The 122239-nt window shown below is 37.9% G+C and overlaps 1 protein-coding gene across 6 annotated transcripts; it reads left to right on the top strand.

Annotated features, from left to right (window-relative positions):
• The first annotated feature begins 670 nt into the window (after nt 1-670).
• Nucleotides 671-72727, top strand: TTLL7 (tubulin tyrosine ligase like 7). Of its 6 annotated transcripts, none has more exons than XR_001411649.1 (23): nt 671-815; nt 20227-20402; nt 20553-20684; nt 21566-21687; nt 22381-22448; nt 26678-26836; nt 28435-28651; nt 31167-31331; nt 32125-32283; nt 42415-42509; nt 43140-43287; nt 43369-43442; nt 45308-45443; nt 46252-46338; nt 50754-50949; nt 52041-52321; nt 53543-53599; nt 55140-55274; nt 57057-57137; nt 62244-62404; nt 66764-66937; nt 67280-67398; nt 70404-72727. XR_001411649.1 is itself a non-coding variant. In XM_014939330.1 (23 exons), exons 3-23 carry the CDS (start codon nt 20378-20380, stop codon nt 70522-70524), a joined length of 2793 nt encoding a protein of 930 aa, XP_014794816.1. In that variant the 5' UTR covers nt 674-815; nt 16074-16179; nt 20227-20377; the 3' UTR covers nt 70525-72727. The 6 variants fall into 6 exon arrangements, 4 of the variants coding, with proteins under 4 accessions (XP_014794815.1, XP_014794816.1, XP_014794818.1 ...); XR_001411650.1 differs by lacking the exon at nt 70404-72727 and adding an exon at nt 68235-70394; XM_014939330.1 differs by lacking the exon at nt 67280-67398 and adding an exon at nt 16074-16179 and having other exon boundaries at nt 674-815.
• Nucleotides 72728-122239: the final 49512 nt, after the last annotated feature.

The following is a 122239-nucleotide window of genomic DNA, read 5'->3' as shown; positions in this document are numbered from 1 at the left end:
GGGGGGGGGGGAATAATAATGGTGTGAAAAGGGGTATAAATGAGCACAGACCCGCGTCTTGCAGCAGGTGACGACAGGAGCCGCGGTCTCTCCCCAAACAGCCGCTGGCGGCTCCTGGGGCCGCAGGCCCTTCCACCGGCCCCGGCGCATCCCGCCGCCGCCACAGAGTCCTGCGGGCGCCGGGACAGGCTTCCCGCGCCTCACGGCGACGCTCGCTCGGTGCTCCCAGGCCGGGGAGGAGCGCCCTCCCGGCCCGCGGCGCTCCTCCGTCAGGCGGAGCCCAGCCCGGGCGCCCCCACGGCTCCGAGGGGCCGAAGGGAAGCGGCCGCTCCCGGCCCTGAGGGGAGCGCGCCCCGCGGTGCCGTTGGCGGTTGCTAGGGCCTCGGCTCGCGTCCCCGGGCGGGCAGGCAGCGCGGGCCGCTCCCACCCCCAGCGGAAAGGGGAGGGGGGACACCGGCGGCCCGGAGGGGGCTGCCCCCCGCCGCCGGCACCGCCTGCCCCGCTCCGCGCTCACCGCCCGCCTTCCCCCAGGCGCTCTCCTCGCACGTACCTGTGTGGGAGGGCCCGTCCTCCCCGCCCCGCCTGCCCGGCCGCCGGCGGTGCCCCCTCGCGGGGAATGGTTTCTTCCCGGCTCCCCGCCGTAACCTCCCGCTCCTCCTCCCGCTAGTCCCCGGCTCGGCAGGCGCCGGTTCGGATGCTGCCGACCGGGAGAGCCCCGCTGCGCCGCCCGTGAGGCGCCGCCCGGCCCAGCCTGCCCCCGCCCTTCCCGGGAGGACCGGAGCGCCCGGGGGCCTCTCGCTCCCCCGCCCTGTCAGGTAACGGAGAGAGAGCAGCTCGCCCTCTCCGGCGACGCTTCTCCTCACCCGCTGCCCCGCGGGGAACAGGCTGCCGGCCGCGGGGAGAGGCGGCGGAGCGGCTACCCGTGGTGATTCAGCATCGCCGCCCGGGAAGGAGGGGCGGCGGGGAAGGGCAGCCCGGCCTGGGGGCTGCGGGGAGCGGGTAGGGCCGCTGGGTCACCCGCGGGGTGCGGGTCTCGCCTGGGGACCTCGGGGTCTGTCGCCGGTACGGGGCGATGCTCCGGGGCGATGCTCCGGGGCGGGGGAAGGGCTGGGAGCCCCCACTGCTTTTCTCGGGTGCCGGGCCCGAGGGCGTGCGGGCTGCGGAGAAGCGCTATGTGCGGTGACAGCCCCCGGTCCCGCGGCCTGCAGCTGGGGCGGCGGCGGGGCCCGGGGCTGCGGTGCGGGACCCGGCGGGCAGCGGCCCCGCGGGAAGTGTCCCGGAGGCGGCGGGCAGCCCCCGTGCTGCCAGGGGAGGGGAGCGGCGTGCGGGTGGCAGGGCGAGGGACGGCGAGCGAGCGAGGGGGCGTTTCAGCATTAAAGGTATTAATCTTTTCCCCCTTCTCCCCTCCCAAATTTCGGATGCGGAGTCCGTCGTCTGTGCAGGTCGTGTCGCACGCACGGCCGGGTCTCTTCGGAGCCGGTTAAGGTTAAAATGGGCTCGTCTGTTGGCGGTGGTACCCCGTCTAAGCTAAAATGTAGAACGAGTTAAATCTCTGGAGATGCAAGTCAAATATCTTTCTGTACTTGCTGCGCTTAGTTGAAAGCCCTCAGGGATCTTTTTTGCATGGGGTTTTTTTTGTTTGTTTGGTTGGGTTTTTTTTTGCTGTTGAAACCACACATAATCGTAAGCAAAAGGGGAAAGCAATTGATGTTGGAATTTGAACATACTGCCGAGCTCTGTGAAACTGACTTAAGGTTTCAATATTGATCGCTTTTGTGCCTTTCTTAGGTATTTGTGGTTTAAGTACCAAAATTAGATACTATGCCTTCTCAAAAAAAAACCAACCCAAACAGCAAATCCCCCCTGGTTCAGCATACTTTTCTGCCTAAATCCTTCATTAATTTTATGTATGGGTGTGCTGGTACCTATCTAAAGAATACTCAGAGAAGTCCTGCTGGTTGTTTTCACAGTTGAAAGGCTAGAAGCACTTTTCTGTGTGGGAATCGGTTATCCCCCAAATTCTACAGAGTATCTCAAGATATACAGTGACTTGGTATCAGTAGAAAATTTTGCCCGTTTTAAGTACTAGAATGTAGTTTTTAATAGAAATAGGATATATGTTAATGCTACTTGGAACAAAAAATGACAGAAGCAGTTATCATGCCAGGGGTTTTCTTACATGGTGAGTAAGTATCATGTCTACACTGACATATGGAAGTATTACTTTTGAAGCCAGATTCTCTGAAGATGAATGTTACAAAGTTTCAGGAAATTACATGAGCTATTTTATACCAAGTATGTAATTTCTTTCATAAGGAAAGAATGTGTTTTTACCGGTAGGTATTGGCAGTATTATGCAAGAACATCTAGAACAATGGTTATTAATTTTTTTTTTTTTTTTTTACTTATAAAACTACCCCCATTCCAGATTTCTGATGGTTTGGATACATTCCATGTATTTCTGAAGGGATTTGTTTGTGAGTGTTAGCAGAGGCCAGGAGATCAAGCCTGTCAGCAGTTATTAGGTAATTATTCCAGTAATCTAGCAATCATTTTAGTAATCTGAGGCTCAGGTTTGCAAATAAATAGATAAGGGTTTGTTTCCATGCTCTTCCAAAGCTGACACTGTTAAATAGGTGGTGTAGATTAAGTTGTGGACAAGTCTGAAGAACTAGGAGATGAATTGGTCAACAAGCAGTTAGACACTAAACCATCTTACAATCTTTTGTATAGTTATATTTTTTTCTGAGGTCTTTATAATATGGTATGTTGTTAATGTAAGCCATAATATATATATATTTGAAGGTGAAATGTGGCAGACTAATGCTGACTGTCGAATGTGCTTGCTCTGAGTCGTCAGCCTCAAGAAAGACTGAAATATAATTTCTTGATTTGAGTCTCCATCTGTGGATATTTATTATAAGTTTTAAAAATCTCTGTAGGATACATATGGCAAATGAGTCATTTCTTGAACTTCCACATTTTCTAATGTTCTGGGTTGTTTTTTTTTTCTCCCTATGTGTTCATGTTGTATTAAGGAGCATTTTTGCATTTAAAAGATACTTGCAGATGTCTCATACGAATTGAGAACACGTTATTAATTTAAGGATGGAAATCCTTAGAAAACCAAGAAAATTGAGATGAAATCTTAACATCTGAAATGGAGAAATTGTTAACATTTCCCAAGCCACCTTGCATTTGCTTTTATAAAGCTTCTGTCTTGTCTTAAAAAATAAACATACCAAGATGTTGCAAGATAATTTTTTGATATGCCAGTAGTGTTTCTTGATTTTGCGCTATAATTTTACCAGTGTAAAGACAGCTTATTGAAATCAACAGTGCTTATTTCTCGTATTTGCAGGTTTCTGCAAACCTTCATGAAATTTTGAGTGTTATTACTGCCTTGAAGTGTTGTGACTTTTGGGCCAATCCTAAATCATTAAGACCCTTAATTGTATTGCTAGGCTTTATATCAGTCTTCTACCTTTTTGATGAGATATTTCCATCATCTAGAGTTGACACAATGACTATAATGATTTGAGGGGGGAGAGCATACTCATGGTTTCCTAAAAGAAGGCTAGAGTCTGTATGAAGATAGTGGGAGTTCATTTTATTTGGAAAGATGCCTTCAACTGTTAAGGAAATTCACTGCAAGTACCATAGCATATGTATTGGGAGATATTAGCTGGATTTTGGTTTTCCCTTGTGAACTTTAGAATATTTGCTTCAGATTCACTTTTATTTTCTGCACACCTAGGAAGTTAATTGGGGCCATTTGACTTCTGGCAGCAGGATTCAAATGGCCCTTATTAAGCATGAGGAAGCTCTTTAGAGCTCCATTAACGCTTACCTAAACCCTTGCCAGAATGGTACTTTGCAACTACTCCTTTTGCAGACATTAGGAGCTTCCTTTAAAGATTACTGGAACCAATGAGACCTTTTAAAATACATTAGTATTTTAAATATTAATGTGAAATTTAGAATGGAATTCGTTGATGTCTACTACGCTGATGGGTAAAAGAATCATCTGTAATTGAGAATGGATACGGGAGAAAAAACATTGTGATGTACTGTAGTCAACCTTTAAATCTGTTGGGTATTAGAGCAAATCTTCCTGTTCCACAGTAGCACCTCTCTTGGAGCCAGAAGTCTCGTTTTTGAGGTGAGGAAGTTCCACAGTGCCTTGGTCTACTGGATTCTATTCTCCGCTGTGGTGGATAAAGGAATGTGCAGGTTCTGTAGGAGTTAGTTCCAGCTTTTTGCTTGTTCCCGGTATTCTTCCTTGCCTTCTCTCCTAATGTTCGTACAGCTGTACAAAACAGTTTTAGAATACTACCACATTAATTTATATTCATTTATCGACATTTTTGCTCTTGCCTTGAATTCCATACACCAGGAAACAAGCCGTAACATAACAGAATAAATTTTTGGTTTTGTGTTTTTAAAGGACTAAAGAAAGCAAGCACAATTGTTCTTACCTTCAGTATCAGTTTTAATCTGAATATAGGATCTCCAAAATAAAGTCCAATGTATATAGTTGTAATATTTCTTTTCCCAGTGTAAAAATATAAGCGCAAATAGTTCAGAATATTAAAACTGTAGGTGTTCATTTAAAAAATACCTTTGCTTCAAAGGCAATATTTAATAATATAATCACATTTTCTGGATAAGCATTCATCTCTGGGCTCACAGAGATAGTGCTGCTTTATGGAGAGCGCAAATTAATAATAATAATAATAATGAAAAAAATACAGAAGAAAACAACATTCTGATTTAGGACTCACGTTTCACGTTCCTTTCTGTGGAGTAAATGGCATGCCAGGTCCCACTTCAGCTTGTACTTGGTTTTGGAAGGATTCCAGATTGAAGTCTAATAGGTACCACTGCTCAAATGCACCTTAGATGGCCACATTACTGTTAATTGATAGATAAACTGACTGCCTAAGAATATGGAAGTGCTGCAGTTCAGAGGCCCCCTCTGGCCAGCAGTAGGAACAGAGCACTAACAGTCACTCTTAAGAAAGGAAGACTGGATCCACTTTTCATATATAACAAATGCTACAGAAAGAATTGAGTGGGGCGTGGGCTTCACAGTTAGACACAGTGACGTGTTGACAAGTTTATTTTCATCCTTGCTTAGTAGCATAATGCTAAATATATTCTTCTTTGGTTACATTAAAGTATGTTTCCTTCCAACTTTGTCCTTGGGTTGACATGTGTTTGTTTTATTTTTAGCGCTTGAAAAGCAGCACAGTAATATCCCTATAGGGTGCAGTGGAAGCATTGGAGTATAGCATGAGAAAATGAAGTCAGATGCTTAATGCTGAATTCATGCAGGTGAAGAGGCAAAGATCTAGATACTGTTTATGAACACAAAAAGAGTGGACTGACAGGGCAGAAGATTGTGAAATTTTACGGGGAAATTGCTCTTATTTGCTTGCTCATGAATGGACTTTTGAAAAACACAGAATAGAGCTATGTGATAGAAGTCTGCATTTTCTTTGGTTGTTTTGGGTGGTTGTCATGTGTTTAATGTTCACTGAACATGAAATGTCTGTGATAAGGGTTTGTTTGGGTTTGTTACATTGTTTTATTCTTCCAATCTTATCTTGGGGGGGGTGGTGGAAGAAATGTGCTGAAAAACTTTATATGAATTATTGATGGAGGAGATCTGAAAGATGTGCGATTTATTCACTGAGGAAAAAACCACCTCATTTTATTTCATGTGGCTTTTTAGAGGGATATAATATTATCCTAACTCTTTATCTTTATGTCAACCTGAAGTCTTTGAAAGACTATAAATTACTAGTGAGCATTAACAATTAGGCATTAATTTGAATAAAAGATTTTTTTTGCTTAGAAATGAACAAGAGTGATGTGAGAACATGTCTTTGGTACATTTTGTACCATTTTAAAAATGGAAGCATTTTCTGAAAAGAATGTTTCTGAGGATGGAGAGGGTATACTCAGTAAGTAAAATAAAGTGTTACTGCATGACAAGACAGGAATCAGTGTTGGTTTGGACTGTTACAAGGTCTTTAGTAAAATTGAGATTCTTGTAGGATATTGTCCTATAGCAGCATCTACAAGTGAAGAAATAGAAGAAAAGTAAGGGAATGATACAGAGTTAGATTTGAAATTTTGGACACTAGTTGAGAAATGATACAGTTAACGACCCCAAGTGGTTGCTTAAAAAAGCCTATATATTGCTTTCCTCTGTTACCTCTAGGTATGAGGAAAAAATGAAAGGGCATTGTGGCCTTTCTGCCTAAAGCAATACTAACACATATAGGAAGCAAGTCTTTGATATTTTCTGAGAAAATGAAATAAAATTTATGAGAAATTAAAATATATTTTTAAAAAAGGATATATTCTTGTGGGTAGATGTTTGGGAATGTCTGATGCAGATAGTCAGCACGCTGTTTAGTTTCACTGTTAGGGAAGAAATACCTCTCAGTCAGTCATGGGACATGCATGCATAATGCAGTTCCAGCTGCTTCAGGATAATAGATTAATGGTCTAGTTAAGGATGGCTCTCTGCAACAGCTGGTTGTAAGAAAATTGGAACCAAGAGAGGATGAGGAGCCATGGAGAAATGTTACCTGTGGGAAGAGACTTCAGGAAAGATGTCCAGATTTCGCTACCAATTCTGTGCTTCCACAGGAAGTTGTGGCTCAGTTGGTTGCACTGAGTTTCTTCTCATCATTTCCCACTGTTTCAAAGTCCTTGAATTAATCTCTTCTTCAATTTTGGAAGATGTACTTGTCCAATCATGGCCAAGGTAGAGGCCTTAATCCTTGATGGGTTGGATTTTTTTTGTTGTTGTTTCTTTGGTTGTTTTTTGTTTATTTTAAGTAGAGTGAAATTTTGATGCTGAGCAACTTGGATAGGAATGATCTCCCCAGTGTTTATACATCTACAGTCCAGATACCTGCAGCTGCCTACGCTGACTATACATAGGCTGTGAAGGCAGCCCAGAGAAACTAGCTTAAAACCTACATTGTAGGGGTCTACATTTATACAGATGAATCCACTACTGTGTCTTTTCTATTTGAGGAATAAATGTGATTGCAATGTCATCTGTGGGATTTCTTACAGTGTTTTTCCATGCTGATTTGTGTGAAAGGGAGAACCATACTTATAAGCTGGGGAAAATGGCAACAAACTGTGGTAGAGCTATTGAATTTTCAGAGCCTTATCAAAGAAATAAGGCCCTGAAAATTCAATAGCTGTCAATTGCATTTACAGTGCAAATACATTTGTTTGATTTCCAATTTCACTCGAATGGGCAAGCAAGAAAGACATTCTCTGGGGTTCAAAGAGAAGATCTACTCTTGCAATTTGTAAACGAAGCAGGGAGGAAGTAAGAGGAAATGTCTTCTATATATATTGTAGCCTTTGCATGTTTTCTTCCCAGCTTCATTCTACCTGTATACGATTCCTGAAGGATGGCAGTACAACTAGTATGACTACAGCCTCTTTATGTGAATAAATCCTTCTCCATCTCACTAGAATCTGTCTCTCCACAGTACTTTGTCTTTGTAGTACAGGTGTTGCAGTAGTGGTGCAGTTGGGCCTGACTGCTGTAAAACTGACTCAAGAGAATGGAGTGCAGTTGATTTTTCCAGAGGTTTCTCCAGATTGTTCTTTTTCTTGTAAGGAGAAATAACCCATTTGAACAAAAGAATTTTCCTAAACTTTTTATTGTCAGATGGCCTTCGTGGTCCACAGCCCACCCTTATTAAAATGTACTCTGCTGTCAGATCAGACCAATCTTTTCTTAATGAAAAAGAAAAATAATATGACAAAGAAAAGTCATCTTGTGAAACTATGTCAGAAAACAATTTCTCCCTGATATAAATTGACATTGTAAAAGAAAACACCCAGATTTAAGGCATGTGAATTGTTTCAGAATACTACAGAAAGAATTATCCCAGGAAAAGAATTAGTGTTTCTCTTTCCATCACTTCACTTAAGATTTCATTTGGTTTAAAAATTGCTCTATTCACTCGCCTCAGTGAAACCAAATAGGATTGATTTCAAAACCCAAATCTTATCGGTCCAAGGCTGCAAGAGAATCATAACCACTTTTTTTAACGGAAATTTATGAAATATGAATCTTCTTTAGCTTACTTCTCTGCTACTAGTTTATGCTATTGTGATCCTGACCTCTTAATTCTACATTTGGAGGAGTCATTGTTCTGGTTACAGTACCTCCTGTCTCTGGTATAACTCCTTCCCAGTCACTGGGAAAACCATTTTCTGGTTTTAGATTTTACTTCTCTTTAGCTTATTGTTATGACTAAATCCTACTGACTTTCTTCCCACGGCTCTTGTCATGCTCTAAGTGAAGTGGGAAATAATGCATTCCTTTCTTATAACATGTATCATGCCTTTCTCTTCGTGCCCAAAATAGAGGGAGAAAATACCTAGAAAGGGTTAAGAAAATCTAAAAAGTGCTAGGGATAGGCTAAAGGGGAAGGAGCTAGTGCTGCACCATGTCTTTCCCTGGTGTACCAGCACTGCCTGAAGTGGTATCAGCTGTCAATTATTGATAGAAAAATCTGTTTCCAGAGGGATGACTCTTCAGATAGTTTCAGCAATGCAACATTAACGGTAAGTGAGTTCATTTTGCTACTTCTACTGCAGAATTATTTTAAATGTTTCCATATCTGTGGGAGGTATAACTGTTTATTCTGCAGTATGTAATCTTGTCAGTTAAATCCTTGATAAATAAACATTTTGCACTCTTATTAGTAATTTGTATGCAGAAGAATTTGGTGTATCATCCTGCTAGATGCTGCTGCTAAGTTTTTGTGGTTTTTTTCACTATTGCTCTCAATTGTAGACTATGATAATTGAAATGCATTACCTTTAGTTTGAATGCTTATGCGTTCTACCCACCACATGTATTTTGGAATGAGTTCTTTTTCCAGGATCCTTGCTCCTTTTCTCCATTTTTATGCTCTTTCTCATCCATCCTTGAGCTTGCAGTTTATCTTTCCTTATAATAGAGAACTGGATTCAGGAGCATCTTCTAAATACAGTAAAACTGGATTCAGGAGCATCTTCTAAATACAGTAAAACTTGATCCATTAGCTAAAACTTGATCCATTAGCTAGACAAAATATACTTCTGGAGAACAGCATGAACCTTTTTCTGTGGTGATATATCTAAATATTGCCTGCACAGTAATTCCTGGGTTTTGCCCTGTCATGAGCTATGAAATTGGAAGCATTGCCTCTATACAGCCAAGCAGTTCTGAAAGTGATACCTGAATCTTATAATCTTTGTCAAGAAAGAGAGAAATTTAGAGACAGCACAATTATTTTGAGGTGATCTCTACTGTGGTGAAGACTTGATTTAAATGGACTGTAGTTTTGACATGGATGAGACATGGGTTCATCTTGTTACCAAATTAGTCTGTGTCTTAATTATATTCCTGAATTGTGCCACCACTGGGGCTGTTCTGGAACTGAAATGCTATGATATAAAGTCCACAAAAGTCAATAGAAAGGTCTATGTTTACTTCATTGGGCTTTGGAAAAGATCCTGTAACATATAGCTTGATCTCAATATTATAGACTTGAGACAAATTTTGTACTTTGTGTACATTTCTTCCAAATGATGGAACTGGTAAATTTAATACTCCCTGGCTACAAAACATTCTTCTGTAATGTGAATGGTGTGATATGTCTGAGACACTCAGAAGTACAAAACAATAAACATTGTCATTTTCAGCCTAAGGTAATATGATGATTAAAAAAACCTGTGTGGATCTGTTCTCAATCATGTTTTATTTTGGGTGGTGGTGGTGTGTATTGCTATAAGACATTAATGTATTTGTTTCTTTTCAATATTTGAAAACCAGTTAACTTTGCAGCCAGAAAGTATTTTACTGGGTAAGTTCATGCCTTTCTGCTGCATTAAGAATGCACCTTTAAAAAAAGTAAGATTAAAGCAATGAAAAATCAAATTGAGTGCTGCTAAATGAACTGAATATCCCACTGCTCTAGACTTTGCCTGAGGACTTTTATTTCAGTACACTTTTCAAGCATAGCTCTCAACCAAGACACAATTACTTTTTTTAAAAAAAGCAAACAAACAACCAAAACCCAACGAACAACAGCCCCAAACACACACTCCAGAGCCAATTGCTTTTAAGTGTTAATTTCTGGGAGCTGACCAAGATGGATGAGCACAGGGCTAAATGTGATATTGTTCCAAACTTGGAACTGTGTTGCTACTGTGATTAAACTCATGAAGGCAAACAGGCATGCTTAGGGCAGTTATCTCCTCAGATTTTGGAGTTATTTTAAACTGCATTAAAAGCTATGATGCCATTGTCAGTATGGTCTCTGTATCTCAGAGGCGATGTCTGATTAGTCAGTAAATAAACTTCAGTATTGAAGGGTTGCATCAGTAATGCTGTACTTAGCATTCAGAAGGTACATTATTTGGATCCTATGAGTTCGACCATATCCTAGAAAATTACTTTCTGGTAGGCTATTCTCATGCTTTGTTTTTTTAGGCAAAAATTAAAGATAGTGTGTATAAAAACTGATGCCCTTAATTTTTCTTTCTTGTTTTGCATATTCAAAGTATTCAATTTAGGGTCAATATTTATGGCATGTTATTTTTCCAGACTTTCTGACTACATGCTGTATTTCTCTACAGGTGAGCAGTATATATACAAAATAATCCGATAGTAGGATACTGGAGTCTCATCTCATTGCTGATGAGGGTAGAGTGACTCTATTTAGATCCCCTAAAATGGATAAAAATAGCGTGACACAGAGCGTTTGGAACCAATCCAGCCTTTCAAAGGAATTTTTCTAAATTGGGTCAGTTTCAGTTAGAGAAGATTCTGAGGGCTCGCATCCTTTTGAAACTGCTGATTTTTTCCTGTTTTCATTTGCAAAACTATTTTCAAATCAGTGGTACCCCATTGAGCCCCAAATACGAAGCTGTGGGCAGGAAAGCATGTTTTTGCTGAAATAGTTTGTAGCTGCTGGAGTTTCTGGATGGTTTTATCAGCTGTTTATAAAATATTACTAGCACAGAGTGTTGGTCGCAGTAGTCCTAGTGATACTGTAGGCTAACTGTGAGTATTTCTCACTCATTTATTCTATACGGAATAGAAGTGTACGGCACAGTCATTAAAATATTAAAGGTCTGCCAACTCTCACATAAGTATACAGGTATTCCCAGTGGAGCTGAGCAAATTGGCTGGAAGTGTCAGTATAATGTGACTAGCAATTTGGTGATCGTATATGAGCATCTTTCTTATACTTTTGTGGTCAAGAAGACTTTGAATAGATGTTTCCTGTGAGTGCACTTGCTAGCTTGATTTTTGTTTAATGTTTTCACATCAGGTGCTGAAACGTCAGGCTAAAGTCTGCCAATTTATAGTTCAGGCTGCTGTGGGAGCATCATCCTTGTTGCTAAACTAGAAAACACTGTTACGTGGCAGCATGTGAATTAAGATGATGTAATCCTCAATCAGAGTCATCGTGGGCCATGTGTGATGACTGCAGTCCATGTGTAGAGATGCTGAAATAGATCCATGAAGTAAAATAGGAGATGTAATGGGGCAGACTTCACGTGGGGCTGAGGTGTGGTTCTTGCAACACACAGAGGCTGTAGAAATGGTTGTAACCATATTTGTGTTCCTGTATCCCTGAACTTGAGGCTGTTTTCACACAAAACCATTGCCACCAACTTGAAGCAAGGGAGAGAGAATCTGTTGTGTGAGGGGAAACCTTCTAAATATATCCTTTTTTATTTTTTTATTTCCTTCCCAAGATCCTTAGTAAATCTCCCTCCAGGGGCTTTTTATAATAAAATTGCTATTAGCTTTGTTAAAAGATTAGTGCTCTTTCTGTTACACTAAGGCATCTATGCTGATATATGTAAAATATTAAATTGTCCCATCTTGTAGATCCCTAAGATCTCTAGCTCTTGCTATAGAAATCTTTTGAGAAGTGAATGATAGAAAAAGAAAGGAATAGTTTAATTCCAGCAGTGATTAGTGTGTGGTGTACACAATTTAAAACCCCCTGTGATACATGTTGGTGTATGTTGACATGCTGTAATGAAGAGTGTGGATGGCGCACCACAAAGTCAAAAGCAGAGCAGAGATGTTCCTACACCTGCCACAATTCAGTTCCTTTCCTAGCTCTCTCCAATTTGCACTTTCCCCTACCAAAACCACACTGTTAACGTCAGACTTCACTATTGCTATTACACATAATCATTATTGCCATTATCATCTCTGTTTCTTTCATTAGTGGCCATCACTATTAGTGGCCACTCTCGTTAGTTGTCTCACCGCAAAGAACGTTTGCCCTTTGCGTATGGCAGTCTGCCAGTCAGCAGGGCTTTCTGCACTTGTGGTCACCAAGACAAAGCAAACAAGGGTCCTTCAGCTGTTTCTTTTAAAGGGATTGCTTCATTTTGGGTGAGGGGGGTCCAGCCCTCCTGTGAGTGGTAGGTATCATGCCACTCCGCTGTCACAGCCAGAGGAGATGTGGCCTATGCACTCCAGTGTGTGTTTCAAGGCTGGAAATGCCTAGATCACTCCAATGCTATTTAAAATGAAGGTGGAATGATTGCTGGTGTTTCCGAGGTAGATAGTTACACTAAATAAGGTGGTGAACAGTGGTGAACAGGATTATGAGACCGATATATTGTCTGTGCTTTTTGCTGACAGAGCAGAACATTAAAGCTGATGTTTTTTTAGCAGCGAGTGATGCAGGTATGAGTCTTCTGAAATTAAGATTTTACTGTGTAAAAGCATGGTTGTCCTTTGGTTTGTTTGGGCTATTTTGCCAATATTTTTCCTTGCCATTATGAATGCTAAACCATATTAAAGTTCCCTGCGTTTTATTTATGTTACTGTTTTGTAAGTCATACAAGTTCTTTTCACTTGCTTTTGTCAATTAATATATTTGCTTTGTTTCACTGAACAAGAAAAAGGTACAGACATTGTCCTTTTTATTGTAGTCTTCTAATTCTGTCTTGCTTTCTTTGATGTTCTACTTTTTCAATATTAAGAACATAACTGTGAAACTATACTACTCATTTTGCTAACAGTCTGAAATATGTTATCACATTAAAAAGGGCTTTTGAAGGGTGAGAATGAGCCAACAGATATTCACATTGTGTGCTCTGCTATGAAAGACACTTTGGAGGTCATTTTTTAAAGAGAAAATCAATCTTCAGCTTTGAAAGCTTTGAAATTGATCTATATTTGGCCAAGGATGCCGAAGTTCCTTTTGGAAAATGAATGAACGAGAGGGCAAAAAGAAGCAATATTGCTTCAAGATTATACTGAAAAAAAACCAACCAACCCTGCCAATTCTGTGTGTAATTCTGATCTCTAAATTGTGAATATGAAGTGATTAATTCCTGTGAAATACTTATATTGTGACACTTCCACCATTTTAACAGGTTTTAATAAATTTCCCATTTTCCGAGTCAGGGATACATACTTAATATTTCATTGACCTTTTGTGGTAATAAACAATGAAAAAAACCAACCCAAAACTCTGAAGTGCAATGTCGGGAAAAAAACAGGAAGAAATCTCTCATGAATTGAGACTGCAAAGTTCCCGAGGCTCTGTGCCTGAGCCCTGGAGCTGGCATTGAAGGGTTGTCTTCTGATCAGACTCCAGCCATTTAAGATAACACACTGTTTATGTTCTCCAGCAAAAGATACAGGTTCACGACTGTGACGCAGATTCTTCTTGTGCATTGTGTTTTGAAGGCAGACATGAAAGGGTCAGGATAGTTTATGCTTTCAATATTACTGAATAGGCATTGCAAAATTCTGTTTATTATATAAATTCTGTGTTGCAGAATGCTAAGAATTATTCTGGATGATTATTATTATTAAGGATCAGGATCTCTAGTGGGAAGTGGTAGGTATAAGGTTAAACTCACACTAGAGTCGCTGTAACTTGTGGATTCAGAGGTAGGGTGCTGTTACCATAGCTTGGTTTGCTTGTTTTGCTAGTTTGGTAGTTCAGAGACATTTTGGAAGTTTTAGAAACAATGGACATTTGGATAAACTACTTCAGAGAATTGTTTTACAGAACAGCATGATTCAAAAAAGTTTTAAGTTGTATAAATCATGCTGTTTGTATTCTTGTGTAGCTTGTAGCTGTCCATTTAGCAAATTAAACACCTGAGAACTCTGTACGTTCCCTTTATCTGAAAGAGCTGCTGAATAAACATCTCATTTGACTTCTGAATGTTTTGAACTAAGCCCTAATGTGTATGCATTTTTAAGCCAGCACAGATAGCCTTTTAAAAACAAGCATATTACTTTGACACCTTGAGCCTCGAAACGAGGATTGCTTTTTGCATCTAGAAGTTTTCTGTAGGAGTGAGAACTTGCCACCAAATTGTGTTTTTTCAGCATGTTACAATAAAACTGCTTGGTTGTAGCAGGAACACTTCCACGTAGGTTTTGTCAAGACACATATTAAAAAAAAATTGTCAAAGGGTATGATGCTTTTAATTCTGCAGTTTTATTACTGCAAATTGTTATTAACTTGCTATTTCAGCATGGTAGTGAAGAAGGTATTTTCATTTTTTATCATTTCTGTTAATGTCTAAATCTCATTTTGAACATGCGTTTTATAGTTTAATTCCATATCAACAACAGATTATAGTTTTGTATAACTGTAATAAAGAGCACACTCCTCACTATAGTGTTTCCAGACTTTTGCCCTCTAAGATTTAAGGGAGCAAAACACTTAATTATTTAGGTCAGACTGAAAAATACCAGAACTCAGATGTTTGCTAGGTCAATGCTCTGGAGACTATTTTGACTTCTTTCTTTTTCACATTTCTGTGAAATTTTTGTTATTTTAGTTTTCCAGCTAACTGGGGAGTGGGGATTGCAGTGCTGTGATGTTGTTCTTCCATCCCTATGGTCATCTGCCAAGTTCTGTAACTAGATCTTCAGCGTGTCTCCATTTCAGAGTGAAAGCTCCTTATGTCAGGAGCTTTGTGGATTTTTTCCCAGCTACTGTGCCTTTCCAGACACTTTTGACAGCACTGAGTAAATTGCATTAATGGGCTCAGAGGAAAGCAGTCTGCTAGTTTTAAAATCTATTCTAAAATATTCCACTGTTGGTGAGTGATTACTTGTCTGCTCACAAAGAATGCAGGAAATAAAAATAAAACTGACAATCTAGTTTTTGTTGCGTTTCACCTAGGTAAACACTTAAGAAATGTTAGTTGTCTTTCAGAGGTCTTGTTGTATGTGCCGTGTTTTAAGGACTGAAATAACATTTTCAGTTCATATATGAACTGAATATATCAACATGTAAAGTAAAGCACATGCAGAGCCCATGGAGCTTTTCAAACTGGTTGGCCAGTAGTGTCACAGTGGCTAGAAGGAAGGAAGAGTTTCACATTAAAAACAGTACATAGAGTCTATGCACCACTTTAAGTTTGATTTGACTCCCCCTTCTCTATTTTGATCTGATTAATTCAACCTTTTTCTGGGATGCTTACTCTTTGGGGGGGATGGCACACAATTCCTGTTTAGAGATTAAAAATAACCTTTTCAGCTCCAGGCTGCATCAGTATGTAAAGTAAAGGATCATGAAAGACAGAGGTCACTTGTGAGCAGTGTGGAACAAGTAACTCAGGAAATAATAGAGGGATTTGTTTAAAAATACTTCTATATAATCTGGAAGAATACATTTAGTTTACTAACTTCTTATGAGATACTTAATTTGTGTAGCAGCGAAAAATACTCTTGATTTTTTTTCTTTTCTACAATGTATTACAACTGGTAATGAAGGATCATTCCATTAACTATGAAACCACTTTTCTCGCTGTCCCCCACTCTTCACCCAGGCACCCTTATACCCTGCTCAGACTGTTCCTTTAGATAGACTCAAGCATCTGCTTTGGTCCTTGTATGTGTGCAACACTTCCCTCTCCAGCTGTCCCCCACCTCTGCTGTCCCTGGAGCAAAAAAAAGCTCCTTGTTGTTTGTTTTTTTTGTTGTTTTCATGGGTTTGGTATTTTTTTTCCCCTCTGTCTGTTTCTAGGACAGGATTGTGTGCAGTGAATCTCTCTTGCTGGCTCTCTCACACCTTTGCCAGGCAACAGTAAAGATAACATCTTCTCCACTCCCCGGAACACTTTGAATAAAAGGTGCTTTTTTATATAAGAACGTGCTAACCTGATGAAGTTGCATTAATTTCTACTTCACAAGTCTTTCTCCATTTATAGGTTAACCATTTCTGCTCAGCCATCCTTGAATCAGTATGGGTGAGCAGCAAACCTTCAAACCTTCACCAATTTGCATGTATCATGACTTCAGGAGGGAAATGGTATATACAGCAGGAACTGCAATCCTTTTCTGTCTGACACTGAATTCAGAGATTCCCAATAGGTGACTTATCAAGGTTAACAAGCTCTGTCAGTCCCAGTTTGGAAAGAAAATATTTTCTTCCCTGTTATTAAAAGCAATCTCTTAGAAACAGGCCTTTCAGGTAGGTTACTAGAGAGATATGCCTCTACATCGTTGTAGCTGAATGCAGGTTATAGGTTATGCTTATTTTGTAAGTAAAAACTTGTCATGGGTGTCAGAACTGACTCGAATTTGATGTGTTCATAACCTGACTGCTGCTGGGTGACCCACCCCATGGGCCCTGCAATAAGCTTTGCCCCGTACCTGGCCATTCCCTCGGGGTGGCAGAGGCTGCCGCAGGGTGGTCTGCGCTGCAGGCCTTGGCCCTTCAGCAGGCCTGAGACAGCCCTGCTCTCATGGGAGTAGGGCTGGGCAATAATAATAAATCAAGAGATGTGAGCTAGAAAAAGGTGCCTGGGGAGGGGCTGGGTCAGAGAAGTGTGATTTCTGCCATATAGAAGTCAAAAAGAGGAACGACGTGGGAGCTTATGGCTGCCAGGGCCTGTGGCATTGCAGTGTTGCTTCTTGGTGCGCTCAGTGAGTGCCCCTTGCCTTCCAGCTCCCTCCCCACAGCAGTTCCCTTCATTTTTTGCTCTTAGAGGCGTATTCCTGTCTCTCCCAAGTGACCTATTCCCCCAGTGAGAGAGCTTCCTCAGTAGCCGGGTTTTCTTGTTGCAGAATTGGAACTTCTCGTGGTGCTGCACTGGAAACATACAAAGCATGGAGGTCTAAGCAGGAGAAAGACTACTGCTACCATGGCTTAGCCAACAACTCACAGCTAGTGCTCTGGGTAATGTTTTCCTCTAGATGAGATGCTGTACCTCTCATCTGTCACTAGACATGGTGGGAAGAACAGCTGAGACTGTCCAATTGCATTGAACCTGTACTTGTCCTTGGAAAGGAGATGGTTCTAGTAGGAGCAAAGGAAAAGACTGCATCTTTGTAAAATACTTTGGAAAACTACTTCTAATTTTGAACTGCTGGTCTTTTGGGATTCAGTGAAATGGTTGTTTGGAGATGGGTGACTTAAGAGAAGTGAAGAAATTGTAAAACAGTTTTGAATTATTAGATGCAAACTTAAGGTAGAATACAGCTTAACATCATTGGCATAGGACACTGCTTGTGAAAAGTCAAAATCCTAGAGTAAGTGTGAATACAGAATACACTAATGATCCCTTTTGTCTTTGAAGAATTCAGTTTAAATCAGGATTTAACAAATAGATTGCATGTGTCTTAGTAAAAAGATTTGATGTCCTTAGAGGAATACATGCTTCAGCTGTGATTACAAAAATTATGTCATGCATAATCTTAAAGAAAAGTTACTTCAATGATCACTTAGCAGAGATTTTTGTGGGAGTTTGTCATTCTAATTACTTTTTTTTCTGTATGGCCAAACTACTAACTGTCCATAGAATACTCTAAAGGTGACCATAAATCTTTGCCATCAACTCATGTATGCGTGCTAAGAAGTTGACTGCTTGAAAGTCGTGGACCTTGAGTGTTGGTGCTTTCTGTTTGAACTCGATAAGAGTATTCCTCTCAAAAGAATAGAATAGTTTCTATAACAAGACAAACAGTAATTCAACAGTGCAGTGCAGCTTGGAGCTTTGTTGTCCACCGTCAGAATAAAATGTATTATAGTAACTTTGGGCAGATATTTTTCTGTGATTATAAGCTGAATGAAAGCTCTTGGTTTTTATTACTATATCATAGATTGTAAATCATGCTGTATTATTAAGGACTGGTATTTCTCACAGGGAAATATTAGTTGTCTTGACATTCTTCCAAATTTGTTAAAAGTTTTTAGCCAGTACGGTGGAGGAACGACTGCTAGGCATTTGTGCGTGTGCATAGAAGTCCTTAATTGGCTAACGGATGTACTTCAGTATTATTCCCAGGAACTAAGCATGTCTTGTACTCCGGTAGTATTCTTAGCTTGAGAAACAGACAACATGCAATATTCAGTGAGTCATTGTGCCCAGTACTGCTTTTCCTTCACAGTGGATTTAAGGAGGGTGAATGTTTTGCTTTCCCATCTCTGTGTCTACTTCCAGTAGGCCAGCGGGCAAGAGGCCTTTCAGGCCACTTTCTCAGATGATCTGATCCAAAAAGTTAAATCTGCAAAATGACCTGCCAGTTTTAGTTCAATGTGGGGAGATTTTTTTAGTGAGTTCTAGTTCAGCAAAGTATGTTGCAAGTACGTATGGCTCTGTGTTACTACTGTGCTGTCAAACATTGTGTATAAAACATTTCCTGCTTTCTGGATAAACGCCCAGCGTTGTGTTTTAGTGTCAATTTGTGGCAGTCCAGTAAATGGACATGAGGGAGATTTGGTTGTTTTATTACAAAGCAGATTTTAGCCCTTAGTACATTGGTGGCAGTCATAAAAGAACAGTAATCTGTTCTTTTTAGCCTTTTGTGTTAATGGACTGTTAAGGATAGATTTCTGTCTTGAAAGGAAATAAGATCTTGCAGCTCAAGGTATCTGCTTTTACATTTTCTCACCAAGAGGGTGACTTGTCCAAAATATAGTGTATCTCTTTCTTTTTCTCTCTGATGCGTGCACACACAGACACACACACACAAATAAAAAATGAGGATTTATAAGTAAAGTTTTGGTGATTTTGCTAATGCATATCTTGTCCAATCTTATTGCCAAATATATTTCACATTATAAGTCATGGCTGAATTTGACTTTATGGTTATTTTCTGCTACTTATAGCAGAAGAAATTTCTCATGCTCTATATAAAGCTATTTAAATTAAGTTTTGCAATTGCCAGAAGTGGTAATATAAACTAAGCTAAAGCTAGTGTAAGGAACTTTTGCCATACATATAATTGAAGAAAAGAAATGAAAGCATGAAAAAATCAGTGACTTAGATTGTATACATTTAGAAAACTCATAGATTTGTTTGAGGCAGCCTGCCAAAGACAGCATTAGTTTTCTTGCAGACTTTGTTGTAACAGTGCTGCATGCCTGAAGTAATTTAGCAGTGTCTTTAGAAGTATTTTATTCCTGAGATTTTTTCCTAATATTTTAACCCATTGTTCTTATGTGCTTAAGCTGCACTTAAAAAACTTTTTAATATGTGGGATTCTCACATGTGGTCGTGCATTCATGGAGGAAAAAAACCTGAAATTTTGGATCAGTGTAGACATGAAAAATAATTACTAATTTTAGAAGCTGACAATTTAGATACGTGCCAATCTGAAGTATCTTTAAAGTTATGTCTGCTGTGTCATGAAGTGATCATGAAACAGCAGCCATGTGTTACAAAGTGATTATTGGACAATTTCTTTTAAAAATTTCTTTTAAAAATTTAAAAATAGGAGAAGATTATTAAGGTGATTTCAGTTATTTCCTATTTGGTACCTGAAAACGCATAATACAGTGTGTCTGATTTTAAATTTTTAATTAAACTATGGTGTAAAATTGCTATAAAATCAGAGAGCTTTGTGGAGATAAAGGTTTGCAGTGTTGATTGAGTTCAGTGTTAGCTATTTGCATGTGCAAAATCTCCCATCCGCAAATGAAAATAAGAAAATGAGGTAATAGAATCTCATTTTGAAAATTAATACTGCAAAATTATTTTTCCCAGAAGCAAAACAATTGAATTGTAATGAACAAAGTTTTGTATCTACAATGGCTTGATCAATCTTTTAAAATAAGCATTACTTTTGACTTGTTATTAAAAACATTTCCATATTTAGTTTTCTGCTGTTTATATTTTTTCAGGATTTCTCTATAACGAAGTCTCTCATCTTGTTTTTTTTTTTTTTTCACACAGATATCTATCAGTTCCAGAACTAATATTTGCTACAGCCAGAGACTGAAATGGTATGACTGGAGCTTTAAATAATTTGGCTTTGACAGCTCCATCGTTTTCTGAGAACTTGGAACTGAATTTGGGCTCTGCTTCTGCACTATCCTAGGTTATAATGCCATCCTTGCCTAATGAGGGAGGTATGCTAGTCTTAGATTTTAATATAGCCTATTAATTAATCAGTATGCTTGTACCTCTAAGCAAAAAAGGAAATTTTTGTGGTTTTAGTTTATTTGTGTATGTTATTTGAGAGATAAAGATGTTGATAGTTACAATATTATTTTTCAAAGATAACCATGGAACTACTCCTCTGACCTTGAGTTCGGAACTACCCTATCAAAGCACAATTAAAAGGAAAGTCAGAAAGAAGAAGAAGAACGGAGTGATCACTGCAAATGTTGCTGGCACAAAATATGAAATTGGTAGGAAGCTACATATCTTGTTTCCATCCTAATAGCTATTGACGTGAGTGAATTAATGGACTTTGCATCAAGCTGACAGTGAGATATTTCCAAAGGATTTTCCTTTGTAAGAAACCGTTGTTCTTTTTTTGAAATATTGAGTTGATGGCTTTGGGCACTGTGCATCTAATACTCCCCATTTGTTACTCAAGGAAGGGCCTTGAAATACAAAAAATTAAGTAATCAGAAAGGCTGTGGAAAACACCTCTAATTATAAATTATTCGTGTGTTTGGAAGCTTATTTAAAGCCTTGAAAGATGAACAGTGTAAATTTAATATTAAAAACTCTAATTATTTTACAGAGGTTTCTCAATAAAATCTACTGATGTTTTGTATTTTGATGATTGGGACTACTTCAGAAAAATCTTTTCTCCTAGAATGTGGGTTATGCCTGGCATATAATCTTGCTTCTTTTTTTATATTAAAATAATGTATGCATTTTCTTTTGTAACTACTATGCCTTGACTAAAGAAGTGTTCTTGGCCATTGTCGGCAGTGACACTTACAGTCATCACTGTTTTAAAATGAATATATGTGTAGCCAAGATTAAGCCTAAAAGCCATGCAAATGGACTTTTACTAGATGATTGTGGAATGTCCTGAAACCCTTTACAGTTCCCATCAGTGGTTGTGCTCTGATTCAAGCTTAAGTACAAGGTGCTGTAATGTTGTACTGACAGGTTAGCAATAAACTGACGGAAATATTGCAAGATAAATAATAGCTTGCATGCTAACGTTGTTCTTGGACAAAGGATTGAATATTGGAAGTGTTTAAAATCTTAATTGATTTTTTTTTAATTTTGAAAATGAATCTATTTCCCTAAGTATGTGATTTCTCCATAGTACGTGTAGTAATACGAGAAATGGGATTTGTGAAAACACGCGATGAAGATGAAACAGCTAATCTTATATGGAGTGACTCTGCTGTGCAACAAGAAAAGATTGCTGAACTTCAGAACTATCAGGTAGGGTGGCAGTTAGGATTTCTGACAGGTTTCAGTAAGCTGCTTCACTCTGAAATATTCAGTAGTGTGTTGCTTTTGGTCAGTTACATTGGTATGGAGAGAAAAAAACCCCACAAAACACCACCAAGCAGACTGTGATAAAGCTATACCACCACGTATTTTAGAATCCTATTTTTTCCAGAGCTTTTTGTTCATACCTCTTGGAATGTAGTGTTTAAATATTTGGGGCTGCTCTTTCATGCTTCTCTCTGCCAGTTGGGTGCTGTGAATGATCAGAGTTTGAAAGAAGATGCAAAACATCATTTATCAGCTGCTCATAAGCTCTCAAGCACTAAGTTAACAAGCAGAGCCTCTCCACAGTTTCTGTGAATAAATAATTCCTTTCTTTACCATTACTTTGTGATAGCATTCTTTGTTCCTAGATAGCTTTGTGAGTAAGAGTATGATAGTTGCCTTTCATGTCTGAAATGAAATCAGTGGGCATACTCATGTTGGTGGAGGAGAATGCAACTTAGAGCATCTTTAGTATTGCTAAGAATACATAGTATAATGTAAGATATTGTCTTAAATAATGTATATGTTACACTAATTATGTTTGCCTGTTTATGCAGTTGAATGTATTAAATGATTGTATTAGATATGCCAGTAAAACTAAAAAGTACCAATTATCTTTCTTTTTTTCTCCTTCCTCAGAGAATCAACCATTTTCCAGGAATGGGAGAGATCTGCAGAAAGGATTTTCTGGCAAGAAACATGACCAAGTAATCTTTCTTTTAATATTAAGAAGTTTTTCAGCCATAGTATTTAATGCAGTACAATGCTGAATTATTGCTTGTAATGTTTATTTATTTTTACTAAGAGGCTATGAGAGGACCAAGAATAGTTTCCAAAGTTCCTTAATAACTTTGACTTCGGTGCTGGATCTGTAGCATTGGAGTGGGCTACTTTATCTGTCCAGTTGACTCCAGTGGAAAAAAATGTGACTTCAGATCTCTGTCTATGCATTGTAGAATATAAGAGTGTCTTAAATTATTGTATTACCCAGGCAAATATCCTGTGGTGGTAGAACAGGAAAAATAACTAGCACATGGATGAATATTATTTGTTTTAAATAATTAATGACTATATTTTTCTGTGTATCAGACTTAAAAAATGGGAGCATCTTACTGTTTATATAAGAAATGTCAGAGAGGCTAATTTGTGTAGTTATAAATTCTCATCACTCCAGTGGAATAACTGGGTTCTGAGGAATTATCCTAGCTGAGAATCTGTGAGTAAGACCTGTAAGAAAGCAATGCTAAATAATGATTCAACACCTGGTAATAAGGAGAAATTTAGGGATAAATGTGTGTGAGTATTTTGATTCTTCTAATCTAAATTAGTTTAAAGAGCAGTTCTTAATAGAGTTAATCTTTTGGCCCCCAACAGTACCTACACTGCATTTCCTGTTACCAGAACAGAAGTTGTTTCATATATTAATGTAATTAATGTGACCTCTCCTTTCTTTTTCTCCATTTCCTTTTCTGTTTTGTAACTACAACACATAGGATGTAGAATGTATGGAACTATTATGATGCAAATATTACACGCATTGCTATGGTGTCTATATGTCCTACACGTGGGCCAGAACTTCCTTGTGTCAGTACATGTTACACAAGCACTTTTCACTGCCCCTTCCAGATCTAAACTCTAAGTAAAAGCACAGAGATAGCACATGGAGGCAACCAGCTGTTTGGAGAGGTCCTGGAAACAGTAAACAACATTGGTCAGCTTGGTAGGCAGTGCATTGCAGCAGTTCTGCAGTTTATTTTTTTTAAATAAATATGCAAAATGGACTAAAAGTACACATTGTTTTCAAATACAGTCTGATTATACCTCTTTCAACCTACTGAATTCTGAGTTTGAAACACAGTTAAAAGTACTCAATGCAGAGATTGCACATATTATAGATAAGGTGGGAATAATTTCTCTGATAACTCTGGGTCAGACATATCTATGTTGTGACTTCACTTAATGTCATTAGATGTAGCAGGCTTTTAATCAGTCTGTTTTTGACAGTACTAGCCTCACAATTCAATACTTAGTGGTCATAATTTATAAAAAGCAAATTATATGCCTTGAGATTGTTTGTGAAACAGACGTGTATGTAAAATGACAAGTCAGTTGGGATACATGGTTGTGCAGACTCTTGTCTGTGGAGTGGAGGATTTTGTTCCATACAGCTGCTGTTCTGTCTTAAAATTTGCTTGAGCAGGATGGTGTAGACACACTAATTCTGTTCGCCTGCTTTTCTGCTGCATGCAGGCTATTCTATTCCTGATACTGACTTGTACAGAATAGCTGTGGGTTTTATACCAGTTCATGAAACAACTGCTGAGAACTGGTAGAAAGGAGGCTTCTTTTAATTTTATTTCTGCCTTGGTTGTTACACTGATCTCACCCTTCCATTTTATGCAAGCTGTTGAGGATGAAGCGTAAGAAAAAATCTTTGGCCTTTAAGAGGCAAATGCACTTCAGGAGGAATTGCACTTCAGGAATTCCTCTTACAGCTGATATCCAGGCACTCTGGATCACAGGACAATGTGGTTTTCACATGCAGAAGGGTGGAAGGGAGTGGTGTAATATGTAGTGTGTGTGATATGAAAGAAGACAACCCAGCACAGAAAGTGTAGGGACACAGAGTAAATGAACAGATAGAAACAGGAATGTAATTGAGAACAAAAGGAGACATGAGCATCATTTTCAAGGGCATCAATCAGAACACAGAAAAGAGAGAGGTGGGGAGTAGGGGGGAAGAGGTGCTATTGTAGGGCCAACTAGATCTTAATTTCTGTAAATGATCTCTTAACTTGAAGGTTAAGTGTGGTTATATATTGAATACAGTAAATGGGGGAGAAGGTGTACAGAATGAATGGGAAGGGGAACACACCCATGTATGAGAGAGTCTTTTTTTGCAGCACCTTTGTTATTTACATTAAAAGGTTTGTGAATTGATCGTAGACCAAGAATCGTTTTCATCTATACCTTCCTCCTATCCTCCTTTCATAGTTGAAAAGTCAGAGGATCTTGAAACCTTGACAGTGGAACCTGCATTGTTAGACTGACAATTCATGTCTTTAGTAACCTACGTTTTGTTCAACACCTTTGATTCTGTAGCACAGAAAGCACTCTGAGAAACAAGAGCACAGTCTGACCACATCTATTAGCTAAAATAGCACTCAGAAGAGCATTAATTTGCTGTTTAATTCTCAGACTTCCTGGTAAGGACGGCAAAGGCTACAGGATAGAGCAGCACAGTGAAAAAGTGGTTACCCACAGTAGTGGATAGCAGATGTGCTGGAAAATAGGGCTATTGTAGTGGAATAGATCATGATTCTGCAAGCTACTTGATGATGATCCTAAGCCATTTCTGAATAGGACCAAGTGGGAGAAGAACAGAGCTGAATTCTTTTGTTGAAAGTTTTAGTGGGCATCAGAATTTGTAAACAATGGTTAAGGATTCTTCTTCATGTTATTAAGTGTTTGTAGTCTACGCAGTTATGCATAAGATAGAAAAAGGCATATAGAACTGATGTGCTTGCAGTCACAAAGTAATATTAATATATCTAGAATACCATTCATTGACTAGGGAGTATGTGTATTGAAACCTGTGAGTAATTTAAATGGCAAGTCTCTGTCATGTAGCACTTCAAGATGCATGTGGTAAATAATTTGGAGAGGGATGGAAACTAACGCAGAAATTGCTTTTTTCCTAAAAATTGTGTAATTTCTGCCTAGATAAGCTATTCAGTTAGCAAGGTAATAACATTTGTAAATACGTAGCAGATGGAGCATAGTTTAAAAATATGCATGAATCTTTAATGATAATATCTATTTGGTTTTAAAGAATTTTTCTGAATATTTGGTGGCTTTCATCAAACCAGATTTGTGAAAATAATAGTTACAATGAAGCTGCAGAAGCACTGAAGCTCATGCAGGACTTCAAGACTACTATAGCTATTGTGGCTTCTGCAGAGTGTTTGTTGGGTCCTTGGCTAAACAATTTGGTGACAGTGCATCTATTATACCAGTAGGGATTGGCTACAGTCCTAGCCTTACAGATGTGGTTGGCAGCTCTGGTTTTTTCCATTAGTATTTGAGCTACTTAAAGAAAAAGTGTCTTGTGCTGCATCAGGAATATTACATGGGCTCATAGTAGAAATGAAAAATGGGAATGATATTGTAAGTCTCTTTTATGTTTAAGTTATCCTGATGCTATTAGATTTCATTGCAAAAGGATATGTATACCTAAATCAGTAATTAAAAAAAAGAATTAGAATTCATCATAATGTAATTTTTTAAAAAATCAAAGTTGGGGAACTTCCTGTGTCAGTTAATTTCTTTTAAACAACCAGTCACTTTCTATGGATATTTGTATTTTAGATGTGTCCACACTATGTTACGGAGTAGTTTTGAGTTACCTGAACTAATTTCATTGAGGTTATGTGTGGCGTTTCAGGTATTGTGGTACCTGAAGCAAGCTAGCTGCACCAGTATCAAACTTGGCAAAGACTAAATTTATTCTGCTGGGAACTATGGTATGTCAGTCTGCATAGTATCACCAAGTCCACATTGCTCTATAACTTGGCTGTTAACCAGTATTAAAGCTACTTTGTTTAAAGCTACCCCAGATATATATCTAGCCCATACTGCCAGTCTGGGGTGAGTATATGCTTCCTATCTGCCGGACACAGTGTGGCAGTGTCTGCGACACACGGCTTTGGGTGATGGAAACTTTTACTAACTGAATTTTCTACCGTTTTTCCTCCTCTATTTGTCTTTTCTGCAGAAATAACAGAGCTATAAAATGAAATATGTTCACGACCTCAGCTGTCCCAGCTATTAAAGAAGGGAGATCAAGATTTTAATGCATCCTTTAACCAGATTCAGTTTCAGAGATTGTTCACTACAATGTTTTAACCTTATTTTTGGTTTTGCTCTTCTATCGCAGAATGATCAAGAGTCAACCTCAAGAGTATAGTTTTATTCCTCGAACATGGATCTTCCCTGCAGAATACACACAGTTTCAGAACTATGTAAAAGAACTGAAGAAGAAACGTAGACAGAAAACTTTCATAGTAAAACCAGCTAATGGTGCAATGGGACATGGGTAAGTTGTGTCTTAACTTCAGTCTTCTTACCCATTAGAGGTGAAATCCAATGCTATTGGCAAAATTAATAGAAGCTGTGTATTAGTAAGAAGATTGTATTTCAAGTTGTATGAAGGTTCATCTATTGGATGAAGACTTAAAAAGCAGGAGCAGCTAAAATATAAAGCTGAATTGAAGTGGTATTTTAATGTTGTTCTTAATGTGGCGTAATTAGAGAATGTATTTTCTGATGAAGCTTACATAATTTTTAAGATTAGGATTATTTTTATTGTGAATTTATCTAAAAAATGTAGTTATTACTCTGTTGTGCTTAGACTTACAGGGTGAGATTGTATTGGGCATAAGTGGCAGGGTTTCACTGGCTGTGTGTGGGAGAAGGTTAGGATCTGCCACAGCTCTGAGACCAGCCCAGCCACCCCATTGTGTGCCAAAACTGCAGCCAGTCACAGAAGCACAAATATATTTAAGAGTGGCAGCTACAAGAGTTAGAAGAAACAGAGGAAATGCTGTTGGGGTTGTGGCTGGAGGTGTGCTCTTGGAAGGAAGTGACACCTATGCTGGAGGTGGGACACCCCTGAAGAGACTGTGACCTGCAGTTGAGTTGAAAGAGATTTGTCTGTGACGGGGCTGCACAATAAAAAACAATAAGTTAAATATTGCAATTTCATTCTTAACTCTGTTCTTATTTTTTAGATATTTCAATTGTAGCTTTTATTGCTTTTAATATCAATTCGGATTATGTGCTGTAGTAAAGCTCTTAGTTATTAAAAATATATCAGAATTACTGGAAAAGTAAAGCCCCCAAACTTTTCTGTTTCCTTATTTTTCATCATCTTGATAAGGCCAAAGGTAAGCTGAAGGGAGAGAAATGTCTGGAAAGTACTTCCGTATGTTAGGAGTATTCAACACCAGAACACTGAAATGTATAATAAACAGTAAAGAGTAAGATTAAGGCAAGAAAGCTATGGGAATTCAGGGTTAATAATTATAAATTGAAAAATATTAGCTATTACAGTTATTTAAAAGTCTGTGTGGTTAGGGACTGTGAGTTTATAGTTTGTATATAAACCATTTTTCATTCGGATGTGGGGAAACTGGAATAAAGAAATACCGAGGTTAATCTATGCCATCCTTAGTGGCACCGATCAGTGTCCTGCTTTGCAAACACCATCACTGAGTCAGGTTAGCACTGAAAGTTCTTTACAACCTGTACCTCAGGCAAAAGTTGTGACAAAGAATAGAAGCCTATTTTTAGAGCTGCATGGGGAATAATGACAGAAGCTGGAGACTGGTCGTTCTGCCAAGCAATTTCTAAGTGTAGAGGGAACCCATTATTACAAATTGTTGAATCAAAGGAAGCAGAAAGTTATTTTGAAATGGCTCATTGCCTTTTTTCATCCAGTGAAGCACCGTGAAGTCCAGGAAACCAAAAGCCATGTAAGCGAATGGAACTTTTTCTCTACCCTACAAATCAGATACACAAGTCTTTTCTCCAGGTAGATGTTAGCCTGTGCACCTGGCTGGGTGACCATGAAAATCTATTTTGAAGAGTAATGTGAAAGTTTCATGCTTTTAAATGAACTTTTGTTTTTACCAGGATCTCTTTAATAAGAAATGGAGAAAAGTTACAAGCTCAGGATCACTTGATTGTTCAGGAATATCTTGACAAACCATTTCTTATGGAAGGCTACAAGTTTGATTTACGTGTGTATATTCTTGTAACCTCTTGTGATCCATTAAAAGTATTTTTATATCATGATGGACTGGTGAGAATGGGCACAGAAAAGTATCATCCCCCCAGTGATTCAAATTTGGTAAGTTGGAGCTCATTCCAATTTATTGCCTATGTGTGTAGACTTTTACCTGTGCAGTGTTTGGAGGAGGTAATATAAAATAAGTTGTGACATGAAATTTAATTTGGTATTCATCTGGCTGAAATTTTGCATTGTCACTGAATAGAAAAAATGAAAATGAAAGATATTTAACTCATACTTTTCTATCAAAATCACAAGTGTAGCCTTATTATTGCTTATGTATAAATATTTTATATGACTTTGCATGTATGTATACTAAGTAATTTAAATATTTCCTAAAAGAAAGCACAAGATGTCAATTATTGACATTCAACCCAGAAAAAAACGAAGTAAAAAAAAATCAAGAACAGTTATATTGCTTTTAGGTTTATCTGAGACTGAATTTGGGTTAGGGGGAAGAGGCAAAGTTTATCTGCTGCTAGATCCTTGTTTAACATCCCTGAAGTTTAGAGCTTCTGCTAAGGATCCTGCAATGTTTCAGCTGTTGCGTTGGGAACCTGTGCAAAAACCAGAGAAGTAGCAATACAAAGAGTGGTGCGTGAGACGTGAGGGAATCTGCTGGTGGTACTGTTTGCCAGCGACTGCTTCAGCAGGGAAAGGAGTGTGTACTTGACAGCTTTAGGGTGATGCTGCAGGGCTGCCTAGAAACTTGCAGAGAACCAAGAAATGGTAAGGGACATGACACTGGAATCCTCCTGTGCACTGTATGGCATCTTCCCCTGTTGACAGGTGTAAGCACGCTCTTCTGGCACCGATCAAAATGCAGATAATCTGTTAAGAAAGAACTAGGTTTGAAGTATTGGAAGGCATCAGTAGATTTTTAGTTCCTTATATGTCACTCTTTACTCCCTTGCTACTGTATCTTGAATTTTCCATATCACATACTTCTAGAGCTACTTCAGTGTAATTATGCAACAGACAGAACATAGAGAGCCTTTTTCCCTACTTGTCACTTAAAATTGTAACTATCTCTTATTACTCCTTTGAAGAATGCAGGTACAATTTGGAGCCCAGTTCAAATGGTATAACTGGAAGAGTTCCAATATTATATTTGGAATAGTTTGCTTTTAATATTTTTCTATTCTTACTAATCTCAGCATTAGCAGCACTGAGCGGATAAACAGAACAGGCAGTTGTTTCTCTTTTCACACAACTGTTCGTGTTGCAGTTTGTCTATTGTATGAAATAACCTGGCTTATCACTAATGACGTTGTTCTTTGGATGACATCGTTCCACAGTGACATTGTTCCAGATAACTTCAGACTAAAGATGAGTTCAGATGTTTAACAAATGTTCTAAAAACACTTCCATTTTTTTTGAAGTCTGAAAAATAATTGCTTTTGTCTGAAATAATTTTAATTTCATGGAAAGATGACATTTATAACGACTCAACAGCAATATGTTTCAGAATGATTCTCGAAGTAGTAGCTGGAAGCCATAGGAGAAATTAATTTCTTGTAGTGCTAATACAATATATTGCTAACTATCCTGCAATTAAGTTGATTGTTTTTGTTAATTTAATTGGGTTTGTTTTTTTTTTAAACATAAGTAAGTACAGTGAGATAAATGACAGCATAAGGCTTGTGTTATCTATTGGCTGTCTTATCAAAAAGGAATTGGAACAGAAGGCTTACGGTCAGCTTAGGATATCAACTACACTCAAGTAAGGAATCAAACGTGACAGAGAACTGTCACTGTGATGGCAGTCATCACGGTAGTGTAGATGAACAGCTCAATTAATACCTGTACTGGGAGATAATATAAACATATAAATAATGATTTATAAATTAGCCTTGCAAAGGTAATTTTTTTTTTTTTTTTAATGCAACTGATAACATGAATCTGTTGCTGGTGACATATTGCTCTATAAAGGAACGATAACACACACTCGTTTATACAATGTATATCTTTAAATTTACCTCCCTCTGAGGTATGGCTACCAGCCAGTCAAAAATGAGCAATTTTGGCAGATATCAACATGGCAGATGAATTTATATGTAAAAGATACTTTAAACTATCACTATCATGAGAACATTCCTCATAAATAAACTACAGTGAAAACTGAAATGTGGGATTGTCTATGAAACAGATGCCAGAGTGTTTTTTAGCACTTTTAAAGTAGCACTTCAAAATACCATCTTTATTGTTTGCTTCTTGTGGAATGTAATCATTCTGTAAGTCATAATTGCTCTTCACTTTTTCAGGTAGTTGTTTACATACAGACCTGTAAAAATGGGAGATATATTGCCTAAGCAGATGTTGAGTGGTAATTGATTGACTGCAACTGGCTTAAATAGGAGCACAGGTTTTGTTATAAGAAGGCTAGAACATTCAGTAGATGAAATTGCCAAGAATCAGAAATGCTAAATCTACACATACTGTTATTTGCAGATGTGAACTGTTTGGCTATGTCATTATTAATCTAACATGTTTTTATTTTCTTTTAATTATTTTGAGTTGACCTCTCTACAGTTGTATTTAATGAGTTTTTAATGTCTTTTCTCCCTTTTTTTAGAGTCAATTGTATATGCATCTGACTAACTACTCTGTCAATAAACATAATGAACACTTTGAACGGGATGAAACAGAAGACAAAGGCAGCAAACGCTCCATAAAATGGTTTACTGAGTTTCTAGAAACAAACAATCTTGATGTCTCGAAATTCTGGAGTGATATTTCAGTAAGATAAAACTAATATGCTTTTCTTCATTTTATGTATGTATATTCTTAGAAAATCAATTGCTATTGCCATCCACTTTACTGGAATCCAGAGTGATTTTTTAAAAACTTTATTTATTCAAATTCTCAGTGATGCATGCTATAAAGGACATACTGTAAATGATGATTATGGTTTTTGAAAGGCTAAATTCACGGTTTGATTATAAATTTAATGTCAAACTTTTTCTGAGGGAGAAAAGCCCTTTCAAACTGCAATTCATGTAACTATTATGATAGAAAGGAACCATTCCATTTAAATTGTTGGAGACTTTTCTAGAGTATAAAGTTAATTTTATGTGTGAATATTTACAACACTAGAACCTGTGCCATTGAAGTCAGTGATTATGTTATGGGTGTCTTTAGGTGAGGAATAGGCCTAGGATTGTTAGATCTTAGCCATCGACTTTAAATATGATTCTGAGAATATTTATTGAAAATTATATTTCAAAATAAAATGGATGAAGATATACTATACTATTCTTTTTCCCAATATACGTTTAGCATTTAAGGTATTACATATCTAAAAGTATGTATGTACTATGGGAAGTATAACAATATTCTGGAGAGCTATGTAAAAAATATATCTGACACTTCATATGAATAGTGTATTTATTATAGACCATTTATTTGGTGTTTTAAATCTCTTTTAGTAGATACTTTAACGAAATGTAAAAGATTAAACTATGAAACACACTAGTTCAATATATACTGGTGTCTTCTCTCCTGATGAATTTTTCTGAAAAAAATCCCTACAGGAGTTAGTAGTGAAGACTCTCATAGTTGCAGAGCCACATGTTCTTCATGCTTATCGCATGTGCAGGCCAGGGCAAGCACCTGGAAGTGACAGTGTCTGCTTTGAAGTCCTGGGATTTGATATTCTGCTGGACAGAAAACTAAAACCATGGCTCCTAGAGGTAAACCTCTTTAAACAAATATAAAATAAATTTTTAAGAGTAAAGTTGACTAAGCCCCCAGCTGAATCCATATCTCTGTAAGAAAACTTCCAAAGAAAATCTGTGCATTGCAGGAGGTACTGTTGTTGAGTACAGAGATGGTGCTTTTTTCTGCAACGTCCATATGGAAACACTGCCTTGCAGTGATTTTTGGAGACTCTGGTAAAGGTAATCGTCTTCCTGGAGGAGTGTTGCATTTCAGATGTTTTCAAAAGTTTTAATGAGAAATGTGATGTTAATCCAGTTGTTATTGTAGCTGAACGACCTTGTTTATAGCAATTGGGTGCTACAGACATTTCCTTCATGAGTATGGCTCCGGCAACTTTTGTGAATGTATGGTCTCAATTTTCTTTTTTTTGGGATATGTGTTCTTTTCCTCCTATGGCGTTTAAAAGCACATATACAGAGGAAAGTAATTTAGTATACATGAAATGCTGTCAAACAATTGGCGTGAATGGACTGGAAGAAATGTTTTTCCTCTGACATGTTACTGGTACAGTTAAGCTTAAGTGGTGCTTGAACACATTTTCAACCAGGATTGTTTGAGGTTTGTCTATTGTGTCTCTTCAATTACACTATTAATAACATATACGTGGGCTTCACTTGTCTTTTTTTCAGATTGTTTTATATCATTCTGCTAACTGGGAGGATGTACAGCTGGAGGAATAAAAGAAAAATGTATTAAAAATCTCTGAGCAAAATGTACACAATTAATTTACTGAAGTATAATCTTGTTCTCAGGCCATTAATACTGTCAACAGTTGTTTTGTTTTGCTTATTTGTCTCAGGGGCTCAGTATAATTTTAATTAGAAAAATATAAATTCCTTCACTGTTCCCATGCAGACATAGGCGTATTTGCTGGCTTTGATGTGGTAGCCAAAAGCAGCACATGACATGAACTTAGTCTGTACTGCATTGACATGTTCTCTTTATTGATCAAAGCCTATTATCCCTTTGATTTAGCTCTACACTTCCAGATTATCTTCTGTAGGTTGCCCTGTACATAAGTGTATGTAGTTGTTTAAGTACAGACTGAAGTTGGTCTGTGTATGCATTTCATCCAGCCTTGTAGCAAATGGTGACAGACCTCTTTTACGAGAGATGGTGAATCAACCTGTGTAGTGAATCTGTTCTGAAGGACATGCCTCTGTCTCCATGGATTTTTAGTTGCAGTATGGAGAATTTAGGGGGTTTGATTCACCATTTAAAGTGATGGGTCTCAGAGAGGAGAATCATACTATCCCAGACCCCTTGTTTGTGATGGAGGGATCTCATAAAGCAGTAAATGCTGCTCTGGTATTTTGTGTTGCTGAAGAATACTTCAGAACTTGGAGTTGTATACCTGGTTATGATTTCTTTACATACAGAAGTCTAATTATTTCCTCTTCTGCTTTTGGTGATACAGGTATCATTCAGCTTATTTTGCCAGACGTTAGAACTAAAAAAAAAACTAAAAAAGAACTAAAAAAGCTAAAAGAAATGTCAAACTTTGCAACTTAGTAATTCAGTTTCTATATTTTTACTGTGCTTGTTCATGTTTTTTGCAGTGCTCTCAAAACAAACACACAGTATGTATATGTATGCACACTGTATGTATACTATATGTAGTGTAGTAAAGATAAAATATGCACTTTACATAATATATATACAGTGTGTATATATGTATATCTATATATACTTTTTTTTTCCTTAAACCAGTTCTGGCTTCTTCCCCAATTTTCCACTCTTATCTTTTTCCACCATTTACCTCTTGCCAAACCCCCCTTAGGGGAGTGAATCATTCTTTCTAACAGCAGTAACAAGTACTAATCACAAGGCTCCGAATGTTCCCAATGTTATGGGAAAATTGCCAAAATAGGATTAAGATGGTAAATCTAGTTTCATGTTTCCATAGCTCATGTAGCTTTTCTGTTATAAAGATAGCTTAATAAACTATTATAAGAAATAAATTGTGCAACATTATAATGACTCTGCTTTCCTGAGATGACTTTTGTTTGTATTGCCCTGATGCAATGTAGCTCTCCTGCTCCTTGATGCTACTGAACTTCCGGAACCTTCTATCGAAGTGAGGGCTGTGGGAAATGCGTGATTGCCATCTTGTGGCACCAAATGTTTCTGGCAAGAATCTGTGCAGTCCCAGCAGCCTCCATCCTTTCTGAGTAGCAACAATTACCTAGATCTCCCTTCTGTTCCCAGAAAATCCAGTTTTACTCTTTTTGACCAAGTTATTGTAGGCATAAAGGAAAATCATACACTTGAAGTTCTTGGATAGATTCCAACCTTGTACAACCTCGTTATACCCAGTTGGGTGGGATCACAAAGTTGTGATCCTTGGAGGAAAAGGTCACGTTATAATAACTGCGTTAACAGTTAACACAACCTAGTCGTGTGTGTGTCCTGTTCTCACGTCATTAAACTCTAAATAATCATCTCTCAGCAGGCAGATACATCTACAATGCTTTGGTAACCAGTTATTATGAATACCTATTGTGACCATAGCACTGGTATGTTATCAAGATTACTTTACAACACTGCTGTGTTACAGACAGTCAGCAATCATTTATCTGGAAATGAGGAATAACCACATGAAAAATAAGGGACAGTGCTTTCTTTTAAGGGAAAAACATTTTTCTTAAGGTAGTGGTTTAGTCCAAGGCTTCTTGAGATTTCTCACCCGTGATCACATTTGACTACGCAAGACACTTTGTTCTATAGAGCAAGTGTTTAGCCTCTTACATGAGTAAAATTATATGCAGATATCAGACAGCTGAATATATATAGTAATGATATTTGCATTACCTCATGAGGTAATAAATTTCAAATGTATCTCATTGCATTTCATTGGCATTTGAATTGTTCCTGTGATAGTATTTTTCAGAAAGTTGCTGCATAAATGTCATCTTTTTTATTTGAGATCAAGTTCTGCATCTCAATCGGCAGCATGGCTTGTGGAAAATGACTGACCTTCAGCAAAACGGAACAGGTTCAGTCCCACCTCATCTATCTCAAAGCGTTGAGCATGAGTCAACAATGTGTACTTACAGTGATGTTGGCTAACTGGCCCTACAGGTTGATGGCCTGTGATGCCACATCTGGAATATTCTGTCCAGTTCTATCCCCCAGAGTAAGGGAGAAACATTGACAAACCCGAGTGAGCTCAGCAGAAAGGTACTAAGGTGCTTAGAGGCCTGGAGCACATGCTGTGCTGTATGAGGAGGAGCTGGGTGAACTGGGTTTGCTTCACCTGGAAAAGAGAGGGCTTTGTGGGATTGAACTGCAGACCTGAAGTGGGCTTTGAGAGACATCAGAGTCAGGCTCTCCTCAGAGATGCACAGTGAAATGGCTGGAAAAATTCAGGAATCATGCGTAGGGGCATGATGTGGAGAGGTTGCTTGAATGCAGAAAGAGAATAAGAGAAACAAACACCTAGAAAAACTTTGTGTGATCTTTTGGGGTTTCCTTTATTGTTTTGAAATAGGGAAATACATCCCTTGTTGATGCTCTGATAAATGGACATAGATAACTATGTAAAGCAAATGTCCTGCAAATCACTTAAGGGGAAAAAAGCTTAAACTTCATACAGAGAACTTAAGGTGAGATTCTCATCGGAAAAGTAACTGAACCGGCATTTTGAGTACCAGAATTTATTATGCCCCTATAATTTCCACACAGATATAAGCTCATTTGGGTCTTACTGTGAGGCTCGCCATCATTACCTTGTAATTTAGAACTGTTAAAAAAAAATAAATTCTGCCAGCTGCATATTGTGTCAGCTTTCCAGAAAGCACATAAATTATATTCAAATTGTGGATGGAGAACATTTTGAATAATTTTGTCAGGTACAGACAATCCTCTGCAATATTCAGGTTGCTCTTAGCAGTCACAAAAGTTAAGAGGATTTAAAAGTATTCTGTTTGAAGGAAATGTTCACCCCTTTACACGATGAGGCACAGCTCTTGGACTGCCATTTCGAGAGTATTTGTATTATACGAATATCAACTTGGAGACCATGATATTTTCTTTGCTCCAAGCAGAACAGAAACGCAAAGCATTCCATTTTCTGGCACTTTTCAAAAAATATAAAAATGTTGTAAATCAAATTTCAGCTTATTTAAAATACACAGAGAACCTGAGAGTTCAGGTTGTTTGTTACTGAGGCACAGTCCAGCAATCTCTGATGTCAGGGTGAGCAGCCTGCACTGTTGCTCTGTTTAGAAGAGCTCATTTCTCACTTCAGTGTCTCACTTAAGTTATATGAAGTCCAAATAAGAATACTATGGAAAGTAATAGTACAATAGTTACATTATTGTGTAAAGTAGAATTGTTAACTTTCACAGAGGAATTCTGAACTTTGTAAATATAAACTTTAAGCATGGGAAATTCCCATTCTTCTGCTCCCAATCATCTGTGAAAACATAATAAAAACTGAAAATACATCTCTATAAAAGCATTGGATTTTTCAAATATTCATTGATTTAACTAGCATTTTTCTTAAAACCTCTGTTGCAGCTTATTGTAAGTTTGAAAAGGACCACTTTCTTTGTAGATTTGCAACAGACAGCACCTGCTTTACTCATATTCTTCAGTAAATACTGTATGTGTTTGACAAAGCACTTTTGTACCAGTCAATGAGGCAGCGTTAACAAAGGAGTGGTGCACAGGCATTAATGATCAGTTAGGTGAGCACAGAATGCCATTAACACTGCCCTCCCATGGTCCTCAGCAAGGTCAGCATTTTAATTATGTGTTGTATATATATATATGAGTATATTATGTGAGTGTATATATACATATATATAAAAGAAAAGCTGTAAAAGCTCACTTGTCCCTTGACCCAAGAGTTTAGCAATATTTAGGACCTTTCCAGGTCCTTTAGCAATAGATAGGACCTGCCATTAGGAAGATCAACTAATGAGAATACTGATCTATCTCTTTTGTTCAGTTCTTTCCTTCTTTTTAATTTTATTTACGTAGAACAAAGAAGACTCCTTTTCAGTGATTTTTGTCCTCAGGCAGCCTCTCCCTCTGTTGCCTTGGAGAACCATTTTTAGGACTCTTTCTCCTGCTGTCTGCTGGCTTTTTCCTCTCTCTCTCTTAATGCTTGTACATGGGTTCTCTTTGCTCTCAAACAGTGAATCCACTAAGCACCCATGGCTTTAATGTTTGTCTTCAGTAGGAGCTTCTACTCTTCCCACTTTTCCAGTGAATAAGGAGTGAAAAATGCAGCAGTTCGATTTAACATATAATATGGTGTTACTGTGGGCAGTTGCCCAAAGACCTGGTGTAGCAACTTGCTTCTATCCAGTGATCGTGTCTATTGAATGAGATGTTTCTGTTTGCTGTTTGGGTGAAGTCTCATTTACCATTCAAAATAAACCGTAACTTTACAGTAAATCAGGCTGCAGAGCTTCCTCACACAGGGACTTCACAGCGCTTGGTCTGGTGTGGAGAAGAGGGAAGTGACATGAAGGCAGGGTTAAGGGGCAGCACCAGTTCTTTCTGGCAGCCTGCAGTCACACTCGACCAGGTTAAATGTGATGCTGCAGCTTTATGAGGTGATTCTGTGGTGCTTAAACTGACCAATGCGAGATCTCTGCCCTCCTCCTGGCATTTGTTGAAGGCATGCTCCCTGACCCCTTCCCTGCGATGGCACTGGTGCTTGTAGGATTCCTTCCTGAGATAATCAAGGACCAATGAGAAATAACTTTTGGTGAGATTAATCTTTGTGTGGATCATTGGGCTCAGCTCCCTCACTCTCTGTGAGCCCCAATGGCGAGACAATGAGGTAGGCAGAGTATGACAGCCTGCATTTGTATTAATTTAAACTGCCATGGAAAAACAGCCTTTGCTTAAGCTAAGGGAAAGGCTGTGAGCACTCTCACAATTTGTGAGTTTTAGAAATGAGTGATTGGAATGAACTTCATGATTGTCTCTAATCAAAGATCTGCTCAATGGTAGCCACTAACAGCAATCCATCTAATAGGATTTTTATGGCTTATAAATTTCTTTGGCTTTTTCAATTCTATTGTTAGCAATCTCAACCACTTTAATAAAAGAATGAGATCCTTTCCAAAACATTAATGCTGTCCTACAGATTGAACAGAGATTAAATCCCTGTTATAGAAAGGATGTAATATTTTATTCAATTGATTCTAGGTTTATAAAGTCATTCATGTAATCTCACTTTATATTTGAACAGTCTTTTCAATAGGTGTGTGTGACAGATAGCAGGAAATTTCTTTTCCTACTCTATACTAATAGGTTGCAGCAGTGGGAGGTGAGAATATTTTGGTAAAGACTGTTTTGGTAAAGAGGTGACTTTCCAGGCTGAAATTTATCCCTTGTCTTAGTGAAAAAGAAAATGGTGTACCTATCCTACACATTTACACAATTTAATTTTTGTAAAATCAGAATGCTTTGCAAATATAACTGTGGATGTGAGCCTTCACAGGAGGTACTTCAACATAGGCTTCTTAATTTTAGCATTCCAGATATGAGGTCCTCTACTGACCATTATGTAATTATGAAATACACTGAGCTACACATCTGATGTGCTTACAAGCAGTTTGATTAATTGTATGGGCTATATTCAGTGAAATTTTAATTATGAAACCAAGGTTGAATATTTCAGTTGGAGGAATTAAAAGCTTATGATGCAGTTCAATTCTATAGCTATTGAAAAGTCGTAGAACCTAAAGAAGCTGAAGTGTCATCGTCAGTAAAGCAGGTATTTGGGAGATAAAACTGTCATGTGAGAAACATTATGTCCAAGAGTCTGTATTGTATTTGTTTGTTAAGCAGTATTTCTTTTCTGTGCATTGTTGTATACAACAGATTAGAAAATATGAACTTTTGAAGATAGTTTATCTAAAGAAACCTAATGCATGACATTGCCATAACTTCAGAATTAGTGCTATAAAATCTGTCATCAATAGATTCAACCAGCTGGCTGCTAGTTTAGGAGTAGTATGGAAGGTATTCAGATAGATCAAGCATATAGTTATTTTATTCTTTTGAGTGAGTCCACAGGTAGTCTATAATATGAAGATGCTGTTAAGGAAAAAGGGATTAGTTACCTCTGAGCATAACTGAGTGGAACCTTGACAAGGTATTGTGTGGTGAGGCTGCAAAGTGTTGTGGTAGCCAGTTTAGTTACTTATGCTTTTTTTAGGGAGTATATTATCTGTATGCCCTGGAGATTAGGTTATCTGCTGCATGGGTTTTTTTCTGGCATTGAAGAAGGTTTTTCTGTTCTAAAAATGTTATTTGTGGATTAAACCCTTTGGTTTGTGACTTAATTATCATTTCTTGCAAATTTACCTCAAGAGTATGGATGGTTTTGCGCCTCAGAGGCTTATGCAGGGGGTTCAGGTTATGAAATTTTGGGTAGCAGTGCTGGATGCAGATATTACCCATTTTTATACCTCCTGTAACTCCATCTACACTTAGTGATAAGTGAACTTTTTAGCTGACATTTAAGGTCAACTGTCAAGACTGCCTCTTGCAGTTTCCATTGTGAGAAGGGAAACGCATGGAACAGATGAAGAGGGTTGAAGAGAAAAGTTTGTTAGTAAAGCACACTTGCACATAGTCATATTAAATCAAGATGCAGTTCAAGTATACACATAGATAGTTAGTATGGAATAGCTAATGAACTTTAAATTGACACCTGCTTTCTATGTATTAACTTTCTGATGTACCTGGTTGCTCGGATTTTATTTGTACTGCACCTGCATTTACTGCTGCCTGGAACATATTGCACTAAGGCAAGTTTGCAATAGCTGTCCAGAGCTTGATCGCTGGTTTTGCTGTCCCTCTGGTGACTCTTCAGGACTGAGACCACAGCAGGATTCAGGTCTCAAACATTAGTCATGAATGGTATGTCAAAAAAATGGAGGATGCAGGAGATACGGTAGTGCTCCAGTTTTAACTACGAGTGCTGTAGCTTTTAAATGACTGCATTAAAGTGACAGAAACCTGTGTGTGGAGTGATTGTGTAATGTCTCATAATAGCATTTTGCTTCATAATAGCATTTCAAATGCTTACATCTTTCCTAACCCCACTTTAATTTTCTGCTTAATAAACACAGTCAGTATGGTTTTGTTTGTTCAGAAGTGCCAGATGTAGATTTTTGGCAAAATTCACCCTGTAGGAGAGAAACTGTTATTTAAATTATTTTGCGCTTTACATAGTGTTAATTCTCACTTGTGCTCATATAAATAACACATATTTATAGCATTTTTATGCAGAATTTATTCCCAATATTATACTTCAAATTGTTGTAAATCTAGGAAGGGCCTAAACCAAATACAAATACAACAGTGTGCACTTCTGTACACTCTCAAGTTGGATGCTTCAATGTTGTATAAGCCTATGTTTGTGCATCCCTAGGAATTCAGTATTGGACCAACATAACATTTTATGTGTTCCAAATAAGTCCTCATATCTAACTGTAGTCTCACAGAATTCAGTGTACATAAAAAAATTAGAAATTAATTTGTTGGAATAATAATTTTAATAAATATATTTCTATCTGTTCACATTTTTTTTAATGCATGCAAAACCATTATTTCAAAGTAGAATATTGTTAGTTTCTACGTGTTCATATGGAGTAGAAAGATGCAATTCATGGTACAGAATATAATTTTGTTCAATACCTAATGTTTCTCCTGAATAAATAGTTGTGGCTTGATTTAATGTCTCTGTTTTCAGTCCAGTGAGCTCTTTGTGTATTGAAGTATTTGCTGGGCTGGAGCGTAGTGCTCCATATTGGATCTTCATGCATATGCTTTTAAACATACATAAATCCTTCCTGGATTATACAATATGATATCTCAAAATCAGAATATTTCCAATTTACTTCAGTTATCAGCTGTATTTAATCAATGCAGCTCTAGTTAAAGTTTAAAATTCATGTTGAAAATGAGACATGATGTGTCTGTGGTCTTGTCAACTGCCAGGATTCCTTAATGGAATTGGTGGCTTATCAGCCAGAATAATTCTGTCCCATAACTGTAGAGATTCTAAGATGCTCTAATGTATCTAAAGTGTTAAAACACAATTTTAATGAACTGCTTTTGCCCTCTATTTTGAACATACTAACTGTATTCCTCTTCTTATTTGCATGGGGCACAAGGTATTAGTTTTTGCTTCTGAAGCTGTTTAGTATCTGTCCCTTCTGTAACCAGAGCTGCTCATTCACTGTCAAGGTGAGCTTCCTGCCTCTCGTTAGAACCCACTACTCATGTATAAATTTTTATACCAGCCTGGAAGGTGTTCCTAGAAGCGTTGATGCGGCTGCTTCATGATTGCTCCTCAAAGCTTTCCAAAAGCTGAAGTTCTTCTGCAGGGGATCCAAACCTTGGCAGTAACCACTGGTTGGTTGATTGGGACTCCTGGCTGTTAAATGTGTTAATTTAGTTTCAGTGATTCCTAGTTGCATTTCCCTTCTTCCTCTATATTTATGGTGACATTTTTAATTTCTGATCTTGTACTTAGCTTATAAGCTTTTTGTTACTGAGACTGTTAATTATTTTTTGTTTTCACACACTGTGCTGATTTAATAACTTAGATCTGTAGGTGTTGCTGTAAAGTGTATCTGAATAGTTATTTAAATATACTCGAGAAGACCTTGAATTAGAGCCTCTTTCTGTCCTTATATAGTTGTTACTTTTTAGAGAAATATTCAAAGTTGCTTTCAGACTGGGAACTATAAAAGAGTTTAACTCTTCCTGTGCTGGCCTACTATAGCATGGCACATAGTCTGTTATAATGTGTTTAACAGCACTTCGCATGGTAAATTTTTTGGTTGCAGCAACCAAGAATAGATCAGACTGGATTCACAGTGTCAGTACTTGAATGGTGTTCATTTTAAGTGTCTGGATAACTTGGTGGCTGAAAGATACATCTGGCTCCCTGTATCTGTAATACTCTGTGTTTTATTAAAAAAAATATGAACAGAATTTAGCTTCTCAACATGTGTTCTCTTAATCTCGGCTATATTTGAAAGAATGGTTTCTCCAAAGCCTGTTACAATAGATGTTCAATGAAGCTGAACGTTCCTGACTGCTGTATTTTTTTTTTTTTTCAGATTAATCGTGCCCCAAGCTTTGGAACTGATCAAAAAATAGACTATGATGTTAAAAAAGGTGTTCTGCTAAATGCATTAAAGCTTCTCAACATACGGTAAACTTGTCCTCTTTTCTTCAGTCTGCCTCTCTTTCTGTTGCTTTGATTATTTTTTTAATTTTTAATTTTTTATTTTTTAAATTTCAACTGGACTAGGAGAAAATGAAGACCTTTTTTTCCACCTACATATTTTCAAAATGTAGGTGGTAGTTTTGCTACTGAAATTAACCCAAATGTAATATTTCTTCTTGTTCATGTGGTTGTGAAAAATGAGTGGTAACAATAATTTTCATACTTTTTTTTAAAACATACTTTTTCAAACAGGTCTCAAAGTGGTGATCTGAGTGCAGTCATAGGCATGTGGCCACACAGGAAATTTGCTTTGGTGATAGTTCCATATCCAGTCAAAAGCCATGCCCCTTTACAGGAAAGCTTCATAGTTGGGATAGGTTGGAAAAAATCCACACTTCAGGAAAATAGATACAACCATATTTGTACATTAAATTCACACCTTAAAGTGTGAAAATATAGTAGCCGTACAAGTTAATATAAAAAAAAATTCTTAATGAATGTTTCAACTCTAATTTTATATCATAAACCACCCATGACCGATTAGAAAATACAGATAATATACTTGCACTGTCGGCTGCATTGGACTGACATATCTGAATATCATCTGTGTTTCAGGACAAGTGATAAAAGGAGAAATTTAGCTCAACAGAAGGCTGAAGCTCAAAAAAGACTCTATGGTCAAGGTTCAATGAAAAAACTGTTGCCAGGTTCTTCAGAGTGGGAGAAGCAGCGCCACACACTGGAAAGGAGAAAAGAAGAACTGGTAGGAAGGAAAAAATGTGCTGTTTCTTGCCCATGGTTTATGCTCTCTTTGTTTTAATTGTCTTATTTTCTTGATTTGTAGAAGGAAAGACTTGCACAAGTACGTAAACAGATTTCCAAAGAGGAGCATGAAAACAGACACATGGGTAACTACAGGTAACTATTTTTGACTGTATTAATAGGAAATATTCAATGCATTCTGTAGGAATAATGGAACAAGTATTTGTGTACAGGATCATTTTCTGCCAAAAATGTGTAGTCATTTATAGAAAATATATACATGTACACAAGGTAGTTTTTTTTTTTTTCAGAAAGTTCTTTTTTTGATTCTGAATGTTTGCATGCACTTATGAATTTATATCCCATCAGTTATTCCTAGTGTTTGTGTAAGACATTTGCTTGAAAGGCACGATCGTTCACATTTAGTGTACCAAGAACCATAACTGTCACTATGGACCTGCTCTATAATCACATATGATGATTCTTATCTCTAGCGGGGGAAAATATAGGAGTGTGAGTATTTCCCTATAAAAAAAAAATCAAATCTGAGTATTCCACTCTAAAAAAATCAAATCTCAATGTTATCTATGAGGCTTACCGAAAGTTCAGAAACATTATTCCATCATTTTTGATTGAATGGCATTTGAAATACTGTAGTAATATTTCTGCTCTTTGATTTTGGATCTTAGTAGGCTTAAATGTAAGTATCTTCAGATTCTTTGGTTAAATGTGTTCAACAAGCTTTAACTTGTTAGTTGTAATAGGTATTGACCAGAAAACAGTAATTTTTTTATTATTATTATGTCTTGATATTTGTTTAATGAGATGTGAAAGCAAGACCTATGAATATTTGGTGAAAGGGAGTGGAGTATGGTTAGAAATTTTATCTGAGCATTATGCATTGTTCTATGGCACTTCTTCAGCAGTGGAATCAACACCATTAAAAAGCGTTGACTGCAACTAGATTAGAGCTCCTACAGGTGTTTTATGCAAACTGGTACCATCTTCAGTTTGCTGAAAACTGCCCTGAGTTCAATGGGATGATAACCATCCTTTTTTCATTGCAACAAAATCATCATGAAAATAACTTATCAAGGAGAAGACGACTGAAATGGAAGGAGAAAGGACCTTGTAAAAAAGTTCACAAAAGATCCATAAAAACAGAAAAGTCACAGAATGCCAGTAAATATACAAATGGTGCCTATGCTTTGCACAGTGCAGGCAGAATTAATTTATGGATTACTTCTTACAATACATTAAAAATTAGTCTTCCACCTTCTTAATTTCTGGCTGTGTTTCAGGCTTTCATGACAAATGGATTGGAGTGGTTTTCATTAAAGCCCGTTGTTGTTTGATGAGCGTGAATAAATCAGCAAGTCCTGCTTCTTATATTGTCATAACCTCCTTACCTGTGGTTTTAGGGAATAATGGCATAGCTGGTCTGGTCTAAGGGAAAATCAGTCACCCTGTACATGCGTGTACCAGAATTTTTTTTTCTTATAGTATCTATTTCTTCCTGTTCATTATTTTGGAGAATTTAGTATTCAAGTGCAGTCCATATTCAATCTTTAATTTACATCATGCCCATTAATTCAAAGCAATTGTTTGGATTTTCACTGTTTTGTGTCCCTTTATTGCTAATACAAATTACTTTGTGGCTCTAAATTTTACATGCAATATTTTGTTAATATTTCATGAATCATTCACACCCACATGTATCATTCACACCCACTGATATTTCAGACTACTGCAAAACTGACTTTTGGTATATCTCTGAAATGACCTTCGTGGTATTTCTTTTGATTGGCTAATTGCTGGTTTAAACATGAATGTGTTCACTGAGTTAAAATTAGATTTAGAGAGCCATGTTCAGAGTATATGTTTTATGGTATGATATTACAGAATTACTATAGATGAGATGCAATATAAGAAGAGACTGAACTTTGCTGCCTTTTTTTTGTTCTTAGTGTGTAAGTAGTTTAGCTTCTGTCTTAAGCTCAATTTTTTTCCCCCTGTTTTAGGCGAATATACCCTCCTGATGATAAGACATTACTTGAAAAGTACGAGAGTTTGTTAGCCACTGCTTTTCAGACGTTTCTTGCTGGGAGAGCAGCTTCACTTCAGCGGGAAATGAATAACCCTTTAAAAAGAATGAAGGTACTTAAGCACAAAAAGCATTGGCTTTGCAAGTTATTTATCTTGGAATTCATGACCTTGTGGATTGGTTTCACAATAATCATGTGTGATCGCTAATAAATAGCATTTGATAATGTTTCCATCATTTCATTATTATTATTCTTTGTGCAGCTTTTGGGCCAGATCCTTGAATCTGGATGAACTGGAGTGGACCCAGGGTGGAGACAGGCTAGATGGCTTTAAGCTACTTTACCATTTCCCTGATCCTCAGCCTTACCCCTGGCCAAACCAGAGGTTGGCAGAAACTGCTTTTGAGCTGGTAATTGCCTCCTTCTTCCTCCAGTAATGTCCCTAGCTTATTCATCCACTTGTATGGTCTGGAACAAGAGATACCATAAAACCAGCTCCACTAGTTTAAGGCATCCAAGAACTCTGCCTGATTGCCTACTTATGTAGTCAAAAACAGTAGGAAAATGGCTATATTTAAAATAACAGACGAACATGATTTAATTTGAAATCTGATAAATTATTTCCCATCTTTGTAGTTGACATCATCCAGCAGTTTTACAGGAGTCTTTGTTCAACCCTTTCTTCAGACTTTAATAAATGTTAAGACTTGATTTTTAGCTTTCAATTTCATGCTGATTGCAAGCAGAGATGCATGCATCAGAAGAAATACTTCTATATTCTCCTGTGGAGGGATACATAGTCTTATTTCAGGAATTAGTAATCAAAGTAATTTCAAATTCCTACTACTTGGTGCTTGAATTTTGGAAGGATAGGATATGTGCTGCTTTTGAATTAATTGTAGTGAAATTCCCATTTCTAGGAGGAGGACATTTTGGATCTTCTGGAGCAGTGTGAAATAGATGATGAAAAACTAATGGGGAAGTGCACCAGGCAGCGAGGACCTAAGGTATTTGACTTCTCGATATCAATTTTTTATTTCACTCTGTAGAGAGGTAGTCTGAGAATTTTAAGTGGGAAATTTAGTTAGCTGACTCTGGTGGAAGTTTTCTTCCTCAGACTGCCTTTTTTTTTTTTTTTTAAGTATGAAGAGAAGCATAACTACTTTTTTCCAACTAAATCCCATTAAAATTTTAACTGGATATAAGATCCTTCTTTTCCTTTCTAAGCTATTTAGAGGAACTGTTGTGCATAGGAACAACTGTTGCATAAGAGATTGCTTGATTTCAGTGTGTAAAATGATTTTTATATCCATAACCTATCTCAAAAGAATGCTTTAATCTTTAATTGATTAGTGCCACTAAGGAATTTTGAGATCATGGGATAAAAGGCACTATGGAAACTCAAAGGATTAATTATGATTATGATGTATCTGTAGCTTGCCTTCTGGCTAAAAGGATTGTACAGTATATCTTGGAGCCTGTTTCATATCCAAAATTTGCTTTTAAAGTGAATGTATATTATTTTTAGCTTAATGCTTTCTGGTTGTGTGCATAGTTCATGTAAGTTTTTGCCTTAAATAAACTGCATATCTCTGTAAGCCAGTAAAGATAAATAGTTTGGGCTTGGATAAAATAGATTTGTTTCTTATATCCTGCAAACATTTTAAGTCTAGTTTGCTTATAAGGACCTACATTTATGTTCCTGAGCTCTGATGGATTTGTTTATGAATGCATGTAAATTTTTTTACAGCATTTTATGTTTCTGATAATATGGTGTACAAATCTAGGAGTTTCTGTACAAAATGAATGCTGACAATTTTCCTGAGCTTGCAGGAGTACTTCATGTATGTGCAAGAATCCAGAGAGCTACATCTTAATGCAGGCGTGTGTACTGGAAAGAGGATCTGCGTATCCAATCTGGTATTAAGACAGATTTGCAGGAACCTCATTACAAATATGGGGATTTTGTGAGCTAGTGTTTTAACAGTGGTGGATTCATTTAAAGAAGAGGAAAAAATAATCCAGTCTGCCCTGGCAACACACTCAACTCGCATTCTTCAGGGATTCTTTTCCCTAAGGTTTTGTTTTCAGTTCTTTAACATAGGGTCACTTAATTCAAGTTCAACATCTCAGTCACATTTTTCCTTTTTCTGGAAGCCTGTCTTCTCCCAGCAGCCCTCAGAGAGCATCTATCTTTTGACTGTATGCACACAGACTTGATCTATACTATTCCTACACTGGCTGCACACAAGCCATTTCCAAGCTGGAGGGCATAAACATTTAATAGGATACTGAGCCCAAACTGAGAAGTCTCTCTTAGTTAAAGAAGAAGTTTGATCAATTTATGAGTGAGACTCTATGACATGGTCTTCTTTTATAGCAGGCATATGGATTCCATACCTTACAAGCTGCCCTACCAATATTATTTGCACTTACAGGATAAGGAAAAAAATTGCAGATGACCAAAATTCCCACCTTTTTTTTTTTTTTTTTTCATAAAACTGATGGAATCAAAAGGGAAGGCAATGAAACTAGCATATCCAAAGAGATTGTTTCTTTTCCTTGCAGTGTGCACACTTCATGCTGTACAGGATCTCTATTCCTGCATCTTTTTTAGGGTCATGATAGACTTCTCAATCATTTAAACCAGGCCTACAGTGAAGCCATGTGACTGGAGACTTCCCTGGTTGCATAATATGCTATGCACTCCCTTTGAAATACAGATGCCTATTGTGGATGGTCCTTGTATCTTGTACCGAAAGCGCATCACCTCTTTCCTGTAAGGGGTAAGGTGCATATGGCTAATAATATGCATTTGATTGGCCACCTCTTTGTAAAGGGTCTGCTGTGAGATATGTAGTATCTAAATATATATCTGTACTGGAATCTGGTGAGTGAGGTAGGCAGTAGAATTTGCTATTGCCTGCCAATCTGTCAGGTAAGAGAATAATCCAGCTGCAAAACTCATCTTGTAATCATAAAATCCTACAAATAAAGATCCATTAGTGTATAAAAAAAGTAACATATACAAGATCTGATAGACCAAACAAACCTGACGGAACAGTACTTTTCATGTCATGTTATCCAACATGAACTGTTCTTTCAGAGGGTTGTAAAGTCCTGTCCTCCCTAAAAGTCAGCGGCTGGCCTGCTGACAAAAGCTACTGTTAGGAAATTAGATGCTCTTCCTTCGGTGCACTCTCTGCCTTGGAAAAATGAACAGTCAGGACTCAGAAAACTCTACACAGAACAGCTGGAATATTTAGAGAGAGAGGTGTCTTCCTCCTCATCCTCCTCCATACATAGAAATGTATATATATATATATACACACACACACACATATATACATACATATATGTATCCAAGAGGTAGAGGGATGTGTGTGTATAAATAAGCTTTGCATGTAACAACTATTCCATATTTGCTAGGATTTTCAGTCTTATTTTTATTTGAACATGATTAGGAGCTCAGAGTAGAAAAGAAGTCAAGAATTTCCCAGAATGAAGACATTTTTGTCTTCAATTTAAATATTACTGAATTCTACTTAGACCAAGAAATACATTCTGGAAATGTTCTCTTTATTTGTAGCCTCTAGAGGGCACCGTATCCTCACACATTGTATGGTTAACTCTTGTTTATTACATTGCACCTGTTTGTGCAGGAAAAAGAACTAAGGAAATAAAATATATTTTAGAGGAAATGAGCAATTACTTTTATTTTTATTCTTCTGGTATAAAATCAGATGAGTTTAATCAAAGAAAAATCGGGTTAGCATAAGGGGAAAATCAAGGTGATTAGAATTGCTAAGCAACCAAATATCTCTTACTTTAAGAGGTCAGTTTAAACCCAGATCTAGCTATTATTTGTCATTATTGCTTTTTGTAATTTCTTTGACCTTTCTTTTTATTCTTCTTTTTTAACTGATGTGAAGCTTGGTCATGATGTTCTTATTGCTTAGTGTAGAATGTGTGAGGAACATGAATCTTGTAAGTGGGAATGAGATCTACCTTAAAGCCCCTGTGAAAATTTTGATTTAAAATGTTTACTATACCTTTTATAACTCACCAGGAATGTCTGATTAATATATCTTCATGATACACAACCTTTCATGATTAGGACAGCTATTTTTGTGAAAGCAATAAATGTAGAGGCACTTTAATTTGTCCGTTTGGCAGGTAGATAGACATCAAAATATTCTTTGTGTAATCTGAACAATTGCCAGGGCTCTCCTCAATGAAATATACTTATTCAACTTTTACTTGTCTGGTCTAACAGCTTGGCTTGCATAAACATACTGTTGCTTTTAAGTTAATGGCAGAAATCTCTTTTCTTCCTTGGCTGGATTAGAAATTTAGGTAGAATATGTTTACTTACACTACAAGTGTACCTTGGGGCTTCATTGTATTGCCCTTCCAATAAATTCTGGTGCATTACATTATACTGAGATAATAGGGCAATTTAAGTTAGTCCTGAGAGTTCTTCTGTTTCACTCTGACCCAAAATATGTTCAGAAATTGTGATATTAGTTTTTTAAAATCTGAGTTTTGATTACAGTGCATTAGGTGACTGGGAAGATCAGGCTATCACCACAGCTTCTTGTAGCTGAGAGTTACTGGAAAGAAAATGCGTAGGTAAAAAAAGTGACCATATGAGCATTCTTAGCATAACAGGTATAATGGAGGATTTAGCATTTTTCTTTTTTGCCTGTTGGTAGACAGAAGAAGAAAAATTTTCATTTGTAGTTTCTGTTCTTGCATCAGTTTGTCCCTCACTTTTTGCTGTTTGTCTCACGGTATCTTTGGTAATAGCACAAGATTAATTACCTAATGACGCTGAATCCCATGTCCATATAGGACACCAAATGCACCTAGCATAGCTTGCTATATTCTTCCAGTTTCTGCTTTCTGCAAGATGTTGATTAATCGCTTTCTCGTCCAGAAGTATACCAGACAAAGTTCCCCGATGTATTTCTTTACTTTACATTGATCATTGTTAAACTAGAGCTTCAGTTATTGCAAATATCAGTGAGGAATTGAAACTGCAAATGGCATTCTTTATCACTTGATTTATGATTTCAAACTGTAATTTAGTTATCGCCAGTAGTGTAAATCCTACTTGAAATAAAATTATTTTTTCTCCCCCTTACTTTATTATGCTGCTCTTCATGTGAGAAAGATTAGCAGTACTGTGTAGTGAAGTTAATGAAATATTTAAGCATGTATTTTAAAATTAAGGACAAACTTCCAGTCTAATTTGGGAGGGTTTAAACATGTACACATGAACCTGCTTGATTCAGGAATGTAGTGTGATAGCAAAGTGTTCTTTCGGGATTATGAAGGAGTTTACTTTTTTGGGCTTTTTTTGTTGTTGTGTGGTTTATTTTTTTTTTGTTTTGTTTTTTTGGTTTTGTTTTTGCATTAGCCCTTATGTTCGATGCCAGAAATTGCACAGCCCTCAAGAAAATTTAAGAACTACAGTAGTGATAGTAGCTGCGAGAGCGATAGCAGTGTGTCAGAATCAGGCGAAGAAACTGAAAAGGAAGATCACAATGGAAAAAAAGAGAAAAAAGTTTCATATGATCTTGAAGAAAATAAATGCAAATCTTTGGAACGATCAGGTAAGTTAAATTACCGATTTTCCAAGTAAGTCTGGCATTCACAGTGATTTATATAAAATGCTTCAGTATTTAAAATGCATCAACATTTTTAACTCAGGATTAAACACTGTTTTGCTTGTTTTGTTTTCTTTAAAATCTTCTCTAAATTAATACAAATAAATTTTAAAAACAGAGAAAAAAGGATATTCTTTTGCCAAGAATGCTAAAGAGCAAAGTACGCCTGGGCTACACTTGGAAATGGTGTGAATGTTCCTCTTTGCTCATAGGTTTGGGGTTTTTTTTTGAGAAGGTTGCCATTTTATTTCCCTGTAAAAAGTAGTTATATTAACCTTGAATTTGGTGGAATATAGAAAAAATAAAGAAATGTATAAATGATAAAGAAATGTATCTGGAGAGAGATAGAATGTAATGTATTCCAGATGAGATCTGTGCACAAGTTTTTTTGTGCAATTGTTTCATTATGATTGTCTTCTTTCTTTTTGTGATTGTTTCTCTGGCTGCAGAACATTAGTGTGAGCATGTTCTATCGAATATGGTAGATATAGCATGTTATTTCTTGTTTTAGTAGTGTATTGTCTCAAAGAATTTCTTCATGTAATTGCATAAATATAACACTGCTTCTAAAATTGTATTTTTCATAGAAGCCTCCTTTGCTTAGCAGAAGACTGAATTTGAAACCTGTATAGCTGTGCAGGAGCAGATGAGAGAGATTGGATCTGCAAATAGGGGATCCATCAACCAAATTTTTGCTCCTGCTTCCATATTCTACAGTCAAGAAGCCACACATAGTAGCCACATACTTTTTGACCTACAGGGCATATGCACTCTGTCATAAATCTGATGCATGTTATGGAGGACTGGAGTCTACCTGATTAAAGCTGGTTATGAGGAAGAAATAAATTTTCTTATGGAGTATGTACAGTTTGTATTATTAGGGGATCTGACATGGCTGCTACATATAAGTTGTCAGTCAACATACATTATAGTACAACGTGTGCACACATGTTGGTCATATATGTTGTTAGTTTCAAAGACTGAAAAATGGGTGTTAAAAGAATAAGTAATTGCATCATTATTTAATTTGTCTGCAGGTAGAATGAACTGGAAATCTTCGATTAAAAATATAAAATCTCCATCATATTCACCCCCCGCATCATCCACAGGTCCAATAAGGCGTTCTGTAAGCTGCCCTCGTTCAATATCAGTATTGACTATGCAGTCACAGGCAGCTGAGCAGCGTCCCTTTTCAGCCAAAGCATCTCTGCAACTTCAGCGTGCATCCTCAGTGAACAGGTCTCATTCTTTAAATCGCAGCCCATCTTCAGCTCGAGTCTCTCAGACACCCAGCTCGGGAGCTATGAACTCTTCGGGGGTGAGTTAACACAGCAGTTGCATTCAAAATGTGTTCCATTTCTCTAAAACTCAATAAATACATTATTAATTTTTACAGTGTCAGAAAACCTGAGGTACTATAGTCAATGCTATTTTGACAGAAACTCATGAATTTAAGATCTCTAGACCTACACATGACTTGCAGAGAATGTTAGCTGTGATGTTTCAGTGTCTCAGGTGCAGCAATACAGATGTCACATTTTTTGAGAATGGAAATCTTAGAGGTTTTGTGACTGGGAAACCTGCTCTCCTAAATAGTTTTTAAAGACAGAAAGAGCTTTTACTTCTCTTAAAAAGTTTCTCTGGTTTCTTTGGGGACTGCTGGTTCTGAAATAAAGGAAGCACCTACCTTCAAAATCTTTACAGTAACAAAAATACATCAATATTTCAAAACCAGTGTATACCCCACGCTGTATCAGAAAAAAATGTTAGTAAGACTTTGTACGGCTGTCCATTGTAGAAGAAGGTGTAATTAATTTTCAACCATTTTCAATGCCTACAGTACACCACTACAGTAGAGTTCTACTCCCAAGCCATCTTTTTTTTTTTAAAGTGAAGATAAAACTTCTATCGTTTTGAAACCTGTACCTGAGACAGACAAGCATTTAAACTTAGGTGGTCTAACTAAATAATTAGTATAATAAACAGATCAGATTAAACACTTTTAGCTGTTTAGAATTTGTGTGGTTAGTGGTAATTTCACAATGTACTTCTGAGCTGTACATTTTTTCCTTTTGTGACTAGCCTGTCATCTTCTTTGGTATCTCCTTCACAACCTAGGCATTGCTTTTGTGTTTGCATGATGGACCCCATATCTACTTATCCCTGGGCAGTGTTTGCTGGGATCAGTCCCCAATATCATTCAGTATTGTATTGAGTGCTGGTGCCAGTGTGCTTCCATTCATGGTTTGGTGCCTGTCCTGTGTGTTTCATCACCCAAAAAATTCATCTGGAGATGGGGCAAAAACATATTTACAGCCTTTCTCTATTGTGGTGAGCTTTGATTGTGAGAAATCCTTTTGTAATGCTAATGAACTTGCTTCATAGTATTTACTATCTCTAATCATCATTTTTATCCAGTAGAATTCTCATTGTCTGTTTTGCCTGTGAGGCTTTGTCTAAATGATGAAAAAGGATCCTTTTAAAATTGTGTGCTGACATCTTGTGAAATACTCCTTAACATGGTTTTCCATCTTTAAAGTCAGCAAATAGAATTGGAAAGACATTAAGATTGTGTCTTCACCACAACGTGTTAAAGGTATTTTTTATCACATTAGCTATCTCAAGTTTAAAAAGTACCCTTTTATCATCAAGATGTACTCTGAGAGTTTAATGAGACAGGGCTAATATAGATTTTTCTATTCACATTAACTCTATATCAAATACAAATTACTGAAAGATTAAAAACAGTCTCTTACCATCTGACATTAAAAATGGGCTACTCACTTAAATTAACATTAGTCAGAAACCATACTCTGTTTTTCATTGAGAAAGCTCCAGCAGAGAAATGATCTTGATATTCAGAACAATTATGTTGGGTGATAGAGCTTAGGTCATGCTTCTTAAAATAATGTGAATAAAATTACTTACAGAATGGATAAGAACTACTCATAATTTAGCACTATATTGTGAATGGAACTCTGTTCATAATTATTTTTGCAACTAAGAATAATATACTATATATTACTGCTAGAATATAATTTAAATTAATAAACTGTAACTTACTAAAGAGAAATCATTTGTGCGTGATAACGTATTAGTTTATCCTTTGGGAAAGAAAGGAGCAGCACATTGCCATTTTTTGAGGCTGCTGAGATCCAAATGTACTAAAGATATGGAAACTAAGTTTAGGATAAGTCAGTTACCATTGGGAATTATAGATGCGTTATTATAGCACTTATAAACAAAAGTGGTTTTGGAAATATTTGCTATCTTTTTATTTCAGACACGTTACTGTATATCGTGTAGCAAAATATTTTGCTGTGATTGAAAATATTATTTACTTAAGGAAAAATATCCTTAAGTAAGTATTGTAGTTCTTACAAAATACTAAAGATTTAGAAATGCCTAAAAGTTTTAAATTTCAGTCTTGAAAAAAAGTAAAATTAAGCCCGCCTAATGTTCCAAATGCAAAAATATGCAAAAGTAAAGAAAGAGGATCAGAAATAATTCTAACTATTGTCTAAGATCTAAAGAAAACCCCCAAGCCGCCCAGAGATGGTCCTCTGCACACACTGTAGGGGTTCAAGTTGATGTTGGTGTAAAAAGCACTGATATTTTAAAAAAAATCCTGGGCAATCAAAGACACGGTCCGAACCCCCACTGACCAGAGTAGGAGCAAAGTGTCCTTACTTTTTAATGCTTCCTGAAATCTTGGCACAATGACATATAATTGTCAACAGTTTCTGTTAAATTGTTGCAGTGAAGAACTGAAAGGAAGTTTTTTATGACTAATAATTTCTTTTCATTATGTTAAATTAAAATTCAAAGTCCATTATCTAAATTTCAAATTTAGATTTTAAATGGTGGGCATCATAAATATTGAATATATATTTGTTGATTTTATTTCCAAGAAACTTAGATTTGAACTGTTTTTCTTTAATTTCTTGACAAGTAATGGTAATGCATTAGTGTAGATGAGGCATATGCGCATATTAGCGATGTATTAGATATTATGTCTATAAAATTTAATAATGTATTTTATGCCACCCTATTTAGAATTTTGTCAAGGAAATATCTTTGTAATGTGATCTAATGGCAAGCCTGAAATTTTACCTCTGCTTCACATTGGTTTTTAGAGTGAGTCTTTGCTGCAACAGAAAACAAAAGAGCAAGAAGTCGCTTTGACGAAAGAGACTCTTCTCATCATCAATGACATGAGAATGAAGTTCCCAGGAAAAACAGATGAAGAATCAGAATTAATTATAGAAGATGTAAGTATCGATAAATAAGAAAGAAGAATTACAGGGTAGACACTTACTGCTTTGGCCACTAAAATGAAGGAAAGTAGAAAGCTCAATTTATGATTCATGAGCTCCTGTGGCCTTAAAACTTCCATAACTGAGGATAATTCAAAAGATTTCACAAGCTTGGAGCTTTGCATGTTTTCTGACCTTAAAAGAGTAGCACTGAAAACATTCCTATGTCTTTTTAAAATATATGAGAAACAATCAGGAAGGTTAGAAAAATTCAGTTTTTCATTGTAGAGAAAGTTCAAACTTTTAAGTAATCTAAGAAGAATGTTACAATTCATTAACAGTTTATATTTCATCTGATATTGTTAGTACAGATCCTGACATGTTTAACTTGCTCTCGAATAGGCATACTGGAGAACTGAGAATGGTATGCTGCAAGACAAACTGGAAATTTGCTGGTCATAAAGAACACCAGTCAGGCTCTTTTTGGCTTTTCTAGTCTGTCAGTTTACACTTTCTTACATCTCACATTGTTCTGAGCCTCATCCTGTTGGATCAAAGACGTATGAAACAATGCCCAATCTACAGGACAATTAAAAAGGAACACCTAATGTTCAGATGTATAATCAGAAAATGCATGGTATCTAAAGCCCTTTTAAATATCTACTGCAAAGAAATTAACATCAGCTTGGAAAAGAAAAAAAAATGAAGATAGAAGTTCTTTTTTCAATTACTAGAGATATGTAGGGATCTTGTAATTTAAATTAACACCTGAATTCTGATGTAGTAAGCACAGTCCGCAGTGTGTTAAAATTAATCTAATTCACTATCCATTTGGAAATGTCCTTTCCTTTGTGAGCTTTCAAAATGTTGATTATGTCTTTAGTGATCTGTGCGACTACATCAGAGTGGAAAGGAATTCTCCTGTAATTGTGGTTTATTTATTGTGGGTGATTCTGGAAGATAGTGTTCATAACTAGCATATTTAGTTTCTCTTCTTAGAATCAGAAATAAAAAGCTTCATTATTTTTTTTCATTCAGACATGTTGAGAGTGTGTGTGCATTTATGTACGTGTGGCAGCGTGCAGGTGTATGCACTCCACCTAGTGGTTCTTTCTCATACAACGCTGGCATGCTTATAAATGCATTTTCTTACTGCAGAATTCTTTTATAGATTTGTTTGACCTTAAGTAGTTTCTGATATAATATTTCATCACGGAAGGAAAGAAGTAGTGGTATATTAGTTGTCAGTGAGGCAGAACTTGTCATAGGTCTGCAATAGAATAGAAAGATAAAATAACAAAATTAAAATAAAAATGTATCTTCACAGCTCTAGCTATTTTGGTAGCAATTAAACATCATAAAAGGAGAGTATTGCAGTTCATATATGATCATTTATAGAAAGGATGTTTTGCACGTATATCTAATGTCCTTGATGCAGAAAAAACCTCACTGTTTAAATACAGTAGCAGTTCTGTATTATTGAATTTATTGCTGTGTTCAAGGAATCCTAGCTGAGTCAGTCAAGACAAGTTTCTACCTGCTTTGTAGTGTGTGACTTTGTAGTGTATGAATCAGGTGGAACAGAGGGTAGGATTAAACTGAGAGATTGCACGTCTTTGCAAACATTCCCTCATAAATTTGCAAATATTTTTCTATTTCTTTTAGAGAAAAATTCTTTTCACAGAGGTATTTTAGATGCTCACACTTTGTAGCATTAGGAATGTCCATGAATGAAATGCTAGATTTCAGTTGGGTTTATGTGTATTTCTTTTATCTTGTGTTTTGCAATGTCTCCAGATTATGGATAATTGGAAGTATCATAAGACAAAAGTGGCATCCTATTGGTTGGTAAAACTGGATTCTGTAAAGCAACGAAAAGTAAGTGACATATATTTTAGTTTCTGAAGATCATCTGACGTAGACACGTAGCAGTGTTTCTGCTAGTATTTAGCAGTAGCTGGGAGTGACCCGAGATGCTAGAATACTGGCTATTCATGCTAAAATATGTATTGATTCCACTGCAGGAAATGATGTTGCTCCATATTTAGATAAGCATCATTATCCTGGAATATAATTTCAAAACCAATTTCTTAAAAAATTAGTCTGCTGAAAAAAAAGCAAACAAATAAACCATTAGTGCTTCCATACCTAAATTTTAGCAAATATTCTTAGAATTGTATTGATTCAGCAGATTTGATTGATAAGGGATAAACCAGTCAGCAGTTTCTGACCAGGCATGTTAAAACTCCATTAGAGGCAGTGATATTGCTTTTGGTTATTTGAGTCTTTGACCCACAGTATTGCAACAGATCATGTTGAATAAAAAATAGACCGGCCAAGCAAAGATTATTGACATTGTTAAAGTGTTCAACTAACTGGTTTAGTCTTGCAAAAGACTAATGATGCTTGTTTATCATTCTGTCTTCACTCATCAATAGTAGGAGCTACTATTGTGCATAAGATCTAAAGAATTTTCAATCTGTTTAAAAACTGACATACTGTAGTATGTCAGTCATAGCTGTATGTCACATGTCAGTCAAAATCATCTTTCCAGTGTAATAGTTATTTTTCTTAATGTAGCAGAAATTATGTCTATTATTAATACTTTGGTGCCCCTAAAGCAGTATTTTACGTCTTTCTCTGCCTCAGTCATTGACACATTATGTGGATTAGCATTATCAGTTCCAGGCATTTAAGCTCTGTGTGTCTCAGTTTCACAATTTATTTTTATAGAGCATAAAAGAAAGTAACTTAAAATGCTGCATACAGGATAAATATTATAATTGGAAAAGGTTGGTAGATTGTTATAGAAGAATGGAAGAACGAGTTCAGATCCTGATCTCAGATTAGTTTTTATAAAATCAGCAGTATGATCCTCAGTCTTTCACACTGTATTTTATGGAATATTGCATTAAATGCTTGTATTTTCATACTGGACAGAGAAAACATGTCCATTTAATGTGAGGTCATATGATAGAGATATATTTGACTGTTCATGTTAAGTTCAGATATTAAATGTAATATGTATCCACACAGCTTTCTAAAACAAAATCAGACAACACAAACTGAAGAAGCTGGAAATGTAGGAGTCTATACTTTAACAAAATTATTTTTCAGCTATGTCAAATAGCTGCACAGATTTATTTAGCACAGTTATTTCTTGTGCCATTGACAGGAATCAGTAGAGCAACCAACTTCATTGGCTGAAAGTGTGTCATTTTTTATATCTGCAGCTGTTCTGCTGAATAGTCCTTTGCTTAAAATGATTTCTTATTTCTTTTTAATTATGGGAAACAGTGCTACAATCCCAATATACGTGCACATAGATTTTTTCTATTGTGTCCATATAGCAGTTGTAGCCTTTTGCCCAAAACCAGAGAGAGACTTAGTTGGGGCTTATAGAAATTGGTGATATGGAGGAAGAGCTCCTAGGAGGGAGGGAGAGAGATACAGATAGATGCATATATACATAGATAACAGGGCCCAAAATTCACACTGCTGCTGCGATGGAGATCTCATTTTCTCAGCAGGAATCTTTCGGACAGTTGAAACTGGTGGGGGACGTGTTGCTAGAATTGTTTTGTTTAATCTATGATGCCACAAGTGTGGAAAGAAGTCACCAGATTGGGCCCATCGTTGCAACTGAGATACAGGGTTTTCACACAAGACCGGTTAAGGTGTCTCTTTCAGCCTTTCCCCATACATCATTCCCCAAAACTATGGGAAGGAATTGCCACAGGGAGAGTGATAAATCTGCTCTTTGAGAGACTGAAGCTGTTTACTATACATTCCTCAACTGCTCTTCATAAGCTCCGTTTGGACATCTGCCTTAATATACCTGTGTCTGTCTAGGTTTTGTTTTTGTTTTTTTTTGTTATTTTCTTTGCAATGTAGTCAGAATTTTCTCCTGTAAGCATTATTTCAGAAAGCCTACAATTTATAAGAATGTTTCTGTCTTTTGACTGACAGCCATGTAAAACCAAGGGCATGTGTACTGAGTCAGGATGATACAGTTTGATATGCCTGGTCCTTACTAGCAAAAACTGCACAAACAGAAATGTGGCTTTCTTTGTTCTTCTTGTGAGGATTTCTTTTACAACTTAGGAGACTTCTAATTCCTGAAGCACTAGTGGGGCCCTTCATCTTTGCTTACACTGGAAATGATTTGCCTTTTTTTTTTTTTTTTTTTTGAACTGCTTTTAACCCCAATCCCTTCAAGCAATCAGATAGTTATTCTTAGAAGGGTAGTTTATAAAAACGGATTACCTTTGACAATGACATTGCAGCTGAGGACTGGCAAATGTGTAAGCGTTTGTTGATTTGAAAGAAGTATGTTTTATATTCCAATGGGGTGGGTAAAGGAGAAGCGAGCTCAAGGTGGAGAATATTTATGCAAGTAAGAAATCTGTCTGAAAGGTACCTCCTGCAACTTTGTGAAATACAAACCAGAAACTCAGTCCCCTTCACTATACTTACAGGGAAGTTCTAAAACATAAGAAAATACCTGGGCAATGTACTAGATTTCACAATGTTCACTCTGACAGGTATATTTTCTTAAGAATTATCCAATATGATGTAGAAAATTAAACTCCTGCTTATATTCTTAGTGTCTAATATTCTGGCATTACAGCAGAGGCACAGGAGTCATTTAGAAGCAAGTTGAGAGTAAACTGATGAAATCGATACATGCTACAATAAAATCTAGTCTCCCAAGACTTTTAGGAAAAAGAGACTTTTCTATGGGAGGAGTTGTGACTGCTTTGTGTTACATCACTTTACATAATTTCTTTAAAAGTGTTTTGATGGTTACCAGAGGGTCTGTACATCTTGTTTTGAATACTTTCTTTCATAACATCTTGTTCTGTTACACCTAGATAATTGGTTATGTTAAAGTAACTGATGTAAATTGAAGTAAACAGAAAGATGAAGGCAAACTAGGGAAATTAACTTAGGAAAATGAGGATGTTGGTTTCATGAATTTCCAGCTCTTGTGCAACGCCTTGTCTCTTTTCTTAAATGGATGATTGAGGCCATGTTTGCAAATTAGGAACGATTAACTGGAGTGTTTTTCCCTCTGGCATATTGGTAATATCAACACAGTAGAGACAGCAAGAAAGTGGGGTTTTTTTTCTGGAGTACCTGGCAATCTGCTGCTTGCTCTAAGATGCAAGGTTCAGTCCTTAGTTTTCTTCAACTCCAGGTGCTAAAGTAAAAGAAAAAGCTCTACATTGGTATTATAGTTCTTAGTTTGTGTGTTTGGACTAGTGAGAGAATCTGTATGGGGTGGAATTGTTGTTTTACACACGGAGATAAATTACTGTTAGTGTAACATTGCAAAGGCATGTATGGCTGATCCTTTACGTAATTTAGGGACTTAGTTGGTTCAAATGTGTGTATACTGTCACAGTTACTGGCTATTTGTGTGGGAAAGCCTTAATTGCGTGAGGCAGAAGGAAAAGGATGCTTGAGAAGCATTAAGACAGTAGGCTATGGCTGCTAAGGGAATGTCTGAACATCTGGATCCTTCCCACAAGCGTGGGGCAGTCCAAAAGTTGGGTTTAGCTCCTGTAGTCACTAAACAAGAGCACTGTCCCTAGGTTATAATTTACTACTCATTTTATCTCACTCTTTGGGAGGAAGAGACCACGGGTATGGTTTTAGTGTGTTAGATACCTGCATTTATCAAGATTCCCAATCAGAGGACAGCATTGTATTCACATTAGGTGCATATGTGCATGGAATTCATGTAAAATCTATGTGTGCAGACTAATACTAGGTCTTCAAAAAAGGTCTTAACATGTAAATGACATATTTCATTGAGGTTGTCATTATTAGGCATCTATAGATTTTCTGCCCATTAAGCATATCTTTTTGCTACACAGCTTCATTGTGCTATTGTAAGCATTTTGTTTATGCTTTGTTTCCTTCATCATGTCTAATCTGATTATTTACAAACACCAGTTTGTTATGCAGGACCAAAAAATTGAAGTTCCATACCACACTTCCATACTTTACTGTTTTACTAAATCCCCTTTATTTTTTGAGAGTCAGATGTTTAACAGTGTGAATCAGTTTGTCACACACATCTGAAGGTTTCCTGAGCATGTATTGTACCTTCTAAATCCTAGAATTTGCAACATCTTATTCCATATAAGTGAATACCTCCATCAGTTCACCCCCCACTTGAGTCTGACTGTTTTTTCGGAAGATGCTGTTATGTGAAAGAGCGAGTAAAGGTGTCTCCTTTACAGCAAATAATGTTGATTTAACTCACATTTTTGTTAATAGGTTACAGCACCATAGGGTTTTTTTTTTTTAGGTCAGATTTTACACTGTAGATTTTACAATGCAGTCCATATTTAACAAATCTGTTGCATTTCTATAAACATTGCTATTTTAAATATCTTACTGATTTTTTTCTTATTTACTGATTTCACTACACTGTTTCCTTCATAAAAGGTAAACTAAAATGTTTTGATCTAGGGTAACACTAAGCTTAAATAGATATTAAACCAAAAGCAGTTTGTAGCTTTTCAGGATGTTTTAGTTCTTTATAAAACAAATGGTATTTTAAAAGGGAGTGGGAAAAGAAGAAGAGGTAATCTTCAAATATGTAATGTTTGGGTTGTTAATTATGTTGCTTCTAATCTGTAATTGTGTCTATTTTGTTTCTTTTTAAACTCTTATTGTCATTTAAACAAGATAGTAATTGAACAGATTGAAAAGAATAGAAATGAACTTCTCTGTAATAAAAGTAAAATATTTTGATTTGGTTTTGCAAAATGTTTTTGACAGAAAAAGCGTATCATAAAAGTTTGCTGATGAATGCACAGAAATGAAACACAGACATCTGTGGGAATTTATAGCTATGCAGTCATCTGTGTGTGTGTGTTTGTATGTGTGTGTTCAGTGAATCAGCGAACAGTTGGTTTTAGGTTTTGCAATATGCCTTTGCTTTAATTTCCTTGGAATATCCTCTCCTAGGTTTTGGATATAGTCAAGACAAGTGTTCGTGCAGTTCTACAGCATGTCTGGAAGGCTCCAGACATTGAAAATTTACATTTATACCGTCTCTTTAACCGTGTATTTAATCGCTTACTTTGGAGCCATGGTCAAGGTCTATGGAACTGTTTCTGTAATTCAGGGTAAGCCTATTTCTCTTAGTCTTCTTCATAACTCTACAATTATCAATGCTGGCATACTTTGTTGCTCATTTTAATTCATGAGAATGCTCTAATACTTTGAACTTGTTTTATAACCATCTAAAAATATAGTATAGTTAGAAGTCTAATAATCTAGGCCAACCATTTCAGTAATGGAATCAGACATTTATTAGAATATTTACAAATATCATAATCTTAGGAAAACCCCCGAATTTTAAAAATATCTGAGGTTTAGGTTAACTCTTTCATTGGACAGTGCACAATTTTGAGGTCAGACCATTGTAAGTGGTCAATTTGCCACCAACAGAAATCATTGTCGTATCTATTTGAGCTCAAGACTTACAAGGGAAGAATTTAGTCACAAGTGCAGCTGACATCTCGTGCCAAATGCAATGTCAGTTCTGTGATTTACAAATAAGGAGTTTGAATCTCTGTACTTGATTACATTTGCTGTTTCCTACACTGGTGGGAATTTAAGTATATACGGAATAGGAAGTGGCCACACTGAGGTAAGCAGATGTTTTTGGTTTGGGTAGCAAATACAAATTTTCTATGGGGAAAAAAAATCAGGCCGTATATTGAATGCTCAGTATCCCACACTTCAAAAATCTACATTCCTGAAATTAAAGGCATTCATGTAACAATAGGTTTGGAGGATCGGATCATAGGTATAAAATAATCCCCCTCCCCACCAAATTTCTTCATAAAATAAGAATACAAATGTTTAAATATGAAATATATCACATATAAAAAGACATTTTATGTGTAAGTACACACAATGTGTAAAGAATGGGAGGGGTTTTGATTAGCTTGTATAGGTTGTTCGAAGAGATTTATTGAAAATGAACTACAGCAAATACAGTAATATGGATATTGTATGTAGAAAGGAATAGGTTCTTCATGTTTGTCATATGTAGAGAATGCATGTAATGCACTTGTTATTGTTTCGCCACAAAATGAATAACAAGAAGACGACAAGAAGAAGAGGGATCTGAGAGTATCTAATAGGTTCTCAGTTTTTTGGGCTTTTTTCTTGTCATTGGTGAAGGCTTATTGCTTGTTGCTCACTAGAAGTTTCTGCAGGTTTTTTTCACTGAGATGGGTCATGGGAACACACAGATAATGTCAGACTTGAGCTTTGGTAGAGGGAATATAGGATATAGGGAATACAGCACACTCCAGAAGTTAAAGTAGGGTGAGAAATATTCTGTGTTTCCAATCTGAAACATTTGTTCTGCATAATCCTCAGCAGCTGTGGGTCCGTTCTTCATGCCAGCAGAGGTGTGCGAAGTCTTGAGTCCAACCTCAATTTTTGTTGTCATAAAACATTATAATTACCTTCCCTTTTAATAATGCTGTTATTATTTTGAATTTTACTTTTAGTGTGCAAATCTTTTAATATGCATGAACATTTTCATTTTAGATTTTTTTTTGTCTACAAAGACTGTTTTTTGTTCAAAAACTTTGAAAAACTCTGTTGCTCACTTGGCTCAGGAGAAGAGACTTTGAGCCAGCAGAAGAGTTCAGTGAAGAGTAGAATTTCTCATCCAGCAATAATTTTATTCATGCAGAACAAGACTCAGCTGACTCAAAAGTGGAACTACATTCTTTGAAAAAGATTCAGTTCCTTGTAAGAAGAGTTGCTATGTAAAAGATTCTAAAAATACCGTAAAAGTAATATACAAAGATCCAGTATGTGAAGAGATCACTCTGCATGTAATGTACTTAACAAGTAGAATCAACAGAAGAATAGAATCCACAGAAGAAAACGGAAAGGCTGTTTGTACCTTCCTAGTACATTGTTTATTCAGTTACTATCATCCTTCTTGCCATGGGATCCACAACAGAGATCCCATGTCAGCACTTCTGAAGCAGAGAAGCCAACTTTTCGTGACTCCTCCTTCGAGTGCCTTGTGCCATTTTAAAGAACAGATTGGAATAAATATACGGCATGTGTAGAATTTGGGGAAACGTGTCAGGAAGGGGTATGCATGTGCTGATTCAGAAACAACATGAGTATATTAAAATATATTAAGGAGTATAGAATTTTGACTATTTGTAAGATCTATGTCTTGGGAGAAAAGCAGAGCTAATAGCCTTAAGGTTTTCTCTTGCTGGTTAGATCTCTGCTAAGCATATGCTATTTTAGCAGAAAGAATGACAAAGAAACAAAAGAAACCTCAGTGAAATAATGGTGATGTAAAGCTACATTTGTTTCACTGCATAATAAACAATTAAAATTAATAAGAGGAAACTGGTAGAACCAGCTGACTTCAGATGGTTATAAAAAGAATAACACATAATTGACAACGTTGCACAATGAAGCGTTAGACTTTGTTCTGGATCTGGTGAGACTCCATGATTTCTTACTAATGTGTGGAAACTAAAGTTACAGCATAACAAATTAAGCTTCCTTAGGTAACAGTACTCTGATCCCAGTTGACTGCAGTATAATGGAGTGCAAACTGAATCCGTGTAGCACATGGAGGACATTGCACAAGCACATTTACATCAAACCTCATTCAAATTCACGTATGTTTCCAAATCTCAATCTTTGTTATTAGGGTAACTGTATACCATTATGTTCATAATCAGCCATAGTTATAGCAGGCCACATATTATTCTTCACTGATAAAATCCCTCCGAACTGTAGGAAAGTGATGACAGACCTCAAAGCCCAGAACTTAAGGAATTTATCAGGAGAGTTTCTTCCCCAGGATTTTGGAGATTTATGGATTGAATTAGAATATAATTATGTGTAGCACTGTGAATCTGTTGAATGAATGTAATACTTAGACCTTCATCTTGCTGCTTTTTACCAGATATCACGTGACTTCATGAGGAAAGAATGAAGACAGTAGATTAATTTCCATGTAAAAATACATGTGGAAAGTTCCCAGACAGGAAACAATATTGAGAAAAATATATTTTAAAAATAGTAGCTCTTCAATTAGTAGAATTATTCTGTTTATGAAATAAAAGTTTTGATGCCTTATAAACAATATTTCTTTAAAAAATAATTATATGGATAGTAATTGAGTCATTTGAAAATTGTATGTGCAGTGGAAATTCGGTAGGACTGAAGAGTTTCAACCAGAACATGTAATCTAGACTGAGGAGCCAGGCTGAAAAATCGTTGAGCTATACATATACAGCTTATCTTTTAGTCATTAATGTTCATAATTCCATCCTAATAACAGCGTAATTTTGAAAATCTCACTAGGCAGAAGTAAGCTTGCTGGTTCTTTGGTGGTGTTTTAAGGACAAACTTCCTATACTGGGACTGTGAAATCTATTGCTGATCTCAGTGGACAAAACTAAATCATCCTGGATGCTGTGTTGAAACCAGATGCAGCAAATTTTCCTCACTCTATGAAATGCCGCTTTCATAAGCAAACATAAAAACCTCAAGTTTACAAACCATCTGTGCTACTGGATAATGTTTTGACTAAAAAAAGTCTTCACAGGGACCATGTTGCCTTTAAAACAGATGTAATGATCTGTAATCTGGTCAGAATTTTGCACAAACAGCAGGTGTATGCAAGGAACTATTGTCATCTTCTGTGGTAAAACATACCTGGTTTATATTGGTATGGTAGGGTGGGATTTTTTTTTTTTTTTGGTTGTTTGTTTTGGAAAGAGAAATGGCTTTTTAAGAAAACAAAAGCATGATTGTTCATATTTCAAAAAGTAATGCTTCTATAGATACGCTTTTCAAGTTGCACTTAATTGTAGAAGAGCAACCCCATATGACCAGATAGTATAATAAGTATTATTTGAATGATTAAACTGGGAAACACTTCTCATGTGATTTGGATAAGGAAGCAGAGCACATCCTAATCTCCTGTGAATTAATTTCATATTTGTTTCTTAGTATTATGTACTTAAATTAGAAGAAGAGTATCATTATGCTATGCAGGCATTTAGAAATAATTTATTACTTTTATCAATTACTTTTTAATATCACATCACATTCATATTCAGGTGGTAGCTTGTTAAAAATAATACATGTTTTTTGCTATTCCTGTTGTAAGACACATATACTATTATGTGACAGTAAATCTTTATGTGCTAAACCTAAGTAATGGCCCTATAAACGCTTTAGGGAGCAAACCAAGTGAAAAAAGGCTGTGGACATTTCACATATGAAGATTAACTTCTTAATTTGTATTTTGGACTCAGCATCTGCCAGCATTTGTGTTAAATAGTATAGACCTTTCCTGTAAATAGTCATGGTCGTGTTTTTTCTCTTGTTCCTATATTAATATGATATAAGGCAGTAAAGCTCTCAGACTGCAAATTTTGCTACAAAAAATGAAGTTGTGCCTTTTTCCATAACAGGAGCTCTTGGGAAACCATATTCAGTAAAAGCACAGAGGTGGTGACTCCTGAGCAACTCCAGTGTTGCCAACGAGTAGTACAACTTTGTAAACACTGCCTGCTGGTGGTTTATAAATATTCATCAGACTCAAGAGGATCCCCAACTGGGATTAGCACCCACTGGGATGATACGAGGTATACATTTCAATATTCTCTTCCTAAATTATAAGTACAAAGCATAATACTGGAACATGTTTCAGTCTGTGTTGCTACCACTATACTTCTCTTTAAGCCTAGTTCACTAAGTTTTTATTTAAAAAAAAAAAAAAAGGCAACCCCCCCAACATTTCTTTGATCCTGAGGTTTTAGCATTCTAATCTCTCTACCCCACTCATGAAGTGCTACTAAAGGAAGACTTGATGTACACATTTTGTGTGAAGCTACACTTATTAAAGTCTTGATTGCGTACTGCCCAAGTAGCTGCAGCAAAGGCTTTCCATAAAGTGAACTGAAAATTTCCTTTCTTGCCCTTCTTAGATCCCTCAAAGTCACTGATACCAGATTTGCATTCTTAGAGGTATCCTAACATGTTTGATACTTCTGGCTTCACATTGGCAGTGGAATGCTATAGGGGCACAGCTCCAGCCAAGGGTCAGGTAAGTGCCATCTGATTTACTGTATTGCACAGTTTTGCAAAGTTGATTTCCAAAACCTACAGATTGAAAGCTTTGTTATTTCATCTTACAGAGCACAAATATATTTTCAAACCTTGCAAAACAGCATCATATAGTAAAAAAATTATTTGGCACTTACCTGATTATCTATTGGCTGGTTTAGTTCTCCAACTGGATACAATAGGGATTGTAGTATTGTCAGTGTAGGGATTACTGAAAATGCTCCAACTGTGGGAGTCAATGATCTGCAATTTAACAGTCATAGATGGAGAATTAAATGTAAGTTTCAAATTACTTCGCTTCCAAATTCTATCCATAATGGCAATTTGAATTATTATGTATATAAGCTTACAAATGGTTTGCTTATATAAAAATTTTTACAGACATTATTTCATAGAAGGGCTTTATGAGTTAAATATTATGTGAAAAGCAAGCCTTTGATATATTATCTGTTAAACTTATTTTATGACTTAATTGCTTACTTGCTATATCTCAGACTAGTTATTTGATACACTGAACCCATTTGTTATTGTCATATGGATCTTAAGGCACTCTAATATAATTGTAAACTGACCAGAAACTGAAGTTGTTTGGTCACAGCAAAAGTAGAAATATGTTAGCCACAAAACAAATCACATTCAATATTAACATCTACTGAGCTATAGCACGAGTATGGTAAAGTCATTTGGATTAGGTAAGACTAAAAAATCTTCAACCGTGAAGTTTTTATTGCTTTTACTGTTAATACTGCAGAAAATTTTGCATCATGACCAACCACAAACTATTCAAACTGATCGGATTACTCTAATGTACTGCAGCTAACAGGCTTGCATTTGGAAACCAGTGAAAGGGATGGCCCAATAAAACTTTCTCGTCTCCAGTTTCTGTGCTTCTTTGGACCCTGAATGGAAGTTCATTCATAAATTTCACAGGCTGGAAGATTCTAAGCCCTGTGTATCCTAAATATCCTATATCCTAAATGTCTTCAGCCATGGAGTGTCACGACAACTCTAATCAATTAAAGTTACAATTTTTATATTAATCTCCACAAATGTTACATCTATACTGTGGATACAGAAATATGCTACTTAACCATTATATTCTGAATTTGTGAAATGAAAGGTAGGTATGGAAATGAATGCTTTTGCCCACTATGCCCCATAATTGTAAAATAATGAACTGTTTTTCTAGAAATGGGAAAACTTCAATACTATTTCACTTTTCATTGAGGTTTCTGTTTTTAAATTATATAAGTATCTGCACTACTAACAATAGTTTTCTTGATTCTTGGAAAATTGTGTGAAGTGCAAGAAGAGATCAGTGTATAATTTAATAAATGTACAAGAAGTAAATTTTTTCAAGGATTTATAAAATCTAATTTGAAGGGGTTTTTTTTTTCTGAGCACAAACCAATTTTTTGTTTTGTTTGTGTTTATGAAACAAATGTTTGTGAAACTAAAGCTTTAAAAGATTACAAATAGATACCTCTTTAGCTGAGAAAATTTATTTGTACAGGGTGAGAAAAAAAGATAATGAAAACTCCCACAGAGTTCTATTTTCACTTTTAAAATTTGTTCTCAATCCTATCTCCTAACTGTAAATCCACTGTATGTCATGAAGAGAATTAATAAGAGTATTAATCTAAATGGTCACTTGTTTCCTCACAAAATTAGAAGTGTAAAGAAAACAATAGGGGGAGCTCAAAAACTATACCACATTCTCTTTAAAATAATAGCAAAAATCAAACTGTGTAAGAAGTCAGGCTTTTCATATTTTGATAAATTTCCCTGTGTTACAAAATTTAAAAAAAGCCAAACCATCTACTAGTAGATCCTTACAGCTTGCTAAATAATCTTTTCTATTACATGGCATATTCTCTGGGAAGCATTAGAGCTTTTGACTATATCATCACGCAAAGGTAGGACTCAGTCTGGTGATGTAGTGAACTGTCAAGCTCACCACCAACCCATTCCAAATCAGACTTAATTTTTTATATTTAAAAAAAAAAAATGTATTGGTGATAATATTTTTATAGTAACAGCTTTACTCAGAGCTTAAACAAACCCCATGTATACACTATATTTCTCCCATTGACAGTGTGATGCTGTTTCTATCCAAGTGATTACTAGGATCAGTCTTTTATCTTATTCATCATTAATCAATAAAATTCACTAGAATGATGCAACAATTTTTAAGCAATGATTTATACAATGTGTTTTGGTAATCTGTCCTAACATTGACATCATTCATTATGAAATTCTGATTTAGTGTGGATGTTATTTTTGTACACTTACTGTACTCATCTAATGACTTCTGCAATTAACTATTAGGAAATGTTAACATGAAAAGATTTAACAATGAATAGTAGGCATATGTTAAATGATTGTTTCTAGCTTACATGAAATATGGGCTATATAGTTGCCTGAACTCAAAAGGTAAATAGTCACTGATGTGACATACTAGGTTGTAGCATCATTGTTTCTTGCTTTCCTAGATTAGTGATGTAGCATGTCTATTTTCAAAGAATTGGAGCTGGAAACCAAAGCTGAAAATCTCTAGTTTTTCCCTAATTGAATTATTTTACAAGTTAACATTTTATAAGCTCGTTAACATCAATTTGCAGGTTTTACCCAGTTAAATTGAATAAATAGTACTATAATAACAGAGCACAATGGGTTAACTATTGATTTTTGGTAGGAATATTAAACAGGATGTCTTTTTTTTTTATCCGCTTGCTTTAAACATAAAGGACTGGAAAGATGTTTGATCCTCATACATCATCTTAAAGTTTTGCTAAGAGTTTCTCTGTGCTTAGATCTGTTTCCTGAGTTAGTGCCTAATGCCCTGTAGCTTTTATAAATAGTATTTATTGTACATAATTTTTTGCATACGATGATTTAAAGGTATAGAACCTGAACAACTAATACTTTTGCTCTTGAATGTCACTTTGCCTGTAAACTCTGCTATATTTTTCATATCCTTTCTAGGTATTTATTGCCAGGACCTTCACCGTTCATCATGAAACCATCCTCATCCAGCCTTAGCTGCAGTTCATCTGGAATGCCTCGTCCTAACATTTTGTTCACACACAGATATAGTCACTTGTGAAGCAAAATAAAAGTTGCTGTTCTTTGTAAATAATGGCACTCATTTTTTTTCCAAATTAAAATTTGTGATGGAGCTAAATATAAGCACTGTTATATATTTACTACCATATTATGATAACATTTAGCTGAAAACCTACTGTAAAAGCATAGCTTTTCTGGAAACATAATAAACCTTGTTAAGTTGTTTACACACACAGGTGAATGTGTAGATCTTGCTAGGTTTATAAGTAATTCCTTCTTACTAGAAATGTTATTTTTGCTGCAGAATATGTAAAATGGAATTGATCTTGAAGATCTTATTACAGTGTTACATTATTTTGTAAGTACAATACTTTGAATATTATTTATTGTAAAGTATACTATTTATTGTCTGAAATGTAATTGATCCTTTAACAAGGCAGATGATTTAAAAAACTGTAGTAGAACAGTAAAACTGTAACAGTCATTGAAAATAATCTGATCATTTCTTGGACATGTTTAAAATAATCCCCAAAACTCTTTAAGCCAAGCCAAGCCTAGAGCAGACATCTCCTCTGAAATTGAAAGATCTTTAATGCTGCTATTTCTCTTGGAGGACATGGTATAGTATCTTTTAGCCAAAGTGAAGGCATGTGGTACACAAACAGTAAAAACATCAGTTTAGGCATTCCATTTCTAATTGGATTCTTGTAATAAAATGGAAGCCGATGTTTGTCACGAGATTTTCATTCATGTTACCTATGGCCTGTGCCTTTAGGTTTCCTTTGGGAGCAAGCAGTCATCTCCAACTCGCACAAGCATACAAAGTGCATAGTTTTTCTGTTTTACTGCACAAGTGGTAAAGCAGACATTTTTAGGAAATACTGCAGCTACAATGTATTATTTCAACCTTAAACTAATTGGTTCATTGTAGTTTTTAGCATACAATCTAGCACCTACTGTAGAATGTATCCTTGCAATGGACAGTATTTTCTAGACTGCTGACACCTTTAAATGTTGGAAATTTAATTAATCAGAAAGCTCTCATTCAGATTCAGCTTCCTGGGCCTGGCTGAACAACACAAAAAGGAAACAAGCCAGAGCAGAAACCTGGAATTAACCTGAAAACATCATTCAGGCTTTGCAACCCATTCATCCCACTCAGCATTTTGCCATGTGAGCCTTATTCATTATAGAAACAATTATTAAAATTAAAATCAGTTAATCTAGATTTAAAAATGAAGTAAGTTTTTTAACTGAGTAAAGGACAGAGTAGTTATTATTTACCAAAGACTTGTTTACTTACCCGTCATGTAACCAGGAAAAGTGTTTGTAAATTACCAGTATATTTCAGGTATACTTAAAAAAATAATCTGAGGGCTAATTATCCTCAGGAGCAAGTATGTTAGAGGTTTTTGATATCCAGAGATTTAAGAAAAATTTAAGAGATGTAAGAAATTTGAGAATGAAGTTGTCTGGAAATTATTTTTTTTTTTTTTAATTTTAGTCATAGTATATATAAAGCTGGGAATTTTGGTGAGATTTTTTTGATGCCTGTGCTGTAGTGCCTCAGCTCTAGAACTGCAGGATATATGATAACGAGACTATTTGTAAAAAATTGAAAAAACTTCTTGAGATTAGCCAGATATAAGCTGTCTTCTGGTCTGGTAAAGTCTTTTTCATTTTTGTGGTAATACTAGTTCAGTAATATAGTATATTCACATTAATTGTATACCTCTTTTGATCCACACAGCAACTACTGATAAAGCATACTACGGTTATCTGTAAGACCTAATAAAAGCTGTAAATTCTCTCTACCTGGGGGAGGCTTCCATTGCATTCTGCTTTTGGCCATAAGGTTAACACCAGCTTCCAGCTTAGCTTGCCAGAGTTTAGGATAAGTACGTTCACATGCCTTTTTTTTTTTTTCTTACCCTTTCCTTCTTCTTTTAACTACGTTATGATCTCTGTTCTCAGAAGCCAGTGCTGGGACAGGTCAATCTGTATAGAATACTCCGCCAGCAAAACGAGGGCTGCTAACTGTACCTATGTGGTGTGGACAGATCTAGGAGAAAAATACATTTAGCATGTACAAAAGTGGACCAGATAGTTGGTTTACATCTGAAGCTACTTAATATATTCATATTTCTGATAACCTTTCCTAAAGTGCTACTGTATTCCTAATAATGTGTGAATCAATACTTTCAATAAACGTGATGCTGCACTTTCCTGCCAGCTCCTCTGAACGGGTGCATATGGTCGATGGGTGAATTATGGGCTGTAGGTACAGCCCTGCAGGTGGAAGCATTTACTCCTTTTTCAAATGTATTTCCAAGCTGTACGAGAGCCGTAATTAGAAGGAAAAGAACACAGACAAAATTTTTACCATAGGCTGATCTTTACCCATTTAAGATATGACTAAAATGAGGTAATGCGTTTTGTAATGGTGCATGATCATCCCAGTAACTCAAAAAAAAATCCCCCCGGTGCAGAAATGAGGTGCTCAGTAGCTTTAATGTACAAAATGTGTGGGTTTTTTGGCTAAGAAAAGCCTCTGGGTGCATCCTGGGGAAACAGGACGGGAGCAGGGGTGCACCTGGGGAGGGAAAGGGCCCCGCCCCGGAAGCGGCCCCACCCTGGGCAGGTGCAGGGTTGGTTTCCTCACGGTGCTGGTGAGGGAAACCAAGGAGTGATTAGGTTGCCTCGCCTAGTTTTATTTATTTTATTGCATTTTACCATAGTGTTTTATTTTATTTTCAGTCTTTTTTTTTCCCCTTCTGTTGTTATTGTAGTTATTTTGTTTAGAGCGGGCCAACAGGGGTGTCCCGCCAGCCTGGCCTTGCCGAGCCTTCCTGCCGGCCGGTGGCGGCTCCGGGGCCTGTCAGCTCCGGGAGAGCCAGGAGCCCGGTGCCGAGCCCGGGCAATGCCCACCACCCCCTGGGAGGTATCTCCAGGAGCAGTCCGTGAGGAGACAGCAGCAGGTAAGGGGCAGCTGAGGAGGGTGGCAAGGCTGCGGGGGGTCTCGGGCACTGTGCTTTGCTGCCTGGAGCTGGCCTGCTGGCAACTTGCTCCTTAGGTAGCACCAAAACACAAGATGAAGGGCTGTGGGTGACCAGAATTGGTGTAAAAGATACCCCTGCCCCATGTCTGCTGTCTTGGTGTAAACTGGCGTTGATAGTGGCATATTTATGGTGAGCTGCTGTGTTGTTAGAAGGAGCCTGCTCTGGCATGACGGTTGTGGTGTGGGTGCTGCTTCACTGCTCCGTGCCCTGGTTTGAGGGCAGGCTGAGCAGCTGTAAGGCTGGGCTCAGAAATGGCAATTACAAAACCTTACTAAGACTTCACGCTTTATTTGTGGTGTGAAACAGCTCTTAGCCTGTGAAAGCATGGCCTGATGGCATCTGGTCTTTGGACTGGAGAAAAATACCTACTGAAGTCTGCAGAAGTTGTGTTCATCAGGGTTGTGATGGCTGTCAGGGCTGAGCAGAAAGGGTGCTGCTGTCCACAATGGGATGCTCCCTGGCCAAATCTGTACCTTGCCTGTGTAAACCTGTACCTTGCTATGTTCTCAATGCAGCCAGACCTCTTCTGTGCCTGAGGATGTGGAGTTTTATGCTAAAAGAAAGTGCTTCTTAGGGTTTCAGTAATGAGCTTGGGAGTCCAAAGAGCAAGGAAAATACTTTTTCAAAAGCATTGCTTTGCTGAAATAATGTTAAAGGAAACATTGCTTAAAATACCTCATAGGGATACCCATTTGGTAGACCTCAGCCTTGGGTTAATGTGCTGTCTATAAAGGAATGTCTTGTCCTTGTTATGGGAAAACTAGTCTCTAATTGTTAATTGTGTGTACAGGAAAGTAAATTAATCAGCTTTTAAAACTCCATCTGAATGGTTCCTTAGCTGGGCTAGGAGTTCTAGAATAAATTCAGTTTAAAATATAAACCCATAAGTTTACAGTTTTTGACTCTTGCTCTATATTCAAGCGGAAAAACTGAATTGCATTGACAGTTACAACATCTAATATAGGTGTTAGCAAATGTGAATATTTGCAAGTTAGCTTTGTGTGCAGTGTTAAAACAGTTAACTTGAAGCTGTTGCATTTATTCCCATTTTCAGGAGAAAATAATTTGCTGTTAAATGGTATACTTATTGAAAAATCTTTCACTCCAGCATTTGCTAAAAACATTTGTAATTTTTTCTGTATGTGGTAAAATTCCCATGCATTAGTTGTTATTCTGCATCTGTGTTCTTTGTTCTCTGCCAGCCACCTCTGTGCAGTTCCCTACATTGTTGAAATTGCTTGTTAATGTAGAAGAGTCTTTGTTGGTGTGTAAATACCTGTAGCACTTTAGGACTCTTAAGGAAATTTGGGATAATTTTACCATTTACGTATATGTAATAGGAGAAGATTCTGGGGGAGTAAGACAGATACGTTTCTATTTTTTTTTTTAATATATCCTCATTTCTCCTTTTAAAACAAAAGGCAATGTTTACTTAGTAAAGAGAACTCTTAATGCTGAACTTAGAACCGCCCTCCTTTCACCATAGATATTACTCATATTATAATACAATTAAAGCCACTGTGCATGGCCCCTAACCGCCCTCTGAACAGGCCTGCCTGCTCTTAGTGCCACAGAGCCAAGGGGAGCTTCTGCCCGGCTGAAATGCTGGCTGACACGGGTGCCCAGGATCCACTCACCACACTGTGCTGGCTCAGGTGGCCGCACAGCGGTGGGTCACCCTCTGTGCCTGCCCCTGTCAGGAGCCATCAGCTGCGTGGTGCAGAGTAGGAGAGCGTAGGGGAGTGACCCATACCTGCCTTTCCTGCTGTGCCCTCATCAAACCACTGCTCACGGCTGCTGTCACGCGGTTTTGCCGAGCATCATCGGGCAGCGTGATGCTGCAGCGGGGGCTGGCAGCATGGGTGCTTCACTCCCTGCAAAGCACTGGGTTTGAAGGCTGAGGGTGGCAGCCATGAGGTAGAGTGGAGCCCAAGTAGGCTATGAGAAGTCAACGCATCTGGTAAGAAAATGCATTATCCTGGAGTAGGTTTCACATTAAAAGTTTTCCTTTTGCCCATCTGCATGGAAACGATTTGCTTTGTTGCAGCTGAACAAAAGGCTGTTTCAATTAATGCTCTGTATGATTTTTAACAGTGGCATAATACCATCTGACCATCTATAGCATTATACCACTCAGTTGTTCCTGCCACAATTTGTGACAATCCACTGTATCTTGTAGAAGCTTCTCAGAAGACGTAGGGGACCCTATTTTCTAAATAGAAGCTTTCCATATCAAGATTTTAAAAAAGTCATGTGATATCTGTGCACTTGAGAGAAGTTTGCACTATAGGTTTCTTGACCTGACTCGGGTATCAGCAGCAGTCTGGTTGTCGTTGTGCAAGAGGAATGGGATTAATTTACTTTGTGAAGAGAAACACAGCTCTGAGTGACACACAAGTGATCTCAGCAATCCTCAGCAATGGTGCATCTGGCAGAAGAATAGTCAGAGATGAGAATTCAGTATGTGTTTCCAGGGGTGTGCACCTGCGTCCCAAGCAGCCCATGTTGCATAGGCACCTCTCCTGAGTGCCGAATGGTCTCAGTTCTCCCGGTGTTGCTTTCTGACATTGCTTGCTCTGCCAGACACTTGTGTGCCACATAGAACTGCAGGTTTCATTGGTACAAGTGTGTGTTTGCTAAAATAACTGATAAGCAACATCCCTTACAAGGCAGTAAATTAGCTAAACAACTAAACATGGCTAATGAGAATTAGGGTAAATTGTCCTGTGCAGAGATCGGTACTTTCTCTGGTACCTAATGAATTAGGGGGCATTGTGCCGTGTAGATATATTTTTAATAACTGTACATGTTGGTGTGTAGTTAGCAGTCTTGAAGATATGTCAGGCTTGGAAGAGTTGGGCTTTCTCACAGCCCAGCTACTTTTGCCACTCAGCCCTATTAGGTGATTGTGGGAGTTCTGCTGAGTAAGGCCATTGGGCACACAGCCTCTTCCCTTCCCGTGCAGGGTTACAATCACAGAATTGTTTTGGTTGGAAGAGACTGTTAAGATCACAAGTCCAACCGTTAACCTGGCACTGACAGATTACCACTAAACCATGTCCCTCAGCACCGCATCTACCCATCTTGTAAATACCTCTAGGGATGGTGACTCAACCACTCCCCTGGGCAGCCTGTTCCAATGCTTGACAACTCTTTCAGTGAAGAAATTTTTTCCTAATATCCAGTCTAAATGTCCCCTGGTGCTACTTGGGGCCATTTCCTCTTGTCCTGTTGCCTGTTACTTGGGAGAAGAGACCGACCCCCACCTCTCTACAGCCTCCTTTCAGGTACTTGTAGAGAGCCATAATGTCTCCTCTCAGCCTCCTTTTCTCCAGGCTGAACAACCCGAGTTCCCTCAGCTGCTCCTCATAAGATGTGTTCTCCAGACCCCTCACCAGCTTTGTTGCCCTTCTCTGAACATGCTCCAGTATCTCAGCATCCCTTTGTTTGTGCTGTTCAAGGGAGTGAGCTTTTTACACCATCGTGTACGATTCAAGCCATCTGATTTCTTTTATTCTGACTCAGAGAACGAATGAAGCAGTTGCATCAAAATGATGTAGTACTAGGCAAATATGCTATAGAACAGTTTAAGTTTAATGACGTTGTTGATTGCTTTGGTGTTTGATACGTTATTCAACCAGAAGCAATTGAGAACTTACTGGAATAGGGAAAAATAAGTTCCTCTGGCACTTAAAATAATTTCTACCAGCATTGGTAAGCTGGACCCGGCGGCATCTTTCCAGTCTTTAATTTACTTAATTTGTGGGATGATTTGCCAGATTAATCAGCATGATTGCCTACAGCTGTGTGGTTGGGTTATACTCAGGGTGCACTAAACTTCGCTAAGTCACATGCCAGGTGTAGAATTTGTGCATACCTTTATTTTTGACTGCAGTGGTTCTGGCTTGTGTGTTCCTCTTCTGTCACCACATCCTCTGGTTTTGTTTTAAAACACGAGCTGTGAACCAGAGACAGCACCCTAACTTCCTTCAGCCGTGACATGCCTTTTGTCATACTGAGAAGCTAAATGCTCCACAGATGTGCCACTGAGTATGACAGTAGTGGTCACAATTGGTGAATAATGGGAGCATCGGTAGCAAAAGAATTTTTTTTTGAAAAGCAGCGTACAGTGCAGTGGTTTCCTGCTGGCCAGCCTACAAGCTGTTGGTACCTTGCTTGCACACATCGTTACCACTGTCAGGGCAGTGGGGCTGTTTGCTGCGGTAGATGAAGGCACCGCTAACACAGGCTGTTCTTTCTGAACTGTGACAGTTTGCAGTCTTTCTTCCCTGCCTTCCCCCAGCCCCCATTCTGCTCAGGTGGAGGAAGCAGTAAGCATTCTACCTTTTAAAACTTCCGAATGTTAACAAATCTGGGTTTGAGGAAGAAGCTTTAATAGCGGTATGAAAGGTCATCTAATGTGAATCAGTGTTCAGACTATCCCAGTGTATGTTCTTAACTGTGTTTGAATACAAATATTTTTATAGAAAATATGCCTGAGTTGCCAAACACTATCCAGTTAATATACTTTGTAACATCTCTGCCTGTTATATATCTTCTTTCAGGTACACAAATATGTGTATTATTAGTGATAATAGAAAACCTACTTAGGGTTAGAAAGCTGAAGTAATTGGATAGCAGCTCGTGAGCAACACCCACATTTGGAAGAAGCTTGGCTCTCTGAAAAGCTTTTGGAATGATGGGATCTATTTCACAGTAAATTTTTTTCTCCTGTACAGACTGCAACAACACAGTGGGGATAGCTTTACTGGCTATTGCAGTCAAGTAAATAAAATTGATATACAGTTTTGTTTTAGTTGGCTGCAGTATAACCGGTTCTACAGTTCTAGGAGGACAATTATGTATCTTTTTTTGCATCAAGAATGATAACAACATCCCGTAACACTAATATGCATATTGTCATGTCATCATTTTTGTTATTTAGGAATTTGTATCTCACCTGAGTTGCAGTTTAGCTTGCAGAGTCTCAGCAGGAAGTATAACACTGTACTGTAATTATTTAATCAACAATAAATTGTACTTTATTGTGTTGTGCCATTGTGCTTTACTCTTTTTAAAGAAAACGTATCTTTCAGAAACAACTTTGCTTTCATTGCACATCTACTGGTGAACCATCACTCTTCAATATAGTGCAGTAATTGGAGTCTAGCAATGCTCCCTTCTTGTGTCCATTCCGCTATAAAATTTAATACCAAGTTTCGCTATTCTGTCGGGAGAAATGGTTTCACAGGTTGGTTGTGTTGGTCTTAGGCACCTGCGAGTTGAGCTTTCTAGTTCTGGGAACAGTATATAGAAATCTGAGAGCAACTGTGCCATATGACAAAGCACCAACATACTGCAGATTGCGCGCTGTCCCACGCAGCGTTCTGTCTTGCCTCCTGTCCTCAGCAGCTGTCAGTAATGTCACCCGTCACACTGCACGCGGTAGCCAGCGTTTCCAATAGCAAAGATGCTGATAGCAGGGCCCGTGTCAGGCAGAGTTTCTCATCTGCAGGAAGACCCCTTCCTCCCGTTCCGCTTGTGCTGGGATGTGTTTGTTCTTGGGTCCTGTAAGTCTGCGTGGGCAAGATTATAAAAAAGAATTCTCTTTCCTGAGAAAAGAGGGCTCTCAGCCTGCAGGGTATGCTTCTCCAAAACACTGGCAAAATAACTTCCAACCTCAAGCCCTTCAGCACATAGGACTGAGGTTTTGTGATGCCATGGCAATAAAGGAATGATTGCAGCACTACTGATGATGATTTTTTTTCTTAACTATCATTGTTGTTGTTACTACTGTTTTCTGCAAAATCATTGGGGAAGCAAGGAAGATTTTTCCCAACTCAATTTTTTCTTGTTACCAAGGTCAAGTGGGAGAGCAGTCTAGCAATAATTGTCCCAGTCTTTTTGTACTGCTAATTAATGGTTACTGGGAAAAATATATTCCGGAAGCTTTAATTCCTGTGGACACTCTTTTAAATCAAATGCTGCAAACGGCCCCACCCCTACTTAACTGAGGGGCAATTATTAAGAGAATGGGAGTTTTCTACAAATTAATATCAAGTAAGTATGTGTCGTCTTTAAAAAATATCTTACATTATTTTAGCAGGTGGAATATAAGGGCTAGCAGCATACGGGCAGTCAGATACTGTCAGACAGTAGTTTGGGAAGCATTCATCTACAGGAACTATGAGATGGGTGGGCATACACCAGGCCCTTCAGGGCTGGTGGTGTCTGCCCTCACAGGTAACCAAAGGCAAACCCATCCCTGCTCTGCAGCTGCCCCGCTGTCCCTTTGTGGGAGCTCTGGGAGGCCATGAGAGCTGTGGGCAGCCAAACTGCTGAGGAGATGGGCTTGGGCAGCAGGAGTGAATGGGTTTAAGCTATCGGTATTAGGCTGGCAGGTTGCAAGGAAATGTGTCGTGATGGTTTCTGGAAAACCATATGCTTTGAATCAAGTTCAGTCAGGCTCCGCTGGGTTGTAGTATTTCTCAGGCTGAGTAGTTGCTAATATGAGGGCTTCTTTTCAAAGCACGGTGAGTGGCACTAAGTAAAAAATGCTTTCGGGATCAAGCCTATAATTGTCACATACAAAGATACAAATCAAAAGTGGCATCCTTAACTTTACTCATTTTTAAAAGCAGTTTGCTTTTCCTACATATTTTGAGTTGTGAAGCATCACATAAAAATTACATTTTCCATATCTTTTTATCAACATAAAATATTAGTGTTACTCAGGAGTCCAAAATGTCACTAATGTGTAACTTGTATGAACTAAGTATGTCGCAAATAATTCGGGGATTAATTTGCAAACCAAATTCATGCAATCTTAGTGGTATGGGAAACTTGCACTTGTTTTGAAGAGAAGGTGGCAGATTAATGGAGGTACAGAAAAGCCAAGTATTTTCTAATTACTGCTGTAGTTAAGGAAGAGAAAGCCAAACTCTTCTTAGGCTCCTCCCAAAGGAGTTGTCTAGTTTAAACTAGTAATTGCAATTAAGAACATCAAGTAAAAGAATTACATAATGCTTCTCCGTTTTGCTATTAAAAGCTTAAACTTTTTTTGTTGAAAGCAAAAAAAAAAAATCCAAAAAGGATTTAATTAACTAGTAAACTTGAGTGTTTATCAACTGTAAAAATGATTTGATTTCTGTAGCAATAGGATGTAAGTCAACTTGCAGATTTTAAAGATCAAAGTTAAAATAATTACAAAAACAGTGATTGGCTATTTATTTATTTATTTTTTTAATTGAATTTTTAAAGATTAGTATTTCAGGATATTTTTTCCCCACTTACTATGGGTTATTGGGATTTGGTATTTAACCTTGCATTTATTCTGTAAATTGTAAATTAATAGACTAAATAATCTGTGACCCTTAATAAAACCTCAGTGGTAGAAAGTTGCTCTCAGATATATCAGCTGTGCTGAGGGACTGTAGCCAGCAAATTTCTGCCTTCTGTTTGTGTTTTGGCTCAGCTGTATCACAACATCACAGAATGGCTGGGATTGCAAGGGACCTCTGGAGATCATGTAGTCCAGTTCCCCTTGCCAAAGCAGGTTCACCTAGAGCAGGTTGCACAGGATCACGTCCAGAGAAGGAGACTCCACAATCTCTCTAGGAATTTCTGGTGCTCTGTCACCCTCACAGTAAAGTTTTTCCTCACGTCCAGGTGGAATTTCTTGTGTTCCAGTTTGTGTCCGTTGCCCCTTGTCCTGTCACTGGGCACTGCTGAAAGAGTCTGGCCCCATCCTCTTGACATCTGCCCTTTAGATATTGATAATCATTGATGAAGTCTCTTCTCAGTCTTGTCTTCTCCAGAAACAGACCCAGGTCTCTCATCCTTTGCTCATAAGAGAGGTGCTGCAGTCCCTTTGTCATCTTTGTAGCCCTCCACTGGACTCTCTCCAGTAGTTCCCGGTCTTTCTTGAGCCGAGAGGCCCAGAACTGGACACTGTACAGATGTGACTTCACCAGGGCAGAGTGGAGGGGAACCTCGACCTGCTGGCCACAGTCTTTTTAATGCATCCTAGGAGACCATTGGCCTTGGCCCCAAGGGCACATTGCTGGCTCATGATCAATTTGTTGTCCTCCAGGACTCCCAGGTCCCTTCTCTGCAGAGATGCTTTCCAGCAGGTCAGCCCCCAGCATGTACTGATATGTGAGGTTATTTCACCCCAGGTACAGGACCCTACACTTGTCAGACTTTATGAGGTTCCTCTCCGCCCTACTCTCCAGCCTGTCGAGGTCTCGCTGTATGGCAACACAGCCTTCTGGTGTGTCAGACACTCCTCCCAGTTTTGTGTCATCAGCAAACTTGCTGAGGGTATGCTCTGTGCCCTCATCCAGGTGATTGCTTAATATTTTGAACAAGACTGGACCCAGTACTGACCCCTGGGGAACACCACTAGCCACAGACCTCCATCTGGACTCTGCACTGCTGATTGCAACCCTCTGAGCTCTGCCGTTCAGCCAGTTCTCAATCCACCTCTCCGTTCACTCATCTAACCCACACTTTGCAAGCTTACCTGTGAGGATGTTATGGGAGCCAGCATCAAAAGCCTTACTGAAGTCAAGGTAGACAACATCCACTGCTCTCCCCTCATCTACTCAACCAGTCATCGCATCATAGAAGTCTATCAGATTTGTAAAGCATGATTTTTCCACGGTGAATCCATATTGACCACTCCTGATAACTTTCTTTTCCTCCACGTGCTTAGAGATGATATCCAGAATGAACTGTTCCATCACCTTACCAGGGATGGAGGTGAGGCTGACTGGCCTGTAGTCGCTTGGGTCCTCCTCCTTGCCCTTTTTGAAGACTGGAGTGACATTGGCTTTCCTCAGCCGTCTCTCTGTTTCTCCATGACCTGTACTGTAAATGAACTGTAACTCCTTGAACTGTAACTGAAATTGTTTCAGCTACGGTGTAGTTCAGATCAGGAACAGTGTATTAACCGGTCTGAACTGTGCAGGGTCACGGATGTAACAGGCTGCATCCTGCCAGCTGCAGGGAGCTCCAGCCTGAGAGGGTGAACGGAGCCTTCATTTCCCCTTCCCTCTGGTCTCCAGGCTGCAGCAGCTCCTCTCCCGCTCTCTAGAGCTGGCTTGCAGGGTGTCAGAAATGGAAGAGCAGCAGGATGCTGAGCTGTATGGGGTGGTCCTTCCAGGGGATCAAGAAACAATTAATAGTGTTGAACAGAAAATTGAAAATTGCCTGTCAGTTTGTCAGGGCTGATTTCCGGAGAGATGCAGCAGTGGGTGGTTTTCCATGGAACAAGTGATTTTTCCAAACTAGGGGCTGGATTCATAGATGGCACTGTGACTTCCCGTGTTAGCAAGCATTAAACTTGTGTCAAGTGTTTGAAGGATCCAGCTCTTACACGTTACAGTGCAGTTTTAAAATGGCCTTGCTTGTGTTTGTATTTCACAAGATACACTTAGAGCAGTTAAAACAACTAAATTTCTGCTTGAAGTGGTGGGTGCTGTTTATGAATTACTCAGTTTATGTTCTTACCGTTCGTGACTTTGGCAGAATTGTTTGACTGAGGTATGGCTCCATTAATCTCTCTCTTCTCTATTTATACGTAATAATTAGTTGAAAATTTCACTCATCAGGATAACTGCATTAAGTATAACATCCGGTTACTCCTGGGGCAGCAGCTGTAGTGGGAATGCTAATCTAATGGCATGGTCACGACAATTCTCCTGCCATGACTCTGTTCCATGTATGGATGCAGCAATTTAGCTACATAAATTCCCTCACACATTTTCAGGGAAGCTTTAAAAGATGTTCAGAAACTCTCATCTAATTTAACTGTCTCACTTCCTAGTGTGATTTTCTTTGATCTACAGATTAAGTGGGTGTAGCTGGATCATACAGGATAAACAGCTTTTTGAAAGATATTAATAAATAAGATTTTTCTAAATATCAGTAAGGTTGTTAGTAGCTACTTTTCTTTTATGCTTATGCAAAACCTATGTGTTTCTTTATTTGTTGTTCACAGGAAAAGGAGGACAAAGCTTTCAAACTGTGGTGGCTAAAATTATATGCCAAAACATATTAATACATCTCAGTAAAAGAGAGAGGATTTAAAGGTGCTTAGCATTTAATTTTGTGCCACTGAAATCCAAGAGAACTTTAAGTGTTCTCCTATTTTAATGAGGAATAATTCTCATCTGCTTTTCCACATGTAGGTTTGAATGCTTTATTTTAGGTTATTTTAGGTTATTTTAAGAAGATTGTCCTTTGTTGATTAGACTTATTCACAAAAACAAATGGAGAAAAGTATTTGCCCTCCTTTAGTACTTGTAAACCCATGTGTACTCTAAGGATTAATCTCTTTAATTTAGATTATTTGCCCCAAATGAGAAATAGCCTGAAGGTTACTTGGGCCTGTATAACTACCACATGGAATTGGTTATAAACATTATTACTGCAGTTCTGTGCAGCCCAGGTGGAAAGGACAGGGATTATTATTAAACATTTTTATAGCACAACAGATGTACACACAAACAGTCTAACACAGAGGAGACAAAATAGGACGGCAGCTGAGGAAAACAAGGATAGAAAGTAGGAGTCAGGTAAGGAAGAATTTAAACCAGGTGGTTGTGAGGGTAGGAAGGCTCACTAAGGGTGAGGTGCAGGAGAGGATATCAAGTGGGAAAGGCTGTGTTAGGAAAATGCACTAGGTCTCTTCTGTATAAACAGTGTCGGGCTTCTCTCTAATAGCTAGAGGATGAACTGAATGGATCAGTTGGTTTTAATTGTCACATCCTGTTTATTCTGCTACTATGCACAAATACCTGTATTTACACTGAAATGTACAGTGAATGCTTTACTGTTTGCTGGTCTCTGCTTCTCCTGCTTCCTCAAGAGTAGTAAAGTATGGCTGCCATTGTCATATGAAAGAACCAAAACAACTTATCATAATCCTTTTTTCCAAAATTAATTAATCTTCCTTTTCAACATACATATTTTTGACTAACATTTTTGTGCATGTAGATATGATATTGATCATTTTGGAAAGTTAGCATGTAGCTAATAAGACTTAAGCCTGATAAAAGAGTAAGGACAAAAGCAGCTGACTTTTTGCATCATTGGGTATTTCTTAGCTGAAATAGTGGTGAGAAAACCCCCAGCTTTTAAAAAGTACTTAAAATCAAAATATAAGGGTTATTTGTAAGATCGGGTTTGGAATTAGAGTTGAGTAAATACTTTTTTAAGGGTTAGAATTGTTGCAGAGAAATTTGTGTCAGTACTGCGCATTCACCAAAAGAGAGCAACATAGGCCCGCTCTACGTGCTTAAGGCAAGTGGCCATTTTACACTGTGAGCGGGAACATATTGTCCTCTGTTTGAGAGTCTGTATTTTACCTGCCTCTGAGTGTGATGGATGTGGTACAATTATTAGTTAGGTTTATGGCTATTGATGATGTATGTTTTATGGATCATATTTTTGTCTCTCAGTTGTTTATGTACAATATGTTTCCTCATTCATTATGATTGCATTTAGGATACATGTTTATATGTTTGCTGAAACGTTGCTTCTTTTTTTCCCTCTTAGAAACTTTTTTCAGCAGAAGATTTTGCATTCGTGAATTTTCTTTGGCTAAAGTCAACGTGTGCTTAACGCTTTTAGGTTTCTTAAATGCTTTCGTATGATATCAGCTCTATATTTGATTGACTTGAAAAAAAATCTTGTAAGCCTAGAAATGTGTATTTTTTTTGTATTAATAATTGTCACCATCCTGAGTGTGTAGAGATTCAGTTACATTCAGTTTCATTCTGCTGAATAATCCTTTCACCCCTAAAGCTGATCAATGCACTCAGATATGTAAAGATACTTGTTTAAGTAAGCATGCAGAAGTTCCTTGAAGTCTCTTTCCTAAAATATTATGTCCATCTTAAGTTAGTAACTGTGACTTCTTTTAAAGCAAAATTTGAGATAAGTGACCCTCAAAATAAAAGAAGGGATTTGTCATGCACAAGGTTGTTTTCAGAAAAGTACTTATCTGCAGTGTCCAAAACCAACCTGACTCATTTCTTGTAACTTGGATTTCTTGTAACTTTGTCATTAACAAGTTACTATATTACTATACCTTGTGGTCCTTAGTTGGCATAAAGTGTGGGGGGGTATGGTCTTGTGACTTTGTTTATAGCACTGCTGGATCCTGTTCTAGGATCTATGCAGGCTGAGGCAAGGCTAGGTCTTCGTGCAGCAGGCAAGGGGAAGGGGGAGATGAGCAACAGAGCCTGGCCTGTGCTAGGCTGGGAAGGGCGATCTTCTACTCCCTCTTTTATGGAGGAGAGAATGAACGATTTGACTCCTCTCTCCTTGTTTTATTTCTTGTGAAGTCCAGAGGTTGAAACCAAACAGATCCAAGTTTGTTGCAGCTGTATTTCTGCTCAGCCAGAAGAAACTAATGCTGTAAGCTTTCCAGTCACTTCCAGTGTCCCAATCATAGACATTTCTTCAGTACAGTAACACTGGCTGCACAGAGTAGCCCTGTGTTTGGGAGGACATACTGTGAACTGGGGCCCTCAGGCAGTGATGTTGCTGGAGGTTCGATGTGCAGCTTGTGCCAGTGGTCACCAGGCTCAACACACAGATGCCCTCGGGCGAGTCCCAAACTCTGCAAAGACACTTGAAAAGATCCTGTAGTCCAAATGGCTTTACTAAGATTCACTTAAGGGGGTCCAACAAAATGTCAGCTGAATGACATCTTCAGGCCCGTGAAAGGATGGAGGGGGTCAGAGAGCTGGAAAAATGGAGATACTGAAGAATTGCTGTAGCAAAACCAGCATCCCATCATGTTTATTAGGAAAGTGGATGATGCACAGTAACAGAAATGAAACATGAGATGTATGTAAAATAGGAGTTAGTCTGAATCTCTGCCTTGGCCAGAGGCAAGGCAAATGCTAGTATGTTTTTAATAGTCAGAAACCTCACAGGAAAGGCTTGCTGGCACCAGGAGTCCTAGGTGTGTGGGTAACTGAAAAGAAAATTATGTTCTTCTATAGCCTGGATTTTTGAATGTATATGCTTCTATTTACTTTTATTTGAAAATAAAAAATAGTTAATTTCAGGGTTCAGTATCCTCTGAAAGCTCCCTGTGAAGAACAAAAAGGTAGCTCTGATAGATGCTCGGTGTGGGAGTGAGAGACTATGTTGGACTCTGGAGAGCAAAGATACAGCAAGATTTGGCTGTGCCGGAGGCTTTGAGCCTGTGTGTGTTTGTTGTGGTGTGTCTGTTGGAATAAGTAACTCTTCATCTGAGACCTCCATGCACAGAGAGTGACCCTGTGTGTGCCAGGCAGACTCTGCCCCTGAAGAGCCACTCTCACATCTCTTTGCCAGCTGCGCATAAGCATTGGATTGAACGTGTTTTTCGATCCCACTAGAAGAGATGTCTGCATAAACTGCCCAAACTCTAAATGTAGGGACTGCACATAAATAAGACACAACTTCTACATATTTACAGATCTAAATGCATGCGCACACGGGATTTTTGCTCAAAATATTTAAATCCAGAATCTGTAAGAATTGATTGTTCAATAAAAATACGTTTTTTTTAGCTAAGACACCATCTTTTCTCCAAATATTTTCAGATTAAATAAGCATGTGAAAGAAGCATAGACTAATAATTCTAAGGCTGCTGAAGCATCAAAGACTTAGGACTCTGGATGCTTCAACATCTGAGATTGAAATAGAGCATTTCTGAAACTCCTGTTTCAAAAGTATGGGCTTTTGAAAAATAATCTTGGCTAGTTTTATGCAGAGTGAGGGTACACTGATTCTGTCCAAATGAGAGGTGTTTAGCATAGTTTAAAAATGTGAATTCAGAAAGGCTGGTATAGGACCTTATGGATCACTTCATTTTATAGATAGAACTTGCTTTCCTGATGCTGAATCCCAATATGCAACAAGAGTATTCCCTCCTTCTGAATTAATAAGATTCATCATGGGTTATACAGCCAGGCTAGGGAACCCAGCTGAGGGAGGGGTCTTCGCACAAGAGGTATGTAAACAAGAGATCCTCATGGATTTCTGAATCTACATTTCCATACATTGTTCTAGACCAAAATAAAAAAGCTATTTCCTAGAATTCTTTTTCTTTGTGAAAAATGTTGAATTGTTGAGCTGATTATTCTTTTGACTCACTATAGTAATTGTCTGTGTATGTACACAATCAATCAGGACTGGCATTTTAACTATTAAATTGTGTAAACTTATCAATGTGAATCAAACTGACTTCAGTATCAATGCCAGGGGTATACACAGAGGCAAAATATGACTCAATGCTTCCAGGCAAAGTCTGTAAATTTCTATGAGCAGAAGGTGCTTATCCTTTACTAACAAGTTATGTATCAGTCAGTATAATCTGCAGTGTTGTTATTGAACCATTCCTATTTAGAGAAAGGTCTGTAATTTTCACCACTGTTGCTGCTCTGTTCTTTTATCAGTAGAAACCTTCCACTCATGATGCTCTATTTTGCAGGGATGCAAACAGTGAAACTGCCAGTCCTAGGCCAAAAGTTCTGGGAAGTTTGGGCAAAAGTACTTTGTGTGGCTGAGAACATGCTGCCTTCAGGTTCCCATTCACTGAAAGGAGGGGAAACTTTAAAAATTGAGGGCTACAATGTAGGTGGGATGATGTTTCTGAAGCGGTGAGCAAATGAGTGTGTCTACTCTGAGAGCTTCGTGTGTTCAGGAACTGCCCTAATATACACTGCAGCTGCATAGAAGTTTCTTGCTTTAGCCTGTGCCCTTTGAGAGTAATGGGCTAGTTCTTGAGACTGGAGCACTGTTGCTTCAGATTGTGATAATGTCAGCACAAAAAAATAGTTAGGGTTGATCCCTGAGCAGGGAACAGTTTTCAAGGTCTTACTGTGCTCCTGTGAAGGTCAGGTTTGGGAGAAATTTAATATATATATATACATACACACATGCATATGTTTGTTTAAAAAAAAATCTGCTATGTGTTCCCCTGTATTTTGGCCATATTTATTAGTGATCCAAATCTATCCATATCTATGTTCCAGGTCTTTACTGATTTTTAGTCTGCCTCTTTCTAGTTTCTTTCTATTGACAACTATTTTCTGCTCATCTGTCCAAGCAAAGCAGAGCCTACAATGCCTTCTGCAGTTGGTAATGGAATTTCTGGCAAAGGTGGATTTCAGCTGCTAAGAGAGAGAAATTATTGGAATGGGAGACACTTCCAATTCAATTCTTGCTGTGCTTGCTTCTGTGATTTGTTTGTGTGACACAGTACTGCAGCTTTTACCACCTAAACAACCCTGCATCATCTGATCCCCTGCTGTAAGGGTGAGATGTCTAAAAGAGCACAGCAGGGGCATGAGAATTGCAGAACTTGAGGATCAGAATTGACCAATACAGAACTTATAATAATTGTTGAAATCTGTAGTATCCAACTGGTGGTGGCTGACGGGTTCAGACTTCTGCTTCTGGTAATAATTTTAATGAAGCTTCAGCTTTCCAGCCATGTATGATGTGAATTTGGAGAGTGGTCGTTGCTCTGCGGGGCCCTCAGCAGCAGGACGTTGATGCTGCTGCCACACCACTGACGAGATGTAACTGTGCTATCGAAACAAAGCATGTGAGCAGTAGGATGATTTTAGGTGTTTTTCATGAGATTATTTTGGGTTTTGTTTTATACGGAAAAGCTTCCTACGATCAGCAGTCATTTAAAATGCTTTTAAGCATATAACTGAAATGCAACATGAATTATCATTTCCTATTTCATTGCTATTTTTTGCATGCTGTTGGTGATTCCTGGGTCTGCAAAATATAGCTAAGTTAGGCCAACCTACAAATCCTGATGTTTTTGCATAATCGCTGTTGTGAACAGTAAAAGCATGTGTATTCTGCTAATCCATATTCAGATACAAGCCCACAATCACAGCACTAAAAATAACTTGCTTTTAGGCTAGAAAAAATAAGTTATCATTTTTTTCCCCATGAAAACATACTTTGAAGCAACTGAAGTATTGCCTATTTTGTGTGGTTTTGCTTTTAAAACTATTTCTAAATATTCCACAGCAGACATTCTATCCACAGAAAACAGCAGGAGAGTTTTCTTACATAATAATCTGACAGATGTGTCAGGGTATCTAATCCCTTAAACCTCCAAAGCCCTCTGATAGTGGATGTTTTAAAAGGCCAGATTGAAAAGCATGCTGCTCTTTTATTGAGTCTTTGCCTTCAGTGCCCATTCCACACTCGATTACTTTATTTTGCTAAAGCAGAGTACGTGATAACTTGAAGTCAAGGGAAAAAAATTGTATCTTAGAAAACAGAATTAAAAATACCATTAAAATAATTAATGCCAAGTGAAAACACCATTTAAAATCTGCATTTACATCTGGGTCTTCTCATTCAAATCTTTTTTCCGTGCTTTCTCTGAGATTCTATCAAGAAGTAAATCAATAATAATTACACACACAAAATGACCAGCAGACTTGCAACTGAACCATCAAGATTTTCACATTCCTTAACTATGCAACCGTGTAATCATATTACTGTAACTCTTGTACTCTTTCGTCTAAGGCCTTTCTGTGCCTTACAGCATCGTGTCTGAGTACACCGTTGGCCATTTAAACTGGGGGACTCTGCCTTCTCCTTGCCTGGGTAAGCACGCACCTGGCATACTTTTTAAAATAACAAAGTCATTAGAATAGTCTTTGCCTCTTAGCTTGTTTTAGCCTTTTCTTTTTCAGAGCGGTTATAGCTTTAATAATCCAAATGTCAGAGGGAACATGAATTCAGAGGATCAGGGTTTCAGTTAATCGCGTTAAGTAAGTTCCCTTGATAGTTAGATACAGCAACATACAACCTTATTTCAGCTAGCAGGAAACTTGGATAAATGAGGTTCGGGTAATCAACGTCATAATGCATGTGGCTACTGCTTCATTTGCCATAAATTTGTGTTCTACATAATTTTAAAAAAATCATATCATGTACTCTTTGTGGGAGTTGGATCTGAGATTGTATCCAAACTTAAAGGAAGCAAAGATTTGGAGAGAAAAGCTGACTTGTTTGACATTTGCAAAAGTGCAATATGGTGTTAAATGTGTAGATGAAAAACTGTGCTTTAAAGTACATAAGAACATCTAGAATTTATTTAAAAAGCATTGTTAATGTTTGTTTTAATAAAATCATAGCTTTCTAGTTTTTATAATCCTTATTACCTTTAGTAATGCAATTATTTAGGGCTTTTTCTTCGAAATGTGAGCTGACTTGAGATATCTCACCTGATGAGGTTATCAAAGATTCGTGAAATGACACTCTGGGACTGAGAAAATAATCATCTCTTCTTTGATTACACAGATTGGCCTGTCTTTTTCTTGAATGCGGCAGCTGACCTTGACTTTACACATGGACAGTTTCTACATTTTTTGCAGCTTTAAAAAAAAAAACATTTTTCAACAGATTAATCTTATAATGCAGTGATTTATTTTTCTGTGAGGATTTCTCAGTGATTTCTAGTTATGTTCAGACTAAGGTTCTTTATATACCAGCTGTATACACATAAAATGTAAGATAAAAACAAAGGATGATAGACAAGAAATTAAGATTATGCACAAAGACTTCTAGCTTAAAGTGGTTCTGCCAGTCTAGCAAATGTGAAATACAAGGTTAAAAAAAAGGCCTTTGTTATTTAAGTGGCACATGTTGCATTATGGAGAAGAGCTTTTCTTCATGTAGGTTACAGTCGTGTCTAAGGATGGCCCCCATTTGTTGTACGTGCCTTCTTACGGCATCAGGTTTCCTCTGTACTTCCTCTGTTTTTCTTGTAGAGAATTGATGATTTTCAAATCACCACTGCTCTATCTTGTTCATTTACTTAATTATTTGTTTAGAATTTTATTACTGAGTGTATATTGAGGGCAGCTTGATGCCTCAAATTAACATTTTAACATTTAAGTTTAATATTACATTATCCTATAGTGTGTGTGTTCCTCCTATACTGACAAGATTGGATAATGGATTTCAGACCCTCATCACCAACTTTCACAAACACTCTTTGGGAATAGAAATCAGTGATACGGTGTACATGTTGGAGTCCAGGCAAGTCTGAGAGTACCTTTTTTGATGTGGCTGCTCAGGGCTATAAAGGAAGGGAGAATGTGGACGAAGAAGTTCTTGTCCTTTCAGGATGGCTAAAGCAAGGGAAACTTCTGCTGTTTGGTTTTATGTTAATTTTACTGTCTATGGAATAGCAAGCCTTTTCAGAAGCAAGGGTTTATCTTTTCATGTAACCATTTAATTCCAGAATTAGTGGTTCCTTCTGCATGCCTGTCCTTAGGGTTCCGTTCTCTGAAACTAAATAGCTGTTGCTGGGGAGTAGAGTGCCTTCATGGAGGGAGAACTGGTACTAAACCTCTATTGTGTGTTCCTCAGCAGCTATTTTGGTAAGTTTAACTTAGTTGACGTTCCCTCAAGCCTAATACTTTGTCTTTTTCCATTGCTGGGAACACACTTTACCAGTGAAGTGAACTAGTTAAGGGAACACTGTAGGCTTCAGCCCTGCAGTATGTAACAAGTTGAGAAGGCTGTTCAGCTCTGCTGTCTTCCTGAAATTACAGATATGCTTTCTACTCACGTATACGCTAAAGGAAAGGAAGAGGCTTTGGGTTTTGGAGGCCTTTCTTCATGATTTCGAATGATACCTTGGGCTCAGTTTCTCAAATGTACTTGAACAACCATGTAACCCCTTAGGTATTTGATTTGGCTTTTAAGTGGCAATGACATTTTTTGAAATCATCCTGCCCTTGCCACCTCCACCAGTTATTAATACCTTGTAGCCAACTATTTGTTGAAGCCTTCACTTGAAGCCAGAGCTCTGCAAGACAGTCAGCAAAGCTGAATCACAGAGGGACGTTCTGAGCTGACAGAGCTGAACCCTGCTCATGCCTAAAGCAGCTGATACCAAGAGCAAAGAAGTGATGGCCTGTTGAGATCTCTGATCAGAACACTTGCCCAGAGTGAGGAAAAATTCTGATTTTGGCATATGAATTTAAATTTGAGTCTTTGTTATTATTCTAAGATATCAGATACTGAGCTGTAGATAAACTATCTTTTCTCATGATGAACATTACTTATCTCAAGAAGAGGAGTTTCAGCAGGAAAGAAACACCTCTTACTTACCAGTATTTTGGTGGAGTGGGATTTTGGTTCGTGTTTCACATTGCTGGTCTGAATGCTCACTGAAGATTGTGAGGTATTTAGATTTTCATATTGCTGTTGTTTTAGGAATAAGTTCTTTATATAAGAGCGGTGGTGGGCTTTTGCAGGTGGAGAAATGGAGGTAAAGAAATTTTTAGCAGGTGGTTAACAGGTCACTGTCTGTGGAGTGGATCAGTCACTTGGGCACCTGGGCCTGGCCTCTTTCCCCTGCGTCTCACATCTTGTTGCTGGAAGCTTCAACCTGGTGCTGGTGTTGCAGTGGCCAGTACCTGCTGGGTGGGAGCTGCACAGCCCAGCATTAGCTTTTCAGGGACTGAACCCTTCATTTCTCTGCACCTCTGTTCTCCACTCGTGAAACAGAGAGTACCACCAGCCTGTGTTGTGTCGGTGTTGCACGGAGATTAGAAGGTGTTCAGATACTGCATTGTGCTTGTAGGAACCATGCAGGCATTTCAGCCAAGTGTGAAATGGCTTTGCTAAGCCAGCTGCAGAGGTGCACTAAACTGGCAAATTTCCACATAACTTACTTTTGGTTTAATCTACGTTACTATTTGGATCTTTATTCAAAACCAGCTGTTTTTTTGCTTGATGTACACCCAGCTTTCCCAACTGGCCTGTGTTTCATGAAACATGACTGTGAAAGACTTTCACTGTTCAACATATACTGTCAGCTTGTTTCTGTCTAAGTACATGGTTGCTTGGGAAAGATATTCTTAAATGAATAATTGTATTTTTGCCTGTGTAATTATTACATGATAATTTCTTATATTCCTCTTAATTTTGATATACATTTTGACGTGTTTTACATAACACAGAAGACCTTACCTCTATGATTAAGAGTTTCAATTGTGGAAAAAATCAAGACCTGATTTATTTTTCTTAGGTTCTGGGTCCTGATTTTTTCACTCTGCTAGTGCTATGTACACGAAATGCATTCAGCTTGCAAATAGGAGAAAGAGTTATTTTAATTGAGTGCTGTTCATATTTGGTGGACGGCTTGCTACATTGTTGAAGCTCTATGTTTAAAAAAATCCTAAATGATAGACCAGTTCCCTGATTCTGGAATCCTGTTACAGCACTTCCATATGTTACCACATGTAATATTTTACAACCAAGCTAAGCCTTGTGTTTCATTGCTTTGGATACTGAAAGGACCTTCAAGAAGGAAATATAAACCAAAGATTTTTAGAATAGATAAAAGCTGAAGGAGATGAGGACATGCAGGCAGTATCTTCAGAGCATGTATCGTCCTGTTCCCCCGTGAATGGGGCAAGAAACACACTGTTCCTACCAGAACATACAGGGAACTTATAGGCAAAGAGGTACATAGGCTGCTCCTCTGCCTGAAGTCTATATTCCACTGGATATATAACCACTTCTATTTTAAAGAACCTTCACAGGTTTACTGCATTTATTTATTAGCAGAAAGGTTGCGATCAATGAGAAACTATTGAAATGTGCCACAGCCCATCTGTCCCCAATTAGATTCACTGTTACCTTTCTACATCCAAAATTTAGATGTCCGGAAATCATGCAGTCAGCTGGCTGGCTATAAAATGTTGTGGAAGAGTATACATACTACTCTTATGTTGAAATTCTTTGTTTTTTTACAAATTAACTGACTGTTCCTCCGGCCAAAAAGAGACACTTGAGACCAGCCACTGCAGCACTTACCTAGAAGAGGATGAGTTATGGTCCTGTTCTAATACACAGTTATTTAAAATAGATTTTATTCTTGGAAAAGAAAAAGCAAAATGTTCCTAATCTAGAGCTGTGGATTCCTCCAGTTACCTAGAGTTATATGGCCTGTTGGTGGGAAGGGTGTGCAGCAGGAAGAGCCTGACTCCAGGGGACAGGAGGTGGGACAGCCAGGCGTACCCTTCTGAATTGGCAATTCTGTACAATTTCTGTGGGACGTTCTTTGTGTGCCATTACTAACAGCAAATATTCTTCAGGCTGAATTCTGATATTGCTTGCATCTTTGAAGAGCCCATGGGCTTGTGCAGGTGTAATGAGTTGGAAATTAGTAAAATTAGTCAGTAATTCTGCTGGCAGTTCAGAAGGAGGAGTAAAATTCACACTCCTGTGCAGTTGGCTGCAGTGATCACCTGCACAGGGCTAACAGGAGTAAGAGCAGGAAAAATATCTGTCTGAATAGACACTTTTTCAAATGAAGCTATTGGTTACAACTGGTATTATCTCAAGACAACTTCTAGTGAACTATTAATCAGGGAAACTAGAAATATTAGGTTTAGTTTTGCTATACGACTCTTCTTTGTTACCTAATTGTCATGTAATTAGCCTGTTCACTGGGAAGGCACACAGTGGGACAGCTGTCAGTGGTATCTACTTCTGTGGTTTGTTGTTTTTTTTTTTTTTTTTTTTTTTTTTTTTTTTTTAAATGAATGTAAAAACCCATCACATCTTGTGTTGAATGTGGGACTTGCATTATGATACTTTGTGGGGCTATTTGAAGACGTGTTGTGGCTTGAAATCAGAAGGGATCAGGAGTATCAGAAGCTGGTTTGTGTGGAAGTTTTCATACCATGGATGAGTTACAGAGGTTTCTGGCTTTGTGGAGAGGGGGTTTTGTGTTACTGTTACTCTGCTTGGTAACTGAGGAAAGTTCACAGAGACCAGAAGCAGTGGGTGCCACTAGTTTAACTGTTGTTGCAGAATCCCAGAGAAGCTGGGGTGGGCCAGGACCTCTGAAGATCACCCAGTGCAACCCTCCTGCTCAGAGCAGGGTCAGCGAGAGCAGGTTGCTCAAAGCTATACCTCGCTGGGTTTTGAACATCTCCAAGGATGGAGACTCTGAGGTCTTTCTGGGAAATATGTTCCAGTGTTCAATTGCCCTTACAAGGAAAAAAGGGTTGTTCTAGTGCTTAAATGAAATTTCTTGTATTTGTTGTGACCAAATCCTGTACAGTCTGGGTAGATAAACCTTATGGTTACAATGCTGACAGGCTTTAACAATCTTTCCTCCCTCCCCCACTCTCCCAACACTTGTCCTTAACCATGACTGCAACTAGTACAGCACAGGATGATTTCAAGATAGTATTTTGTTATGAAAAAGACCTCACTAAGAAAAACTGAACTCAATTTTAATACCGAATACCACTATTGACAAGTGTGTACTATTCGAGCCTGACAACTGCTGCAGCTTTCGCTGGTGGTTCTCCTGTGCAAGACCACGAGTTCCTTACCAGGCAGAGCTGAAGCTTGAGACTGGCATTAATTTAATTACATAAGGATGAAGTGGCTCTAGTCCCCATTTTGGAATGTTCAATGTGATAAATGTAAATGGCTTCAGCACAATAACACTGTTGAAATGAATGGAGTAGCCGTAGCTTGTAACATCGGATGGTTTCCTGTCCTATTGTTACCAGTCAGAGTTATTTTCAAATTTCAGATTACGGTAAAGCTGCTTCCAGTGTTTGGATGCTCAAATGCTAGTAGTTTCTGAAGGTGGCTATGGATGTCTCCACATATGTTTTCCACTGTAGTTTAGCTGCCATACTATTGCAGCTGCTGTTTTACAGATTATTCCAAGAGCTGTCTTTTTTTTTTCCTTTTTTTGCCTTGTGAATCTCTGTTCTGACAGTACTCCCTCTCTCACAGTTCACGTGGAGAAAACTTGTTGCAGGACCAGGATCTGAATTGGGACCAGTGGTCTGTGCTTATTAACAAAAATGCTTAGGGAGTGCAGATAGGTTAATTGAAGTTAGTTGTGTGTGACCAGGTTGGTTTGTCTTTAATCTCTTATGTTTAAATTTTATATGCATGAAGACAATTAATCCTCTTAACTGCTGTAGACTTTCAATGCTTAGTAAATAAGTGGCCTCTTTAATTGATGCTATGGTGTTTGCCTGTTTAAACCAAAATAAAAGTAAGAGCTACACTGGGCCTTGAGGGAATCTTCCTCAGTGCAGTGAGAGGTTCTCTTATGTAAAAGGCTTAAGAGTCTTCCCAGCTCATTATTTTTATAGTACTGTCTGCTTTGCTCTTTTAAGACAATGCTTTTTTAGCATCAACAATTTTGAGATCAGAGAGCACTTCCTGAGTCAAGGCAAATTGAGCAAGATATTTCAGCACTTGATAATCAAAGATGCACTTCTCATGCGTGCAGGTTAACACCGCTTGCTTTTTTTTCTTCACTGAAACCCAAAAAGGTATTCCTCTCAAGTTAAGGGCTTGTTATCTTTGCAGTGTGTACAGTAAAATAATAGTCCAGAGCTTATTTCTTCAAAGTGAATCATGAAGTGCTTTACAGAGTGTATATCTAGGGATTACTCACTGGTCAACCAACCAAAATACTGATATTCTGTACCAATAAATCTGTATCACAGTTTTAATGAGATGTGAAGAATATCTTCGATTTTAATTGCATCTTTAATTTTGTTCAGGTAGTATGTTAACACTTATTCCACTGAATGGCATGTTAGTGACAGTTAACAAACACATCCTTGTTTGCACCAGGTTCCAGATCATACCCATGTTTCTTAAATCACTGCTCAAGTGATGTTTTTCTTTGGCCTGTGTGGTGAATAGGTTTGGAGTAATAAAATGGAGGGGAAGAATCCAACATCCAGAGATAATTTTTTTTATACGTGAGGTATGATGGAGAAAGGGGTTGTTGTCTCATTTATAATGAAATCTAAATTCAGATGAGTTTCACAATAAATATTTTGCCAGGCTGCAAATGTCCTCGGTATCCTGCCAGACAGCAGCTGAGCACAGATGAGAGCTGTTAGTGCCTCAGCGAGGCTTTTTCTGTAGGTGTCACACTCACTCGCTGCCTCAGCTTGACTCTGTATAGCTCTGCTCTGAACTCCTCAGATCTCATCACATTTACTTATCCATGTAATTGTGTTTATGTGTAACTTGTTATTAAATTCAGTCATATTTAATAATTTTGGGGAACTAATAATCCATTTTAAGTACAGTCTGTATTTTTGAGTAACTTTTCTTTGAGGTTCTTAATTTTTAACACAACTTTTAAGGTCAGTGGTCCGACTGTAAATTATTAAATACTTCTGAATTTTTTATAACTTTCCCCAGCAATGCAGACTGGATTTTCCCTTCTCTTCACAATTCCTGGATGCGCAGTATGGAGGGTGATACTGTACATCCTTTGTTTGTTTGTTTCAGATCATAGTTGTTAATGTGGAATCCAAGCTCTCATTTTACTAATTGTAATAGTAATATAGAGAATATTTTGCTGCCTCCCAATATAATTGACCTGCTTCTTTAACCCGTATGCGATTGAATAGCAAGTATCACATTCATCCCTTGGTTTGGGCTTCCTCTGTAGCAGAGCTGAGGTACAGCTGTGGATCAGTTTTTAAGGCCAGGGCCAGCACTACCTCTGAACAGCACAGCTGCAGCAGAATTTGACCGTCTGCATTTCTGCTGACTCTGAACCTGAAGATCCTGTCCTAGGACAGACTTTGCTCCTCTGAAATGGTGGAGCAACATGATACCACTTGTTTTTGCAGGGTAACAGCACAGGGAAAGATTTTGCAAGGTGTGAAGAAGTCAAATTGAGATCTATTTGGACTAATTGGTGAATTAACCCAAAGAAAGATGCAGCCACATGGAGATTTTGCTGCCAGCAAGTAGAGGCACTCATAGGGTACCTCTTTGATTGCTTTAGATTTCTCTAGTAATCATGTTTATTTTTGTCTGTTGGAGATTCCTGGTTGGAGATCCTTATCTTCTGTACATGACCCTGAGCGTTTGACTTCAGCATCTATGTGACTGAATCTATGGCTGTGCCATGGCAACCGCGTGGAATGGGTGCCTTCTCTGTGCTCTTGCTCTCTAAGCGTGGATCAACCTTTAACAAACGCTGGGCACCCCATGAGAAAAACCCTTATGACTGGGTGAACGTCTTTATACAGTATCTATGTAATACGGGGAATGAGAAGCTGCCACATGTCTCTGGGCTGAGAATTGCCTGGAGAGTTGTCCCCCTCATCCTGACCCTCTTTCCTAAGAATTCCATAAAGACTGTTAACAAGTCACACCACAGCTACATGAGTGACATGGAGTGCCACTGAACTGAGCTTTCTGGCCTGGCTGCACAATTTACAGTCTATATTACTTCATTATTCTTGAGTGGAAGAAATTAATGACTGTAGGTGCTGGCATCTTTTTTTTAATTATTATTTATTAGAGAGTGCAGTGGTTCTTATTCTTCCTTTGCCACTTCCACGGAGAGTAAATGGGTTTACCTGGTAACAGCACATCGTAGTGGGCACAGAGACTATTGATTATTTGTGGAGGATATAAACACACTGCCAGTCACTTGCTGCAGCAAGGAAACTTGTAAGTCACTATGAGCCAAAATTTTCCTTGTGCAAAATTTTCAATTGGGCTAGTTTCTGCCCACAGGAATTGAGAACTATCCCTTCTGGTAGTTTAGTGTCCATTTCCTTGCATGGATTGGAAATGTTTGTCTTAAAAGCAGTAACTCTGCTATATAAACTAGACCTTTAGTAACAGCCGTCTAAATTTGGAGGCTTGTTTCACTTTCCCATGAGCACGTCTGGAACAGTTCAAATAGCTCTCGGTTGGAGACCACCATTAGAGGGTTTGGTGTTTTCTTCCCCCCAGTGGGTCTATTTTAACATTGCGCCTACATCATCCTGTAGCCAAAAAGGAAAAGTACAGTTGACTAATTGCAAGTATTTAAACTCAAACATGAATTCAAATCTTTGCAACCATGACATCATTTTTGTTTGGGTCAGCCTTTGGATGCTTGCTGACTATTAATAAAAATCAGTGCAATGTATTCCTATCAATGACAGTCACATCAGCTGCGTAACCAGCAGCTGTAAAAGAAGCTATAAAGCAAAAATACTGTTCACTAGATTTTCAAAAAACAAAAATTACCCCCTCAACATGAAAAAGTTGCCACAATCTCTGCACCAAGCACTTTCTTCCCTGACTTGTCTAAATGTAGAAGTTTTGGTAATATAAATATTTTATCTATCCTGTGGCACTCTATGAGTAAAGGAAATGTGACCATTTTTGTTCTGTGATCCATTTTAGCCATCTTTGCTCTTTTCCTGGCAAGAAAAGGAAAGAAATAATATGTTTCTTCTCCTTCAAAGTGCTAGAGGCATAGGGGATTCTCTTCCCATATCCTTTTAATGCTAACATTATCAAGACATTTTATAAACTCACTTAAATTTCTTGAGTTTTATTCTTGCTGTAAGGAATACTTTTACATAGTGCCTGGGATGTACCTTACGATTGTAAAATCACAGTTCTACATATAAGGAATCTTAGGGAAAGAAATAGAAATTAAGAACAACTTGACATGTAGAGAATGCATACCAAGATAAATAATGGAATCACAGAATTGTCAGAGTTGGAAGGGACCTCTAGAGCTCATCTAGTCCAGCTCCCCTGCTAAAACAGGATTGCCTAGAGCACATTACTTAGGACTGCAAGTGAGTCTGTGCATGGGATGCTGCTCATGCTTAACTCTACCACAGATACACACCAACAGACGCCACAATCTTCAGCAATTCCAATACAAATCAGTGGTTTCTGTTTCATTTTGCTTGTCTATTACCAAGAAGCTTAATTTTATGCTGGTGGAATTGGGCAACATGTTACATTTTCTGATGCTGCTGGGTGTGCGTGCAGACTGAAGTGACCACCCATTATGTGTCGTGTAATGCTTAGTCTTCTGAAGCATCTCTGTCTTTTTGGGCTGAGCTACCTTGTGCTGTTGCTGCTCCAATGTGAGCTATGAATGTTCAGCATTTCTGGAAATCAGACGCAGATTGTCTCAAGTTGGGTGCCCCAAATCTTCAGAAAATGCTGCTAATTAGGCATTTTGCTGGAGGGCGCTCTCTGAAACCACCATGAGATAGGGTTACTGTGATTGAAGTCCCTTCTACTTTGGCATCTAATTTCAAAATGAGTGACAATAAACACAGTGCCTGATCAAAAGAGATGCAAAGCATGGGGTCCCCTCCTGCTGCATATTTATATGTTGCAGTGTGTTATAAATACATTTAACTCAGTAGAAACCATTGTAGTTTATATAAATCAGCTGTTATTGAAGAGCTAGCCAGTTCATTAGCGTGTGTGCTTCTGCATATGTGCTGGGCTGCTGGAGTGAGAGAGTTTCTGGAGTGTCAGACCTGTGATGGTCCTCTTGCATTCTTTTTCCATGCAAAGGTATCAGTGGTTAATTAGTGAAAGCTGTGCAATCGGTTTTGCAAATAAAATGCCTGAATCTTTGTCTTTTAAAAATACCCTTAAACTAGTTACAATACAAGCAGAGAAATAGATATGAAACATGGATGACCTGGGGAAAACATCTCTACCTTTCAGAAATAGCCAGTCCCTCCTTTTAATGTCTTTGTGGAACATTTTGTGTCAATGCTGATGAAGGAAGATTTGTTGGTTGCTTGATCTAAATCAACACGCCTATGTCAGGAGGAAATAGGTCCCAGTGATTCACATGTGGTTTTACCTGTTAGATAAATATTATTGCATTGTGAGAGGAGGACCATGAGGCTTTATTTGCCCTCCTTGGCATTAGGACCAGTGTCATGATGTGGAGCAGGAAGGTCTCCGTGGAAAAATATCCATATATGACACACTTTTATTTGAGCTGTGTAAGAGACAGAATTGTACTGTTGGAACTAGCTATGCATTTAATTCTCTTATATGTCTGTGAGAACAAAAATGGGAAAGTCTAGAACGCATACAAGCCTATTATATATAAAAAAGATAATAAATTATCTACTGTACATTAATGTGTTATAGTCCAGCGGAAACACTGACCAAATATGCCTGTAACACTATCAAGCTTCCTAGAAGGGAACAAAAAAAGGCAGCAAGAATACATACATAATTTTCCAAATACAGAAATATCCCTTTTCTTTCAAATGTATTAGTTTCTCCAGTATATAGCTATTTATTTGTTCAAGAAAATAATTTGTCCAAATCCAGTACTTCTTTCTTTTTGTGAAGTTACATGTTAATAGTAGGAAAATACCTGTCAAAATGGAGAATTTACTTCTTTGGGGGGATGGTGGTAAGGGGAAGAAAAGCTCTTTCTCACCATCTGTTTTCCCTAGGAGGTGGCCCATGTGGAAAATTGCATGTATAACTGTAAAGTCAACTGCTAATGAGCCACTGGGGGCGGTCTTGGAGTAGGAATAGTAAGTCTTATCAGTCTCCTGCTCGTTATGCTTTATGGACATTAATGTTTGTAATATTCCATGAGTTGGTGAAATGTTGTTGTGCAAGTATTAATCCCTTTTACGTATCAGCAACAGAGACTAGAAACAAAATTATTTTCTCACAGTCATAGGGAAAATCACTGCTGGATCTTGGCCTAATTCTTAGGGAAACCTGTTTGCCTGTCCTGCATTCACAGATGCATCAAGATGATCCTTTTGAGTGTTTTCTCAGTGCATGTGTGTAGAGTGACACCAGTTTACTGCATGTGCAACATCCTGCACCCCTGCAGTAAGCTGCTCTGGCAACCATCTGGAGAACTATGGAAAGAAGCAACCCCCGAGCAACGCTCTCAAGTGCGTATTTAACTTCAAGCCCATTGGACCTTTGCTTTCGGTGGGACCGTTGTCTTGTTTAAAGTAGCTTACAAATCTAAGCACCTTGCTGAAGCAAGGCATAGTCATAGGCAAGAAACTCTAAAAATCCAGCTTTAAAAAGCTGCCATAAAGAAGTTTGCACCTCTGCAGAAGTACAGAGCCAGAGGGCAGCTGCTGCCTCTGTGCCTCATTATCAAGAGTTGTGTGTTGGCTCGGGAGGTAGCACGGATCCGCTAAGCCAGAGAATCTGTAGACGTACATAATTATCAGCTTCCACTGAGCCTTGATTTGGACACCTGGTTCCCTTTCTAGCTGAGGAACTAGCATGTCGATAATAGCTGCTCGTTTTATGGAAGAGAAGTGAAGCCTGGAGGAGAAAAAAGTAGTTCCTAACGGTAACATTTGTGAAAGTCTGGTGGAATGCGGCCGAGAGTTGTCACGGTCACAGACAGCATGGCAGGATATTATTTGTGGGAAAATGTGAGCAGCTCGCATCCTTTTTTTTTGTTGTTGACTGACTCAGATAAATTAGATTAGTCTGATGGAATAGATAAATTAGTGCAGCTCAAAGTGTTTAAGTTTATGAAAGTGTTTACTCCCTGCTCTTTTTGTTTAGTTACACTCACTAGAAGATAACAAGATTGACCTACAGTGCATATATCTAGTAATTTTCAACTGGCTTGATCTGGGGGCTTTGTTTATTTAATGTCCCTGCTGCACTGTTCTTAATAATTTTATGTATGTCATGATCTCAAAAAAAGATTAGCAGACTCTTTGTTGAGTATGATAAAGAGAATATTTTTGTTCAGAAGTGTGTGATGAGACACATTGTGTAGAGAGTATTTTCTCACGTTAGGCAGCTGCCTGGTGGATTAAATTCTGTTGCAGAGCCTTGATCAGATGTTTTCCGTGTCAGGCTGAAGGGTTGGTGGCGTCACAGCCCACTAAATAAGTAAATCCTAAAGTGTTTAATGCAACTCTGAAATAACAGTTTGGGATAGAGATAGTTTAACTGTAGGTAGGATGGGGAAAAGGACCCTGAGCTAGAGGAAGTTTTGACAGCAAAGAATGTGCCAAGGAGCAGTGTGCTTTGTTTATATATTCCCTTTTTGTTAGAGATTTCTCATCCTCAGCAGATGAAAGGAGGTTGTGTTTTCTCTGTTTTAAACACAGTGATACTATATGAAGAAACTTCTTACCCACACACTGATTTAATGAATCTGTAATTTTAGGCTTGTCTGTTTGGAGAGAAGGGATTTTCCAATGTTTCCTGAGGAGAGTTTCTGAAAAGCAATAACTATAATATTAAAAACCTCTAAGTCACCCTTTTCTCCTCACAGGAAATAACACAGCTTTCCTTGCATCTCTAGCAGTATTTAATTATACCCAAATTCTTACACAATGACAAATGGCAGGTTGTCTCAGTGGTAGAAGATCTGAATTTTCAGATGTGAAATGCAGATTGTGTGGGTCCTGGATTATCTGGGCTTTGCCTGTGTATTGGAGCTCTGACAGATTTTTCCACTCTCCTTTGTACTGTAGAAGACACTAAAAGAAACGCTGCAGAGATGTGAAGTTAGCAGCATGTCTATGTTTGTTACGTGCTCCTGACCATGGCACCTTGGTCCAATTTATTGCCTGACATGCCAGTCCCCCATGGGGGGAGTGTGCTGGTGGAAAGTGGTGGTAGATGCAGATTTATTTACAGAATGCTTCTTTATTCCTTTCTGTTCTTTTTTCTGCCTCGGTGACTGCATGCACAACCTTCTTTGTGATGGACAGGTCTTTGTGCCTCAGTCTGGGTTTCCTTTTGGACATCCCACAGTCAAGCTCTTTTTGCAAAGAGCTGCCACATAAAGGTGGATTTGCTGACCAGAGCGTTTTTTGGCAGCAGGGTTAGAGGCAGGTTGTTGCCCCAGGACAAAGTTGTTTGCAACTTGGGTCCACATTTCTGAGCTTTGCAGGTATCATCTCAGCATGGCACCAAAAAGGCAATAACATAAGGCATAACCTCTTCACAGAGTTAATGGTTTGGATCTGACAATTGATTTTGTCCGAAAAGCAAGCCCTTGAGAGGAGTGCTGGAGCTCCAGTTCGTGCTTTCTGTGTGGCAACCCACAAGTCCTGGTGGCTCTGAGCAGTTGTACCAGAGTTTGTTGTGCCACGGAGGACATCTTGTCGCCGGATTGATCTGTCCTCCACAGCAAGGCAAAATAAACTGTTTGGGGCCGTCCTGCAGCAGAGAATGCCACCTGCATTAGTTCCCTGGTTGGTTGGTTTGTGCTGAGGGACTGCATGTCTCGGGTGAAGCCTACACGTGCAGCAGGGTCCCCTTCACCCCCTTAGTTTGGGCTGAGGAGGGCAGGGCAGGCCTACTGTCCCCTTGGCTTCTGTGACCCCCAGCTCCTCACGACAGCAGTGCACCGTTCAGTGCCGCTGGCAGTGAGTGACCCGTACCCCCAAACCCCGACATTTGCTTAAGAAGAAGCGATTTTAGCTGAAAGTGTCGGATCTTTTCCCCTGGCAGTCGCCGGCGCCTCGGCGGTAGGGCGGGCTGGTGGCGACAGGTGGCGCCAGGAAACTGCGCAAATTTCTCCCGGTTTGGGTTTTTCTTTTCCCACCCCCCTTTTGATTATCCATTTCACTTAGTGAATTCAACCACCCTGTTTCGAAATGGAAGCATTTCAAGACGGTCTGACCTCCCCTCAGCTGAAACTGGCGGTGCCTCACCTGGCTTGGCAGACACCAGGACCAGCTCTGTGGGTGCTTTTTACAGTCATCATTTGGAAAAAAAGAAATAACATAAAAAAAATAATCACCACCCCAGTAAAGCACTTCTTTTTGTTGTAACTGCAGGTAAATGTGAATTGCCTGCACAGATTGGAGCTGACTGAAACTCTAATAATTATATTGCAAGAATGTTTTTGATGGATTTTCAACAGGTCCAGAGTTCTTGTCAGCATCACTGTGTGGCTTTTTAAAGTTCTTTCCTTTAATGGATCCCAGGACCCATGAAAACATTCGGGTCAGTTTAGTACCTGAGTCTTCCCAAGTAATTAGCAGGTAGAATTACCTGGTAGCAGTCAGTGTTTTCTGCCATAATCCGTCTACAGAAGCTGCAGCAGAGTAATTGCTGTCTCTGGCAGCCCTGCAAACATGTCTAATTTAATGTGTCAATAGGGATTTTTCTCTCTGTTTTTTTATTCCCCATGCCAGGCTGTGAATTTTCCTTTCAGAAGGCCAGACTCAAAGCGAGATGGATATATTGAACACGTGGATTTCAAGGAAATGTTTTTCCCAGCGACTGTAAATGTGTAAAAGCATTCAGAGCTCGTTCTTCTTTCCACATGACTTTTCAACAGGTTAAATAAATGTATGTAGCAGTCAGATGCTCAACTATGAGATCCACAGTTACAGGAGCAGATAAATGCTAAGCTGACCGTGGTGTCTCCTTGCCAGCAGTGCAAAGTTTCAGTCCTCCTGGCTTCTTTGGTGAGATGTTCTGGTGTTCTCTGATGCTGACTCAGTGATATCAACTACTGGTGAGACACATGTAGCTTTTTAGTCTCCCCTCAGTCAACATTTGCCAGTACTGAAGGAACAGATGGGCTCAGATCTGCTCCAAGATCAGATGTGGAGTGAGGCTATTTACAGGATACTCCACAGGAGGCTTTTCCACCAGCAGGTTCTCTGTCATGGCTGCCTCCCTGGGTGTACTTCTGTGGCTGCGTTCAGGAGCAGTGCTGGGTCAGAGGGCTGCAGTTTTCTTAACTGCTTCGTTTGTCTAAATGCCACTTTCTTAAGTGTTACATTGCAGGGGCTGTGAGTTTTTGTTCTGTATTGAAAAAAACGAGGTCTTATTCTGCATGAGGGAAAGCATATATTCTAATGATAAAAGGGGTCATTCCTAAAAGGCAGATAGAGAGATATACGCGTTACATATTCTTTACAGATCTATAAACAGTCCTTTGAGTCTGTTCACATCACGCTGTGAGTCACTGATGTTTCCTATTTAGTTTTCAGTGAAGACCCCAGCATCTCAGTTGTAAAGGAAAAATAAAAATAAAATAGACTCATCGTGAACAAACCCATTGGGCATGTTTCTGAACAGTCCTGGATACACAACACACAATATTCTTAGTTATTAAAGGAGAGGATCCCTGAGAATCAGAGTTGCATTGTGTCAGGGATTGTAAGCATACAGAATAAAATGATCCTTCCTGAGAGCACGAGCAAGACCTGATCTTTGGGTGACCTAACTGACATTGCTAAACTGGAGGCAGCAGACCCATATTACATTAGCCACTTGATAGTATGATCTTCTCTTCCTTTATGTTTAAAAAATTCCCTTTTGAAAAAGTAATTAGCGTAGATTTGAAACACTAGAGGACTGTGGTGTACTACTCAAGGTCTTGTTTTCCTTCCCTTAATTTGAATTTCCCAACTTGAAAATGGAACCTTTGAAATGAAAAACACTGGTTCCAGTGGCTAGGAGTCACATATGTAAATACTGCAATTATGGCGTAAGTGGATATCAAGATTAAATAACTGTGGCACTATAGTGAACATGAACAAAACAATTTTATTAATCAATTAAGACTCTAATTTAATACAAACCAAAACTAGATCTTCTGTCAGTTGCAAGATTCTACTGCTTTAAATAAATCCAAAATTGCTTGTCATCAAGAGCTACATCTTTAACATTAAAAATAATTTGTATTTTTTATTTTGGGGCCTTAGATCTATGCAATATAGTAATGCTTCAATGTCGGTCTTTTCAGAAGGAAGACCTAGAAGTTTTGTAGAGAAATCACTCCAAACTGCATCTCTATTCAGCAGATTAAAAATTGAGGTCCTTTTCTGGTTTAAATGGCAGTCAGAAAATCCACAGGTAATCCCTGTAACTTTTCATATAAATTTGATAACAAAAGAAAGTGTGCTACCAGTATCTCTATAACATAACTAAGCTTCATTGCATAACTCAAACCATGATGGAGATTTTGACGTGCTCAGTGGCAACCTGACAGATGTGTCATAGTATCTAATCCCCCAAAGCCTCAAAGCTCTTTGGAAATGGGTGTTTCTGAAAGACCAGATTGGAAAACATTCTGCTTTTTTATTAAGCTTTTTTCTCTCAGTGCCTGTATTACTTACAGCATCATCTTGTTGCCAGGCTGACTGTACAGATATGCACTAACTAGGCTTTGTTAGCAAAGAGGTAAAATAGATATAATTATGTATATTTAAACCATATATTTTATATAAATTATGTAAAAATGTAACTGGTTTTGTTTACAGTTTGAAAATATTGAAGTTGGGATTTTATGGCTATTTTATCCCACATTTTCCTGTTGTGTACAGATGTGACTGTAGTGTGTCCCAGCCTCAATATTTCTGGCATTTAAAAAAAAAAAAAGTGTTAACATTAATATGGATTTGTGATAAGTTCAGAAAGTATTTTGAGCAATACTGAAATGCCAATTGTAGGGAGGAAAATAAACTATGTGCTTGAAAGTTATTTTGACAAAATGACCCCAAATTTAAATGCAGACAGCATCTCTAGTCCTTGGATTTGCCAGCATATCTCTAAGCCAGACTCGTGGGAGACTGAAAGGAGGTTTCATTGCAACATCACCATGTTCTATAGATTGTGCTCAGTGGCGTCGCCGTTATTTGGATGACATCCACAATTGGTAAAAAGAGAAAATTGGGCCAGTTTACATTCTGTTACAGAGCAGCTTCCTGGATGACAGAATAATTTCCAATCAAAGTGCCCTGGATTACTCCCTGCTGCGAGCTAATAGGGTGCTAATTAGCATATTTCATTTATTTACTTAACTGGGATAAAAACAATTGGGCACAGGTCCCATTTACAATGGTTTCCTGGGGAAGCTGCAAACTGCTGTAAGTGTAACCGTGCTGCATTAAAAAGATATAAGCTCACATAAACATAACGTGCAGACTGAACACAAACTGGTACGGCTGTCCAATCACCTCATACACTGAGAGTGGTTTAGAACATTAAATAAAGCTGTATTTCTGTTTTCTTCAAGTCTTTAAGTGGGCCAAATGAAATTAGAACAGCATTTTTCCAATCTTTGCAGGTCCACTGGTGACAGTACTGAACAAGTGCTGTGCTGTGGACGGCATTATGCTTTGCCTTGTGCTCTGTCTTGTGTTCATTATTGCCTTAATATTTCATGACTATTAACAGTACTGAAGGCTTTTGCAAGTACTGGATTACCCGTGAAACATGGGTTAGGAATGGTTGTCCTGTAACTTTTTTCCAACTTCCTTCTCTGCATTGCCAGGATGGGGAACACCTGCCCAGCACATTGTGCTGTTCTTGAAGAACTTTCTAGTTGCAGAAGTGTTGAAAATGCCCATTTGTTTATTTCTCATCTCCAGCCTCCCCATGCTCTCAGTTTCCTGCATATTGTAAAACTTACAAAATCTCAAGCACCCTACTTAGTAGCTCATCTGGGGAAGTTTTGAATGTATTTTCTTTGAGTTTGTAGAGAATGAGGCAGGAACAAAAACTCTTCTGCTTTGTTGAACAGAAGTCTCTTTCCAAACTGTTTGACATTTTAAACACATCTTTGCATTTTTATATCTTAAGCGAGAGTTTTACTTAGGATGAAATTCCTTATCCATTTTGATTCACATTCTGCTTAGTTATGAAAATCTGGATTTGCCCTAAGGCACTATAATATCTCTCTGCATCTGGGAGGCAAGTTCATTAAATGAAATGGAGAGATTTTGAGATCAAGAGACCTGGGGTCTGTTTCTGCCCTCTTTACATCTTACCGTGTGACATTGAGTAATGCACCTTTCCATTCTTCAGTTTCCTTATCCGTAAACCAGACACAGTAACACTTTATCCTGCCCTTCTTAACATGCTTTAATATTCTCAACTGGAAAGGGCTTTTTGGCAAAGATGTGCAAACCCCGAGCACTCTCCACCCATCCCAACCTTCGCTCACTGTTTCAGTACACAATAACCTCCTACCTGAGAATTTCTGTCATGATCTAATTTTTATTGTTTGTCTGGTTTCCAAGTTCAACCAGTACTAGGGTTATCAGTCTTGTTACAATCGTTGCTCTGATTTGTACGATCTGCCTTCCCTCCTCTCCAGCTAGCCTGGGAGGCCCTTCTCATTCTTTTCTGTGGGAGAATTTTACTAGTATTTCCTATGGCTGGAAAAGCCCCTGAGCTGGAAAAGAGCAATTCTAGAGCATATGTTTCCTGCACTGTACTGAATGAAATACCACTGTGGAAGAATATTGCCCTTCTGCGTTTTCTGTGCTTGTAAAACACATTTAGAGCATCTAAGGATAAAAATTTACCAACCAGTTAGAGTAGAGATCTGAGCGTTTGAGGAGATGGTACCTTATTTCAGACTAGTAAGACCTGTTCTTCAGGAGGTGTTTTTGTGTTGTTAAAGTTATCATATGTCCCATAAAAGCATCCTCTCCACCATTCACTACCTGTCCTCTCCTTGGCTATCAAAATACTATTTATCTCTTCTGATGCAGTGATATGTCCTGCAGAAATAAATATGGTTCCATTTTGGGGTTCTATAAGTAGACCCAATTGCAATGAGTTACACGCCAAAGGAAATTTAATCATGAAATGAAACATTCTTTCATTTTCCCCAGACCCACCTGAACATTGTGAAAAAGCAAATAGAGGCACCTACTGAGGACTAGCCCCATAATTTGAGCATATTCACTCGCCAGTTTTGTTGCTACACTGTTCTGTAACAACAGTGCATGAATTCAGGAAAAAGTAAAACTAAAAAGAAATTTTCCCAAGGCTTGTGAATTCATGACCACAGTCCCAGAAAAGCGGCTGTTGATCCGTGTGCAGAAGAAACTACTGGTCATGTTTCCAGGGCCATTTGAATTCCATCAGGGGCCAAAAATCTGGATGATAGTTCTGTATAATTTTAGCGTGTACCATGTTGGAGAGCTCATCATTGGTGAGTGAACCAATTTTTCAGTAATCTTTGTCACAGCAGGCAAGGTAGAAATTGGTCTGTAATTTGTAATCATTACTTCTTTGCTTGAGATTAGTCTTGGATCACCCACAGTGAAAAAAGATGGCTCCTAACCTCAGGAAGGACCATTCCCCATTCAGAAGGCCATCGAGGCTTGCTGTTCACAAAGCACACTTTGTCTTGACCATCCTCCTTTTTTATGTCAGATGAACTTTTATCTATGTTCTGCTTTTTGCTAGAAGACTGAATACTCCAGACATTTTACATAAAGCGATTTTCTCAATTCTTAGTATTGTGAAAGAGATTGGAGGGTGGAGGTGAGAGCTTTGGAGTTTTCCTATTGATATATTTTTCAGAAGGAACAAAAAAAGTACTATAATGCACGCAGGTAGATGTGGGCAGTGAATAGAAATAACCTTTATTAACATAGAAAGGCTTTACTTACTACCAGGTAGTTAATATGAGGAATTTGGGCTAAAGTATACTGTGATTCTCAAGACATGAGTTGGCTTCTGAAACCAAAGCACTGACAAAGCAACCCAGCTTTAGTCTGGCACTATGCTGTATATAAAGAAACCTGTGCATTGGAAAGCCTCTGATAACCAAAATGATTTCTTAACTGATCTCTTTAAGGTAATACCAAGGCTTCTTATAAAACGTTGTTCTGTTTTTTTCAGTTAAAAGCCACCTTGATTTGGTCATTGATTCCCCTCCTTCCCCCTCCACTCCTGACTTTCCTTCACCAGACTAAAGGGAGGCCTGGCCTAGAGATTGGCATTCTTACCTAAAATGGTCTTCAGCTAAAATCAGATTGTTTGATTTAATATTGAAGGGCTTCAAAATAAGACATAACAGAAAAAGGGGAAAAAGGGGGAAAAAGAAAAGTGAATAGATTGCAGGAGTGGCTGTGGGATACCAGCACTGAGAACAATAACTGTGGTCATAGTATTCATCAGGTGTTGCATTTCTAGTAAGGTAAGTATTAAAACCATTGATCACTCCTATTCAAGGATGATAAATTCAGTGTAGGATGGGTGAGAGAAATCTTCTGGAGTGCTTAGGGCACCGCAGAGCCTATTTTATGATAAACAACACAAAAGAAAAAGTTGCAGAAGCTGAAGGGCAGTGTTCAAATACTAACAAACAGATACAAATGGCCTGCAGTTAAATTGGAAATGAAAGGTTTCTTAGCATCAGGTACCCTCATTGGTATATGCACATATCCATATTGCGGTATAAAACATATGGTAGTATAACCATCACTGAATAATCTAGGAGTTCCTTTCCAGTATATTTCCTATACTGTTGTGTTCCTAAATAGCTGTGTTCATGTAATTTTCTTGGATTGGGATAAAATGTCAGAATAATGTTTTGAGATCTCAGTTTTCAAAGAACGAGCATGTGAATTGAAATACATATGTAACTTAAAACAAGCTTTAGGATTAGGAATCTTTGAATAGCTTGTTTTGGTTAACTTTTCTCTTGATCTGTAAACACCAGAGTTACTGAGCCAACTATAAAGAGAGCAGCATGAAATACTGGAAAAAATGTCTTATGTAAATTACCGGTCATGTCTTACTGACTACTTCTTTTATTTAATTGAGAAGTTAGAAGCATCTGTCTTGTACTTCAGATTTAAGATAATTCTAAGAAGGGGGCTCTGGCAGATTTTGGTTTTTCTAATATATCCATTGAACCCATTAATTTTAAATGAATTTTTGGAGTGTCACTGGAGGGCTGTAGCTTGATTTTAATTTTCCTCGGTGTATGTCTTTGAAATGGAACGTGACTACTTAGCTGAACTGAGCTCCATATAGAAGTTGGGGGAAACTTGGCACCTTTTTTTCTTGTGTTAGAGACATTCTTCTTTGTCTAACTGGGATGTCTCTGGATTGGAGATTTTCCAAGATGACCTTCATTTATCATTTGTGGTGTAGTGTTCTGTTATGGGTTTCTCACAGTCCTTCCTGATAGATCTGTTTTATTTGATTGTGCACCAAGACAAGAGAGAGAGGAGAAAGGTTTGAATATTTAGGAAGAAGGTCTGTGGCTCTTACAGGAGCCAAACATTGGCCTTTTCTGTGTCCTGTTCCTGTCTGTGAAAGAAGGGGTGCCCCTCGTGAGGAACTGGGTAGGGGCCTGCTGAGTGAACTGATGCTGGCAGAGACTTGGAGCATGGATTGAATGTGTGAGTACTCTCTGTCTCTGTTTCTTCTCTCTTTATGCTCCAGGAACCCAACAGGGGTCCAGCAAAAATGAAAGTAAATTGAGCAAAGTGTCTATTTCTGTCCCATGTCTCCAAATATTTCTGAAGTGCGGTGGTTTTGCATGGCAGTCCTTACTGCCGGCTCTGTCTGCGCATCCTGACTCAGGGATGTGTAGTTGAGAGAAACTGAAAAGCTCCTCCTGGCTCTAGGTAACTTATAATGTGAATATTAATATAGAAAAACTGGGGAGGGGGGGGCATTGTGACAGCAGGATGACTGCTGAAAGGAGACAACTGGACATTCATGAACTAATGAAGTTTGTCTGTTTCTGCTTCCATGCACACAAGAGATGTACTCAGATATATTTACTTAATTAATTTCTGCTATTGTCTCATTTTCTGTGTTCCTTTGTTGCCTGATCAATCTTCTTGTTATTTGAGCTTGCTCGTTTTCTTCTGCTGAAACTGATATGTGCATAAGCTGTAGCAAAGATAGCTGAATATTGGAGATTTTGCATTTGTGACTCATTCTACTGTGAACTGAATGTATTATTTTCTTAGCCTCTTTACCCTTTAGAAAAGCATTGAGATATATATATATATATAAAAATATATATACACACAGACATGTATATATTTTCCCTTAAATTAATAAATCTGCCTCTGGTTAAAGGATGTTTGAAAAAAAGCCCCAAAACCTGTGGCTTATTTTTTATATTTCAAAATTTGGTGATTTCACTGAATTAATGGTGGATATTTTTCTGTGTACATCCCCCTAAAAATCTAATTCAGAACCAGACTTGTCCTCATCCACAGGAACTTAATTCCTTTAAATTTCAAAAAAGAAAGAACAACAAAAGGGGAAAAAAACCCCAACAGTATAGATATAAAATCAATCTGCCTAATGTAAGTTTTGTTTTTGAAAAAGTATTTTCAGTCTGTATGGGTTTGTATTTTGTGTTGCCTATAGGGCTACGTTTCTTCTTCTCCATCAGGTAAGTCCTGTGTTACCTTTTGTGGACTGTAGAACAGGCTGTATGACCTACCAGGGAGTCAAGAACCCCCTTCCCTGTCACTGAGCCTGGGCAAGTCCATGTTGCTCTGCTTTCTATTCCTTGATCCTTCTTGGTTCAACGTCAAGGAGTTCAAAACTAGGGACCCATCCCTTACCTTTGGTCTGGAGAGGGCCTCTCCCAGTGCAGTCCTGTTCTCTGTCAAAACTCCAGGTTGCTGCTGCCAAACAAACTGTAACTTTTTTGTTTCACGTGTGCTATTATTAACTAGGAGTGCTTCAGGAGTAAAAGGTAACATCAGTATTGACAGCATGTGAATTGTGTAGTAGGTGCTACTTGTAAGCAGTTCAGCCAGAGATTCATTCAGCTTTGTGGATGCCAGCTTTTACTTTCACGTTATTAGCTGGAGAGATAATTGCTTGCTTGCAAAATGAGGTTTGTGTTTTTCCTTAGTGCAGTAAATGACCATGACTTACAAAATACTAGCAGCTGACATTGTCACAACTTTCCTATGCAGAGAGATTTTTATAACTCATGCTTTCTATTAATACTGTTTCTCTCATGAGGTGATGATTCTCAATTGTATACAGGGGTCTATAGTAACGGCTATTTTTTTTTTTTGATACTTTATCAGAAGTCTTCATGCATCTATCCTTTTGTAAATATATGAAGCTGTAGAGAAAAAAGCAAAGCCACAAAGAGAATTGTTAAATCAGACTTGATGTGCTTTGCCAAACAAAGGAAAAGTTCAAACTGCATTGTAGATACAGTGCAAATGAATTTCTTTGCAGCCATAGACACTCATCTGTGGTCTAATAAAGATCATTCTAATTCTGTCCCTTCTTCAAGACTTTACAGCCCTGTCTGCCTGGGAATCCTTTTCAGAATTGCAGCAGACGGGGTGGAAACCTGGGTTGCCCTGGGAAGTTGGTGAGGATCTGAATGGGGCCCAAAACCAGCACTAATCACAGCCCATTTCAAATAGCCTCCCCAAAAAAATGTACTGGATTAAAGAATAATATTTTAAATAAGAACTCTAATGTTCCGCTTTCTGTGAACTCTTCTTTTGAAAATCATCAAAAAATTAAGACAGTTACAATATGTTTGAAAGTGCTGGGAGAGAATGAAAAAAAGATAGTGTTCACAAAGACTAATTGAAGCATAGAGATAGATATCTTTCTGTATGTTCCATTTATTATTTTTCACCACTTCTTTTATTAACATGCATCTAGAGTTACATGTTGCTTTAATCTCCTTGATTAAGACTTGCTGAAAAGGTCTGTCATTATTTATTGTCTAAGTGCCTCAGGTCCCACTTTTTGTTTTACATTAGCTGTGGCAACTACCTCTGACTTGAAAAGAAAACATTGTAGCTTTAGTAAAGTTTAGTAGGACTGATTCTCCTTTATTAAAAAAAAAAACCACACCCAAAACACAAAAAACCCCAAAATCAGCTGCATGAGTAAATATTATCTTAAGGCAGAAGACATCACTTTCATACAACTGATATACAATAAATATTCATTTGAACAGCTTTCCAGAGCTGTTTACCATGTCATTTTCTTACCACAGGTTTCCTACGAGTATTACTTTGCTGATGAAATGGCTGTTTTTCCCTCCTCTAGTAAATACCTGTCTTCAAAGCAGAGATACATTGTCTCTTTAGATGGAAGGGGTTAACTAAGCTTGCCAGCGCTTTTCTGCTGAGCCACATTTAAGTAGTTCATTGGGGCATTGTGACTGTAAATGAGATATAGCATTCTGACAACTGTTCATGATTTTTTTCATAAATAAATAAAATTGCATCAGAAGATGTTCTACTTCTAAGGAATAGATAGTTAAAGATAGTGGCCTCCCCCTGCAAGTCCCTAGAAGCAAATTCACAGGAGTTTACTATGATTTCAGCCCATGAGGGGAAAATATGTTTTTAATGTAGGATTTTTTTTCCCTGTCAGTGAGTTCAGGAAGATACTTAAGAGGAGAATGAAATAAAGGTCCATTGTAAAGGTACCTAACTCATCATTGCCACATGCATGTTGCACGTTTCTGCTGCACTGTTGTCTTTGATATTATAACTTGATTTTGGTTTTTTTTTTCCTGCTAAATTGGATTTTATATTCAGGAGTTTATCTGGAATGATATAATTTAAAGAATATTTCTAACATATGGTAGAAATATTTGTATGCTTGCAAATACTACACTGGATCCCAAATCTAGCTATTAGAGACTGTATTTTGATTTTTCTTTGTTTGCGTGTGCGGTGTGCATGTATCAGAGAGAGATTCCAGTTTTAATACCTATCGGCTAGGGAACAGCAGATCTGCTTGGAGAATTGGTAGCTAAAGATGCCATTTAAATATTCTGCTCTGTAAATGCTTCAGGTTAATAAAAACTGCTGTAAGAAAATATTTTAGGATATAGATATTTAGAGCAGTTGGATTACTTTTGACAACAGTGCAAGGAATCCATTCAAAGCTGATTTCCCCCTTTTGTTCACTGAGGACCTGCAGAATCTAAGATAAAAATGGCAGTTGTCCTCAGGGCACCCTGAGGCATGTCATTAAAATTGGAATTTGATCCTCTTTTCATGGTTACTTGGGACAATCAACCACAGCAAACCTGAAAACTCATCAGTTTTCAAAAATATGACATGCCCTTGACTTTGTCAGTTTGGATTCAGTGTGCAAGATTTGAGTATTTCAAAATCCCTTTAGATGTCACTCTGTCTTCAAGAATACAAACATTGTGCCTTGTACTATATAAAAGATACAGCACTTCTAAACATTTCTGAGTGCTTACCCTATTTATGACAAGGGACAAACTAAACTATAGTCATCAAAATAAAATGCTTTATTAATTGAGAATTTTGAACACCGCTAATTATAATAAATAGAAATATATGCAGCCCAGTTGTTTTTTAATCATTAGAACAATTTTTGAATGGAAAATTAGACTATCTGAGGTAGTCTGAAGCTTTCTAAAGCTGAGTGAAACTATCCATTCTACCTGGCTGTGTATTTCTACTTGATAACTGCAATTTTCAAAAATATCTGGAAAATGGATGCAGCACAGCGTTTTGCTGTTTATTCTTCTGTACCTGGCCTCTTACTGCTTTGAAGCACCTTGCCTTCCGCCTTTCCTGGTTCCCCAGTTTTAAGAATATAAATACATTTTCATATATTTTTTTTTTTAATCAATAGCAGAATTATCACTTTCTGTTCCCTGCAACTGAGCTGCCAGCAAATTGCATTTTGTCTCCATGGCAGAGAAACCATAAGTTGGCCATTTTGCCATCACTGCAGCTTGCCATTGGGAGCTCACTGATGCTTGATGTGCTGGAAGCCATATGGCCTCCTCTCTCTGCTCTTCCTCTTGCTGTTCCCCTGAAACTTGCAAGTGGAGAAGGACCAGCTGCTGACACCAAGGACAAATGGGGACTTCATTCAAGAGGGGAACAATGATGGCGAGAGACCTTCAGCTGTACCTCGGCTTCCTCCCAAGACATTTTCCTTCCAGCTACCTCCTGTCCTTAGACTTTCTGTAATATGCATATGCTCCTTCCTTCTGTTTTGTTTTTTTTTTTTTTTTTTTTTACATCTCTTTTTACTTAGTCTGTAAACTAAACTTCCTAGTTAAAATGCAAATTATTTGTAACTGCAAATCAGTTCATTTAATAATTGGCATAAAAGTGTTACACATGGAGCAGCACAAAACTTGGCAGCGCTTAGCAGGAGGAGGTTTCGGTGCCTAATCCCCACCAGGCACATGGGTTAAGGTGTCTACTTGTGCCATTTGTGTGGGAAGGAGAAACCTTGCCTGTTCATGTGGAAATTCCTAATTGCTTTCTTCATTTTGACAGATTTATGGGTAACAGCGAAATATAATTGCAAGTAACATAACAAAGTAACACTCATGAGCACCTGTAGTGTTGTTATCATAAATAGGACTATTAACCTACAGTATTGATTATTGTAAGAGTACATTCATCCAAAGTTCTCAATTTTTCTTGCTGTGTGGATTGGTCTCTTGGTCTTCTGCTTCAGTTTGCAAAAGAATTCCTTCAGTCTTAGCCCAGATGGGCAACATCTGTTGCCTCACTTTTCTCATCAGTTGTTTGACACTGAAATAGTTAATAGGATGTTTCAGAGGCAAGTGAGTACCTGGTAACCTGTTACTCCTCCTGAATTTCCACTCATGATTTAAATTAATCCCTGGGTTTTTGGACAATGCTCTGCTTTGTGAAGTTGTCTTCTGAGGAAAGGTGTCGGACTTCTTAAGATAGAATAGAATAAATTTTCTTCTGTCACACATCTATATGCTCTGCAACACTCTGGAAAAAATAAAAAGAGATCCTCAGGTCTGCTGTGACATCCCTTTCACTGATGTGACCATTGAGAGGCTTCAGGTGGATAAATGAGGGAAGGAACCATGACCTAAGGTTGGAAGAGGTTGTGAGTGTTGGCATTTAGGGCACCTCTGTTGTCTGCCTACTTCATGTACTGAATTTTCTTTTGCAACAGTTGACAAATTATCCTATTTCTTTGGGCCTTGGTATCCTTCTCTGTAAATTGGAAGTGTTTCTGCATTTTCTAAAAAAAAATAAAAAAAATCACTGGCAGAATGGTGTAGGAACACGAAGTTTTGCAGACACGGTAAAGCTCCTCATATTAGTTATTATGATGACATATAGTGAATATATATTACACCTATTATAAAACCATATAGGAATATATCACATGAAGTATTTGATGAATAGCTGTCTTTATTGAGGAAATAAAGAAAAAGAAAGGGAAGCTGCTCAAGAGAGCAAGCAGTTCTCTGATTTAGAACTATCCAGGTCTCTGGCTTCACCCTACGCTGCACTGGGAAGGCTTCGCAAACCTGGCTTTTGTCTGGTCCATTCCCTGTGCCTGGGATGCAGAGTGGGCTGTGCACTCACAGGCTGATCTCCCACCAACTCAGGCAATGCTGTAGCCTCAGTTGCTTCATGATCAGCTGAGAGACAGGTAGAGAGGCTGTGAAATCCTGGTTCAAGCTTTCTTAGAGACGAGGTAGTATTCTGTTGAAAAGATCTGAACAACGTCCACGCTTGCATTTATAGCAAATTACAGGATTTTTTTCCAGACTTCTGAGGTCAAGACCATTGTGTCTAAGAGTGAAATTTTTGTAAGTCTGAGGCTGAGTGTGATTGTCTAATAAAAAGACTAGTAACAGTGTGCCTGATGATGGCACAAGTCAAAAGTGGCTTTCCTTGTGCCAAATTTTGGTGAGGGAAAAGTCAGACCTGTGGACTTAAGTTTTCAAAATCCTTCAAAAAATTCTCCTTGCCTGTCTGTGTTAAATCGGTAAACCTGCCTATAGGAGGGATTGATAAGTGATGCAGGTGCAATGACAGAAATTGAAGAAAGATATATTAGGAACTGGAAAGACGCCTACAGGTGTGTAAATGGTTTTGCTTCCTGTGGAAGGTGACTTCATGTAGGACTGAAGAGAAGGTATGCCAAGATGTCACCTTAAGTTGATTTATCTTTAAAATTTATAATCGTGCTGTTTGTTACATTTGATGGGAGGAGGAATGTTCTTGGGGATTATCTGAGGATTGCTTCTTGGTTTGTTTGGTTTTTTGTTTATTTATTTATTTATAAAATTGAGAATTAAGACTGTGGATAAAATTTGAGAGGAACGTGAGATGAATGGAGATTAATTAAACCTGCATTTTTGTACAAATTCTAGATTCTAATTACCAGAGATCATCCAAATGTATAAATGTAAATATTCCTAAAACAAAATCTATAAACTAATGAAAGTATCATAAACTACCAACAAAAAATCCAATTTAAATAAGAAGATAACATATAAAGGATTTAAACATTCTATATTTTCTTAAACAGCAGCTGAGCAGCAGTGCTGGGGAACCAAAAAAGCAAATTGGCTGTCAAACATGACTGGGGTGGGGGGGAAGTGTGTGTGGGAAGCTAACGGCAATAATCACCTTTTAAATTAAAGGCTGATTTTTCAACAGAAAATGCACTTCTGTTGCCTGATTGCTTGCCTCATGCAATCATTTTGTTTTTCAAAATGTCACCCCTTGAGCTCATATCAGTATTAAAGATTTTCAAAATTCATTAATTGTAAGGAAAATTTCTAGATTACAAAGGAAGGCTTTAAAAAATGCTCAAAAGTGAAAAATGACCCTTGGAAAAACTTTGAAATTGTTAATTTTCAACCTTTTTTATTTATTTATAAAGCTTTCATTTACTAGTGCTAGTATTTAATGCACTAATTTTGAAAGGATTTGAATTTGTTAGAATTTGTTTTCGTTAGACTAAAGCAATTGCTTCATGATCAGTTATCTGCTGTAACTTCATTGACCTTGAATAAGGGGATGGCAAGGAGACTCCCACTCATTCTGTTTGCTCTGCCTGTTCCCTACTTACATTCTTCTACAGGGCTAATTTTTCCTTTATTTTGAACAGGTAGATTTTTTCACTCTCATAGCTCTGTGCCATTGTGCTAAATACCTCTTAAGAGGTAGTAAAGGTATATGCATGTTAGTATACCAGAAGTTATATATTTTATACCATAAATGAAAAATTGAATTATGCTCTTATTGAAAATTGTTTATTGAAAATACAATACAAACTCTGAATAAATTCTGGTGTTACAAATCATATATGTGGATTGCAGTTGCTGTGAGACTGAGCCTTTACAGGTTCTTAAACTTTCCTCAGGATAATTTTAAAGCTTCACTCAGCCTAGGATTTTAGCTTAAATCTATTAAACAGCAAGGTCTTAAGATTGTCTGTCAGAGTTTTCTGTAGACAGTAACACAAATACGGGGCTTACTCAAATGCCGGACTCTCTGGAGTCTGAGTATCTTGAGCAAGGTGCTTCAGAGCAAGATCTGAATCTAATATTAAAGATAAAATATTGATTGTTTAGATTTCTTGCTGAGAAAACTCATTAGCATTTTAATATCGCATGTGTATTTTCATATGACATTCTTTTAATTTATGTTTGGTCAATATGAAAAAGCCTTTCTTCTGAGCCTCAGAAATTCCTATACTTAATTTTAAAGAGACATAGTTTTAGTTCTGTGACCTTTATCATAGCAACAGTGAAGAGTAAATCTCATTCAAAGCATTTAAATGAGATCAAACATAACCTGCAGAGTAGGTAGAATGGAGATTCGGCTCTTTTTGTAGTGTTTCTGAGCCTTCTTGCCTTTAGCCCTTTGTTGTTAAATCACGACATAAACGTGTTCCCGTATCAGGCTAAATCGGTGTTAATGCAAGTGGCTGTGCTCTGAAATCACTGCAAGAGAAATCTGGATCTGATGGTTAAAAATGACTGCTCCCTTAAAATTTTAGTAGAAGCATTTTATTCACACCCTAATAGTGGGAACATTTTACTCTTGGAGTGACAGTAGCACACATTAAAGACAGTGTTGGTAATACATGTTAATACTAGTTACATATGGAATTTTTTGGGTGTTTTTATCATGCTAAGCCCTGCTGTGATACATCTCAGCAAATAGCACCGATTAATCATTGCTGATATGGCTTAGTTTTGGTCCATTTACTTTTCTGACACCAAAAATGTAGACTTGAAGACATTTAATTCTGAAAACAAACTGAGGGATATTTTGTTATTAAAATTGAAAAGGACCTTTTTTTTTACAATAGAACATTTGTGAATTTGGAAGTCTTAGATGATGTTTGTTTTATCTACTGTGTCGTCCTTCCGCTTTAGTTAAGGATTTTATGAGGGAAGGGAAATGGCTCAGTATCTTAGCTAAAAATGGTGTTGTAAAGCACATTATGTGGAAGCGGCAATTGGGTAACAAGGGGTTTGTAAACTTTGTAAAGTATATAATTCTCCTCCTAGTTTCTTACCTATCCAGATTTTTTATGTCTTTAAGTACTTCATGATCAGTAAATAATAAATTCAATTTACTGAATAGAAGTTTTGTCACTTAGAAATACTCACTTGGAATATATATTTTTAATTGGCATCAATGGCACACTTCCCAGGGAGCATAACAAAATGGATCATTTAATAGATGCCCAATCTCTCCATCCATCTATCTATCAGCGCAGCACATGATGTTTTGACTTTAATATGGTAATTATCTCAGGCTGACTTCAGAGGAAGAAGCTGCCACCCACACAGCAGTGCTTAATTACTTTAGACTTCGGTTTGCCAAGAGAAAAATTGACTTTTTTTTGCACATTGCATGGAATTGAAATGATTTCATTGTCATTTTATTTGAAATGCAGCCTGACATCACCATGGCATCATGGGAAAGAGAATGCAAAATTTCTCTGAAATTCTTAAAATAGGCTGAAAGCTGCCTTATATTTTAATGGTTTTCTATGAAGCCTGTGTTCACATTCCTTGAATGTTAATGATGAGCTGCTTCAGCTTATGGGAGGAATTTTTTTCTGTGAATACATTTCATTTGCAAGCCAATGAATGCAGGTTTTTTTTTTTTAAAGTTGCCAAAACCTAATACAAACTTTGGCATTTTAAGGGCAGATGACTGTTCAAATTAATGTTTGCTCACTGTACAGTTTGAGAACGTAACTAATAAGATGAAAGAGATAATGAATTAATGGTAGAGTACAGGCAGCTTAGGAATCAAATAAGTAATTTTTTTTGTCATTGACAATCACAGCTGTTAT

This window comes from Calidris pugnax, unplaced genomic scaffold (genome assembly GCF_001431845.1).
Source record: "Calidris pugnax isolate Ruff unplaced genomic scaffold, ASM143184v1 scaffold18, whole genome shotgun sequence".
NCBI lineage: Eukaryota > Metazoa > Chordata > Aves > Charadriiformes > Scolopacidae > Calidris > Calidris pugnax.
The sequence above is the reverse complement of the archived record's forward strand: the minus strand, read 5'-3'. Positions and strand labels throughout refer to the sequence as shown.

What these genes read in the sequence shown, in the direction of transcription:
- TTLL7 (XM_014939329.1), top strand. Translation starts at nt 20,378, where the DNA reads ATGCCATCCTTGCCTAATGAGGGAG. An exon ending in CCAGGCAGCGAGGACCTAAG is followed by an intron (nt 46,339 to 50,753) that starts GTATTTGACTTC and finishes TTTTTGCATTAG; the next exon opens with CCCTTATGTTCGATGCCAGA. An exon ending in CAGAATTAATTATAGAAGAT is followed by an intron (nt 55,275 to 57,056) that starts GTAAGTATCGAT and finishes CAATGTCTCCAG; the next exon opens with ATTATGGATAATTGGAAGTA.